The following is a 127,341-nucleotide window of genomic DNA, read 5'->3' on the forward strand; positions in this document are numbered from 1 at the left end:
ATACCTTAGAGTCAGTGCTTCAGAGCTGCAAGAGGCCTACAAAGAGAACATTTCACTGTGAGAAGCATTGATGTAAAACAGTATAATGTCAACACAACTGCTTGTGCATTGATGTGTGGCAGCAAGCTGGGGGAATGGTGTTTTATTAGCCTACACAATTAATCAGGGAATCATGTTAGACGGTAAAGGCAGCTGGCACGTTTATGGCCAGGAGCCAGATTTGCATACAAGCAAAGCAGCAGAATGGCCTGGAGGTGTTTACTGCTGTTTAGCATAGTTAGCTTTTTCATTTTTATGTACTTCAATGTGAAGTGTGCTCAGCACCAACTGCTGGCTAGCAGCTCACAGCACAGTCTGAGCGCTTGAGCGTGAATATTAGCAAATGACCCCCAGAAGCCCCTGTGGCCTCAAAGTTTAACAGAAGAGTAATGCAGTTAATAAGGCTAGATGCATCCTGTGAAAATAAATGCTAGGCTGTGTAGTCTGCAAAGAGTGTGGGTGGATCTAGTCGACTGGATGGATAAATACTATGAAGATGGTGTAGAAAGAGAATGGTTGAGAGCAAAATAGAACAGAGAAACAAAAAGCAATGGTCTGTCAGACTGAGAGAGACAGAAATCAGAAATGAATGAGAATGTTGGGTTTAATACATGTTAAAGTAATAATTCACCCTGAAACAAAAATTGTATTATAATTTACTCATCCTCATGTTGTCCTAAACCTGCATTAACTTCTTTCTATTGCAGAACACAAGGTATTTTAAAGAATGCTGGTTGGTTACTAAACAGATAATAATAATAATAATAATAATAATAATAATAATAATAATAATAATAATAATAATAATAATATAATACAGCATCTACGGCATCTTCATAATATTTATCCATCAAGTTGACTAGATCCACCCACACTCTTTGCAGACATTATGTATCTCATAACCTTGTACTTCAGTTACATCTGGTCAAATGGACATTTTCATTATTTTGGGAACAGCAGCTACACTAATTTTCTCTATTTTCTCTATTACCTTCTCTGTTTCTGCCACGGGGTTGGCATCCCGTGGAATTACACAAGCTTCAGTCTGGATCCAGCCCTTACAAAGACCTGAGATGACCTTAGAAGAGATGATGCCAACCCCCCAGAGGACCTCAGACAACATACAAAACTGCCAAATTTTGCTATAATGGACATCAACTTGAGCTAGTCACCACTGATAAGTTATTACTAAATATAATGTAGAATCTTAAATTTTCTGTAAAGCTGCTTTGCAATGATTTGCATCGTGAAAAGCACTATACAAATAAATTTGAATTGAATTGAAATGTATTAATAATAGGCTAAAAATAAATATCTCCTTTGATGTTCCACAGAAGGAACCCAATAATACATAATTTCTATTTCTGCAAAATGAGACCTAATATGGCATAATGTTGATTTCTGCAAAAACAAAACTACAAAAAAAACAATAAATAAATAAAACAATAAAACAATAAACAAATTCATCCTATAAATCAATAAATAAATGCAGGTTACAGTGTAGCACTTATAATACAAATAAATAAAAATATACAAATAATCATTACACTTTATAAAAAAAAATTAATTAAAACATTATAAATACATTATATTTTATATAAGAAAATTTTGTTAAAATGTATGTAATATTTGCATTGTAAAGTTGTTGTTCTCTCTTTCTCCCTCTCTGTTTAAGGAAAAAGTAATTTAATCATTTTAGTTATCATTATGCCTCAAGTGCTGTTGATTGCAGAACCCAGAATATTCTTGAGCTAACTGCATGAGACTGCTGGTGTTTGTATAAAATAAATCTGTGGGATCTGTCACATGCTTAGCCTAATATAAAAGAGAACAAACCAAAACACACTTTCACTGAGGGAGTTCATTTTCCATCAACGCACATGATCCCAGCACAATGAGATAAACCTCAGAAGAGCTCATTTCAGAGCAATTTCTGTCAGGCTCTGATGTTTGAGCTTTAAAAGTTCAAATTTAAATATTATGCTAATATGCAACGGGATTATCGGTTGCAAACGGTGTTTTGACAAGCTTGTCATAGCATGATCTCTTGCCTGTCATGAAAACAGTAGACAGCAGAAATCCTGATACAGAGAGTGGAAGATTGGCTTCCTTGTATATTGAATATGAACGAGAGGTGGCGCTGTTTCACTGAAAACATACAATTAGAATCTCTAAGCATGTTGCGGAAGACAAATTGACAACACAGGGGAAGGTCTCTCAACAAGTTAGCAGAAGCTGGAACCAAAGATCGTTTCGTTGGAGAGAACAGTCCTGTAAATCACTGCTGCTACAGTGCGCTACACGACATTTCGGGGGTTTTCATGGACGTTTTATTTTAGCGCTTCATTTTAATCAAGCTGAAAATGAAAAGCGCTGTGTTGTGGAGGACATACAGAAGATTAAAGGTCAAAAGTGCTGATTATAAAAAATAAATCCCGCTCTATCAGTTGACCAATCAATCTAACATGTGAAGCACGTGATCTTCTGCACTCAACTTCCTCCTTATATCGTGAGCGTAATGTTTGTTTACACCAAACTAGAGCACGTTATGCATTAACTGCCTGCAGCGATGTTAATGTTTCTGGCAGCAGTCAAATGATTTCTCTCTCGTCCTGGATGCAGCAGGTAGGCCACGGCAGACCGAACGTTTTAGGAGAAAATGTATTTAGTCTGTACAAAAAAACGTATCGAATAGGCTAGTTTAGCATTTCAATAGCCTCTTTAGTAATGCAAATATTGGATTATAGCCTATAGGTTGCGGCTAGTGTGCACGCTCGGCCATTGCACTCAGTAGTGTGAGATATATATTATTTGATAGACTCATAATTTTATTGACTACCATTCAGTAGCTCACATTAACTTTTCAGTGCTGTAATTATTTACTGAAACTGTAAGTGTATATAAAAATTATAAATATTAAATGAAAGACTTAAAAACAAAACTTGGATATTTTGGCAATAACTGAAATTAAAATAGTATGAGCCGAAGTACTAAAATACAATTTAAATTCTGATATATATTCTTACACACACACATACTAAGGAATAATTGATGACGGGCTGTTGAATTATTAGAAAGATCAATCAGCCCCGTAGTATATTACGAAGTTAAACATTTTGAAGTACACAGTGTTATTTGTTTTCAATTTTTGTTACCTTCCTTCTCTTTCAGGGTATACAATGAAATCCTTTGCATGGATCTGTTGGACCCTTGGCCTGCTGCTTCTCTGTACTGCTGATGCAGACAGTGGTAGAAAACCTAATTTTGTCTTTATGATGGTGGACGATTTAGGAATTGGAGACCTTGGATGCTACGGAAACACAACACTGAGGTTTGTTCATATAATTGAGCTTATTGCTTTTATTCAGAGTTCTTCCAGGAAATCCGTACAAACTGTCCGTTTATGACTTTTGGATTGTTTTAGTTGTTACTCTGCATGTAAAATAATGTACACTTAAGCCAGCAGTGTCAGAAGATGCTGTGTAAGAACGATTCAAGATCATTAAATTTGACTTGCATTGGATTTTCCTTCTAATGGGTTCATATACAGTATGTTTCAAAGATGAATAAAGTTTGTATGGAAGCTTGTTTCTGCCACGGTATAAAAAATAAAAAGATAATTGCATCCATAAATTTGGAACCCAGGTGAATAGACATCTCTCTCACAGACATAATGAGAATGTGTTGTATTGTGGTTGTTCTGGCCCGCAGGACGCCTAACATTGACAGACTGGCCCTGGAAGGGGTGAAACTGACCCAACACATAGCTGCTGCGCCACTCTGCACTCCCAGCAGGGCAGCCTTCCTCACAGGCAGATACCCGATTCGGTCAGGTCAGTGCTGGAGTTACTGCACATGGAGTTCTGCTGAAATAAACAATATGTGCTGTTTTTAAAGCATTGCTGAGACTTAGTGTTAAAGTGTTAAAAACACTATTCTTTGTATGAGAGATTTGCTGATAATTAAAGGACAGGACAGGTATTATTATTATTATTATTATTATTATTATTATTATTATTATTACAACAGTAATGATAATAATGTAATTATAATACTATTAGTAGTACTAGTAGTACTTCAGTGGATTCATTTTTTTTTTTTCATTTATTCAGCACGTTCATAGAACAAAAAACAGTTTGTCTTTTTAACATTGGTTTAGGTTTCTCACTTCATGTGTACATTTGCTTTTATTTTTATTTTTATTATTATTATTATTATTTTTTGGATGCCATAGGTATGGCAGCACATGGGCGTATGGGAGTTTTTCTCTTTTCTGCATCATCAGGAGGCCTTCCACAAGAAGAAATCACCTTTGCCAAGGCTGTCAAAGGGCAAGGCTATTCTACTGCTGTAATTGGTATGTTACTTACATAACTCTGGTTATATGGTAACAGGGTCTTGTAAAGAATGTCACTGTGGGAAAGGCGTCAGGCGTGGCCGATGATAACACATGTGGTGGTCGACCGACAAGTCACAGGAATGACAAGGGTCATCTGTCATTGCACAATTCTTAACATCTCTTTTTTGTTCTGACTGAGTGAATTCTGTCGAGATCACTATTATCAGAGAATGGGAGTTAGCATTTAACCTTAAAATAATTTGATATCTCATTAGGAATGCAAACAGCTCCATATTGCAAATAGCTTGTAGTTCAAATAATCCAGTGTTGTTGTTTATGATTAATTGGGCTATAATCTCTTAATAGCTTGTATGTATCGAATGAAATAAATTCTATCATTTATTTATAAACTTTAGACTTACTCAGAGCAGTGTAGTATTATACAACCTATAAAGTCTCTTGATTGAGTGTAGTGATGTCCAGGCTGACTTGGCACTTATATCTTTGGAGGGATATGCATTTAAAGGGATACTCCACTCCAAAATGAAAATTTTGTCATTAATTGATTAATTAATTTGTAATGAATTTGTCTCCTCCGTGTCACCGTAGTGCCGTTTTGGAGAGTTCCACTGAACGCAAACAGTGTATGTTGTTCTGTGTCAGCCGCACCACACGGATACGTTGTTTTCGTTCAAATCAAAGCGTAAATAAACGTAGAAAAACTTATCTGTGTGGTGCGGCTGACACAGCTGTTTACGTCAGTAGGGATGGGCGATATCTTATCGTTTGCGATATACCGGTAAAAATTCTCCCCACGATAAGAATTAGTCTTCCCGCGATAATAATTATAAAATCTAGTTGTTCACATATTTCTGTGCGCGACTGTGTGGAGTGATGTGAAGGAAGGCGAACATGAAATTGAGCAGCTCCTTCTACAATCTGGAACAGGTTTGGATAACACTGTACAGTGCGACAAAAATCGGTCTGAGCCTTGAATAAATGTACTACAGTAGCACGTGTGCAATACAGTTTTACATGTGTATGAGTCGTTTACAAACCTGTTGTCCAACAAAGATATTATTCATTGACGTGCTTTTTCTCCATATTAACTTCATAACATAGTCGAGTGTTTGAAATAACTTATTTTTGAGATCAGATGTGCTTTCGTATCAGAATAAGGCAGAAATCATACTATTTTATAGCATAATATACAGTGATAAAGGCTATGTCGATTACCATTGCATTATAAATACAATTTACAAATACCCAAGATTGCTTGAAGAACACAGACCATGTATTTTGTGTAAAGATTTCTCTATCTGCGTTTTATTCCGCTACAGCGATCACTGGATACCTCTGTCCATATTAGTGATTTCCTGGAGCATTACTTCTACTATGCATATGTGGAGTTTCTGCACAAGGGCGCCCTCCGGCTTCCAGTATGAATTAAACAGTCGTGTGTACAGTCGTGGCCAAAAGTTTTGAGAATTACATAAATATTAGTTTTCAAAAAGTTTGCTGCTAAACTGCTTTTAGATCTTTGTTTCAGTTGTTTCTGTGATGTACTGAAATATAATTACAAGCACTTAATACGTTTCAAAGACTTTTATCGACAATTACATGACATTTATGCAAAGAGTCAGTATTTGCGTGTTGGCCCTTCTTTTTCAGGACCTCTGCAATTCGACTGGGCATGCTCTCAATCAACTTGTGGGCCAAATCCTGACTGATAGCAACCCATTCTTTCATAATAACTTCTTGGAGTTTGTCAGAATTAGTGGGTTTTTGTTTCCACACCACGCCTCTTGAGGATTGACCACAAGTTCTCAATGGGATTAAGATCTGGGGAGTTTCCAGGCCATGGACCCAAAATTTCAACATTCTGGTCCCCAACCACTTAGTTATCACTTTTGCTTTATCATGGTGCTCCATCGTGCTGGAAAATGCATTGTTCTTCACCAAACTGTTGTTAGATTGTTGGGAGAAGTTGCTGTTGGAGGGTGTTTTGGTACCATTCTTTATTCATGGCTGTGTTTTTGGGCAGAATTGTGAGTGAGCCCACTCCCTTGGATGAGAAGCAACCCTACACATGAATGGTGTCAGGATGCTTTACTGTTGGCATGACACAGGACTGATGGTAGCGCTCACCTTTTCCTTCTCCGGACAAGCCTTTTTCCAGATGCCCCAAACAATCGGAAAGGGGCTTCATCTGAGAATATGACTTTGCCACAGTCCTCAGCAGTCCATTCACTATACTTTCTGCAGAAGATCAATCTGTCCCTGATGTTTTTTTTGGAGAGAAGTGGCTTCTTTGCTGCCCTTCTTGACACCAGGCCATCTTCCAAAAGTCTTCGCCTCACTGTGCGTGCAGATGCGCTCACACACCTGCCTGCTGCCATTCCTGAGCAAGCTCTGCACCGGTGGCACTCCGATCCCGCAGCTGAATCCTCTTTAGGAGACGATCCTGGCACTTGCTGGACTTTCTTGGACACCCTCAAGCCTTCTTTACAAGAATTGAACCTCTTTCCTTGAAGTTCTTGATGAACCTATAAATTGTTGATTTAGGTGCAATCTTAGTAGCCACAATATCCTTGCCTGTGAAGCCATTTTTATGCAACGCAATGATGGCTGCACGCGTTTCTTTGCAGGTCACCATGGTTAACAATGGAAGAACAATAATTTCAAGCATCACCCTCCTTTTAACCTGTCACGTCTGCCATTCTAACCCAATCAGCCTGGCATAATGATCTCCAGCCTTGTGCTCGTCAACATTCTCACCTGAGTTAACAAGATGATTACTGAAATGATCTCAGCAGGTCCTTTAATGACAGCAATGAAATGCAGTGGAAAGGTTTTTTTGGGATTAAGTTAATTTTCATGCCAAAGAAGGACTATGCAATTCATCTGATCACTCTTCATAACATTCTGGAGTATATGCAAATTGCTATTATAAAAACTTAAACAGCAACTTTTCCAATTTCCAATATTTATGTAATTCTCAAAACTTTTGGCCACGACTGTACTGCTCACAACACCCTATTTTGGTTAAAAATAGGAAATATAATACTTTTCTCTAAAAAAAACAGGATTCCCTAAATTATCGTCATTGATATCGTTATCGCAATAAATATCAGAAATTATCATGATACATTTTAAAGCCCATTTCGCCCATCCCTAGTCAGAGAGCTCTCAGAATGTATAAAAAATATCTTAATTTATGTTCCGAAGATGAACGGAAGTCTTACGGGTTTGGAACGACATGCGGGTGAGTAATTGACAATAACAAATTTTCATTTTGGGGTGAAGTAACCTTTTAAATGGCATCTATGATGTCGATTGATTGCTTAAGCTCTCCTGGGGTTGCAAGCTCATACTATAATTTTGTATCACTGATTCTTGGGACATGGAACAAAAGATGTTAATAAATTTACTTGTCACAGGATTTGAAAATAGCAACATTTCCCCTTTTAAAATAATCCAAGATTAGTAATGGAGTGGTCTTATCTCTCTCTCTCTCTCTCTCACACACACACACACACACAAACCATTTTATTGTATTATTTTATTAATCAAAATGATTACTGAAAACCTCTGTTCTCAGACTATAATTTATACTTCCTATAGACAAAGCTCGTCAAGACTGATAGAAATCTAGAGATGCATATTGTAAATATTTATGAAACATGCTGTTCAAAACATTGGGTTCTTTAAGCTTATTTAATATCTTATTTAACTAAGACTGCATTTACTTGTTCAAAACTACAGTAAAATTGTGAAATATTATTGGAAATTAAATAACTGTTTCCTGTTCGAATATATTTTAAAATGTAATGTATTCCTGTGATGCAAAACAGAATTTTCAGCATCCATTACTTCAGTATTCAGCATCACACAAGAAATCAGAAAAAAATTCTAATATGCGGATTTGCTGCTCAAGTAACATTTCTTGTTATCAACAATATTGAAAACAGTTGTGCCGCTTTATATTTTTGTGGAACCTTGATTCTGCAATGAATAGAATGTTCAAAAGAACAGTATTTTATTTATTTATTTTGTAAAACTGTCACTTTTGATTAGTTCTTTTTAAAAATTTATTTGCTAATTTATATGCTTACAGTTTTGTCAATATTTATAATAAATATTAGATAAACAAGCAGATATGAATGCCATATGTTGACATAATGGCAAGTAAAGCACATTTTGTGGGAAAAGGGAATAAGCAGGAGGTTTCACCAAAACCTCTGAACATGTTTAACTCAATAATCCAAAATAATTCCATGATTGATTGTCTAATTGATTTATTTGTTTGTTTGTTTATTCACTTATGTAGTTTATGTTGTCTTGTGTCTCAAAAATCAGTGATATTGTGTGATATACCACTGGATGAAAAGTTAGCCGCTGTACAGATGAGGAAATAAAAAATTACTGGCTCACCTCAGGGACAAATGTGTATTCGGCTTAAGGGACTAAAAGATGCAAAAAATAAAGAACAAAATACAAGCAAACCTTTCCAAATCAATATACAATAAACATTACAAACTCACCATCCATTAAACAAAATAACTTTTCCATTTAGGGAATTCAAAATTCGATTAATTCAAAAGGGGGCTGAGGGACTGTTTTCAAAATCACAGTTAGATCCGAGAATGGGTTTAGTGGTTTTTAGACGATTTGCATCCTTCATAAAATGACACATCCATATCTCTTGCACACTTAATTCAGCAGTTGATTAGAGTTGCATATAATGAATGGGAACGTGCACTCCTCCACTCAGCTGTGACGTGTGGGTGTCCTCCTGCTGATTTATGCATGCCAACACTGTAGTGTTGTCTGATCTGACCAAAATGCAGCATTTTCAGAGAAAGTGAGTTTCAAAGCCAAAAAAAAAAAAAAAACAGGAAGAATAATTCAAGGTAATTTATGTGTCCTTTAAAATTATGGGGGCCGTAAGCCCTTCACTTCTCTGCCCTCAAACGCAGCACCTCAGCGAATTAGTGTTCATGTTTATCGACTTTTCTCAGTGAAACAGGACCTAATTAGCTTACAGTTTTTAGAAATGAGGAGCCCTGCATGCAAGCTGAAGAACCTATCAGCTGCCAGTTGAGGTAAGGGTGGGCACACAAATGTTCTGTTGCCATCCAAACCCAGGTTTTGCAAAAACCCCAGGAGAATAACAGCCCATGTCCAAACCATTAGGCCCAACAGACTATGGCACATTCTGAAGGAATCTGCGTGTCCCTTCCTCATTCTGAGAGGGAGTGCAGAGAAGCAGATTGTCTAAATAAGCAGAAACTCTAAAACTGACATTTCTCAAAGCCTCCTGTAATACCCAAGGGGCAAGTGAAAGCCCAAAAACTAATGTTTGATATTTGTGAGTCCTGTATCTCAGTCAAACCTAGGAAATTTGTCGTTTGCAGGTAAATGTCTGTGAAAAAATGTGAACCAATTGGTGAGACAAATAAAGCAAGACAGATATAGATTTACAGATGTGGCAGAATATATGGAAGTCCATGCATCGATCTGGAGCACTTTGGGAGCAAAATTTAAGAAGTGCATTCTCTTTTCAGTTACCAATTTGACGGAATTTTGTTTTTTACTTGGATTTTAAAGTGGTCAGTTTTGTGGACTGTTATGATAATGTCTCAGTCTATATTATCTACAAACAATTATTTCTAAGAAAAAAAATTATATTACTAATAATATTAATAATATCACATAAAAAAAAAATAAACTGCTATGTAATAGTTGGTCACCATTTGTCAACATAAGTTTACAATGAAAAATACTTCTAAAGTATTTATTAATCTTAGTCAAAGTTAATTTCACCATTTACTTTTGTATTATTAAAATGAAAGGTGGTATCTGTAACATGGTGGTAACATAATTTAATGGACTTGAACATGAACTAACAATGAACAGTTGTATTTTTATTGACTGTTAACAAAAATGAATAAATACAGTAACAAATGTCTTTCTCATTGTTAGTTATGAACGCATTAACTAATGTTAACAAATGGAACCTTATTGTAAAGTGTTACCAAAAGTACTTTATATCAATAAAATAACAATACGTAAAAAAAATTATTAATTTCTTCACTTGCAAGAGTTAAACCCTCATGCTTTTAGCAGAAAACTGCAGGGAGTCTTTAAAGATTCTGTGTTTATAAAACTTCTGTTTTGACTTGGAAAGTTAAAGGGGTCATATGATGTGATTTCAAGTTTTCCTTTCTCTTTGGAGTGTTACAAGCTCTTAGTGCAGTGTAGAGCAGCAGTTCTCGATTCCAGTCCTCGCACCCCCTGCTCTGCACATTTTGTATGTTTCTCTTATGGCTTCAGATGTTTGTTCTATTTGAATGTAAGTGCCCTCCGAAGTGGACATCACAGGATATTCCGCCATGATCCCAGTTCGAAGCGAAAGTATATGTTCCATTCAAAGTGCATTGAAGTGTGCATTCGCCCAATCACAAAGCACTGGATAGCTGGCCAATCAGAGCAGACCTCGCTTTTCAGACCGATGAGCTTTGTAAAAAAAAATGACGCGTTTCAGAAAGGCGGAGCATAGAAACAATAATGTACATTATGTGGAAGATAATGTGTTTTTTTAACCTTAATCCCCGTAAACACATTTCATTATACCAAATACACAAAATAATGTTCTTTTTGGCAACATCGTATGACCCTTTTAAGTGAACCAGGTGTGGGGTGCCATCCCAAATACCATATGTTTTTAACTGGTAGCACATGCACAGATGAAGTTCACAGTGAAACGCTGAAAACACTGGATCATAAACTACATCAGTGTAAATTAACACAGTGACCCGCTTCGTTCTAAGATGCAGAGTACAGACTTATTTATTTAGCAGCATTTTGTGATTTGATAAGCACACAGAGGTTCAGACTGCACTGAACATTTTCCATGGTGATATTGAACAAATGTTAGGAGGACAAACATTCAGTTCTAATTCCTTTTTAATTTATTTTTATATTTTTCCTTTATTGCATGAATCCTCAAATCTGGCTCGCGAGATCCACTTTCCTGCAGAGTTTAGCTCCAACCCTAATCAAACTCACCTACCTGTGATTTTCTAATGATCCTGAAGTCATTGATTATTTTGTTTAGGTGTGTTTGATTAGGGTTAGAGCTAAACTCTGCAGGAAAGTGGACCTCAAGGTCTATGATTTGGGGATCCCTGCTTTATTGTTATGGTTTGCCAGTCATCACATCAATTGCTGATTTTTATAAACTTTTTTTTTTTAGGGAAATGGCATTTGGGTCTCAACTGTGAAGACAGTGCTGACCACTGCCACCATCCTAACTCTCATGGCTTTGACTACTTCTATGGCACCATTATGACGCACCTTCGGGACTGCCAGCCTGGACATGGCTCTGTTCTATATTTCGTCCATGGTTACATCCCATACAAGGCCATTAGTATTGGTCTAGTTTCCCTGGCGTTACTTCATATTAAAGGGATGATAACTGTGACCAGGAGGGTAGTTTTTAGTTTTCTGGTCCTGGTAGGGGTAGTGGTGAGTGTCTTTGGTGTGTTGGTGTACACATTCCCCAATCTAAATTGTTTTGTCATGCGAGGGCCAGAGATTGTGGAGCAACCATATACATCAGAAAACCTCACACAAAGGATGACCAGTGAAGCCATAGAGTTTCTGGAAAGGTATGTGTCCACATTTTATCGTAATATTAAAGTGTGAAAAGCTTTTTTCAGGGACTCGCTTTGAGCTTAACAAATGCAATGACTGAATTAATACAGTATAAAGGGAAATTGTCAATCCATTTTGAAAGGTCTATATTGAAAATGAAGGTCTTGCTTAAGCCTCTGCATTATTCATTAAATAATCACTCAACTAAATGCTAGAATCACTACAAAACTAAAGTGGGAAAAGATTAAAACACTCAAAATCATACACTTGGAAGTGGTTATAGGGAAAAACTGGGCATCATACACTGACTGAGGATCACACATTAGCGGTATTTTACGCTGTTTTGAAAAACAAAATCTACTCTACAAACTCAAAAATGTCAAAATATCTGCTTGAAATTTATTTGAAATAACTGTGCACATTATATACTTTGATTTTCTGTGAAATCTGTCAACTGTGACTGACCAATATCTGCAGTGTGGTTGCTGACTCTTCCAAGCTGCAAATCACTGCAAATGTCATGTTGTGTATTCCAGCCTTAAGGCTTTCAAGCTTCAAAAAGGACACAAAAGCATAAAAGTGTAATTTATCATAATATAACATCATACAATATCTCAAGAATACATAAAATTTGAAATGAAATCAAAATAAAACACACCACTAATACAATAATATTACCTTTGCTTCCGTAGTCCTTTTTGAAGTTTTGAACCAAATTCATTGTGTGGAAAAGAATGACTAGTACAATTCTTTAAAATTTGTCATTTTACGTTCCATGGAAGAAAGAAAGTCATATGAGATTGAACACATAAGAGCGAACAAATAAAAAATATCAAAAAAAACAAAATCAAGGAAAACAATGACCCATTAGTTTTATTTCACTATTTACAGGGTATCTGCAGAATTAAAAAATAAATAAATTTAAGGCAATTTATGACCCATTTTTAGAGTTGCACAAGTAAAATGAACACCGTATGAGTGGTGTTGGACAATGTCTATGATAACATACAGTATTGAGCCATGAAATTGCATGATTTACAGTTCAGATACAGCTTTTCACAAAAACAAAAATCTTATACAACAGCATTTCATCCTTTAGACCATTTTTATGTAAAGGGATAAATCAAGCATATAAATTATGATGTCAATTTAAAATGTATAAATATTGTCTTAATTGTTTATATTTTTAGAAGGCACTTCTTTCAAATTTACAACTCTGTGTTTGCTGTGTAAAAACATGAGTTGATATTTGCTTAGATCTGACCATAAACAGCAAGAAAGGCTTGTTGGAAATGCAGATTCATTCACTGCAACGAGGTGGCGATTTAGGAGCGCAGAAATATTGCGGTTTCCCTGGTAACGGATGCACACAAAGCAGCTCCGTGCTCATAAACACATCTTTATCAGGAATTATAGATAAAATAAAAATAAAAATGCCAACGACATGTTTCTGAGGATAGTCTGTTCCCTTAAGATATATTCAAATAAAGACATCTGCGCCGTGTTTTGACTATTAAATGACATCATTGTCTTTTGAAGTGTAATCCAGCTGTATCGCGACTCTTGTCTTTCTGTCCCCAACTGTAAGACCTCTTGAAATTATAATTAAGACATTTATTATACCATTTAACGTATTTGATACTACTCACTTTAGGAGATTTTAAGGAACCGCAAGAGATCTGCATTTGAGATACCCCATCAAGCAGAGTGGTGATACATTTTGGTAGCCTGACTGAAAAAATCTAAATAGCCCCGGGATGTCAGGCTAGCGATTTTGCTTGCTCCTATCGTCTGCCTTATAGGAAGGATCAGGAGGCCTACACAGAGCACTGGAGGGGGCAGCACCTGTGGCGTGTTGGTAGGGATCCCAATTTGTTGGTCATCACCGACGTGACGTCGAAAGTGACCGACTGAAAGGGAACGTCTTGGTTACGTCCCTTCACCACAGTTGCTGTACCACTGCTGAGCTGCCGGGTCACCTCAGTGAAAGCATCAATGAATGCTGTGCACCTGCTGCCTCTTATACTCGCAAACTTTGTATTCTCCGAACTTTCTACCACGACTCTGCTATTTTTCGGCTGGTCATTTCTGTATACTTTGACAGATGTCTCGTCCAGTCAGTGGTGAGTTATCCCAAACCAATGGCGCTGCCTCAAACAATACCTACCTCTTCCGGTTTGTCTGATTTGTCGTTGTGTTTTCTGACTTGTTGTTTTGTTTTCGGATTTGTCAATGTGTTTTCTGATTTGTTATAATGTTTTCTGAGTTGTTATTTTGTTTTTTAGATTTGCATTTGCCTTTGTAATTTATTTTGTTTTCATAATTGTAATCTGTTTTGCCCTTCTTTGGCCACCGTATCAAACAGCGACATTACAAGCTTACAAGTTGAAAAAGTGAAAAAGCATAATAGGACCCCTTTAATGTAAAACAAAGCCTTGTGATAAACTCACATAAAAGCAAATCCCTTACAGCCATGCTGTAATCCTTGATCTGATGGCATAACACAACACTGAAATTATGTGCTTTGTTTTGGTCTAATGGCAATGTAAAGATTGAACATTGAAGGTTTTTTTTTTTTTTTTTTTTTTTTTAAACAGGAATTCAGAGAGGCCATTCTTGCTCTTCTTCTCATTCCTCCAAGTCCACACTGGACTATTTGCATCTCCTCTCTTCAGGGGAAGAAGTCAGCACGGCCTCTATGGTGATGCTGTCATGGAGGTAGACTGGAGTGTAGGTACTGAATGACTTTTGACTTGTCACGTTAATAATAAGTCGCTGGGGTGGGGTATATTTTTAGCAATAGCCAAAAAAACATTGTATGGGTCAAAATGATGGATTTTTCTTTTATGCCAAAAATCATTAGGATTTTAAGTAAAGATCATGTTCCATGAATATATTTTTTAAATATATCAAAACTTAATTTTTGATTAGTAATATGCATTGCTAAGAATTAATTTGGACAATTTCAAAGGCGATTTTCTCAGTATTCTCCAGATATTCAAATAGTTGTATCTCTGCTAAATATTGTCCGATATATACATTGTCAGAAACCATACATCAATGGAAAGCTTATTTATTCAGCTTTCAGATGATGTATAAATCTCAATTTCGAAAAATCAACACTTAAGACAATAATATGGTGATAATTAAAAGTGAGTACAATAAATGGCATTTTGGTTTTACAGGAAAGTATTGTTAATAAGCCATTATCTCTTACTGTACTACTTGTTTCTGCTGTATTTTGCCTTTAATTAAGGTATACTTATCGTATTTGCTAAATTTATCTTCTGAGGCAGATGAGCCCAGAAAGAATTCATCATAAACCAATGAGTGTGTCTCTTAAAAGGGCACAATGAATGGTTTCTAAAAATATCTATGAAAAAATCTAATACAGGGACATTGTTTATAGCACTGAAGGCATACTGTCATCACTCTTTTAAAGCGAAGGACAGTTCTCTTAGTCATACTTGAGTGTTCGGGAGAATAAGCAGAAGGAATTAATTGATTTTTCTGTCCGTTGCAAACCGCAAGCTGGTAACCAGATAATTGGATTGAACATTTTAAGTTTTGGAGGTAACAAGATATTTTAAAGAAATTTTTGTCTAGCCGCTATTTATTTGTCTTGCATTATTCAAGCATTAAACTAGCCTATATAGGTAGCTATACAGATACCTAGCCTAATTAACACAAGAGGAGCGCACTCAAAACACCAAGAGGTACAAATACAGCAGACTTACCTCTGTCCATCGACGGTATATCAGCATCACTTCACTGCTCCATCTCCTCCCTTCAGATAATTATATGTAAATGTGAACTCGTGAAACTAAATTTGCATTTCCTAAAGGAAACATAATAATAGTTCACCCAGAAATGAAAAATTCTGTCGTCATTTACTCATCTTCATTTCATTTCAAACCTGCATGACTTTCGGTCTTCTGTAGTACATAAAATTAGATATTATGAGAAATTTAATCAAAAAGGCTTAGTTACAAAATTGTAAAAAAGGAAACATACAGGTTTGGAATGTACATGAGGGTAAATTATGAACTGTCCCTTTAAATATTGAAAAAAATGCCAATTACAGTTAAAGAAGAGAACTAGATCTGTAGACAGTCACAACTAAAGGCAATGTAATCAATGTAATCAAGTGTATTCAGAGTACTCTTTATTTCTCTGTATTTCTGCTTGTTGGACCGTGATAAAATGCTTGTGGTGTTTTCAGTTGTAAGTTATGTAAAGTGTGTGTTTCGTGTAAATGAACTGCAATAGTTTCTACCGTAGTGAGAATTTTGGTAAAAATCAATAGAGTACTGCATTGCACTGGAAGATGTAACTTTTCCAGTAGTTATAGCCAAATGTAGCACCAGGTTGGTTTTAGTATTTTAATATTGATCTAATTGTCAATCTGACTTCTCACAGTCTTGTTGTCATTCTTAGGTCAGATCATGCAGACTTTGGAGCGCTTAAACTTGAAGGAAAACACACTGGTGTACATGACTTCAGATCAGGGGCCTCACCTGGAAGAGATTTCCATCCACGGAGAGATGCATGGGGGTTATAGCGGCATATACAAAGGTATTCTGTCTGAGGATTTGTCCTTAGAAAAGATCTGAGAGCTAGTTTACCAACCCTCATGGACAAAGGATCACATTTCAGCATTATTTTCAGTGTTAAATATGAGGTGATCAGTAATAATATGCAGTTTCGCATCCTTTGCTGTCTCTCGAGCAGCTGGCAAGTCAACTAACTGGGAAGGTGGGATTCGGATCCCGGGGATTCTTTGTTGGCCAGGTGTCTTACCTGCAGGGAAGGTCATTGATGAGCCCACTAGCAACATGGATATTTTCCCCACAGTGCTGAATTTAGCTGGTGTTTCCAAACCCAGCGACAGGTGAGAACCTGTCGCCTAGCAACAAGATCTGCCAGTCAAGATCTAGTTACTGAGACAACAGATGCAGATACAATAGATGCAACTAATCTAGAGGTAGATTGAAATATTGGGATATACAGAAGTCAGTAGATTAGAATTTGTTTTCAGGCACTTTGTAAGATAAACGTATCCCCGGTAGCTCATTAGTTTAGAATAATGATGTTTTGTATTATTGTACTGCTAAATAGACTCAATAACTAGACTAGTAATTGCAGTGCATCACAACTTGTTTCCATTACAGAGTCATTGATGGTCATGATCTCTTGCCTCTGTTGCAAGGGCAAGTGGAGCGTTCTGAACATGAATTTATGTTTCATTACTGCAACGCCCAGCTGAATGCTGTCAGATGGCACCCACCAAACAGTGAGTGCTAATTTTAATACACTCTTGTGATGGGTTGTAACGGACAGCTATTTGGTAACACTTTACAATAAACTTTCTTAGTTAAAGGAATAGTTCCCCCAAAATGAAAATTTTGTCATCATTTACTCACTCTCGTGTCATTCTAAGCCTGTATGAGTTTCTTTTTTTATGTTGAACATAAAATAAGCTATTTTGAAGTATGCTGGTAATCAAACAGTTGATGGTCCCCATTGACTTCCATAGCATTTTGTTCCATGCTCTGGAAGTCAAAAGGGGCCAACAACTGTTTGGTTCTTCAGAATATCTTCTTTCCCATGTGTTTAGCATAAGAAAGAAACTTATGGAGGTTTGGAACAACATAAGGGTTATGAGGTAAGTAAATGATGACAATGTTTTCATATTTGGGTGAACTATTCCTTAGTTAACATTTAACTAACATAGTTAATGTTAATTTCAACATGTACTTATCGAAACTTGTATCTGTTTATATTATTTAATGAGCCTGAGCTTGCATGAAATGAATAGGTGTTTTTGTTAACTAACAAAAATTAACAAAGATTCATAAATACTGTAACAAATGTATTGCTCAATGTTAGTTAATGCTAGTTAAGCCATTAACTAAGGTTAATTAAGGACAGCTATTGTAACATGTTAACAACTGTTTTGACAATTTGAGTTATTTAATTTCAGTAGTATATTAGTTGAGTAGTATATGAAGTCCACATTGCTCAGTGTTGCTCTTCAACATGTTAATTGAAGTCTAGATAATGTATGTATTGTGTACAAATAGATTACAACTAAAAAGATAAAGTTGCTTTATGGATAAAGCGCACATGATAACATTATGTAAACACAAACTTTTTATTTTGGATGCAAGTTAAACAACTTTACAGCACTAAGATACCCCCCCCCCCCACACACACACATATTTGAATGGGTAGATAAGATTAGATAAGATAAGATTTTTCACTGTAAATGATTGAGAAATGTATAGATAAAGGTGATGGCTGATTGTTTACATTTTGAAAGCTAGATTTCCTGTTTTTCCAGGTAACGCAATCTGGAAGGCCTTTTTCTTTACCCCTGACTTCTACCCAGAGAACAGCTCAGCCTGCTTCCAAACTCATATCTGCCTCTGCATCAAGCCATACGTCACATTCCATGACCCTCCGCTGCTTTATGACCTGTCGAAAGACCCGACAGAAAGCACCCCCCTGAGTCCAGACACTGAGCCCCAGTTCTACTCAGTTCTGGAGGTCATAAGGGCAGCAGTAAGCCGTCATGCAGAGAGTCTGAAGCCTGTCCCAGTACAGGTTTCTCCTCTGCAAATAGTATGGAAGCCTTGGCTCCAGCCCTGCTGCTCCTCTCTCAGTCAGCTGTGCACATGTGAACGAGATCATCAGATAGAAAAGCTACGAAATGAGCTTCAAAAAGAATAGTCAGGTACTCAGAATCCAATGGCTTTAATGCACAAGAAGGGCATGTAATACTTAAAAGGATAGTTCATAAAAAAAAGAAAAAAAAAAAAGAAAAATCATGTTGTCACAAACCTGTATGACTTAATTTCTCTCCAGGTACAAAAGAAGGTATTTTGGTTCACTAAAGAAGAAAACTGGTAACCAAACAGTTTTGACTTCATTGACTTCTGTTCTATATCTTCTTTTATGCTAAACAGAAAAAAGAAAGTCATACAGATTTGGATCGAAATCAGGGTGAGTAAAGATGGCAGTTAAAATTTTTGGGTGAACTGTCCCTACAACTGAAATACTAATGTTAAAGTGCGGTCCCATTTAATATTGTTCAGAGAAATTTGTGGACAAAATGCTGTAATTTCCACACAATTGGCAATTTTGCAGGGGCAAGAAAATGGGTTCAATCAGTTTGGCATGTTCGCCACAAAAATTGCTTGATTTAAAATCGACTTCTGCGTGATCTGTGCTTAATACATCGCTAATCTAATGACGGCAGACAATGGTCAGTTTTTGTCTGCAAATGTTACCAAAATTTGGCTGACTTAACTGAATTGTAATGCAATTTCATTGTAAAAAATATAAAGAACCATAATAGCCCATACAGGTTTAAAAGAATGAGAAGTAAAGGAAAGGAAAAACAAAACATTTTCTAGCCAAATCTGACTCAAGATAGCACATCTAAGGTCATTTGCAATAGTGTTGTAAGCACAGCCAGGTTCTCTGTTCTGAGTTCTGTATTCCTCCTAGTCTGCAGATACATCATCCTGAATGAACACTGTACGGTCAGGGATTTTGTGAAGCAGTAATTACTACCTTTATGCTCATAAGCTTTGATCTAGCCTGCAACCGGTAATGACTCAATACCCGTAATGCCTTTTACAGGCTTTGGTGCTCTAAGGTTTTTTTTTTTTTTTTTTTTTTGGTGGTATTTTTGGTATCCAATCTGTTTTGCTTATTTTTGTGACTAATCAGGCTGCACTGAATGGTTTACAATTTTTGCCAGCCATAAGAGGCTCTCCACGCTCTCAACATCATGTTCATTACACTAATCTCATCACATTAAAATGGTCTGTATCAGGAAATAAAAATATGTTTTGCCTAATTTTTTAAGAGCCAGATGTGATATTTATTGGTATAATGCTGTACTTTAAGGCTTGATGTATTTATCACTGTTTCTGGAATATTTAATATATTTGCTAATCAGATATTGATAGTCATTTGCATGAGGTAAATTTTCATATTTAAGAGTGTCAACTCTGTGAGCTTTTAATCCTTAACTGATGTTTACCATTTGATAGTTCCACACATAATTTCCTCAAGATTTCATGATTATCCACAGTCCTGAAAAAAAAAAAAGAAAATGAGTCCAGTTCTTAAAATTCTTAAAATTATTTCAAGTGGGTGTTACTTGACATATGATCAAGTATCTCTTGCTAGCATCTTTCTGAATGGAATTTGAAAACATTTTGACTGCTTTTACAGCATATCTTCTTAACTGCATTACTTTTATGTGAACAGATACTGACTTTTAAAGATAGCTAAAAGAGCAGATGGCGGTACCCAGGGGAGCATTGAAAGCGATTGAACCATGGGGCTGCTCAAACCGAAAACGATCTGGGCCTATGTCAAAATAGACAAGTTCAATCATTCTGATTTTCCGACCACTTTTGCAGAGGGGAGAGATCAGTCAGTTGCATTATGGGAGGTCGGCTTGGCTTAAATGATCAAAGGCACCAAAAGGGAACATGTGCTCTGCTTAAGGATAGGTTTCTAAAACCTATAGAAACTTTATTTATAATAACTTTTTTAGAAAACGTAAATGTAAAGCAGCTTCTTAAAAAAAAAAAAAAGGAAAGAAAGAAAGGACACCCTATAAAATTCCATGGTTTTCTGTATTAGGACAAAATAAAAAATCATCTGGGCCTTGGCAGGTCTTAAAATTTGGAAAATAAAACCTGAATAAAAACACATGACATCACACCATGTCATTATTTACTTAGCAAAAAAATAAAGCAAATATGGAAAAGCCATGGGTGACAAACTAAGGACACCCTATGATTTAGTTGCCTGTAGATCCACTTTTAGCAGCAATAACGTAATTTAACATAACTTAATAAATAATCCTTTTCTGTATGACTTCATCAGTCTCCCACATTATTCTGTTTTAGATTTGCTGTTGTGCTTAGAATCATTGTCCTTTTGCATGACCCAGTTATGGATGGATGGCCTCACATTTGACTCTAGAATACTTTGGTATACAGAGGAGTTCATGTTTGTCTTAATGACTGTGGCTACAAAACAAGCCCAAAATCATCACCCCCTCCACCAGCATGCTTGACTTTTGGTATGGTGCTTTCACCAAACATGACGCTATGCATTACGGCCAAACATCTCCACTTGGTCTCATCTGTTCAAAGGACATGTTTAGTAGTTTAGTTTTATTGATTTATGTAGCAAATTTAATAATGACAGAGCCGACCAAAGTGCTGTACAAAAGATTAAATAAATACATAAAACCAATAACAATATAAAACAAATAACAAATTTATTACAAAAGTAAAATCACACAATTGTATACAGCAGTTACTCCAGATCAAGTCTTAAATAATGATTTAAAAAGGCAGATCTTACATACAATGGCAAATTATTCCACAGCTATAGGTTACTGGCAACAATAAAGTATTTAATGATCTTAAAGGCCCGTTAGTCTTATGGTACGAGAGGAGATCAGACAGGTAAGATGGTGCTTGATAGGAACTTCATATTAAGCCAATGCTAACTAATCAAACTGGAGTGATACTTTCTCTCTTTCTGGTCTCTGTTAAAAGTCTGGCCGCAGCATTTTGGACCATCTGGAGACAAGATAAACAAGACGGAGTGATCCTTAAATACACTGAATTACAATAGTCCAATCGTGTTGAAATAAATGCATGAATAACAGTTTCCAGATCCTTAAAAGAAAGAAAAGGTTTTATTTTAGCAATCATCCTAAGCTGAAAAAAATGCTGACTTAACAACTGAATTTATCTGTTTATCAAATTTGGGAGCTGTGTCAAAAATAATGTCCACATTCCAAACACAAGTGCCTAATTTTAGTTATAGGATGCACTGGAAGATAAAGCTGTATATAATCTGCATAAATATGGTATGAGGTCTGATGGTGTCTGTCTTCAATGTAAAGTAAACTTTTGTTGTTGTTGTTGTTGTTTGTTTGTTTGTTTGATATAGTTTTAAGATTTGAAGTACACTTTTAGTGCACTTTTAATCAGTGTTGGGGAGTAACTTACATGTAACATAATTACAAAATCACACATACAGATTTAATATATTTCTTCTTTTTTGTTTTTCCCAAATTGCATTGACTGCTCTAAAACATGAGACCCCAATGTTTCAGGAGTTTAGGACACAGAATAGGAAGCATGCTTATGTTACAATTGTTTTATTTCCTATTTGGGTCTATGCATATGGTTTATAGTTTTTTTCAAGGCATTGTAGATGCCAGTGTTTCCCACCATAGCTTTGCAAAGATTTGATTTCAAAAAGAGTGTCATAGCTATTAAACTATATCTTATGATTTTAAATCAGTATTTAACCTCAGAATGATCTCAAGGTAAAAAGAATTGCTAAAGTCTGATTTTGTGTGGGCCGGGCTAAATTATATTGTAATTAAAAAAAAGTAACTGAAATTTATTACATTTTAAATAGGGTAACTTGTAATCTGTAACCTACAGTATTACATTTCCAAAGTAACCTTCCCAACACTGCTTTTATTACACTTAAATTGTTATCTGTAGTTCTGTTATCTGTAGTTTCTTTTGTGTTTTTCCATCTTAGAAACATTGCTAAGATTAGATCTATGGTTTCAAAAAAAGAGATAGAGATGCTTGTTCATGCATTTATCACTACACGGTTAGACTATTGCAATATTCTGTACATTTGGATAGATTACAAGTTGGACAGAATGCGGCTGCTAGGCTTTTGACTAGGACCAGCAGGAGGTCGCACATTACTCCCATGCTTAAGGCCCTGCATTGGCTTCCCATTGATTTTAGAGTGCATTTAAAAATTTTGGTTGTTTCTTATAGAGCCCTGCATGGCCAGGCATCCTCTTATATCCAGGATCTATAACATGCAAACTCACCTGGCCGGACTTTGAGGTCTTCTGGCTTAGACCTTTTAACTATTCCCAAAACATCTTAAGACAAGATGTGACCGTGCTTTCTGTGTCATGGCTCCAAGGCTTTGGAACTATCTACCCTTATCATTGGGAACTATGGGTTCTGTAGAATCTTTTTAAAAACACCTAAAGACATATCTTTTTGGACAAGCTTTTAACTAACAATATGGTCTGGAAGCAATTTTTTGTGCGATTTGGTGGTATTTGTACAGCTGGTATTTAACTTGTGACTCCTCGTCTGTGAAAGGTGCTATATAAATACATTTTACTTGTTTTTCACAAGGGTAAGAAGCAATTCTACAGTTTTTGACCTTTGATTCCTCATTGACGTGTTTCTGCTATACACTGCCAATGTGTATTACTCAGACAGTCAGATTCACATTTTATCTGAGTGGTGAAGCAGATATAGTCAGCTCTGTCCTCTGCATTGACATTAACTGCTGTTAATTTGAGTCAGGCTTTAACACGGCTCCTTTGTTTTTATGTGATTTTCCTGTAACCACTTTCAGCCTCTGGCAGTTTAGCCCAAAATTATCATTAACGCCACACTGTCTGACAAGGCCAGTGTCCACGTGGACCATAAAGAGGACCATTCACCGCGCCTGGCACCACACAACTTTTACCGCTCATTCTAGGTATGTTGTTGTCACACGGGACCACTGATATTCACACATTAGAGGGATATGAATGAGGAGAAACAGGTAAAACTATGCTTATAGCAAAGCGACAGATGTAATACCAGACTTGGTTGGACGTTCTGTGTATCGCAGATTAAAATGCATGAATTTGAAAACAGCCCATTTGAAATCTTGCAAGTCCATAGGCTATGTAAATATGTAGTAATGGAGAGATGATGAGAGGGCAGGGTGTCTGGACTCCAAGCTCATTTTAACAATAGAATCTTATGGCAGTTGGCACCTAAGTTGTTTTTGCCTCTCTGTCCAGCTGTCTGATTTACTCTGATCGTTTCCTCTGGCAGATGTGAATCCAACATAAACTTTGATCTCATTTCCCATCTAAGAACAGATTCTCTTTTGCATCCATAAAGCGCTGTCTGTTTCTGCACTGAGACCTGTTCCTTCCATAAATGAATTGAGATTGGAGATTCTCATATTTCCTCCTTTTTTGTTTTTCTTTTTCGCTCACTGCTGAATGAAATATGTATTTTGAAATGGCTTATTTTGACAGTCACAACATAGAGTTGCAATGTTTTTCTTTTTTCTTTGTAATTAACAATTAAGGCTGGTTCTGCTAGTTAATTTGATTGCAGATTTGTTTTACCTGCGGCTGAATGTTGTGGCAGTGCAATTACCCTATATGAATGCAAGGTTTCACCTGTGCTTAAAATACTGAAATGATTCATTTTTTTTTTTTTTTTTTTCAAAGTGCAGAGGTATGCCATGCCTTTGATTTTCCAAAAAACAAAAATATAGTTGATGGATTTGTGCAACAGATAAAGGCAGAGAAGTACTTATAGGCCCCAAGAAAATGGCTAATTGCAGTATAGAATATCATAGTATTTATTATAACTTATTCCGATGAATCCATGTCATTGTAATCTTTAAAAAAATATATTATTTTCCCTTCCCCTCACTCCTAAATATAGGTCTGTTCTTTCAGGAGGTTGTGTGCATCTGTGCAAGGGATTGGCAATATTCCCTTCCCTCCAGCAACCTGTCACTAACATCAGATTGCAACAGTTAACAAACAACCATCCAACCATCCAGTTCCCAAAATCAAACCCCACCCCATATTTTCTTCTCATTTGAGAAGCCATTGCACTATAGAACTGGGGTTCTCTGGCCCACGAGGTCCACTTTCCTGCAGAGTTTAGCTCCGTCCCTAATCAAACACACATGAACAGGCTACTCAAGGTCTTCACTACAAAGCTACAGACAGTTGAGTTTGGAGCTAAACTCTGCAGGAAAGTGGACCTCAAGGACCAAAATTGAGAACCCTTGTGCTAAGATATACATCGCAATCAATTTGTTAAGTCTTGACTTAAGAAAATCCTGTCTCTGTGTCCCAGCTCAACTCATTTCAATTGCTTTCAGAAGCCAAGCACTGTTTATTCATATCACATTTAAAATAAGCTTTTAAAAATTCATGGTGTACGGGCTCTCGGTGTCCTGGACACCAATATTTTAACAGTTGATAAAAAATGAATTACTGTCTGGTCATCTGAGATTTCAGTATGGATTAGGATCATGATTGATAGGGCGACGCACCACCAAAGTGTGAAAGGGAGGGATTTTTTTCTGTCACATTCAACCACAACTGACACCATTCTAGACTGTTTGTTCTGCCTCTGGATATATATTACAATCAGCGTCAAGACACGTTCTGTTGAGTACTGCCCAACAGAGAAATGTTTTGCTCAGCAAGAAAAAATAAATAAGAGCAAATATTGTATACGATCCAAATGATGTGCAGAACTTTGATTTCTCCAACCATGTTTCAATATAGAATGCTATGATTTTGACCTAATAGGTTGTTGGTACATGTTGATAAAAAGATGAGTGAGCATTTTACTGTTTAATGGATGTTTTATTTTCCTGAAAAATAACCAAATAGTATGTGTTGTTTCAACACTGAAAACTGATTGATGGCTGATGCTGACTTTTAGTTGAATCAATGTCTCTTTCCTATCTGGGTACTCTGTACAGACAGCAATTTTATATTCTATTCCATGTTTTATATTTGAGGTTTGTCCAGCATTTTTACTATTTCCTGTTTGATGTTATCAGAAGGTTGACTTGTCAAAAAAGTCAGCTATTTGAATAGTATTAATATTCTGTTTCTCGTGCATGCCATAAATGTCAACTATTATTAAAATAAATAAAAAAATAAATAAATCAGCTTAACAATGCAAATTAATACAGACTTGATTTATCAAAAGTAAATAATGCAAATCCCAGAGTCATGAGTTTCTCCTCAGAGGGTCTTTGTGAGGGGTCAGATTCACTCTATAACAACGTGAAGACAGATTCTAATTACATTATTAAAGCAGCCATCCAAAGACGCATTCTTCCGGAGCATAATTGCACAAATGAATTCACACACTTTCACTTGGACAAAGTGCATTGCAATGCTGCATTAACTTATATAACTTTATTATATAAAATAATTTGCATTTTACATTAATTTAAACAATCAATCCTTCAATTCATTTTCATTCATATATATATATTTTTTCATCCTTACTGTATATCCATTTAAACAGAAAAGAAAAAGATTGTTTTATGTTCTATACACATTGCTGCACTGCACAAAATCTATGCAGCATATTTGAAAACGTATGTTAAACATGACATCACATCAGAGAAGACTGTCTCTGTGATAACTTCTATAAGATTCGACCTGTTGTTAATAGATCGACCCAGCACATATGAATGTGTGCATCATACATTTAAAGACGGATGTAAATGTCCCATGCTGCCGTCGAGCGACGCGCTAAACAATCCATCTTTATCAAACTAATGTTGCTCAGTTTATAACATTCCTCTTCCTTCTAATGAAGACCAATTACAATTGATATATTTTCACATAAGCAATTCTTATTATCCTTTTATCTTTTGACAACTCTTAACGGCTCGAGAAAAAAAAAAAGGCTACTTGATTGCAAAAATGTACAATTTATTCCATATGATTGGATAACTCGCAGCTGGGTGTATGCGTCAGCTCTGTTTCTCTGTTTCTTTACGCTGCCACATCACAAATACCCACAAGCCTTTGCTAATCCTCAAACCTTCCCTAGGGAGACGTTATTCTCTCAGACAGAAAAATGATCATAACTCTCTCGTGGAATCAAGTGCTGGTAAAGAGGTTGTTCTGTGAGGTGAGGAGACTCATGGAGTTCAAACGGCCTCTCCTGTGGCTTTACTTCAAAGGCTTGTTCTCCACAGTTGTCCTCAAGGGCCTACAGAAACCTTGCATTGATATGTGCAGCAAATGTTAGCAAAAAGTGAGTTGTTGTTCTTGGGATTGACTGAGGTTTAAAGACCATTATAAACAGATTCCAACAAAAGGAGTTGTAGAAATATTTAAAGACTTGATTTAGTCATTCACAAGGAACACTGTGTATTGTAAGTGCCCCGATGTGCAATAGAAAATGACTGTTTATGACACTATCATTCAGTCTCCCAAAATACATGATGCATTTTACTGTGCTTTTATAGCTGGAGAATAAAAGTAGACAGCGAATCAAAGTATGATTATTACACTAAATAGCAAATACTGCACGCCACAGAGGAAAGTGGTGTCAATGTATTACATTTTAGACATTCAAGGTGTTGAAATAGCTACTGCATCCATTTACTGCATCTTTCTTTAAAAAGTCAACAGCATCCTGGTATCCCTCCTGTTCCAGTGCATTGAGTCTGGGTAATGAGGGAGGAAACAGAGCCTGGTTCAGCCGTGTGATGTTGTCTTTGGAGAACTGAGGGCGGACAACAGATAAAATTTCAAAATATGTCAGGTTATGACATATCAGCAGTTTGGAAGCAGATATATATATTTTAAATGTTTCAATTGTTTAGATATGATAAATAAACAAGGGTGGTTTGTTATGCTAAAAACTTACCATAATGCTTATGTTGGCCAGTCTGAGATGCAGATTACTTATGCTTTATGAGCTAAATGGTGACACTGTGATTGTGATATATCCATTTCTGAGGAAAATTATTATTATTTTTATTATTTTTTATACATTGCCATTAAAAATTTTGGGGTTGGTAAGGGTTTTAAATAAATATCAAAAAATATTATTACAATCAAAAAATCATTAATTCTATAAAAAAAAATAAAAAAGGTAATATTGAGAAATATTATTACAATTTAAAAATCATTATTTCTATTTTAATATATTGTAAAATGATATTTATTTCTGCCAAAGCTGAATTTTCAGCAACCATTACTTCAGTCTTCAGTGTTGCATTATACTTCAGAAATCATTCTAATATGCTGATTAAGAAACATTTCTTATTACTATCAATGTTGAAACAGTGGTGCTGCTTCATATCTTTAACTCCTTAACTGTCATTCACATTTTTGAACAAAGATGCATGATCCAAACATAAATTTTATAATTCATGAATTAAAACATTTTGTAACATGATATTGATGTACCATTTTTTACGGTAATGCAATGTCTGATTTTAAAATGGTTTTCAAAGGATGAATTTTGAGATTTTAAGTTTTCAATTGATATATAATTTCTGATGATTTCTAAAGTGTGATAGAGAAAATGGCAATGAAGAAGACATTTGACAAAGGCAAAACTCCTGTTATTATGATGTAGATTTTTGAGGCGCACTCTTATCATAAATTAATCTATTACTTTTCATATATAATTTTTAACAAAAAACTGTGGTAAAATATCTATTTAGGAGTCTTAGACCTTTCCAACGATATATAGTTTGTCATGATTAGGATTTAATTGTAAAATAGTGAAGTAAACTTACAGTTAAGAGGTTAATAAATAGAAATTTCAAAGAACAGCATTTATTTGAAATCAGAATCTTTTGTAACACCATGAATGTTTTTACCATAACTTTATTAGTTTAATGGATTTTTGCTGAATAAATGTATTTATTTAAAAAAATAATAAAAAAAAAAAATCTTACTGATCCCAAACTTTTGATTATTTGCTTATTTTTCAAAACATCACAAATTTCACACAAAAAAGGGATCATACAATGCGATTTCAAGTTTTCCTTTCTCTTTGGAGTGTTACAAGCTGTTTGCAGAGACTTAAGTCTCAAACCCAAAGAGATCTGTTTTTATAGTTAAGACTAGTCCACGCCCTCCTAAAACGCCTCAGTTAAACACACCCCCACATGTCTACATCATTCTGTGCAAAGATTAGCATAACACCGCCCAAATGTTTATGCAAAGAAAGAAGGCTTAACTTTGATTCTTGCTGTAGTATTGTTGCTGCCACCGCCATGTCATAGAGATGCTGTGTGTTTCATCGTGAAAGCGAATCTACTTTGTTTGGTCTTCCTAAAAAGGGCACAACTAGAAATCAGTGGTTAAGTTGTATTTACAGCACTATTCCAGAACAGTTCAAACCAAATATTCAGATGTGTGCAGCACATTTTATGGAGGACTGTTTCCTGATCCTGGGAGAGAAAACTACAATGCCGGCTGTTCTGACTCACAACCTGTAAGTACGTTCTCATATTTAAAGAATTTGTCACTGATGATTCAAAAGCACGGTTTTAGCAGTGTAGAGTAGTGCTTGTTGTTTGTTTTTTCTCCAATCACAAATGCAGACATGGTTTTATGTTTACACGGCTCGATAAGTGACACAACGTGTAAAAAGACAGTATAAGTCATTATAATCAGTAATTATGTCCCCATTTGATGCAACAAATGCCTTGTTTGTAATGGGTGTCGCGCCGGGACACGACATCACAATATGGTAAGGGGCGTAACATTTCCGTCACTTGCTTGGGGAATTCGGCCAATCACAACGCACTGGATAGCTGGCCAATCAGAGCACACCTCTCTTTTCAGAACAATAAACTTTGTAAAAATCGACGTGTTTCAGAAAGGCGGGGCATAGAGGAGAAACAATAATGTACAGTATGTTTAGAAAATAATGTTTTTTTTTAACCTTAAACCACATAAACACATTTCATTACACCAAATACACAAAATAATGTTCTTTTTTAGCAACGTCATTTGACCCCTTTAATCAAATTATTTGCACATGCTTATTAGAAAATTAATAACATACTATATATGAATATTTGCTATGAAAAGCCCACAAAATAAAGATAATTTAAGACATTTTATGTCATTTGAGTAAATATTAGATATTTCATACAGCACTGGATAGATATTGCAAACAGTAGCTTAAGTAGTCAATATATAGTTTTACTGGCCTTCAAACATCAGCAAACTGTTTTACAATGAAGTTGCCAGTCTGTCTGAGATCAACTTAAAATCCAGTCAATAAGCACACTATAATTTTGTAGATATAAGCAAAAAGGAAGGATAAGGGTGTACAGTAGAGACAGAAAAAGACGTGTACTTGTGTATGTGATAATAGAAAGGCTGCCTATGTACATATATATTTTTTTTCTCTCTATAGAGCCCCACAATGATCCTGTTAACGCTGATACAATCTGTAAGTCTGTCCACTTGAAAATAAACCATACTTTATGTTAGTATTTTTATTTTATATGTTCTTAACAATTTACTGTCTTGGAATTATAAGGGTCTGTCTGCATGCTGAGCAGTTTTGAGATATTGAGGTTCAAATATATTTTGCTTTCCATATACTTTTGTAGAGCCCTTATGGTTTTCTAAAAAAGGCCCCAAATGTACACAGCTAACAAAAGAAACATCACATAATGTAAATAAGTAGTCACAGAATAATTATATGTGAATAACTAAATTTTGACAAAAATGTTCGATAGAACCTTATAATTCCAAGGTGACGAATTGTTGCAGGTGAATGGGTTTTAAAGGGCATACTCTCTGCTAATATACAAATCGTCATGCATCCATCAGATAGTTAAATGTGTTTAACTCATTTTAAAGCGTTGTTTAATTTTTACTAAATGAACAGAGAACATTACAAAACATACATTTTTAACCTCTGTGAGCAGAATCTGAATTCTGTCGAGTCTAATAGTCTTCATCATGTTAAAAGAATAGTACAACTTGATATTTTCCCACAACTACACGCTTGAACTTCATCAAATTGCTTTGGCTGAAAATACCACAGCATTTGGCTGCTAATGTAGTTTTATCAGGCCTCTGTCAGTGGAGAGGACAAGCAGAACCAAAGAGCTGGTCTGCTCATTCATCTAAATAAATCCAAACAGTCCAAAACTAAACAGCAGCTCTCAGCAGAGCCACATAAAGTACTGGAGCCAAGTGAGTCTGTTGCAAGACACCATTACCTGCCCTTGGAACTCCACTGGCTTCACTCCAGCATAGACAGACACAAAGCAGCTGGCCAAGAGCACCTTTAAAAACAATACAGTCATAATACATCAGGAGAATGGACAGACAGAGGACTAGTAGGTTATAAGGGTACATGATTTATAAGTGTCTGCGACAAAGGAAAAAAAAAAAAAAAAAAACCTGGAAGCTTTGCCTTAAAGACGAACATATTTTTCTTACACCTATTTTCTGTACACAAGTGTGTTTACTGCCAAAAAGGTTTTATATAACCTACTGTCCAAAAATATGAGGTCAGTAAGTTATTTTATTTTTTATTATTATTATTATCATTTTTTAATGTCTCTTATGTTCACTGATTAAAAAAAAAATGAAATCAAATTAATGTCAATATAAATAGTATATTTTATATAATAATAACATTTAAAATATACTTTATTCCTGTTATGTTAAAGCTGAATTTTCAGCACCATTACTCCAGTCTTCAGTGTCACATTCTTCAGAACAAATACAAAAACACTATATTTGTGGATATTTTTCTCTCTTAGAATTCTTTGATTAATACAAAGCTAATATTTGAACATTTTTCAAAATGGATGCAAATAAAGGGTCAAAGCATCTAATATTTAAAATTTTATTGAACTGACCTCTTGGACCACATAATTTCGATTTGACATACAAAAGCTTTTTCAAATATGAATTAGCAGCAAAACTCTTTCGTTTATGTGTTTTTCTCTAATGGATAATAAAAGCAATAAAAGGCTATGCTTTAACATATCACCCAGACATTAAAAAAATTATTAAAAATAAATAAAAGAAAATGGCAATATAAGAGGTATATTCGAGTAATTGTATGTATGAATTCCATTTTAATGTATTTATTTATTTATTTTTTAATAAAAAGATCATTTACACATAAACAAAAAGAAAAAGATGGCCAAAAAGACACTTTGTATCATTATGGTAGATGGACTACTAAAGCACCAGTGCAATTTGTTCTTTATTTCACATGGGAATGAATTAATGAACTCGGCAGCAATTTTCCACAGCAGTAACTCGGTCCAGTGACGGCACTTATGATGTGTCTAATTGAATAGGCAAGTTCCCTTTGGGTTGTGGGCATTACTCTGCTAGTTGAGAGATAAATCATTGTCCATTGACCTCAGGCTTGAATACCTTAATGAGATCTTCCCTTGAGGAGAAGCTGGACACCGTGTTGTTCTTGTGCATCTTTGAGTGTGTTATTGAAACATGGAGGCATTCATTGGTTAACTGGTTGGCACTGGGCAGGAGAATCTCTCCGATACCATCCCTAGAGGAAAACCAAAGGACAGATGCTCATTTGTTGTGTTTGCATAATTAACAACCTCAGTGAAAACCATTTTTCCCTCAACATCATATCGTAATTACACAATCTGTTGGCCGAACCACTGAGGTAATGCAGGAAAAATAAGAAAAAGGAAAATCCACTCAACTTTCCATTCCAAGGATATTTCATCAAAATGGATGAAGTCTGCTATCCTCTCCAAGCGATGTGTCAAGATTATCAGAAGCCCTCAGAGGTTTGTGCACATCACAGATATTATTTCCTTCAGAAAGAGAAAAAAAAAAAGTCTACCATTTCATATCATTCCAGCAGTATCTGTGGTTTCACAAGTAGCACTGAGAAGGTGACACATTATAGCATCAGACTGGCACTACCTTCAGACCATTCAAACCTCATTCTACTGGAGCCAGTCTTTCCTGTAGATCTCCAAAGCTGTGCACGGCTTAATATAAAGAAAGAAAATCGATTTTGTGTATGTGTGAAACGAATGAGTTTTGGAAAGCATGCATGAAGTTACTTCACGGTCAAGGTGTTTCTTCAGCTCTGTCGGTGCCTCACATCAATTTACACCCTCATACACACAGAGTGCTTAATACTCACAGAGGCCAATTAAACAAGAACGCCACATTATCTGATTAACTCTCTTACAAAAATGACTGCAATACAGAAGGAAATTCTCAATGGAGTTTGCGCTTCACTGCATTGATTGGTTATAAAGAGATTTTGTTCCCACTTTGGCCCTGAAATATTTTTACGTATGTTGGCACTATCCTTTCATCTCAGTTTTCAGGATGCCAGTTTTTAATTGAATGACCTGATTAAAATGGTCTTGTTGTACCCTATTTATGACTGCACCTTTTAAATGGTAATTCCTTCTTTTCTCTCTAAATCAACACTGGAGGCTTGTTGTCACACAGGGAATTCCAATGTGAACATACCGGAAGCTTTCAGATGACAGAAAACCTAGATCAGTGCATCTTAAAAGAAACAGTTAACTAAAAAAAAAAAAAAATATATATATATATATATATATATATATATATATATATATGTTGGTATTTTCTCAGCCTTACATTTTTACAAAACTCTTGATATTTTCTTCTGTGAAAAAAAAAAAAAAAAAAAAAAAAAAAATATATATATATATATATATATATATATATTATTTATATATATATATATATATATATATATATATATATACAGGTCTTCTCAAAAAATTAGCATATGTGAAAAAAGTTCATTATTTTCCATAATGTAATGATAAAAATTAAACTTTCATATATTTTAGATTCATTGCACACCAACTGAAATATTTCCGGTCTTTTATTGTTTTAATACTGATGCTTTTGGCATACAGCTCATGCAAAAAAATTCCTATCTCAAAAAATTAGCATATTTCATACGACCAATAAAAGAAAAGTAATACAAAAAAAGTCAACCTTCAAATAATTATGTTCAGTTATGCACTCAATACTTGGTCGGAAATCCTTTTGCAGAAATGACTGCTTCAATGCGGCGTGGCATGGAGGCAATCAGCCTGTGGCACTGCTGAGGTGTTATGGAGGCCCAGGATGCTTCGATAGCGGCCTTAAGCTCATCCAGAGTGTGTGGGTCTTGCGTCTCTCAACTTTCTCTTCACAATATCCCACAGATTCTCTATGGGGTTCAGGTCAGGAGAGTTGGCAGGCCAATTGAGCACAGTAATACCATGGGCAGTAAACCATTTACCAGTGGTTTTGGCACTGTGAGCAGGTGCCAGGTCATGCTGAAAAAATGAAATCTTCATCTCCATAAAGCTTTTCAGCATGATGGAAGCATGAAGTGCTCCAAATCTCATGATAGCTAGCTGCATTGACCCTGCCCTTGATAAAACACAGTGGACCAACACCAGCAGCTGACATGGCACCCCAGACCATCACTGACTGTGGGTACTTGACACTGGACTCAGGCATTTTGGCATTTCCTTCTCCCCAGTCTTCCTCCAGACTCTGGCACCTTGATTTCCGAATGACATGCAAAATTGCTTTCATCCGAAAAAAAGTACTTTGGACCACTGAGCAACAGTCCAGTGCTGCTTCTCTGTAGCCCAGGTCAGGCGCTTCTGCCGCTGTTTCTGGTTCAAAAGCACACGCCTGTGCATGGTGGCTCTGGATGTTTCTACTCCAGACTCAGTCCACTGCTTCCGCAGGTCCCCCAAGGTCTGGAATCGGTCCTTCTCCACAATCTTCCTCAGGGTCCGGTCACCTCTTCTCGTTTTGCAGCGTTTTTTTTGCCACACTTTTTCCTTCCCACAGACTTCCCACAGAGGTGCCTTGATACAGCACTCTGGGAACACCCTATTCGAATGAACCAGGCTTTTCTGTGTCTTAACCTCTCGCTTGAGGGTGTCAGGTCGGCAGTCTTACCCATGATTGCGGTTTTGAGTAATGAACCAGGCTGGGGGGTTTTTAAAAAGCCTCAGGAATCTTTTGCTGGTGTGTTTAGAGTTAATTAGTTTGATTCAGATGATTAGGTTAATAGCTCTTTTAGAGAACCTTTTCATGATATGCTAATTTTTGAGATAGGAATTTTGGGTTTTCATGAGCTGCATGCCAAAATCATCAGTATTAAAACAATAAAAGACCTGAAATATTTCAGTTTGTGTGCAATGAATCTAAAATATATGAAAGTTTAATTTTTATCATTACATTATGGAAAATAATGAACTTTTCACAATATGCTAATTTTTTGAGAAGGACCTGTATATATATATATATATATATATATATATATATATATATATATATATATATATATATATATATATATACAATTACAAGTCATGCGAGACAGGAGGTCTGTTCCATTCTGCCGATTTCATGCAATTACAAGTCATGCGAGACAGGAGGTCTGTTCCATTCTGCCGAAAGAGCCCTGGGAAGTGGACTTTACAGGGTATTCTGCTATCTTACATTCTGAATTACAGAAAGTGGTGAGGGAAATTTACCCACCTGCCATTGCACATTGACTCAGTATTGCAATATGTTTGACTAAAAGGCTGTGAACCTATGTTGAGACTCCAAGGTTTTTATTTAATTATTTAATTAGTCACAGATGTGGTTTGTGTGCTGTTGTTTATAGGTATAAAGTGCATTACACACACAGTTCATTATAACGGTTACATTTTCATACTAAATATTGCAGCAGTTAATTATCACTCAGTTTAGTGCTTCAGATTTGATCTAATGAATTTATCATTCACATATATTTTATAAATAAATATGCATTACATATGTATATTAAATGAAAGTAAATTCATTTATATTTATTCACATAAGTATAACATTATCATATCTCAAACTCCTCTTATGCACAAGTGGTGTCTGTATTTTTGATGACGCTGCAGGTAGTTCCAAATGAACACATTTTGTCAAGTGCACTTTAACAGCTATCCTGTGTTCAGGGTGTAGGAAGCAGTGAACACTGTGTAGGAACCCTAATGGAAACAAGGTTTGGGGGGCTTTCAAGCTTCAAAAGGATTGCAAAAAAAGTAAAAGTATCATAAAATTCTGTCCTAAAATGACTTTGGTCTGTATGTGAAATACAGTAATTTGTAGTATTTTTTTACAGTAACATTGAATTAAACTTGTAGTTTATTTTACATGAATATTTTGTAATTTCACTAAAGTACAGTATTTACCTAGGTTGCCAATAAAATCCTGTAAATTAATTTAATTAAATTACAGTATTTACCTGGCAACTAAAGTTGCCAATAAAATCCCATAAATACCCCTAAATCCAAGATGATGTTGTAATAATTTAACAATGAAAATGCTGTAAAGAATAATTTTAACAGTAAACTGAAAAAAACTGATATAAACACATTATCATGATCTTAATACATTTACAAATGAATAAAAACCAAGTCAATGATGTTGCAAATAAGTATTTGTTAAAACTGGCAGAAAGATATTGCAAGGCTTTTACTAGTAAAATAAAATTTTCAGTCTTTCAACAGTTAAAATCTTATCATAAAAATAACATAGCATCACAAAATAACTACAAATACCTGTTTAAAAAAATAAGCCATATTCTGAGTAGAACATTAACTTTCTATAAAAATGAACAACAGAAAATTAATCAACAGGATTTGTATAATTTTTTGTAAGAAAAAAAAAGTTTTAAAGAAAAGGATTAAAATAAAATGCTGGAATCAACATTAAATCACAAATTCTGGTTTGAGCTTATGTTCTATTAAATTAAGAATATTCCTGCAAAAGACAATTTAATAAATACATACTGAAAGTCCATCGAATTTCTGAGATGAGCACACACATGAGGGTTGTCCCTTTTTTTTGAGACCTTTCCACTTGTTTTGCCTCTATGTATCCGTCTTGTATCCAGTGAGTGTTGTGATTCCAAGAAAACATCTGCACATAAAAACAAGCAGAAGCTTCAGGATAAAGTTACGTATTGAATGAAACTCAATAGCTCAATAAAATAAATGTAAAAATGCCAATTATACAATACAATCAGCATTTACCAGTACTTAAAGGGTTGCTCCACACCAAAATGAAAATCTTGTAATTAATCACTTACCCCCATCGTTCTAAACCCATAAAAGCTTCGCTCATTTTCGGAACACAATTTAAGATATTTTGGATGAAAACCGGGAGGCTTGTGACCATAGGCGGAGTTTCACTTTTATGCTTGGGGGGGCACCCACTGGCAGACGAGCCACGAACACTTTTTTTTTTAATATTTTCTATATTCATATATTATATATAATATATATTCGACAGTAAAATACATAATAAATAAATAAATAAATAAATAAAACATTTTTTCCCGAGGGTACGCACAGAGTTTTTTAAATTTATTTTTTATTTTATCCTATTTAAAAAAAAAAAAATTATTATCCATTCAGCAAATGCTTTAAAAACAGCTTTAAAAAAAACTTTATTGCATTTCAGATGCTTTTAAAGTACTTTTCACTATAAATTTTATGGGCAGCTTGAATTTTAAATATTGTCATGAATTATTTGGTATTCCCATTTGTAAAATAGCCAACAAATTAATTGTTTGCGGGCTAACCCGATCTCATGATGAAATATAGCACGGTTTTTCTGCTTCTATTTGGCATAATATGTATATGCAGAAATTTACTTTGGCATGCAAAAGACTGATAAATTCATAATTAATGGCATGGCTGGTTCAGTCGACAGAAATGCGGGACAGACGGGCCTATAATAACTGCTGAAATGTTTGCGGGGCAAATCTCAGGTCAGTCTGAGCGCTCATGGTATGCACAGTCATCTTTAAGTTTCTAAAGAGTAATCGACGCGATCGCACATTTCACAAGATCCACTTCAGCTTTCACTAGCCAAAGGTGAATAAGCCTTGTGTATGTGCTTTAACTAAATACTGAATCACGCGCCACACTCAAGGCCATCGCTTCAAATCGCCTGTCCAATTCAGCCAGAAATTACTCAGTCCACATTTTTATTAGCGAGTTTATAAAGAAAACAACGAATATTTGTTAACTTGCTAAAGCTGGAAAATAACGAAAAGAGAGTCCTCTCATGTCCTCTCAAGTTAAGAACCATCCGCGACTCGGGAGGATATGGGACTTAAATAATTCATTTAACCCAAAACCTACTTATTCTAACCACTAAAATAATAAAATAATACAAATGAAATGAGAAAATGTTAATTATTTAATTTTTATATTTTATATTCATAGTTCAGACAAAATCATTATTGGCTCTCGTCTGCAGCCCCCCCTAAACTCCGCCTATGCTTGTGACTGTCCCATTGACTGCGAAGTAAATACCACTGTCAAGGTCCAGAAAAGTATGAAAGATATCGTCAGAATAGTCCATCAGTGATTCAACCGTAACGTTATGAAGCGATGAGAATACTTTTTGTACACAAAGAAAACAAAAATAATGACTTTATTCAACAATTCATCTCCTCTGCATCAGCGGTGCTCCATTTTGGAGTTTGCATATGCTGTGCTGTGTAAGCTGGGTCACACGGATATGCTTTCTACATTTATTTACGCTTTGAAAAGTATTCTCGTAGCTTCGTAAAATTACGGTTGAACCATTGAGGGCAGATGCTTATCATACTTTTCTGGGCTTTGACATTGTTAATTGTTTGGCAGTCTATGGGACAATCACAAGACTCCCGGTTCTCATCCAAAATATCTTAAATTGTGTTCCGAAGACAAACAAAGCTTTTACGGGTTTGGAACAACATGGGGGTAAGTGATTAATGACTAAATTTTTCATTATGGGGGACCCTTTACACTAAATCTACACTAAACACTAAAGTAACCTTTTTCGCAAATGAAATTACTCAAGTAAAACATGTTACCTTTGAAAAAATTCAAGTGTGCAAAAGATGCCTGCACCCGGGACGCCAGACTGAAGTTATAATAAGACTGCAAATCCAGCCACAAAGTTAAGGTATGAATTCACAACCATCTGACCCTCAAATAGTCGAAAGCCACTGGGTGCACCTTAACTTACAATGCAGTATTTCAATATAAAATGTAATCTAAATTACAAGTTTATCAAATGATTAAAAAGAATTAATACATTACCTAATATAATCAGCTTCAGAGTCTTGAAGCATCAAACATTTCTCCACATCAGCTGCTATTCTTTGCACCTACAAGAAATAAAGACAATTATCTTGTGATTTCTTCAAATGCATTTACATAAATGAGACCAAAATGAACACCCCAAAAGGCATATATTTAAAAATAAAGAAACTCTTACATTTTATCAATAAATTTAAATATAATAATACATTGTAGAACTATACCACCAATCAAATTAAATAATTTGCAATGCAAAATCACAATTGTGTTACGATATTAATGTTTTACATATTTTTTTGAAAATACAATTATGTTGGAAAAATGAAATGATACTTTTAAACGTGGAACTAAACAGCCATTAGGTGGCAGCAAATAACTTAATGAGTGTGTCAACTAAGTCATTCATCTTACCAATCCGTTCAGAATGCTGAATCATTCAGTAAAAACACCGCTGAGTTTTGATTTGAGGATGAGCAAAATAGGTTTGCTTTGATGTTTGGAACTATTTTTGTTGGTGAAACAGAACAATAGTTAATATTGTGTCTAAAAAGTAAATAATCGTGATACTCAGCAAAACAGCTCACTTGTTATGCTACTTAACGATATCATATGTTATAAATAAACTCAACAGTTGAACATTTACCTCATGTAACTTCTGTGAGTTTATGTGTGCCATTAAGCTTGTTTTGATGTTGAATGTAACGTTAATATAATCAGAATCAGTCTCACGTTTCGATGCTTCCTTAGTTATTGTTTTTTTCCACTCAAATTTTTTAATAATCATACAAACTTGCCAATCAAGCCTTGTAAAAAATATATCACACACATCACAGTTAAAGTTGAACACAAATAAACAAATGAAATTTCACATATTTTGCTGTTACCCTGAATTTTAAATAATAATAAGTAGTTACTATGACAATGGTTTACATTGGACTTTACGTTAAAAGTTAGGTAAACACTACTTTAAATGCTCTCCATAGGATAATTTTACTGCCAAAATGAGAAAAATGCTGAATTTGGACTATCTATGCTATGATAGCAATTTCCAGCTTACTGCACATAAGTTGCCATGGCCACTTGTCTAAATGTCATGGTAGGAGGCGATTGTGGCATGGTATCGCTTATACATTAACTTAAATAAATATAAAATTATATATTTCTTAAGTAAAATTAAGTGAATTTACCAGGAATTATGAATAAAGCCTCTAATCTTCAAACGTTCTCGCTGCTCCAGTCGGCTGGATTTCAGATTTGAATGAAGTGCGCAACCCCATAATGCCACACTACAGTAAATTAGTGTAAAAAGCAGGAGCTACAGTGACAACACCTGCTTCTTGTAAATTAATTACAGTTGACATGGAAATATACTGTTAACAACTGTAAAACCTTATTTGACCCATAATGCATTGCGAATTACAGCTACTTCTTGTAAAATGTTTAAACAGTAATATTCTGTAAAATTTTGCTGTAGAAACTACAGCATTCTTTTACAGTGCTATATTATTATTTAGTTCAGTGAACAATTAATCAGTTCAGTGATTCAATGAGATAACATTTAAGAACCACATCAGTGTGATTTGTGAATTAATCATTTAGGCTGATTTTGCGTTTCAAATAAATAGATTCACTGAAAGAAACAGACTCTAGCAAACAGTTTGTTAATGAATTGGATATTGCTACTGCGAGTGTATTTTGTGCAAAATATAGCTTCATGTAAAAATTATATTATACCTTTTGATACTTTATGGTGCATTTACTTATTTATTGAAGCTCTAGTCCCCATTAATTGTAATTGCGTGAATTGACCAGTACATTATTTTGAAATTCTTCTTTGATGTTCTACAGAATAAACAGAATAAAAAATCTTACAATGTTAATTAAATTACTTTTTCTTTTCTTTTTTTTTTTAAGTTCATTTACTTCTTAGGTGAACTACTCTGAACCCCCTAGTGTTCAGTAAGCTTTTCTTGTCCAATTGTCATTTTATTTGTACTTTTCTGCCTTCTTTCTTATGGTTTATTTATATGATACATGTGAGATTAAATCAATTTCTATAAAAATAACAGGACAGAAAAAACACCCACTCTCTTAAGCAATAAAGACCTTTGACGTGATCTGCTTCCACTGTAAAAACAATATCAAACTTAAGAAATCACAGCAAATAAAAGAGCCTCCATGATGTCAATCTGAAGAAACTGGACATCCACAAAGAGCTTTAATTATTTTACAAATGCATTTTATTTAAAACTGCACTAGCAAAAGGGAAAATATGATAGAATGAAAACTGCAATAAAGAAAAAAAATCACAAGTGTGTGATAAGGAGTTTCAGTGCAGGATCATTTTGATCCAGCCTCTGTGCTATCTATTGCAATATTCTAACACCATTTTGAAATTTAATTTGATTTGAAATGAGGTGAATATAAGTTATTTGAAAGAAACAGCTGAGTAGGATATCTTACCTAGACAGCCTTACTGATTAAAAACAGAAAAAAAAGCCCCCTCTGGGGTTAATTTCAACAACCTACTGAATCGTTTTTCATTAGATCAAAAATGATGTCTGAGAGCTGTGTTTACCTCAGTTCAAGCATGAAGTCATATCCTGGCGTCACAGCTCAAACCTCTGACTCCTTACATTACTGACAAAGCTGTAGGTGAATTCCTTACAATGCTGTGTGAAAACACAAATCCAGAACAGGTCTTTATACACCTCTGAAAACATAGTAATGTATATTATATTGCATTTCTGTCAATAAATCTTTGTAAATATTACACAATGCACCTTTAAATATTTCAGACATCAGTTTAAAAGTCTAAATGTTTAAAATATCAAAACATTATTTATTCATTTGTAACTGCAGGTTAAAGCATTCCATGTCCCTCAGAGCTGCATTAAACAATGATTAAATACATTTAAATGCCACTTCAGATGCAGCTTCTGTGCTTCCTTTGCATTGCATTGCAAAGATGAATTTTGTCAATCCTGATTTCATTTGCTTGGTTACAGCCCAAATGCAAGAATTTGACTCAAAAGATGCATAATTGTAGAAAAAATGGCTTAAAAGTAAAAATGCCCATAAAACTTATTGGAACAAAGATGAATTTATTACTGCTGTGAACTGACCACACAGAATATGAAGAATCGTCTAATTATCGTTATTGATAAAATCCCAATATTGCAAACCCCTAATTTTTTATTTAATTTATATAATAATGTATTAATAATAATTGTTTAAATTAATAAAATTATTAATACTTTCGACTCTACATTCCAGCCTTTAAACCATTTAAGAAAATGGATGTTAAAAACTTTTTAATTTTGTAAAAACTTGTATCTGAACTGTATATTATGCTTTTTACAATCATTTTACAGTTTAATATGGTACTATATACATTGCCCTACCCCTCATATGGTATTCATTTTATTTGTGCAGGTCTTAAAAAAGGTCTTAAAAAGTCTTAATTTTGAAAAAATCCTGCAGAAACCCTGACTAACCAAATCTTCTCTGCCTAAACCCTGTCTTCTGCCATCATTGTTCAGGGTAGTACTGCAAAGATCAGTCTCCAGGATCTACCTCAACCATTTGCTTCCAGAATGTCATTTGGATTACCCTAATACCGTGAAGAACACTTAGTGTGATGTTTGACTTGGCACAGAAAAAAAATCCTATTGGCAACTGGTGCGGCCAACCCAGTGCCATACTTAAACTCATCATACTGCTACCTCCATTGTTTACAAGAAGCATACCCTAAATCAGATTGTTTTGCTTTGTTTCAGAATGTTTGTAATTCAAGTTAAAACTGAGTTGAAAAACATAAATACATTACCTTTAAATTTGAACTGTCCCTATCTTAAATGTATGTATAATTGTATGTGTGATGAATGGAACGTTGTTATTCATTTGTATTGGATGTTTGAAGCACTTAAGTTAGTGGAGTAACGTTTACTTTTTTTTTTTCTTTTTTTTTTAAGGGAATCGGTTTGCATGCTTTTAGCAAGTAAATCAGATTGCTGTTTAAGTAAACACAACTTAGAAATTCCAAGTTGCAAGAAATGTTACATGAGTTAGCGGAACTTAAATAAATTAGTTGTTTGAAATACGCACATAGTATAGCCTATTGTACTTAATCATTTCAGTTGTTGAAAATAGCAATTCTGAGTTACCAGAACTTGCGTGTAAGTTTACAACACTAAATAAACCTTTGTTAGTACAAATTACTATTCTTATTTCAATTTATTTGTTTTATTCTTTTTTCAAGGAAGTCGGTTTGCATTCTTTTTTAAAGTAAGGTTTACTAATTAGAATTTACAGTGAATAAACAGATGTTGAAGTGTATTATGTAGTGAAGCCCCTGAGATAAAGACATCTCATTAGTTATTAAGAAGCATAACCTTGGCTAAGATTGAGAGGGCCTTCATGGTTTAATTGTTCCTGCCCTGTCTGATCACCTCTTCATTGCTCAAAATCACTTCACAAACATGTAAGGTGCTAGAGGTTGTGTGTGTGGGTTCACTCATCCTAGGCCTTGTCCCAGGCAGTTGCCGCACATAATGTGGACTTGTGGTCTCATTTGACTCATGTGTTCTTGAAGTCCACAAGGCTGCAGGGTGTCCCATTTGTCATTTTAGATTTCAGAATGGTGCTGTTTTGAGGAAACTGCTTTGAAAATGTACCTTGCAAATCTATTGTTTCCCACTACAAATTTTAAATTTAATTCTGTTTACTCACCATGATGTTGCACAAAACCATATGATTTTCTTTCTTATGTAGAACACATAAGAAGATATTTTGAGAAATGTAGGTTCAAACAGTTATATTCATTCAGCATTCTTCAGAATATCTTATTTTGTGTTCCACAGAAGAAAGAAGGTCATACAGGTGTGGAACAACTTGAGGGTGAGTGCATGACAGAATTTAAATTTTTGGGTGAACTATCCCTTTAATTAGAACCATATATTTGAACTTGAACACTAAAAACCTTAATTTACATATAAAAATAAAGGATCATTTGGACAAATATCAGTGCAATAAATGAATCAGACATTCCAATAATCAAGCACTGTACTGACTGAATGATTAAGTCTAGTGTTACTTGCCTGTATGCTTACATTATCTTTGTCTGTATATTAATATTATAGTATTATTGATACATTGTTTGCCATTTTGTTTGACAGTTGGATTATGTGTGTATGAGTGAGTTTGTATTGATTTGTTGGTTGTATGTATAGTATAACTTTTAAGCGGATGTTTTTTTTTTTTTTTTTTTTTTTTTTTTAGGAATAGTGTGAATTTCATATGTATTTTGTAGTATGTAAGTATTGTTTATTGATTAATTCTTTATATTTTTAGTGTGACCATTTTACCATAGGTCCAGGGACTGCAGATGCAAAACAGCCTTCTGGATAATTCTGGCACATTGTACATTTATATATTATTGATGTGCATTGTCCCTGTCAAATAAACCTGAAATAAATAAAATAAATCAAGCAAACTATTTGAACTGATTCATTAGTATAAATCAGATTCGCCCATTCTGCGAGACCAGTAAAGATGAAGTGATTCACTAGAATACATAATGTGTGTTATTTTCATAGCTTAGAAAGCACAAAAGCTCTATTACGAAGATCTGAACTACTGTTGCTCCTGAAAAATGTAGTTAAGCTAAGTTATAGCAGTAATAGCATTGCAAATTTTTTATTAATTACTGTGTAGACTCGGAGGAAGATCTGGACATCGCAATAGTTTTAATTTTAATTTACGAGTTTCAACACACCACTGGGGAACTGTTTAGAGGTTACTGGTACAATTAAATTGGTTTGCTAAATATAGACACTACCATTAACTATTACCAGATCTGTATCATAAATCTGTCTGTAATGATGCCTTTCAAACTTAAATTACTTGTGGGCATTCCCCCATATGTAGTCAGATTGCTTTTGGTCTTTTATGTTGAGTCCCTGGAGTGTAATTCCTTCAGTACATTCTTAAGTCAGCACTTATTTCTCACAGACCCAAAACAATGCTCATTCTGCCATCGCTATGGCTGCTTATTGAGGTGTCAGCACAAATTTCTTGCTCCTTTACGTCTGAATACGGTTACATATGATATAGGGGTGGGCTATCTATCTATCTATCTATCTATCTATCTATCTATCTATCTATCTATCTATCTATCTATCTATCTATCTATCTATCTATCTATCTATCTATCTATCTATCTGTGGCCTATCACTGGCCTATCTATCGACAGACAGACAGAAAGACAGATAGATAGATAGATAGATAGAATAAACACGTGTATTATGTATAGATTCTATACATATAAATACATTATTATTATTATTATTTCTTCTTATTAAAGTTACAAAAGTGATTAAGTCAAGAGGAGTAAGAGATTTTCTCTCACTGTTATTTGATTAATATGAATGGCAGACAGGACGAATATTGGACAGCTTCCCCTTTAAGACCAAAGTCCAGATCCAATATACTGTTATGCATTTTCTTTTTCAGCTGTTTACTCTCTCTTAAGACCTGAATCACTGCATATTTACTTGCATAGACTGGGATTCTGACGCATATAAGTGTTTATGTAATCGTTCAAAGCCAGTAAAGTGGCAAAATGTAGTTCTCCACCTGGTTCTGTCTTCCCTTTACGCCCCATGGTGGCGTGTAAAGATCGCAGTCATGCAAATGATGAAAAAGTATTACTGTAAACAATGTATTTTGTGACACCATGAAATAAACGATAGAGCATAATATGAAACGATAGACTTTTTATTTTGTCTATCCGATATATACTGTCATGTCGCACTGCCCTAATATAGTATGCTCAATACAAATTATGGCTCAGGAGTGAATAATAAATCTTGCAAGTGTGTGTGCCCGTTAGCCTACTATATCTCCATGTGTGTTTTCCATGTTTAAAACACAGATGAGCATGAATGTGTGAGTAATAACGAAAAGGGACAGCAAATACTTCTTGATGAAGGCATATTTTCTTTTGTTGTAAATTAATCACATAATGCTGTCCGTAGTGTGCTACACTAGGAGACCACAGATGGTTGTTATTCACCGTTTTACATGATTAGAATGTCAGATAATATAAAGTTTTTTTCACAAATTAATTTTGAATACTATTTTTGTGCCATTACCAAGGGTGCAGAAACACCCTTGTTACCATGTGGAGTTCCTAGATCATCTCATAGCATTTAATGTTGAGGACTCAAGCCCAGAAGCATCAGAAGGATTGATGCTGCTTTTTAGATTAAGAAACACCAACTGAATCATTTACTCAGCTGATTCATTCAAAGAACTGATTCATTTAAGTATGAAACAAGTGAATGGCTTTGTCCAAAGGTCATTAAGTTCTTCTATTCTTTATACTTTTATTCACAAATCCTCTCTCATGGCCTCACAGGAAAGTAAAGTGTCCATTATACACACTTCAGAATCTCGCAGGGAGTACAATAGCAGGTTATATGGGTACATTTTGCCCACTGTTTTATGAATACTATGCATTTGGACATCATCACTCTTTTCACATAGTGTTTAGGCTAATGCATCCACTGTCTTTATGAGTGAGTCAATGAATCATTCATTCACCCAATTTGTTTCAAAAACAGTTTTATTCACAAACATCATTATTAGTGTGTGTTATTGTGTGAGTAACACAAGTTAATTCTGCTGTTTATTAGTTTAAAACTATTTTAATTAGCAAAGCAAATATAGAAAGAAATGGTAATATTGTAATATGTTTATTGAACTGTAACCTAAAAACAGTATCAGACTCACATTTGTGCATGTTGGTCTGCATATCTGCATAGCTGTCATTACTGTCAGCTGTTCACAGGGGTTCTTTAAATATGTTTCTTAAGCAATTCAAGAATATAATACTGACACACGTGACAATAGATTTCGCTTTGAGGTAATTTGAATGAATAGAGTCCCTAAAGTAACAGTTTCTCTCTGTGATCTTCCCATATCTTTCTCAAGAGGCACTATACATTTTTGGCAACATCAAGTTAATAAGGACAAATTCTAAATCATGAAAAGCTTCTCAGAGATATATGTCTGCAGAAAATAAGCTGTCTCTGCCTGTGCCTCAATAAAAATTATACTTTTTTAATACTCCGTGTCGTGCTAAATCACAGCTAATTAAACTTTCCTAGTTAATACCTATCATAGGGGGATTAATTCTCATCCAGCAGATGGATAAATTGGGCTTTAAGGTGCTTGTTTTCACACAGCCACTGACAAAGTCAGTGCAAGGTCACATACTGTAGATAGGGAAAATCTGGCCCTAAGATCAAATGGCCCCTTTAGATAGATCCGAAAGCCTACTCAAGGGACAGCGAGGATGAAAGGAAATATGGAGTGGGGATAGAGAGAGAGAGAGAGAGAGAGAGAGAGAGAGAGAGAGAGAGAGGACACAATAGAAGAGTGATGGGCCTCCGCAGAGAAAAAAAAAAAAAAGACAGAAGAGATGAGAGTATGTGACAGGAACACAATGATGAGAAGGTGATGCATAGAGTGTAATATTTCAAAAGTGTATGAACAGGGCTGATATACAGTGATCTGTTCACAGTGAGCAGCAGACAAGTCCCTTTTTAATTTCATGCATTTTGACACAAGCAGTGCTGCACTTAATAATATGTTTTGACATTCTTAAGCAGATTCAAAAGTTTTGTAGCACAATTGTGTTTTTACTTCTCACAAAACACACCTTTTGACAATAACAACCTTGGTATTTTATTAAATAAAATGGGTGTCTATACATTTAAATTTCACTTGTATGCATTTGGTACAAGCTTTTACCAAAAACGACTTACATTTTCATTCATTCACCTGAGAACTGTAACTTGAGAAATGTCTTTTAAATTACAGTGCATTTGTTAAATTTGGAATTAATTTCAATTGAGGTAGCAAGCAAGATGCAGAATTTTTTAATTCAAAGAGGAATCTAAGGAAGTATACTTCTCTAGAATAAATTTTTATTTGAATTTAAATTCAAAGAAATTCCTATAACTGCAATTTTTAATGAGAAATGTTGGCTTGAAAAGCCCTTTTTAAAAGTTTTGAAAAATGCATTGAATCAGACAATTTACATCAAAGTTTGAAGATTTGAAAACCAAGGAGACTGAAAATGCTAGAACATTTTATTTAGTTTACATATTTCATCATATTTCATAAATTAAAGTATAGCACATACTGTAGTTGCAGCTACGGTATGGTATTTTGCAGTACATTGTAAAAAAAAGTATGCAATAATAGCATATTCAGTGTGTATTATGTTTATTAAAAGCAAACATCTTTATAATAACTTTGAATTACAATTAAGTAAACTGAATTCAGTATTTTTTTTCTTCCTGCCATTCCAATTTAAATTTAAATTTCAAAATTTCACACAATCCTGGCTAAAAGACCCCTATCTCTACCATTTGAGCTACATGACCATATATCCTGTACATTAGAAATTGGAGAAAAAAAGTGTAAAATTTCTTACAGACAGTATCCCACCAAAAAACAGGAAATGTAATATATAATGGTATCGTCCTAGTGAGATTACAGGCGCAAGGTATTGTTCAATGTGTCATCTCAAGCATCTACTTGCACAGACTTCAGCCATAGAGGTACCGCAGGGCTCCAGCAATCTGTGAGATCGCTGTGTGTCCCAGAAGATAAAGTGAGGAAGGACCATTAAAGGGAGGAAAATTGGATATCTCCGAGAAGTGGGAAAGAAAGAAAGAGGAAGAGAGAGACTGTAATTGGGAGTCTCATAGCGGATGCTGTGGATTGTGTGGAGAAATCAGTATGAAATTTAAGCCTGGGTCAAGTCTAAACTCAATCTTTGTCTGGAAAGGGATAAACCAAAGAAAAAATGGTTCTGCTTTCTTTGACTCTGAACAACAGGGATAGAGGAGGGTCAGTTTTCAAAAACAAATTTATATACAAAGATTTGACATAAATTTATCTGAAAACATCAAACAGGAATATTTAAACCATGTTAACAAGAATATACAGGCAATGTAGCCAATTGAGATAAGTACTGGGCTCTTATCTATCGCACATTCACGTTTATATGCATAAATTCTCACTGCCACCTCATTTAAAATTTCTTTACACATATGTTTTTCTAAATAGATCCCTGTGTTGTACTTCCTCACTGTTTCAAGTTTTTCCATTTTAATGCAGCTGTACCTTTGGGATATATTTTGAATTGGCGAATATTAGAATAATCCTGTATTTAGTTTAGTCAACTGAAATTCAGTGATACTTTATATATGTTACTCAGAAATAATTATTTCAGAGGAACTACTTGCACCCAGGAGAAAATGAATTATTTGCACCCTAGTGGACACTTTTCAGACTGTGATGACACTTTTCCACAGTTATTAATGCAATATACATTTTTATGCAACACTTCTTTCTGTTCTTTGAATCTGATTGGCTGAGAGGAGTGCGCTATTTGAGTGATAACAGAATCCAATAAAATAATACTGTTTTTGTGTCATGGAATGTAGTTTTAAGAGATTTTTCAAGAGAGTATGTGCTTGTTTAGACTTCAAATATGCAATTTGTTAATAAAGATACTGCCTATTTAAAAATTTCCTTCGATGTTTTCGAAGATGTGAGCTCCAGGATGTCAGCGGCCATTCATCGCTCATGAACGCACTGAGAGCACCCTTACCTGGTCCTGTTTCTATGGTGGTTAAACATGAGATATAATTCATTTAGGGTAAATCTAACAGTCACTCTTTGGTTTCATTAACCTATTATTTGTCCCAGAGTGCATAGTTTTGTCTGAGTTTTGTCACATCAACTTTATTGCTGTATATAAGAGCGCCTTTGTACTTTGAATGAACTGCCTTGCAATTTTTTTGACCGTTGTTGTTATTTTTTAAATATTATTATTCAATAAATAATATTTTATATAAACAATAGCAGTATTTAATAATAGTATTTAGTATTGGGAAGCTGTGTGTGTGTGTTCATGATGGTAATTTTAGTTACATTGTTCTGCCATAAAATGGCAGCAAGTTTTTATGAGTGATTCAACAGTAAAGACTTTTATATTGAAAGAGACTGAAACAGGGTTCTAACAAGGAAGTTATTTTTATTTTCAACAACACCTTGTAAGAGCAGCCAGCAAATACATCAAAAATATCCATTAACCGATGAAAAGATACTACGACAAAGATATCTCTTTCCTCATCGGACATTCAAAATTTAGCGTGAATATGAGATTGAGCTGAAGAATGAATGCTGTATCAGATGCAGGTAATTACTATCGCTGAATCAATCTCTCTCTCATAATGCTCTACACAATACAGTGAGCTTTTAATACAATAAAACAATAAGCTTTCAGTGAAGCAACTCAATGTGCCTTCATTATTAGTTCTAAAGTCACATTTTCAAAATAGTAATGGAGACTTGGGCCCGACTGTTCAACTGTCGGGAAGCAGTTTTCACAAAAGAGAGATTTTTTAAAGATGACCGAAGATGATAGCCTTGATGTTATACAGCCATATTGCACTTCTGCTCATGTGATATTTCTCATATAACACTATACTTTGATTTAATTAGCTTGCCATAAAATTTCTGAAAACCAGTGTACGCTGCTGCATGAGTGTCTCTAATTCAGATAAGGGCGTGATGGGAAATTTTACTGTCAGAAGAGAGAAAGAAGACCCCAAATACACCCCCCATGCCCACATATGCGAGTAAATCACTTGCATATGCGACTAAATCTTCACTCTGGTGCCTAAATGATGTCTAATATTAGCCAATGGCTAATAAATTCTCAGATTTTACTCGCCAATGTGTTAGTTGGAGGCTAAGTATAAGTTAAGCACAGATATATTTTCACTCGCGAACACTCTCTGACTGAGGGCTTCAGAGTTTCACAATCCGTCAGGCAACGGATTTTTTTCGGTTCATCTCAATGGATGCACCGCGCACCTGTATTTAATGTACCGTAAACTCTAGTGTGAAAGCGCACAAATCGCCATCGCTTTCTCTCAAACACACGCAAAGAGAGAGAGAGAGAGAGAGAATTGACGCGCTACATTTAAACAATATTCTTTGTTGTATTCTCCTGTCAAAATACAGCTTTCCTATGGAATTCTTCAGCTTTTAAGAACAGCCGGGTTTTCCGGAAGTGGGTGGAGTTAATGCGCAAATGGCAATCTCATTGGCTGGCGCTCACCTATTATCATCCCTGTTTTGATTTCAAAAAATCAGTTAGAGCGAATGCACAAAACCTGATTAATATTCATGAATCCAGCAGCTCATTAATCCCTAATAATCCTTAGTGCGTTTTATAGTTCTTATTATTAGAATTCATATCATTATTATCTTATCAGTATTTTAGTTAGCCCTCCCCCCAATTTTTTTTCTTTTTATCATTATTATTTTTTTTACAGAAATACTGAATGACCAAAAAAAGCACCACCACCAGTCCAGTTAAAATGTTTAGTTAAAATTGAGCGGCAACCTTGCACTCTTTCTCGTGAAGCCAACAAGGAAGTGACTAAAACTGCAATTCATCAACTGGCTGCTTGAGGCTGGCTGCAAAAGGGAGTCAGTCCCATAGACTTCCCATGTTAAAATGCCCAACTTTACAGCAGAAAAAAACATGTTTACAGCCTGGTGCAAAAAATGATTTTGGTCTATATAGCTAATTTTGCCCTTCATGACAACTGAGGGGGGTGAGGGGGGTGAATTTTTTTAAAACTCATCCGTTTAAATTATATTAAGCCTTAAAGTTCTGCATAATTAAGGGCGTGGCCACTTGAGTGACAGGTGCTCTCTGCACCCATTTTCAATGGCCGCTGGTCCCAAATGGCGCACTCTCATGTGCACTTCATGTGACTTTCGGTCTCGTGGACTTAAATTGCGCATGCTCGCCAAGTCTACGAGTCCGAAGGCTGTCCCATTCAGCCTTTTAACGCTCTGAAGTGTGCTCAGCAGCGCCCCCTTTGTACCCTTGAAGCGGTCTTCTGCGAAGCCCGCATAGATGCAGGCTTCGCACACTTAAACTACCCAGGAATCCTTGCGAAATGCCAATCAGGCAACGGATGGGAGGAGATTTCGCTCAAGAGGAATTGATGACATGGCTGAGAAGAAAATATTTAAGTGTAGGTATCATTACGGTTTTTATGACCTAGGTGTACATTTTACCAGTTGTTACCTACAGTTTATACAAACTTTATGGTCATCGACCAGTGGTTAATATCTCAAACATAATAATAGCGCGTTGAATAATACGATCGCATTATGATTCATTAAATAAATAGAACCGAATGTCAGGGCTTTACTGAGTCATATGTAAACCTAGTATTTATATCTTAAACCTGTAAATTCATCTAAAACTCACACACATGTTTATTATGTGTTAAAATTGTAATCTTAGTTCAAATGGAACATAGGCAGCATATTCCCCGAACCTGCAGCTCCTGTCAAAAAACAACCAGACTGTTATTTCCGGCTTGACGATCGAGTCTGTCCCAAAAATACCTCTCAATGCACCCTCGTGGACTCGCGCCAAGGGCCCTATAGGTCTGCACTACATGACGTCACCAAAGTGTGGACTCTGAGTAAGTCCAACAGGTCCGGAGTGTGCCATTTGGGACAGGGCTTTTGAGCTTCAAAACCGTTCTTGAGGAGTCTATGGGTGACGTCACAGACACTACGTCCATGTTTTTATACAGTCTATGGTTAAAATGACTAATATGTATTCAAACATGGTTATCAAGTTTACTTCTAATTACTAAAGTTCTATTATTAAATAATACTTGATTATTATAAAGCTTGACTGACTGATGTTAATAGTGTACTTTCAGATATTTAAAAAAACTGTGCCATTTTACATATATATTTTGTGCAGTGGGACTTTTATGGGAGTCAGATGTTTGAATCTGAGATGGATTTTACACGGTGAACTGCAATTGTCCATAAACAGATACCTTAAACTTTAACAGCTGATGTAAATATGAGTCATGATATCGAGCTTCAATACTTTAAATACAGTAGTACATACAAAAATTAGGATCACATTTAAAGTGTCTTTTAAACAAAAGCTCCTGATTTGTTATCTGTAAAGGTACATTGCAAAAGCCAGAAATGAATGAGCCTGACAACTGTTTTATGTACCATGCATTGAGGGCTATAACATTGGACACAAATGATGACATTCATCTGCGGCACTGTTTGAATTACTCCTTCATTCAGTTTATCAGTGACGATTCAGCCAGGCTTTCGGAAAGTGAACATGAAGTTGGAACAGAACAGCTGGAAATCTCTTCCTAATGCACAGTAAAAGAAAAAAAAAAAAATTCTCCCATGTGTCCTTTCACTTTCACAATCGAGCAGCTATTTTTGAACTTGCATGTCTCACATGAGCAACATGATCACAAGGTCGGCCACAAGGCCACACAAAACAATTATGTGCTATTGTTCCAGTTTTTCTTTTATTATTTATTCAGGAAAGGTCCCCATTCTTCCAACTCTGTTTTCAGGTCAGGTCAAGCGCTGGGCAGCATTCTGAGCCATGGGGCTGAATGGTAAATGGACATTTATTGCTCGCAGCTGTGCATTATTTTATTCACCCTCTGACCTCGTCTTCTGTGCTGTGCCGTGCGATTGCTTAGACTAACTCTGGCTGTGTGATACATTCAGAAGCGATCATGCTTATGTCCTGTTCATTTGAAGGGTGCATGACTCCAGAATGTGTTTTTTCGGATCATACTTTTGTCATCTGTCTAACCTTATAAGAATTTTTGAAATTTTATTTATTTTCTTAATAATAATAGCTTAATTACTAATTTATTATAGTAATATTAGTTAATCAAATAGAGGGAGTTAGAAAAGAAGTTTAATGTATGTTATTAAATTAATAAAAAACATATGCTTCTTTAGTACAGTGTTTTCTTCTTTATTGGAATAACAGATCAAACAGATTTACAGAATAATAATAATAATAATAATAATACAAAAAAAAACAGCTGTAAAAGTTACAAAATAATAAAGTTACATAATAATGAACTAGGCTTTTATAAAACCACAGATAAAGGGTTTTTAAATTTTTTTTTACAGAGTCAGAGTGTGTTTGCAGTAGCAGTTAATTTGTTGCACTTGCCAAACAATATGTAGATTTATGAAGAGCAGTAGAGTTTGATTGTATGAAACATGGATGGTTTATAGCAGCAGCCTGCATTTTTTTCAATGACTGTTTTCTTGTATAGATAGCTCTGTTGCCTTTTGATTACAGGATAGTGCATTTATTTAATTTATTTATTTATTATACTATCTAAATTAATAGATATAAACATGCATAATTTTTCATGTACAAAACTTCATGGATGGACATGTGTCCAAGGAATAAGGTTGAATTGGGCCCAGTGGAGGATTGGGATTTTAAGGATACTTCTCTCAAACCCATGAGACCTTCGTTCATCTTCGGAAATAAATAAAGATATTTTGGATGAAATCCGACAGCTGTCAGACCCTCCCATAGACAGCAAGGGTCATGAAACTTTCAAAGTCCAGAAAGGTACCAAAAATATTGTCAAAACATTCCATGTGACTTCAGTGGTTCAGCCGTAATTTTATGAAGCTACAAGAATACTTTTGTGCACAAAAAATGAAATGGAAATAACGACTTTGTTCGACAATTTCTTCTCTTCAATGTCAATTCATTACATGCATTCACGAGGGCACTATGCGTCTTCCTCTGTTTGTAAACAAGGCGCGGGCACATTCGGGTAAATGTCAGCATGCATTGCATCATAGTGCCCTTGTTAACATGCATCCTGAATTGATGTTAAAGAGAAGAAACTGTGGAATAAAGACGTTATTTCAGTATTTTTTTTGCACACAAAAGTATTACAAAAAACAACAACTAAAACAACAAACAAAAAAAATGCAAATTTCAGTGCGATAAACATGGTAATCAGAACCAAAACATATGTTATTTTTTATTTTAGCAGGTACAAGCTTTAATGGCGCAGCTCTATTCTGGAAAAGGAGGCAGGGAGCAGCAGCTCATTTGCATCCGCTTCCACCAACAACCCCAATTAAAGAGAAGTTGGGACGTTTTGTAAAAATGCATTAAAATCAAGATTATATGATTTGTTAATTCTCTTTAACTTTTATTCAATTGACAAAAATACAAAGAAAACATTTCCAAAGTTTTCACTGACCAATGTAAATGTATTTTATAATATGAACAAATTTTGATTTGGATGGCTGCAACACACTCCAAAGAAGTTGGGACAGAGGCACGTTTAACACTGTGTCACATCAACTTTCCTTTTAATTACAATGTTTCATTGTTTGGGAATTGAGGATACTAAGTGTTAAAGTTTTGCAAGCAAAACTTTTGTCCAATTTCTCTTGAAACAAAGCTTCAGATGCTCAGCAGTCTGTGATTGTTGTCGTCTGATTCTCCTTTTCATGACTGGTCATACATTTTCAATAGGAGTCAGATCTGGACTGCAGGCAGGCCAGTCTAGCACATTCACTCTGAGTCAAGACACCACGCTGTTGTAGTACATGCAGAATGAGAGCTGGCATTGTCTTGATCTAACCATGGACATCATCTTGACAGCAATATAACTGTATTTCTTTGTACAACTCCAATATATTCCTCCATGTCAATGGTACCTTCCCACATATGCAAGTCACCCAAGCCTTTTGAACTAATACACTCATATACCATGACAAATGTTTGCTTGTGCATCTGTCACTGATGAAAGTCTGGATTGTCTCTTTGGTCTTTGGGACTGAGAACTCGAAATCCATTTTTCCCAGAAACAAGTTGAAATGTGGACTCATCTGAGTACAGCACACCTTTCCACCATCTTTTTGACTATCTGAGATGAGCTCTGGCCCAGAGAACCCAGCGGCATCACTGTGTAGAATTGATGTATAGCTTTCTCCTAGAGTAACAGAGTTTCAAGTTGCATTTCTTGATGCAGCAGCAGACTGTCAGTGTTAAGTGACAGGAGTTTTCTGAAGTAGTCCTTGGCCAGTGTGGCTATTTTTAATACTGCAGCATGATGGTTTATCATGCAATGCCATCTGAGGGCTCGGAGGTCAAGCACATTCAACTGAGGTTTCCTGCCTTGCCCTACATGTACTGGGATTTCTCTGGATTCCCTGAATCATTTCACAATATTACTTATGGTAGTTGGTGAAAGACCTAAACTCTTTGCATTGCAAAATGTAATTTTTGATTTGTGTGTGCAAAGACTGAGATGGTCCTTTTATACCCAAACATGAAAACCTTACCCATAAATGAACACCAAACATGATACCTTGACCCATTACCAGTTCACCTGCTTAATGTGAACTGTTTCAAAACAAAATGCATTTACGTTGGTCAGTGAAAACTTTGGAAATCTTTTCTTTGAATGAACAAATCACAGATTCTTGATTTTATTCCATTTTCAAAACGTCCCAACTTCTCTAGAATTGGGGTTGTAAAATAGGCATTTTCAAAATGACATAATAAAAGGTCTGTGGGGTATTTTGAGCTGAAATTTCACACATCCCGGGGGACATCTAAGACTTATATTACATATTGTAAAAAGGGGCATAATATGTCTCCTTTAAAACAACACTTCATCATAGCTGCTTCCTCCTCTTAAGTGCGTGCTTAATTTATGTCGTTTGGAACACACTGTTTCAGGCTACAGTCTTGAAAATATTCTGTTTTCGGACCACATGGCATGTCTCATTGTGGTGTTTACGTAAAATCCTGTCTATTAAGATGTCCTTTTTATTTATTAAATATAGATTTATCTTTTATTGGCTATAATATACCACAAGCTTATGGGTCAGATTTACTAAACAGCGACAATTTCCGCGGGTAATTTCACTGACCGTGCAAATTAAAGAACACAGACTCTCATTAAATCTCATTTACATATCGACCAACGCAATATTCCAAGTGCAGTGCAAATTAGCATAGTCGGAAATAAGTAAATAATTATAATGGTGAAAATACCAGTAATTTGACGTGCGTATTCAATAAGGTCAGGAGCAAAAATAACTGTGTCCATGTCTTTTCAGATAATTCTTCACTGCGCATCTTTAGTGAATACTGACAGTACTATTTCAGCGGCAAAAGATGGTTTGCGCTGGTGCAAGTTGTTAGTAAATCTGGCCCTATGTGTGCTGTTACAAGTAAAAACAAAACAAACAAACAAACAAAAAAAATTATTATAATTTTGAGTCTAACTCTATTAACTTTAATAATTATTATTTTTTTTTTTTTGTAGTTCTCTCTGTTTAGAATATCTGATGGCTTTTATGAAAAAATTGTGTCACACTGGTTGGGTGCACTTATAATTGAGGCCAAGGTGCCCAGTCAGAAACGCATTAGTCTTTACTTTTATTTATTTATTGTTTACTGTATACCAAATGGTGCATTTATCAATTTTGCATGCAGTAAATAAGGAACTATCTGTGAAAGACCATTGTTAAATAGTCAGAGATAGTTAGTCCTGACTAGCCACCAAATATTTACCCTAGTTTTAATTCATTTCATGAGACAGAACACACGCCACATCATTTGAACATCTCTGTTGATTTTCCACCCTTCCTGTTCTTCCATGCCTCCGTAAATGAGAGCTGAAAATAATGAATTATGCATAACCCAAACACTGAGCCCCATTGCATATTTCTGTTGTCTTGTCTGAAGTATTTGACCTGATCAAATATTAATCTTTGATTCCAAAAATAAACCGGAATGCATTTCAGAAATTCAGATGATCTGTTTTCAGCTGTGCTTGTCAGACAGAGCCCATCTGGTGAGAAGGGTGGGTAAAGCGTTGTCTCGCTCATCCCTGCAAATTAGTCCTGATAAATAAACATGCATTAAAGCAGCCAAGATTCCTAACAGTGGTGTATAAAGTACCCGAGATTAGATATTCTTACCAGAAAATGACTTTGGTAGAAGTTGAAGTCACCGTTTAGAATATTATTTGAGTAAAATTCTTAAAGTATGTGATAATTATTGTACTTAAGTAAGAAAATATATATTTCTTAATCTTAAACAAACTTAAGTATTGAAAGTAAAAGTACAAGTAAATGCAAAATGGAAAAGAAGCAAATAAGTATACATATAAAAAATGTTCATACACAGCTTGAGTAGCAAGATTGTTTTCAGTTTTAACTCTTTCTTCCATTTTGAATTTTTGGGTAAGAATAAGAAGCACTTCATCCGGTTCTTAGTGTCTTTCATTCCAGCATAAGAAATATCTTCTGGAATCTGCATCTGAAATAGGATTTAGATGTATTTACACAGTTTATGTATATCAGAGGGGACATGGATGCATTTAATCTGCAGTTACAGATGCATAAATAGGCCTAAGGTTTTGTTTTTAACATAAAATGTTGAATACTGAAATTTGAAATAATTGTATCTTGGTTCAGGAAAATTTAGGAAGACAAATATACATATTTCTTTAAAATGTAGCTTTGAAACACGAGGGAACCCATTGCACCAGTTTAAAAATTATGGGGAAGATCTTAAAGATCCAAAATGTTAATATTTCTCAGCGTTTGCAGCTCTCCACCTTTGGAGCTTAGTGTCATCAAACCTCGTTTCGGCTCTAATGAGCTACATTAGTCAAATCCATTTTCAGCCATATTTGGAACTGAACAAAACCTTCTTTGGTTTTGATGTGTTTAATTTGCTGGTGCTCTGCAGAGATCCATAGAGACATTGTTTGACGCAGGTTTCATCAAGCTTAAGCATATTTATATCTTTAAATGTCTGTCTGCTGCCAGCGAGTTTATTCTTTGCTCTTTCAGTGTGAATTATCCATTCATCCTTCTCACTCCTTTTGATGAGCCTCTGTTTACATCTAATGAGTCTTACCAGAGTTTTCTCTGTACATCTGTCAAATCCCACTGTTCAATTTCCAGAGAGCTTTAGTTTCCATATTGTTTACATACAGGATTATTTCCAGTGGGTTAGACACAAAGCAACTTGCACGTTTGATAAATGGAAGATTTGGATTTGGGATTAAACAAATGATTCATTATAGGGAAACATCAGTTTCAAGGACAGGTCAGAGGAAAATCACTCAGCCAACAGAGTTTGGGTTATTTGGTTTAACTCTACTGTTGGTAATTCTCTTTACACAGAACAAATCTTTTAATACATTAAGAATCGGGTGGTCATTTAATACATGCAAATAAAAAAGCAATATGAAAGTATTAACGAATTATCTCTTACATTTACTAAGTGGTTGCTGCACAAAAATGCATGCATCAAACAGCAAGAAGGTTCGGGGAAATGTGACAGCTTTTTTGATAATAATGATGATTATAATAACAGCTCAATATTGTGCTTTTTTTTAAAGTCAGGGTCATTTCAGTGTCAAGCCCAATACCTGAATTTTTAGCAATGTTAGCATTACTTCATATGCTACCAACACACACGCACACACAAATAATGACATAAAACAAAAAGATAAAATGAAAAACGAATGCATGAAAAATTCTAAAAAATGCAAGGTTGACATTTTTCTGTCTACATATTTAAACATATCACTGAATGCAGCTTTTCGACATGCCAACAATGACACTGACTTTGATTAAAAGCTGGCTACATCATGTATTGCCCAAGGCTCTTTCACACTGCAAGTTTGATACATTCATTGATCTTTGAACGGAGTGGAAAAATTCAACAGATCTGTTTAAAAGCACACCATGAATGCCATGAATGGTGTTATGTTTAAGCTATTTGTGTGTATTTTATGTAAAAGACTTCAATATTATTCACATTTTTTAATTAAATCCAAACATCAGTCCTAACACATAATAATACCACATATAAACCTGAAGTATTCCAACAATAAATTTATATGTAAAGATAACCTGGCCTGTAATTAATCATACCACAAACTTTAAAGGGGTCATATGATGCGATTTACATTTTTCCTTTCTCCTTGGAGTGTTACAAGCTCTTGGTGCATAAAGAAGATCTGTAAAGTTGCAAAGACTAAAGTCTCAAATCCAAAGAGATATTCTTTATAAAAGTTGAGACTTGTCCATGCCCTCCTAAAATGGCTCGTTCTAACACGTCCCCACATATCTACGTCGCTATGTGGGAAGATTTGCATAACGCCGCCCAGATGTTCACGCAAAGTAATAGGCATACCTTTTATTCTCGTGGTAGTATTGTTGTTGTTGTCGCCGCAATGCCGTATAGACGCTGTGTGTTTCACTGTGAAAGCGAAACTACTTTGTTTGGCCTTCCAAATGAGGATGGTATTCTCTTCGTCATGCCTGGAGCTGATCGGTACATCAACTTTGCACTGTTGATCGCCGAATCGGCTTTCACAGCAAACCAAACGCACCCCAGTAGAATCACACCGCAAGCAAATCGGACGCTCCTTCGTAGAATCCGCCGGCCACGCCGTTCTCAAGCCCACCTGCTCTGCTCACTCAAGCTGGTCTCTGCTCACTCTAGGTCTCCAGCTTCCGCTCACTCAAGGCTGCGGTGTGTGACGCTGTTTCGTTGAGAAAGCGAAACTACTTTGTTTGGCCTTCCAAAAGAGGACATGACTAGAAATCATGTTTATATCACCTTTATAATGGGTTTTAATGTTTATGTCTCGTCGCTCAGGCGGGACTAGGCATCACAATATGTTAAGGGGTGTAACATTTCCATCACACGCTTAAGGTTTTCAGCCAATCACAATGCACTGGATAGCTGGCCAATCAGAGCACACCTCACTTTTCAGACCGATGAGCTTTATAACGAAAATGACATGAAGGGATTTGCAGTGCATAATGTCACTGATATCTGCTTTTCCTGGAACAGTTAACGCCATGTGAGCTTTAAGTTGTATCATCCAAAAAATGAAAATCCTGTCATCATTTACTCACCCTTATGTTGTTCCAAACCAGTATGGGTTTCTTTTTTTCTGCTGAACATAAAAGAAGACATTTTTAAGAATGTTCATAACCAAACAGTTGCTAGACCACATTGAATCCTATGAGAAGAATCTCATAGAGGTTTGAAACAACTGTAGCTTGTCACTTTAAGTCTATACATGAACATTCCTCCTAAAATAGAAAAAGGAGAGAGAGAGAGAGAGAGAGAGAGAGGAAGAGAGAGAGCACAGTGAAGCATCCTAATGTTTCACTTAGAGAACAGGAAGAGTAACTGTGTCACTCAAATCAATGCCCTCTGAAGTATCCATAGATGTGGCTATCAGAATTCACACTCCAGATTAGGAGCCTCTTGAGATGGATTTTGTGAAATGATCCATTTAAAACAAAACTTTTCACTTGTGACCTTTATGCTTGGGAGACATTGTCCTCTAACTTTAAAACTTGGCTTTCAATCTTGAAGTTGTTACCCTATATGGCTGTTTATATACCCTGGTAAATATAAACTTGGGTTATCTTGTTTCATATTTCATAATTCACAGTTTATACTGTACTTGATCTGTGCCCTGGGTTAATATTAATATTAATAAAATATTAGTATTAATCTTAGTACAAACCTTTTAACAAACCTTTTAACATTTATATTTGCATATTTATGAGGCTAATTACATTTTTTTTGGACTAATGCAGCACACAAAGGGGCACACAACCCCTACTTGACCATCTGTGGAAATGTTGCCATGCTTCATACACAAGAAATAGTTGAAATTATAATCATGTGATTATTTACCAGTCATGTTATCATTATTGGTAATTGAAATACAGCTGAAATATAAATATTAGATAAAAAAACTGATAAATAATATAATATCATATAAATAATGCTAAAATTACAATCAATCAATCAATCAATCAATCAATTAGTCAATCAATCAATCACACCTTAAATTATTCCCATTTGTTAACATTAGTTAACGCATTAACAAGCATAAACTAGCAATAAGCAATGTATTAGTAAATGCTAAAATGAACATTAACTAAGATTCAAAATATTTTTAAAATATTATTATTATTATTTTTTTTTTAAATTGCTTAGACACTAAAAGTGATACTTGAGGCCCACTTAGTGGAACCATTTACTCATATACCTAATCTTTAGACCAAGTCTGCAAAACTATAAGCACATTGCATGCTTTAAACTAAGTTTAATATTGTAAAACAAAACTCAAAACACAGTTCTCTACATTACACACATCATTTGAAACTAACAGCTCTTTTGTTTAATTTGGGAAACACTGCTATTTTAATGCCAAACTCATTTACTAATGACCAACACAGCTGATCATGTGTGAAAACACTTTATTTGTAATACATTATTTGTTCACTTAGTAATCACAATTAGTTTTTTGTTTTTTAGAAAGAAATTATTTTTACACCCTCGCATTTCTGGTTTCATTTTATCTATATTGTACAAAGCGCTTTATAAATAAAGCTGACTTTCTAACTTGGCTTGTGTGTCTGTGTGTGTGTGTGTGTGTGTGTGTGAATATGCACAAACTGAATATGCATCTGTGTTGTAAAATACAAAATAATAAAAAAAGACAAAAGAAAAAAAACTTATTTAAAATAAATTATAAATAAAATTTTAATAAATAACATAATATAATAAATAATGCTAAAATTACACTCCTATTTACTCACCTAAAACTATATTTAACTTTAAGAGATAGTTTTGGTAAATTAAATACAGTAGATTTGCAGTAGAATATGACTTACTTTACTGGTTAATAAATCATCCAAGAGGATAAAAAAAAGTACATTCATGCTGATCATTTATCACATGCTCTGATAAGTCCCCTTTACTTTTTTCAAGCAATTGTACAGGTATCCTGTGTTGTTTTGGAATTCAGAAGTTAAGAATTCTGTCATTTTGGGGCGAATTATTAAAGGGTTCATTCACCCAAATATTAGCCTGTGTTTTATTCGCCCTCAAGGCATCCTAGGTGTATATGACTTTCTTCTTTCAGACAAATCCAGTCGGAGTTATATTAAAAATCGTCCTGACTATTCCAAGCGTTATCATTGCAGTCAGCGCGTGTTTCTGTTGAACAGGCCAAAATATGTCAAATAAAGTGCGAGCATCCATGATGAAACATGCCTCACATGGCTCCGGGGGGTGAATAAAGGCCTCCTGTAGCGAATCCATGCATTTTTTTTATAAAAATATCTATATTTCAAACGTAATAAACACTTCTCTCTTACTTCATCTATAGTATCTGTGGTACACAGAAGTCGTTCCGGTGGATGATGTACTGTAGGAGGTAGGTGTTGCATGATTTGTGACGGACATGGAGAGAGAACAAAACAAAATGCCAGTCATGAATTAGAAGTACAAACTGAGGATTTGTAAAGAAAAATGGCAGAGGATTTTGATATAAGCCAGTAGGAGACTGGTTTTCCTTTGCTTCCTTTGCTCCTATAAACCAACTCGTGAGACTAGCATATCTCAGAGGCACGTGCAGCACATACATCCTACGTCATCTGTGGGAACGGCTTCCATGTACAAAAGATTAGGGTGCCTCTTATTTTTGGACTTTTGAAATCTTTTGCTCTCACCCTCCCACTCAACTCTCCTTAATCAGAAATGGAGACAAACCAAATTTTGCTGAGATTGGACTATGTTTAGGGTGCGCGCAACAAAGTTGAAATTCTTCATGTAGTCTTAATGACAATAACAGCATGTAATTAATAATTATCCAAAACCATTAGTAAACTGTGAATTATGTTAAAAACAAGAACAGTGTTGTTAGTCTTACAATGTTAAATGACATTGGCACCTTGTGGACAGTGCACTGATATGTAGCGCCGTCATGTCCCAAGTGAGAGTCCCAGCTCGTGGACCTATGAACGGACACTTGTAATGAAGAAATTAAGAGTGTTCTGCGATTGTTGTGACATTGCCAAGTATGGTAATCCATACTCAGAATTTGTGCTCTGCATTTAACCCATCCAAGTGCACACACACAGCAGTGAGTAGGGAACACAACTCACACATAAACCGTGAACACACACCCAGAGCAGTGGGCAGCAATTTGCTCCAGCAATAACTGGAGTAGTTTGGGATTCAGTGTCTTGCTCAAGGGCACCTCAATGGTATTGAGGGTGGAAGATAGCACTGGTTGTTCACTACCCCCACCTACAAAACCTGCTGGTACTGAGACTCAAACCCATGACCTTCAGGTCACAAGTCTGACTCTCTTAACCATTAGGCCACAACTGCCCCTCATCTCTGACATCAGAAACATTCAAAAACTTAGCTAATATCACCAATCAGCCCTTGAAGTACCTGTTGATAAAAAGATACATTCTTTGAGCACTCCCCAAATGACAAATTATCTGGATGGAATTTTGCATACATCACTAACATCTAGTGGAGAAACAAATAAAGGGATGAGAGGTTAACATTTAAAAAAAAAATAAAAAAATAAGATAAAATACCTCCCAATAAGTAAGAAAAAAGTGTTTTTTACGTTTGATTCGCTACAGGAGGCCTTTATTCACCCTGGAGAGCCATGTGAGGCACGTTTTATTATGGATGCGCGCGCTTTATTTGATGTGTTTTGGACTGTTGAACAGATACATCCACCGACTGCAATGATAACGCTTGGAATAGCCAGGACAATTTTTTTTATGTAACTCCGAATGGATTCGTCTGAAAGAAGAAAGTCATATACACCTAGGATGCCTCAAGGGTAAGTAAAACACAAGCTAATTTTCATTTTTGGGTGAACTAACCCTCAGCCTTAACTAACTATTAGTCTTTAATAACCTAAGTCTCTGCAATGCAAGCATACATTATCAGAGCAAGCCACGAACCAATGAGTGTAAAAGCAGAAGTACAAATGAATTGTCAGTGACAAGAGAGACATTTAGATCTCTGTTCATAAAGAACCAAACATAATTTTTTTTTCCAAGTTGCCCTGGAAACAAGGACATCATCAGCTCTCATGCCTTTGCCAAAATACATTTCCCTTCTTTTATCAATGTAAAACATTTTTATGTAACCGCTCATGACACAGTGAGTGTGTCGGCAAGTGTATATGTGCCGCTTCAGCCTTCACACAAACAATATCACGCTCTCATTTGAACTCTAACCACACAATGATAGATTTGACAGCCATTGAATGCCACTCTCTTTTTAGTAGGGCTCAGGATATTTATCAAACTGATTCTGTCCATCTGTAGCTCAAAGACCAGTTCCCTCGATGCTTTTGTACACCAGCCTGATTGTTATCATAGGGCTCGTAAGATAAATCCAACTGAGGGCAGCTTTTATTGAATCTTGCTATAAAAAGACAGGTGCACCCGCACCCACACAAACACCGGGAGGCTTTATACCCCATATCATGTTGAAGGTCACATCTAAGGACTATGCTAATGAGGTGTCATCAACATATTTTCATTATGATCTTTGTACATGCTCGGCGTCGGTCATTATTCTCAGGACAAGGGTAAGGGAAGATCATCGCCCATCTAAGCATGAAAGGCTAATTGTCACCTACAGCAACAATCCCAGTCGGCATATACCAAGCTGTAAAAAGGGCTCTGCACTCTGAGCACTAAGTCAACAAAGTGGCAGTTATTGAGATTCATGCTACCTTGTCCCTGCAGGTGTGCCATTTTATGTAATTTTCAGTCTTCTTTATACTCTGTAAATGCCCCTGTGCACACCTGACTGATCTTTACCTCAGTCACCTTCCTGTCCACAACTTCTGCGTTTGACATTTGGCTTTTCAGAAGCATCCTGTCTGGAAGGCCTCCGTAGTGCACACCAAAAGGCTCTTTTAACACTGTCTGTGTGTGTGTGTGTGTGTGTGTAAAAGAAAGAGAGACAGACTCGTCAATAGAGACTTCTTGCCTCCTCATGGCTGTAAACATGGACTTGAGAGAGAAGTTACAAGCGATCGCCATGTGGGGGAGCAGTGGTTCTACACCATCTTTTCTTGTTGGCGCACAATTTTAAAAACAGATGCTCTGCGATTTGTCTAAATCAAAGAATCTTGAGCTGAGAATGACATGACTGGGTCCCTTCAGCTGGAGTAACTGTGAAAGTGTATAACATCTTTTTGACAGCCTTTGCAATTGAAATGAACATTAAACCAACCATCAACGTTCACTTATTTAAAGTTGTGTCACAGCAAATTAGTATCTGAGACTATTGAAGCTTGGTATATGAGTCAATGACATGATTTTTTTTAAATGTATTTATTTGTTTTGTTATATAATTCTATCCACTGATTTATTCACAAATACATAAAAAAACATAAAAATACATAAAAATTATGAAAAATTATGTCAAACTAGGTAATGTGTTTTTCCCCTTTCTTTATTTAATTAGACTTTTTTTTCTTTGACATTATGATAGCTCATGATGTTTTTAACTTGAAAATATGCATATAACGACTTGAGTACACTTCTATGATGAGAATCTTTTTGATTTTAATTTCCGTATTAAAATTCATTTTCAGTAAAGTTAAAAGACAACTGTCCTGATATTAAAAAAGTTTCATTTTAAAGAATAAAAAAATATATATTTTAATGAGACTTCTTCACTCTTTATTAATATTTAAAAATGTTTGCCCAGCAAATCAAAGTCATGTGGTGCGACCAAGTCGCATTTTTCATCCATCAAGTAGAAACCAAGAAGATTATCTCGAAGACGCCATGCTTGATAAATCTTTTAAAATTTCAGACAATTTGACAAGGCTAGTTCATGTTGTAAAATAATGTAACAATATTTATGAATTAAAATTTAATACTATTTGCAAGAATTACATTTTACCATGAAAAAAATATTCAAAAACTTCAACTTTTTAAATGATAAGTTTATGTTTTTAAGAATCTCCATTTGGAGGCTACCTGCGTGAACCTAACACGCAAACATAAATGTGTGTGTTTATAAAAATAAAAAAAAATACTGGAGCTGTCTCTCCTGATAAATATTGTATTCCACACTCCCATCTCTTATTTCATACTGTCAAAGAGGAAAACCGCACTGCATTTCTCTCTCATAACCAGCTGTGAACCAGCCTTGCGTGAACACACACACACCAATTCCAGTATGTTTATTTGCTGTGCGCTCTAGTGTGAAACAAGCTCTCACACCTGTCGAAACTTCAACCCCTCCCCCTTTCTCCTGCCTCTCTTGATGGCATGAACCATGCTGATGCAGTTGCTAAAACTCTCCCTCTTGCATATAGTCACTGAAGAAGATGTTTGGAACTCCTCAGGGCCGACTGTGGCAGATCATTTCTCGACAGTTTTGTTCTTTATGTTCTTCTAAAAAAAAAAAAAAAACCTCCGAGTTATAAACTATGTCGTTTCTGTGTCTTATACGAGTTCCTTTTGATAAATCCAGTTTAAAACAAATGCAAAAAAATAAATAAGTATTTATCTATCTATCTATCTATCTATCTATCTATCTATCTATCTATCTATCTATCTATCTATCTATCTATCTATCTATCTATCTATCTATCTATCTATCTATCTATCTATCTATCTATCTATCTATCTATCTATCAGTTGACCGGAATAAAGCACTTTTTTTTTAGGTTACTTTTTTTTTTTTTTTACATTGCACACATTTAAAATACAACAGCAGCAAGAGAAAAATGTGCATACTTCACACCTTGCTGAGTTCGCCAATCCGAGGCTTCTCGCAAAAACCCCAAAGGAGCGTTCTCTTACTCTAAGGCTCACGGTGGTTCTCCCCCTTCGTTTTCTGCCCCCTCTCTCTTCCTTCTGCTCCTTCCATCCATCGCTCTTCCACAGTGCATGAGGAACAGGCTAGGCAAGTAATGAGGCACATTAACGCTCACTCCAGATAAAAGCAGAACACTGGTGAAGTGTTTAAGATCCCTATCACACACGAGAGAAAAGGAGGGAGAATTCTAGAGGTCTGGACACAGACTGAGCCTCCATCAGCGAAGATCACAGATAGAATAAAAAGCTTTGATCACAGATTCAGGGTCAGTGAATGGTAATCTACAGTCGCTGTAAGAGTGACTAGCTTAGAGCTGGACGACGAGATCACTGAGAGATCAATGGGAACAAGTCCTTTAACATCAGGTATTGGGTAAACATGAAAACAGGTGCTTATCCAATGGCTGGAATATGTTAAGGTACATCTAAAATGAATGTATGTTAGAAATCTCCTCAAACTGAGATTTCTATCCCAGTTTCAAAAGGACATAAGCGTGTGCAGATTTTCAAACGGCTTTGAGATCATCCCCATCCAACGAAACACTGGAGATTTATAGAAAGAAATCCTTGAAGCACATCCCTAGGTTAGGAAAAACAACATCACATGTGATAGAAGTCAACCCACACAGAGGCATTCAGAAACATGGGTTTATATTTGCTGGCTGGGAGATTCACTTCAATGTGAAATGAAGGTTAAAGGCCTGTGCAATTGAACCATCTTGGGGCGAGTGACCTAGGTAAGAAAAAGTTTCTGCTGATACAGTTCATTTCCTTCTGCAAACCCCTGCAACATGACACAAAAAGTGACAAATGTGGCTCTGTACATGTTTTAAAATGAATTATTCAGGCGAGTTAAGTGCTCCTTGATGCCACTGTGGTCAGAAATGCGCTGTTTTTATTTCATATGCTTGAAGGTGAGAAAAATTCTGTTAAACTGCTGATTTCTCTAGATGACTATGACCACCCTCTCCTTGTTTTTAGTGTTGACCTTATGAAAGTGACGCCCACTACTAAGGGCGGGCACTTATGGTGTCCATCAAAATGACATTGTGAGTCGACTCGCTCAATGATGTACATCATGATATTGGAAAAGGATAGTTTATATGCAGTTTATCATCATGCAAAAAACAGGTAACACAAGATGTTGTATTAGGTTGCAATGTTGAAACACTAAATATAACAGCAGAAGATGAGAAAATATTGAAACTACAAGGGGAAATAGTAACACTTTTAGGGACTAGTTCTCACTAGTTGCTAGTTGCTTATTAGCATGCATATTACTAGTATATTGTCTGTTTATTAGTGCTTATAAAGCATAACGCCTTATTCTGCATGACCATGTTTTAGATCCCTTACTCTTGTCCCATCCCTAAACTTAACAACTACCTACTAACTACTATATTAACAAGAGGCAAACTGGGAGTTTATTGAGGCAAAACTTAATTGTGAGAATTGGTCCTTGAACAACTGTGTGCTCAGAGAAATCTACCCCCAAGAAGGCGAATAGCCTATGTCATAAATATTAAGATATAACAAAAAAATAAAACATGAAATGTGTTATGGATGCTTTCTGCAGATGGAAACAGAGTTTTTTAAACCTTTTAAAAATCGTAGGTGATTACATTTAAACTCCATTTGTAGCTACACAGTTAACTTTAGCTCAAACTGTAACCCAAACTGTTACCCTAAACCTAACCATTCTTCAAACTCATTAGCAGTAAATAAGGGAAATTTCAAGAAACAACACAGTTAAATCAATAGTGTTTAAGTATTGGATGTTTGTAGCTACATGTTAGGTGACCTTTACTGCTATAAAGTGGAACGTGTATTCTACTATTTGTTTCCTCTGAGTAAATGTAGAGATGTTATGTTTTTGGATGATCATTCAGAATTTGTAATTTTAGTTGCTCAAGTGGTCTAGCGCAGAGTCTGATCAATCTCTTGCATTTTTCGAGATTGCTTACTGGTTTCAGAAACAGAACAATTGAAACTCCATCCACTAGCATGTCTGGTTCCAATGTACACGTAAAAACAAAATTTTGGAAGCTTTGTATGTCACAGACATTTACTAAGTTTGACAGACATAATGTTGGATAACAAGGCTTACCAGCACAGTGATTTGTTTGCCTATTTGGGTTGTCAGTCATTTATTTTTTATAAGGTCAATTGAGTTCCCTTCTGAAATTAATAGCTATAAATTTTTATAACAAGAGATTTTTGATTGCTATATTTCTCCCCATAATATTGTCTCATTTTGATTGTTGCCTTTAATAGATGTATTAGTATATTCAAGTTCACTGTACTGCACCCACACACACATACACTTACAAACACTCAGATATCATTGCTGGGACTAAGGCAATAAATTAGATAACTCTCTTTTACATTATTGATGTTTAAAATCATTGTTCACTTTGTGTTTCTGTGCTTGTCGAATGTAAAATGTAGATCCACTTTTTTTTTGTTTCTGTCTACGTACATGCCTGAACAAGAGCAAGATGATCGAAGTGCTAATTAATGCTCAAGCAAATAACCCACCTTAATTACTCTTGATTGCACATGTCAGCAGCCCACCCTTAATTTAGTTTATTTTTCACTCCTAGTTTATCTTGTGATGAGTTTATCAAGGTCTGCTAAAGGGAAGTCATTTCACATGATGGTGATGTGGAAGAAGGCTGAACATTATGTTCTGCATCCACTTGCTCCTCTAGATACAGTACGTAACAACTAAAAATGGTTTTAGCAGGTGAAGTAGTTTGTTGTTTTTCCTCTCCACAGTCCATAAATATTCTGATTACACTTTGTTGATGCAATTCAAAAGGAGACTATTTAGTGCTGTTAGCTGACCCTCCTTGTTTTTGGCTCAAATAAAACCTCGACTTCTGAGAACATCTTGTTTTGACCTGCACCCTCATCTTTCTGGATGCAGGTCACAAAAGAACAACACAAGAAGAAAAAGAATAACAAAACTGAAACATCACAATAACTTAAGAAGCTTAGGGTCGTTGAGGCACTATGCCCCTAGGGAGCTACATACATCTCAACAAACACAAATTGTGCCAGTGAAGAGCATGAACAGGCAAAAAAGAAAGGAAAAACAAAGTAGACTGAGGTGAAGAGAAATAAAGTACTCAAGGAATATGTTACATTCCTTAAAAACTTGACACCCATAAAATAACACAACTGGCTCACAACTTATCTTCCAAAGTCAAAATTAAACCTAAACATGTATAATTGCATTTGTAACTCTCAATATCCATCAGTGAACTTTGACTTTCGTCTATGGAAAAATGTGAATAATGTGCTAAAGTATTGAATAATGAATAATATGCCAAAGGCTTATTGAGTTAGCAATATCATTTAGTTTTCTGTGTCTCTTCTGACAGCAAGTCCATGCATAGTGGAAACTAATTTTGTTCCTTGACACAAAATAACCAAATGATATGGATCCCTGTCGTGTCTCACCACTGCTTTTATTTATTCTGACATCTACACACTTTTCTGAAGTGGCTCTGCTTCCTGCTGCAAGAAGCCTCCAAATAAACTACAGGAAGAGCGGTGACATTTTTGAAATCCGACAGTAGTGTCTGAAACGTAGACAGGTTCACCATGGTTTAACAGGAACACAAACTTGTAAGCTTCCTGGCATCTGTTTTGAGGCTTGACAGGACACTCTAGTAGGCTATAAATAAAGACAAAATACAGATTGAGCAAAAATGACCGTCACTCCAAGAGCCCAGTGCTATGAGACCAGCAAAGCATGATGGGCTAAAACCAGCCAAACATGTTAATGAGAATAAGTATTTCTTTTTATCCTTATCCATAATTACTATTATGGAATGGTTTGCGGCTATCACATTCAAGCATATAGCATGTCAGTGGTTCTCAGTCTTTTTAACTTTAAGTCGCCTTTTTTCCAAGACAATATTTAAAGGCCCTCTTATCTAATTTGATTGGATATCTTTTTAATGTTGTACAGATTTCTTGGGAATGTACACAGAGAAAAACATAAAAAACAGAGTTTCTTATGCGCCTAGTGCATATAAAAGCACTGAATCATCTGAAATGCTGCACAGAGGCCTTAAGGCTAAAATGAATTTTTGTTTCAACTGCACTATTTTGAGAAGAGATTCCAGTGACCATCCAGCTTCACTTGGTGCCGTAGGCAAGAAAAGTTATGACCACAGGTGAAAAAAATAAAATAAATTAAAATTCATTCATTCATTCATTTTCTTTCTGCACTTTATTAGATTTTTTTTATAGAAAGTGATTGTGTTTTTTATGGTATGGTAAGAACAGCTCTGACTTGTTCTACAGGGGAAAAAAAGAGCAACATGAGAGTGGTTAGATGATGACATGATGAATTTTCAGCTACCAGGTGCCACCAAATTTTTTGTTAGTGTTTCAGAATAATGTTTAGGCTATATTTCTTAATCTTTAGTGTAAAAATCCTCAACAGATCATATGGAGCTGATTATACAAATAGGAAAAACAGGAGAATGTCTTTTGTAACTGTATAACAGTCCTGTAGCTCAAACATTACAGCATGGTGTTAACAACACCGAAGTCATAGTTTTTTTTTTTTTTTTTTTTTTTTTGGGAATTCAAAAACGTATGTGTTCCCTGAATGCAATTAGATACAATTATCTGCCAAATGCATAAATGTAAATAAAAGTACAAGATAATCTAAAGAAGTGGTTTTCAACTGCTGAAGATAGATGTAGGGTGGAAATCTGATGCAGTTGCAAGAAACAAGGAAGAAAAATGCGAAGGGTAATATGCAATGAACCACATAATTGTGGATAGTTAGGCTTATCAACTTTTAAAAGAGAGGAGAAAATGCTTCCCATCTCTTGACTGTGCATCTGGTTAAACTATAAGATATTTTAGTGCAAATTAATTTCTTACTTGGTAGAAGCAACAGCCAAATTAATTTTCAGTAACCAACAGAATGCATGACATGCCATCATCTTCAAAAACCATGCACAAAACTAGACAAAGGAACAAGACATAAGGACAAAGGAAATGCAATATGGGTTACAGGTTTGTTGTGTTAAATTGCAACTTGATGTCCAATGTAAAATCTGAGAATTTATCTATTTATCTACTATTTTAGAATGTATCTAAAATATATTATAACTTAAGATATATCACAAAACTGTATTGTGACTGAAAGTATGTGTGTGAAAAAAGCAGAGAGCAAGAGGGGAGAGAGACATTCATATTAACATGTTAATGATGCCTCAAACCATCTGTTTGATGATGGAGGAATTTTCTGCGCTCATTCGTTCTCTCTCTCTCTAGTGGCTAAGGGCTTTAGGGAGAACACCGCAATGCTTGTGTGTATAAGTCCATATGGAGCTAATGTTGCGTGAGAAACTGGCATCTTAAGTGGTTTTTAATCACAATACTGTCATCCAAATAGCTACAGGTTGCAAACGGACTTGTAGAAAGAAAGATGAGAAAAGAATAATTAATTAAAAATGAAAGGCCTGTGATCCTTTACTCACCCTCATGCCATCAAACCCATATGACTTTTTTTCTTACCGCAATAGGAGATGTTAGGCAGAATGTTCACATTGATTTTTTTCAGTACAGTCAAAGTAAATGTTGAATCAGGAAAGCACCATAGAAGCATAATAAAAGTAGCCAATACAGCTAATTCATATATTCCAAGTATTCATGGTCAAAAATACCAGAATTTAAGCTGTAGTTCATTAATAGTCTTGTAAACAAATCACATCAAAATGTGTATGGTCAGATCTGGTGCCACTGAAGCCAAATATTATTAATTTTTGTGTCTCATAACTTTATTGTCATGCAAATCACTAGAATTGGAATTTAGTGTCTGAGTCATGTAGAATTGCCATTGTAAATAAATAAATAAATAAATAAAAAAATAAAAAAATATAACAGCATGTAAAAATGCTGAATTGAAATCCTGTTAACTCACTATATATGGAAAAAAAAAAAAGATAAAACAAGAATAGCTCTAATCTTATATTTCACGTCATCTAACAGTAAAATGCTGTTAAATGTATAATTTTTAGAAGTAAAAAAGAACAGGCCATCTTATAATTTTCTGTGAAAAAAAAAAAATCTCCTGTGTAATGCTTCACATTTTATGGTATTTATTTAAGTAACACTTTAGTATAGGGACTGATTCTCACTATGAACTATTTTCTTAGTATTAATAACATACTGGCTGTTTATTAGTACTTAGAAAGCACATGTTAAGCATAACCGTATTCTACATCCCTAATCCTACCCAATACCTAAATTTAACAACTAGCTTACTAACTATCAATAAGAAGCTAATTAGGAGTTTATTGTGGCAAAAGTCGTAGTTAATGATTTGTTAATAGTGAGAATTTGGACCTTAAAGTGTGACCTTTATTTCTTAACCAGGGTTCCCTTTTGAGGGAACTTTCATGTTGCATCATGGTGTTGATGCTACAGGAACACAGGTTTCTGAAGCATGTGTAGAAACAAGACAAATTCTTTAGGCAGATGACAGTCCTATGACTGTTGATAGCTCTTGAGGGAGCTGAAAGCACTGTATCATTGTAATTAAATCACAGTAAAGAAGCTCCACTTCCACTTGGCACTGTCTCAAGGAATGGAGATCAAGCATCTGCACACTGTGGTTTAGGCCCTGTGTCTGTTGAGGCAGTATGGTGGCTATTATCGTGGGGATCATTGGTGAAACTGGAGAAGTTTGGTAAAGAATTTTTCTTTCTCAGACTTCTCCTGCCAGCTCCAGTGTTCCAGTTAGCAATGGATGCTTGAGCTTTTAATATACAGACTAATGCAGTTAGAGAGAGATTAAGCATGTGTAAATTACCTGAGTCTGTGCGTTTCCCAACAGTGTTCGACAGCAGCTCTACCAATAGCAAATATGCAAGTTTAATGGCTTCAAATACAGCTATGTTACCACTTCCATGCTGAGAAAAGTCATGCGTTTCAGTTGCAAAACAACTTTATTGATAAAGTCGCAGGGCAGCGCTGACAAGTTTCTGTGCACTTGTCTGATCCACATGTGCGCAAAACTGTCAGTCTGTACTGTATGTGTGTGCGTTTATGTGAAAAAACAAAACAAAAACAAAAAACGTGAAAAAAAAGTGATTTCTAGATATTAAAGGGGTCATATCATGTTGCTGAAAAGAACATCTTTTTTTGTTATTTGGTGTAATGAAATGTGTTTATGTGGTTTAAGGTTAAAAAAACGCATTATTTTCCACATACTGTACATTATTGTTTCTCCTCTATGCCCCACCTTTCCGAAATGCGTTGTTTTTTTTTTTTACAAAGCTCATCGTTCTACAAAGCGAGGTGTGCTCTGATTGGCCAGCTATCCAGTGCATTGTGATTGGCCGAATGCTTCAAGCGTGCGACGGAAATGTTACTTCCCTTGCCATACTGTGATGCATGTCCCCGTCAGAACACTGGCGTGACAAGACAAAAACCCATTACAAACAAGGCATTTGTTGCATCCAGTGGGGACATAATAATGGACTTTAATGAGTTATACTGTGTTTTTACACGTTGCGTTGCATCGCGCCGTGTAAACATAAAACCATGTCTGCATTTGTGATCGGAGAAACAAAAAACAACAAGCGTTACTCTACACCAGCGGTTATCAATTCCAGTCCTCAATTCCTTGAAGCTTCAGTGTGGAAAGGTCTGAAAGCCATCACCGACTACAAGACACCTTCCCCCAGCACTGAGGCAAATCAACAACTCGCTGAAGACCTGAATGAGTTTTATTGAAGATCTGAAACCCTCTACACTCATTCTGACCATCTCGCTACACAACCATTAATACCTCCTGGAACCCCAAAATACCAGGACAGCCAGGCACAAGAACAGTTTCTTCCCCCAGGCAATCTTTATTTGTTTCCACCTCCATCCTAGTATAATCCTGCATCTCATTCTATTCTATTCCATTCTATCATCTATAGCACAGCTGTACATGCAATTTATTTATTTGTCAATTTATATTTACATATGCGTATTTTTATTCTGATCTTATTTTTATTGTCTCTGTGTTGTTGTTGTTTGTGTAAAAAAAAAAAAAAAAAGTGACATGACATACTCAGAATTCCCATAAAAGTGACCCATACTCAGAATTCGTGCTCTGCATTTAACCCATCCAAAGTGCACACACACAGCAGTAAACACACAGACACTGTGAACACACACCCGGAGCAGTGGCCAGCCATTTATGCTGTGGTGCCCAGGGAGCAGTTGGGGGTTCGATACCTTGTTCAAGGGCACCTCAGTCATGGTATTGCCGGCCCGAGACTCAAACCCACAACCTTAGGGTTAGGAGTCAAACTCTCTAACCATTAGGCCACAACTTCCCCTGTGTACTGCAAGCTTGTGTCACTAAAACAAATTCCTTGTATGTGCAAGCATACTTGGCAATAAAGCTCTTTCTGATTCTAATTCTGATTCTGATTAGCCACTCAGTGATAACAATGGTGGAAACAAAGAGACATCTGTGGTTCCATATATATGGGATAAAGGAGAAAGAGAAGAGCATTCTCCCTGATGCCCTGATCTTACCCTCTGGCCTCTTCAGAACCGCTGTTGAGACGGTGATGGAGAGGCAAGGACATAGTCCGCAGCTTTCAGAAGATATAGTCCACTTGCCTCATAAGCTGCCTTCTTCCAAGCATTACAACCAATCACCAGAAATTAGTTCCTGGAGATAGGGCCAGAAGTATGCATGTCTGCCGGGATGCAATGTGCCAGGAAGAAGAGACAAGACCTCAGGGAGGCCTTTACAAAATAGAGGCTGAGGGAGCAGGGTAATTAAATAAAATAAATTAAAATAATCTGAGGTTGACTCAAAGTGCAAAGTGCGCCTTTCCATTGTATTAAGCTTAGAGGTGTTGGTGTAGACATAGTCACTATGTTGGCACACTTCCTGATGGTTCGCAAGGAATGGGCGAGTTGATATGTACTGTAAGTGGGTTTGATTGCATGCGTCCTACCTTATCATTTGTAGCCACCTCCAGTGCAGGAGGTGAACTCACTGTGATAATAGTAACAATTGCCAAGCTAGTAGATAGATGTACAGAGATGGAAGCATATTTGATCGCTTCCATTTATCAAAGGTAGGTATTATGTATGGAAGCTTTGGGGTTTTTCCCTAGCACCTGTGGTCACTGGCTCTCTAGCCATTTTACAGGTCACACAGGGTGCATCTCTGTGGGTGTTGGTGCTTAGTACTCAACTCTTGATGACGTGTAATGCAGGCGCCATTTTATAGGCACAAGCACTCCATGTGGATGTCATAGGTTCCCATAGTGTCACCACCATGGCATGGTGTCTTATTCCCACCTCACGGAAAGGGGTTATATACATAACCCTAAAAAAAAAAAATTATAATAAACTAAAACTGAAACCATAAAAAAAATTTTGTTACTTTAAATAAACTTATATTAAACATATATTATTTTAGCCAGTTGCCAAGTCAACATTTCTTATTTTCATTTAGGTTCTTATTAGCATCTTGATGTACTAAAATAACTCAAACTAAAACTAAAAACTAAAACTGAAATAATAATAATAATAATAGTAATAATAATAATAATAATAATAAAATAAAATAATAGAAAATATATACTCTAGTGAAAAATGTATATACTAAAATGTATCTGAAATACATTTATTTAATGCTAAGTACATTACAAATACAGTTACATATTTATTTGCTTACAGTTTTTCTCAATCGATTAGACACATTTCTCCAAACTCACGTCTCAGTTCTCAAGACAGTGATCTGTGAAACACTTTGTAATTGTCCTAAACAGATTGTACGTTTCATTCATTTCATACAATTTACAAATCATGTGCAAAATTTTCTCAAAACACTGTGAACGAAACTCTCAAATGTTTTCATAAGAGATAATGCAACCAACCAACAACAAAAAAAACAACTGTAGCTTCATTACTGGTTTTACACAAATCACAAATATTTATGTACCATTTGTACAAATAAAACTCTGTCATTTGTGATTCAATAAAATGAACATGGTATATTTTTAATTGGCCCTAAACTGATAACTTCTCGGTTAATCATACACTCAACACTGAAAATGCAGTTTTCATAATCATTTACACATTTATCACAATTGCTTTAGAGTAATAATAAAAGGGAAAGTATACAAAGAGCACAAAAGAATATACAATAAATAAATAAACATAAATAAACATACTTAAACAAACAAACAAACAAACAAACAAACAAACAAACATAAATAAATAAATAAATAAAAAAAAAAAAAAAAAAAAGGGTAGGGGTAAAGAAACAGGTGTAAATCTATACTGGAGCAGGTAGAGAAAGGGGTGTGATGAAAGAGTAGAATAGTGTAACAGGTAGAAAGAGATGAGCAGAGAGGAGGATGTGAGAAAAGAGGAGAGGAGAAGGAAAGGGTAAAGAAATCAGTAGAGAGGAGGGCATTAGTGTAGTAGAAAGAGGAAGAGGAGAAACTGTAAGAAGATGGACATAGAGGAAGTGGAAGGAGAGGTAGAATGTAAATCAGTGTTACCCAAATTGTCCATTTAAAAAATCATTTCCACTCCTTTAGAGAACCTCAAAGAAAAAAAAAAAAAAAAAGAAGAAAAAAACCCTTACTATGTTAGTACATTCATAAAGGGTTCTACAATGATTGTTGATTGATTCGATTTTTAGTCTTCTTGGGACAATTTCTGTTATTTACTGTGATTATCCAAACATTAATTTGAGAACATTCAGGTGGACAATCAAAATTATTTTGAATGGAACAGCAGCATTGTTGACATGGTGATCCAGAACAATGTCACCAGCCACAAAGGAAGAGGACTGTGGAGATGCTGAGACCTTATCAAGCATGGATTCAATTTATTATTTTTTATTTTTATTTATTTATTTTTGTGGCTGAACTAAAGCAGTTCTGCAAAGAAAAGTGGGCAGAGTGGGCCAAAACTCTACAACAACGCTGTACAAGACTGATCTTAAATTACCAGAACCGTTGCTTTGCAGATTTTGTTGCTGAAGGTGGCACAACCAGATTTTAATTATCTTTAATTAACAGTTGTATAGTATTTAATTTTATAATTTTCTTAGTTTAATTTGTCACATGGGTGATAGGTGTATTTTCATGTGTACTTGTGCATCTGTAGCTGAATATGTTTTATAATCAGTAGAGAACATACCTATTGTTTTGATGTTAATATTTACTTTTAATAAATGCATTATTAGAAAAAAAATACAGTGCTTCATTTTGCAGTAAAGTTGAAGTGTTTGGCTAAAATAAGCATGTGTTTAGATGGCTGTGTTAATTGTTTTGAAAGCAATTACATTACATCAGAGAAAAGTGTCAAATTGATTGAGAAAAACTGTAATTAAAATACCCTGCAACTGTACGTTTGGTATACTAAACAGATATACTTAAAGTCTACTGACTTGGAACAAATAATTTTGTACTTAATGCACTTTAATTGTGCAGAAGTAGTCCTGAAATCCAACTATAGATATACTCAAGTATATTTGATTGTGCTAAAGTGGAACTTTTGCAAGTAAGTACACTTTAAATATCTTGCTGATATTAAGTTAAGACTGATATTATTCAAAGATCATGCATTCCTCATCAATAGTGACATTAAAACACATTAAGGCTTAATATTACGGAATATGCATTGTGCACAAGTGGTGCTCCAAATAAAGTTTAAGTATAATCAGTAAGTCTTGAGCGATACGTGTCATGATACACAGGAGCGAGGAGTAAGGAGACGCAGGAGACACTGGAGATGCAGGAGATTTCTTCAACATGGAATTTTAAATCAAAGACATGGAATTCTACGGACTACAGGGGGAGATGACATATACAACAGCTGACAGTCTGAAACTCAAAACTGGGAAAACTATAAAAACAAACAACAAGACAAACACAAAACTAAACACACCAAAAAACAAAGCAAAAATACAGAAAACACCTGGAATCAACTTAATCAACATAATGGGGACAGGAACACATACAAAACATGGAACAGAGTCTGACAATATGTCAGTAAATATGTTAAAAGGTTTGAATTTTTTTTTTTTTTTTTTTTTTTTTACTAGGGTAGACATTAAACAAACATACAAACAAACAAACAAATAAAAATTAATAAAATGGCACACAACAACAACAACAGCAAAATTACTAAAATAAAAATGAAAGCAAAATAAAAAAATGGTGTTGTAAAATCAATATTTATTGCATTATTTTAGTGCCATGTTTTGCCATGATGGTGTTTTGAATTTGTGTATTTGTATGACACTGTGCCCCTTGTATATTAGTATTTACCTTTTTTTGAAAAGCTACTTGTGATGATATTTTTTTCCCCGATGTGGCTTTCTCTTTATCTGTTTACCACCTGTGTTATTATTGTGATTCTCAGTATAGGTTAAAGGGATACTCCATCCCAAAAGGAAAATTTTGTCGTTATTCACTTACCCCCATGTCGTTCCAAACCCGTAAAAGCTTCATTCGTCTTCGGAACACAATTTAGGACATTTTGGATGAAAACAGGGAGGCTTGAGACTGTCCCATAGACTGCCAAGTAAATAACAGTGTCAAGGTCCAGGAAAGTATGAAAAGCATTGTCAGAATAGTGGCATACGCTCTTCTGTGTCAGCCACGCCACAATGATATGTTTTTTTACCTGTATTTACGCTTTGGTTTGAAAGCAAACAACACGTCAGCACAGCACGGCTGATACAGAAGAGCATACTCCATCTGCGTACAGCTCAGAATTGCCAAAATGACGCTACGCTGATTTGGAGAGACACAGAGGAGAGGAATTGTTGAATAAAGTTGTTATTTTTGTTTTCTTCGTATACAAAAAGTATTCTTGTTGTTCATAACGTTACGGTTGGATCACTGATGGCAGATGCACTATTCCGACGATGCCTTCCTTCCTTCCTGGACCTATTTTGGGATAGAGTAACCCTTTAAAGGTATAAAATGGATTTTGCATATTGCAGCATTACAGTTTTAAACTGTAAAATGTACAGGTTGTTCTGTAAATGTGTTTTCCACATGCCAATTTTTCACAAGTAGATATGATTCTTCAGGGTCCTAATGAAACGTCTATAACATACTTTGGTTAAAATTTCTCAATGGTAATGTAAAACAACACCCTTTTTACCCTGTCAAAAACAGCTCTGCACACAGCTAGCCATTTTAGTGCATGTCCCTTTAAATGCTAATGAGCTCTGCTCACCCCACCCCTCTCATTCATTGGATGACAAACCATTCTCATGAGACTGTTTAGTTTAGCTGCAGAACTTGCTAACTAGCACTTTATTAGGAAAGGCGATTTGCAAAGATTCATAAAAGAACCTTATACTCACGTCTTCTGTAGGTAAGGCTGTATCACGAATGATTCGTGCGAACATAGATGTATTTAGGTAGATTGGGGGCACATTCCCTTCAAAAACAAACGTAATTTACTGCGTCTTCAGTGGCTCAGACGTCGGGGGGAGTAAATGACGACTGCTATGTTCATTATTACATCCAACAACAAAAAAACACCTCAAGACACAACTCACTCAGGGCGGGTATAAGGTAAAATTCTAGTGTCAATCAAAAATAATGGGAGCGGCTTGATTTGAGAAAGGGGATATGATTTATGGGGATTAAAAAACACACACACAAAGAAACAAAAAAAAAAATACACTGGGTAGATTTTTATTATTTTAGGGTGGGTGTGTTAGAACACTGTCAATACACATTTATGTTCAAACAACATGTAAAAGTAAATTTAGCATCGGATGACCCCTTTATTGTTTCATTTACTATTCCTTCAAGCCACATCCTCCTTTTTGTAAATTTAATTTCTTTTGGGAAATCTTTTTTTATTTTTATTTTTTATTTCTGCATCTAGAACATTCTGTATGACGTTCAGAGATTGGAGTCTTTTCATCCTGCATTCAAACTCTAATTCACAGCTCTTTGTGACTTCTAGCACAAGTGCTAATTGAACTAGCAGCAGAGTGTCTTTCACCTCCCGCTACACAACTGCTCTTGAGATAAAAGCCAGCAGATATGAGAGAATAGATATGCTTCTCTCTACCATGCAGAGTTCTGATGAGAATTTGTTGTTGTCACTTACACAGGAAGCAAAAGTCTCCTGTGAGATTATGGCCTACCTAAATTGGAGCAACAGTAAGATGTCATATTTATTTGAGATATCAAGGATACAACATAGGCTTAACACACACAGCGCTTTCAGATCCACTATAAGACCTGACAACTGAAATGAAGATCTCTCTTGGCTTGAGAAATACGTAAACACTAATGCATTTCTTGCAACCCTGTCTGAACAGAGTCTAGCAAACAGAAAGAGAACCTCTTTCTGATAAACAGAATGAAAAATAATTGAATTAGAATGCAATGAAAGCTGAAAGGAAATGGAACAGAAAGACATCAAGCTTGAATTAAATGGAATAGGCCTTGACAGAAGGTGCCCTTTTTACAATTCTGGTATATTTTTCTGTGTTTTATGATAGAGATTTTAGAGGGGAAAACAGGCCAGATGACTAAAGGGTGACGAAGGACACCAGTAAAAGTGCAATGTGACTGGAGAGCATAATTATATCACAGTAATATTTGTTTTAGCATATATGTGATGACCGTCTATTCTGCTATTTCAAAGTGACCAGATATTAAATGCATTCAGTGTTTAGTATTATTTATATTCTGTTGAATTAGCTTTTATTTTTTTATATTTGTAGTTTACTTTAAGTGTTAGTAATTTTGCTATGTGATTTTCTTTAGCTTTTCTTTATTTTTATTCAATTTTCTTTTATTTTAATTTTAAGTACTTAAACTGAAACTTATTTTATTTCAATTTGTTGCCAATGCAACATTTCTCATTTTTCATTTTAGTATTTTATTTTATTTCTGCTTTACAATGCCAACCTTTAGCGAGATGGTCCTCACTGCAGAACACAAGATCCAGGGGGTGTGGTTGGATCCAGATCCAACTCCTCCCACCTTACATATACTTAAACCTACCTGTCACCACCCGCGATCCCTAAACCCACCCATCTCCACCCCCTGTGGATCCACCCACGCCCCCTGGATCTTGTGTTCTGCAGTGAGGGGCTACTGTCTTTAGCATATATTCTTAATCTTGGACCTCATTATTGTTAGTCTTCCTTCAAATAAACACTCAATCAATAATGTCTTCTTTATGTCCTGGCTAATCTAGCATTTTTTTTTTATTCATACATTATTGCAACATTTTAGTTCTTAAAGTTATATTGTTAAAATAAATAAATTAATAAATAATTAAAGCTTGAAATGGTGTCATATTGTGAAGAGGATGATGAGATGATGTCTCCTTGTAAATGAACGATGTACAGAAAAACTTGCAAGGTCACTGCATGTTGACAATAAAAAAAAAAAAAAAAAAATTATTTTCATTCTTAAAAAAAAAAACAAATCCTGGAACATTAAAATATTAAAAACTGCATTCTTGACATGATGAGTTGTGATGTGTTGACATCAGGAGTACTAAAGATGTTCTGTCAAATATTGTAGAAGTATAATATTCACTATATGGACAGCATATTGGGACACCTGAACATTACACAAACACAGAATCTAATGGCATTGCCATTTATATATAGTTGGATATACCCCCACCCCCCTCCCTCCACTCTTCTAGGAAGGCTTTTCAAAAGAATTTGGAGAAGGCTCTGTGTGGGTCAGTCAAGTTCTTCCACACCAAACTATCCAACCTTGTCTTTATGGACCTTTGTGCACTGGGGCAAATTTAGCCTGGAATAGAAAAGGGTCTTCCCAAAACTGTTTTCACAAAGTTGGAAGCATAGCATTGTCCAAAATGTGTTGGTAGATTCCCTTTTTATTTGAAGTAAGGGGTGTAGGCCAAACACTGAAAAGCCCCATACCATTATCCATTCTCCACCAAACTTTACAGTACATAAAATGTCAACATTCTCCTGGTATTCGCCAAACTTGCCCATCAGACTATCAATCAGAGAAGCGTTATTTGTCACTCAAGAGAACAGGTTTCCATTGCTCCAGAGTCCAGTGGGAGAATGCTTTAAACCACTCCATTCGACAAATGGCATCCTACTTGGTGATGTGAAGCATGGAAACCCATTCCATGAGCCTTCCTCTGCATAGTTTCTGTGCTGATATTAATGCCAGTGGAATTTTGAAGTCTTCAGCTATGGAATCAGTAGAGCGTCTGCAACTTTTATGCACTATGCATCTCAGCACTCCGTGACCACGCTCTGTAACTTTATGTGGTCTTCTACTTCGTGGCTCAGTTGCTGCTGTTACTAAGCACTTCCACTTTCCAATAATACCACTTACAGCTGACTATAGAAAATCTAACAGGGATGAAATTTTGACTTGGAAAACTGACTTGGTGGCTTTGTATCACAGTACCATGCTTGAATTTTAATTAATGAATTCATTTAAAACCTTGTTTTAGCCCAATGGCTGATTAAGAAATTAGACAGGCCTTCATTGTTGTCAGGATGGATTTAGTTGAATCATGTTAATCAGGCTGGATCGCTAAACTTCATTTAAATATGTACTGTATTTAGCACTGCCCACTAGTGATCAGATGAATATTAATACCATGTACAAATGGGGGTATCTGTTGCTTTAAATTGAGAAAAAAAAGTTATATGGGAGATTGGTTTTGTTATATTTTCAAATGTTGTCTTAATGCAGTCCGTTTAGCATCTCTGCACTATGGGATTGTTCTGAAGTTGAAACACAAATGATAAAAAAAAGCAATGAGGCTTCACTGTTGGCTGTCACTCTCAAATCGACTATTTTTTAGAAACCAGCCCTCACACTGAGAGAGCCAAAAGAGTGAGCAAGAGGTAGAGAAAAAGAGAAGGAGAGATATACTGTAGGGATGGAGTAGAGTAAGAAATAGAGATGCAGCAGGGTCATAGCAACATGGTCCAAAAAAAAAAAAAAAAAAAAAAAAAAATTCCTGGCTTTACCCACCAGAATGCATCAGTCATTTGTGTGAGATTTTTTTTCTTTATAAGGTTGGTTTGGTAAAACCCATTTGTTAATTGTATGTTAAGAATATTATTATATAGACCTAGGGGTGGGGAATATACCAGTAGATTTTCGTCTAGCCTATCGCTGGTTTAAACATGAGTGAGTCATCTAAACGAAAGAAAACAAATTTCTCTATATAAGACGGTGCTCATAGAGTGCGGGATTATTGTTTTCATATAGTCTTGTGTGTGCAAGAGTTATTTTTTCCACTTAATAGGCCTTGAATGGTTAAACACACACATTTGCATGTGTCAAAATGCCCGTCTTTGCAAGTATCCTCATAAACACAGTAATTTAAATGTAACATCCGGTCAGCTCTTATATTCCTGCTGTATGTCATTCATGTTGATCAAACAACAAAAGAGAGAAAATCTCTTAACTGCACTTGACTAATCAACTTTAAAGGGGTGGTTCACTGTTTTTTCTAGGCTTGATTGTGTTTATGGGGTGCAGTCTAACATGTGTTAATGCTTAGTTTGTAAAAAAAATTTTTTTTACATAATTTACCTTTATTCCACACCGCTCTGTCCCTTCTCTGAGAAACGCACTAATCATTTCCTGCCTTTATGAAGCTTATCCCTCAAATTAGGCAATGTATAACGCTTCGCATAGCTATGTGAAAATATGTGTATAATTGGAATAGTTCATTGTTGGAGCTGAGCTGAATGAGAGAGAGAGAGAGAGAGAGAGAGAGAGAGAGAGAGAGAGAGAGAGAGAGAGAGAGAGGGAGAGAGAGGGAGAGCATGTCCAGAGGAGGGGGACGCAAGGAACAGTATTAAGAACCGCTGTTTAGAACATTGATTTTGAAACTTGTGAATCCATTAGAATCGTTAGAAGACAGAATCACGATTCATATATGAATAGATTTTTACACGCACCTCTAGTTTTCTCTTCCTCTTCTCTAAAGCAGCGTGGCCTCAACCACTTTGCTGCCTTTTCACGAGGACGTGGTTTATCTGGGTTTGTTACGTCATGAACCCGGGAAGTAACTTCTTGTAGTCCCTACCAGCCATTTTTTAAAAGATGATATCTCCCTTTGCAGGTTTGTAACTTTGCAGATATTGTTTATGCTCAAACAGCAACATTACACACTAACTAACGTTAAAAAAGTGAAATTGCACTGAACAGCAATCGTGTTGTACGTATCAGAAGTTCTGTGCTCTGGCGCGGTTAGGGCTTTGCTCACACTACATGCAGGACCGGATTAAGAACACATAGGGCCCTGGGGCTATAGCAAACCCCAGGGCCCCCCTTCATAGTACCCTATCTTGGTGCTACAATGTTTTCTACAACAGGAATAATTTTATTTTTATTTTTTTGTGTATACAATGTGTGTGCACACTAAATATTCCAGGCCACAACACATTAAAATAATAAATACATTAACACCAGATATATGAAATCAAAGCAGCCAGGTTTCCAGAAGCAGCAACAACTTTTGAGCATATACAGCATCCTTAAAGAGTTTAGTTTAAATAGTTTTATTATTAGAAGGTCTTCTTTCTGGCCCTAGAAGAGGAGAATTATCAGGACTGGTCTGGTGCTAAAATTCATCCCCTCTGGCCCACGCAGTCCCCCATAAATGTTTTGCTGGGCTTTGGAATAAATTCTTTATTAATAAATAAAACAAATTATATTTTTGAATACTTAAAATGCATTTAATAAAGTTAATATTATTATATTGCAGGCTCTTAATTATTGAATTCATATTTTTCTGCAATTAAAGTTTATTAGAACTATAAAATTGACTTATTGCCTTTTTTTGAACCAATATTTAATAGGCTATAAGTATCCTATAACAATTTTCATGACATTATTAATAAATATCATTAACCATATTTCTACAGTGTCAGTAAATGCATGTTAAAGGGATAGTTCACCTAAAAATGAAAATTTGATTTATCTGCTTACCCCCAGGGCATCCAAGATGTAGATGACTTTGTTTCTTCAGTAGAACAAAAATGAAGATTTATAACTCAAACCGTTGCAGTCTGTCAGTCATATAATGGAACTGAATGGGAATCACGGCTTTGAGAGTCAAAAAAAAAACATACACAAACAAAACCAAATTAAACCCTGCAGATTGTGACGATACATTAGCCGTGTTTCCACTGTCGGGCCAAAAGAAGGCGTGCTAGTGGGCCCAAAGTGTCAATATTTTGTGTGGCCACCATTATTTTCCAGCACTGCCTTAACCCTCAGTCCTCTTCCACTCCTCCATGATGACATCACGGAGCTGGTGGATGTTAGAGACCTTGCGCTCCTCCACCTGCCCCACAGATGCTCAATAGGGTTTAGGTCTGGAGACATGCTTGGCCAGTCCATCACTTTTACCCTCAGCTTCTTTAGCAAGGCAGTGGTCGTCTTGGAGGAGTTTGGGGTCGTTATCATATTGGAATACTGCCCTGTGGCCCAGTCTCCGAAGGGAGGGGATCATGCTCTGCTTCAGTATGTCACAGTACATGTTGGCATTCATGGTTCCCTCAATGAACTGTAGCTCCCCAGTGCCGGCAGCACTCATGCAGCTCCAGACCATGACACTCCCACCACCATGTTTGACTGTAGGCAAGACACTTGTCTTTGTACTCCTCACCTGGTTGCTGCCACACATGCTTGACACCATCTGAACCAAATAAGTTTATCTTCGTCTCATCAGACCACAGGACATGGTTCCAGTAATCCATGTCCTTAGTCTGCTTGTCTTCAGCAAACTGTTTGCGGGTTTTCTTGTGCATCATCTTTAGAACAGGCTTCCTTCTGGGGCAACAGCCATGCAGACCAATTTGATGCAGTGTATGGCGTATGGTCTGAGCACTGACAGGCTGCCCCCCCCCTCAGCCTCTGCAGAGATGCTGGCAGCACTCATACGTCTATTTCACAGACACAACCTATGGATATGACGCTGACCACGTGCACTCAACTTCTTTGGTCGACCATGGCGAGGCCTGTTCTGAGTGGAACCTGTCCTTTTAAACCGCTGTATGGTCTTGGCCACCATACTGCAGCTCAGTTTCAGGGTCTTGGCAATCTTCTTATAGCCTATGCCATCTTTATGTAAAACAACAATAATTTTTTTTTTTTTTTTCAGATCCTCAGAGAGTTCTTTGCCATGAGGAGCCATGTTGAAATTCCAGTGACCAGTATGAGAGAGTGAGAGCGATAATACCAAATTTAACACACCTGCTCCCCATTCACACCTGAGATCTTGTAACACTAACAAGTCACATGATACCGGGGAGAGAAAAAGGCTAACTGGGCCCAATTTGGACATTTTCACTAAGGGGTGTACTCACTTTTGTGACCAGTGGTTTAGACATTAATGGCTGTGTTGAGTTATTTTGATGGGAAAAGCAAATTCACACTATTATACAAGCTGTACACCCACTACTTTACATTGCAGCAAAGTGTAATTTCTTCAGTGTTGTCTCATGAAAAGATACAATAAAATATTTACAAAAATGTGAGGGGTGTTTTCACTTCTGTGAGATACTGTATGAGGGGAGTACTCACTTTTGTGAATAAAAATTACTCATATTGTGATAAAAGATTTTGGTCATATCGCCTACACCTAGACCTATTTCTATATATACACATGCATCACATTTACATTACATTTAATCATTAAGCAGATTAGATTATCCAAAGCGACTTACATATGAGGATTATTATTATTATTCTTTTACAATAATTAAAAAGAAAACAAGTAGATAGAATAGAAAAAGAATAGAAAATGCTGCTGGAGTTAGAGGGTCAAGTGTAGATGGAAGAGATTTGTCTAAAGACCCAGCTGCTTGGATTGAGTTGGGCAGGTCATTCCAGCAGCAGGGAACTGTTAAGGTACAAGCCTGTGATGGTGATTTTGTGCCACATAGTGACATAGTGAACATTAAACCAATAATAAATGCTTAAGAGCTTTGTCTTTAAATGCATTAAATTATGTTTTTATTTTTATTATTATTATTATTATTATTATTTTTTTTTTTTTTTAACTCAATACTCTTGTTCTTGCCTCAAGTTTATTGAGTTGGGAGCTTTTAACATGCAGTGTTTGTACGGGGAATAATTTTGGCAGAGATCTGGGCAGGATCTTGTAATTTCTCTTCCATTATGTAAGAAATTCAGAAAGTTGGGACATGTGGCTCTTGAGATAGAATTCAGCCTACAACAGCTGAAAAGAAAAGTACATTTCTTTATTTTCTCTCTCTGACAAGGGCCTTAAATTCCCTGCAGTGCAATTTTGAATTCAAGCCATCCAGCACTTCAGCAAAAGCTTAAAAGTTTAAAATATTCCTTTTCATGATAGACTTTTTACAGGTTCTGTAGCTCTCACAGTTGGCAAGCTATATATTTAAGAACATGCTCTTACACTTAAATGTATACAGTAATTGTTGTTGTCTGACACACATTGCAGCTACAGTACTCCCATCGACACTTTACTGTCAGTAACATTTCTATCATGTGGCAAACAATTGTTTTGAAATAGCACACATAAAATGTTCCAACTACCTGACAGATATCACTGAAATAAGTGCTGTGAGAAATCACACTTGTTTCTGTGACAGCTCTATACACTGCAAAGAGCAAAAGAAAAAAAAAAGACTGCGGTCTGAGCATGTAAGCCAATTAGAAAACTTAATTATGTTTATTATCTTTTGTTTATTATCTGTAGCAAATTAGCTCAAAAGGGAAATGTATGTAAATTATTACAATTCATTATGATTAATTGCAATTATTTATATCAGTTGCCAGTAGTTACAATACTACTGAATTAATATTACCATCAACTAAAATGTTTGTCCAGTGAACATTCAGTGTAATTTCGTATCAACTCTAAGAAATTATATGTGACCCTAGACCACAAAACCAGTCATAAGTAGCACAGGTATATTTGTAGCAATAGCCAACATACATTGTATGGGTCAAAATGATTAATTTGTCTTTTATGCCAAAAATCATTAAGATAGTAAAGATCATGTTTCATGAGTCATTTTATAAATTTCCTTCCATAAATATATATAAAAAATAATTTTTTGATTAGTAATAAGCATTGCTAAGGACTTAATTTGGACAACTTTAAAGCAAGTTTTCTCAATATCTTGATTTTTTTGCACCCGCAGATTCCAGATTTTTAAATAGTTGTATCTCAGCCAAATACTGTCCTATCCTAACAAACCATACATCAATGGAAAGCTTATTCATTCAGATTTCATATGATGTATAAATCTTAATAATAAAATGACTGGTTTTGTGGTCCATGGTCATATATTGTCATTATACTTCAGTTTATCCTCAGAACACAAGTAAAAATGTTTGTAATACTCTACAAACATTGTCAGTCCATTTAAAGACTAGGTAATCGACATTTTCACATTTCAAACAGTAGCCTAGATAAAGACACATAATTGCTTTATATGGTGAACAGATTTAATTTAGGCTTTTATTAATAAATATGACCCACACACACACAAAGAGCACACCAACTCCAAAAAAGTGTCAATGGGAGTGGAAAGTTCTGCAGTCTGCAACGCAATCTACCAAGAGCAACGCAATTAACATAAGGTTGCAAACAAACTGGAAGCCAATGGAGGTCTATATGTTCAAATGTTACAGTGTTAAACAAAGATACAATATTTAACAATCAGTTAATAATTTTAGAATTCTTTATTCACAACTGCCCATTCTACAGTAGCAGCAAGTGTTTATAGTAAGGTTTGACAAAAAGTAGTGATAGTTTTTACTTCACACTCATAACTGGTTATCACTCCACACAGCCCCCATGCAACTCTCCACTGGAAATGAACAGCAACACCACTGGATATTTATTTTAAATTTTAATAAAGCTTTGATTGAGCTTGTTTCTTTTCATCTCTCTTATTCTTTTATTTCAGTCTCTCTTCGTCTCTCTCACCTCTCTCTCTCTCACACAAAGCAGTCACAATTTGACCTGAAAAAGAGAAAGAAAAGAAAGAGTGGCATGGTGACGGTGGTCGATAAAATCACTTCTCTCTTGAGTCCTCAGTAAGTGAGTTGGCTTTCTCCCACTGCCCTGATGGCCAATCTCAGTGAAGCAGTACCCAGCAGTGTGTGTGAGTGTGTGTGTGTGTGATTCTGGATGCTGTCCATGTTGGGACCTTTATTATGACCAGCAATGGACTCAAACAAACAAGCGCACACACACACTCACAAATATCTCTGCACATCAGCACCCAGCCTGTCCACCGCTGCCAGCATTTACAAGGAGCGATTTTATGCTGTGCTATCAACCTTTAAACTTTTTCCATTTACACCCCACTCTCTCTTTTCAGAGACCTTGTTTTTAGTTTGGTTGGTCTCCTCTGCACATTACATATAGAGGCACTGCTAAGAGTACTTGTTTGTCAGTTCTGGTGATTGCTTCTGCCTTTTTTCCATTAGGCTACTGGTTCAACTCTCTGCAAACTGTGGTTCACAGTCTCTCTGAGCCATCTGGCCTAGTTTTGTACAAATTGGAGCTGCAGGACTTTAGTTACCACTGTCATGCTTTGGAGGGAGAGCGAGGACTTAAGTCTCAAAGCCATTCATCATAGAACCTAATGAAATCTGACTGTCCATTTTACATTCTTACAAAAAGCTTTAACACTTGATCAAGCTAAGAGCTTCAAGTACGGACTTTCAGAGCAGCCACACTGCAGTTTAATGTTAATTTAACCATATTAATATCTGTACCTCAGTCACCCATGGTGACAGAAATAATATGCTCTCTCATGAGAAGACCAGAAAAGTGAATTGGAAAACAAGGCATTTTACCTGTGTATTAAGGTCTATGGTCAATGCATCAGTGTAGTGGCACTGCCAAGCTCATGGTGACCAAGGTTTGAGCCTGAACTTGAACTAAAAAAAAAAGCAAAAACTATTTACTCATACATATTAATTAACTGCACAACGGATGTTAATATTTACAAAAAAAAAACAAAACAAAAAAAAAACTTACAAGACATTAGTCTACTTCATTGTGATAAGTAAAGGAAGTGTTCTTGCATTTTATCTTTTTGTGTTGACATTTTTAAATAGTTCTGTGGCTTTATGTACATGATGGCTAATCATAGTGCCTCAGTGCATAATCTCCACGTCTCCTGTTTTAGTTTGTTTTACTGTGGTTCTTAGACATCAAGAAACTCACAATTAACAGCCCGCCCAATTTTTGAGAAAACAAATTGAGCCATTTCATTCAAGCAGCAGTTAGGCATAACTAATGTGCTTCCACAACCTGTTGCCTGCATTAGTCTGTCAGTGAATGCTAGTGCAGTGTGGAGCCTTGAATGTTTGACATGCTTTTTTCTTTTTTTTATTATTATTTTTTTTATAATATTTGAATGGTTCATTTGATATATTACAACTAGATAATCATTTTAAAATGTTTTCAACATTCTTAAGATGTTGTCCTCAAAGGTGGTAGTTCACAAAAAAAATAAAAAATAAAAAAATAATCCCAATTAATCCGATTTAAACCCACAAGATTTTCATTCATCTTCAGAATGAGATATTTTTATTGAAACCTGAGAGATTTCTGTCCCTCTATTGAAAGTCCATGTAATATAAATTTTACACTTCAAAGTTCATCAAGAGATCTACAGTATATGAATTGAAAAGTTTAAATCAAGGCTTCTGAAGAGTCATGGCTGCCTTGCATGATGAACAGATTTAATTTAGGCTTTTATTTGCAAAATAAACATCAATCAATACAAATACATAGAGCACATTACAAATGGTTAACAGAACCACACTGATTTTCAAGTCAACCAATATATTTGACCTTACTGTTATCGTGGTAAAAAAAAAACAACAACTGTTCATCATATGATTTGTCCCTTTATAAAACTCAGTAGTTTCTATTAGAAATCTCTCAAGTTTCATTATCTGGGCGGATCAGACAAAGGGAGGAGCCATTTGGGAGGCAGAATGGACCAGGGCAGATCAGATGGAAGGAGGAGCCAGTGAGAAGACAGGGAGCAGGAGGAGCCAGGCCGGACCCAGGCCACAGCCATGATGGTGGCCCACAGTGGAGCCAACAGAGGGAGGAGCCATGGTGGAGGAAGGGCTGACAGTTCCAGGGGGCCGACCTACAACAGCAGAGCAGGTGGTGGTGGAGCCCGAGGTGGAGATGGAGAGCCGAAGAGCCAGGGTGACGCTGAGGATCTGGAGGGCCAAAGCAGTGCAGATGGCTTTGGCGATCGAGGCAGAAGAGGGAAACCAGAAGGTTGCAGTGGAGACAGAGGACTGAAGTGGACCCGGAGGGAAAGAAGAGCCTGTCAAAGCCAAAGGGATGAGGTGTAGCCAGAGGAGTGGAGTCCCGAGGCGGCGGATGGTCGACGACAGACCAAGGCGGAGTTGGAGGGACGAGGGAGCCCGGCAGAGCTGGTGGACTGATGTGCCACGGTGGAGAGTAGGGAGCTAGGAGCCATGGCGGAGCCACTGGGTCAAAGGGCAGAGGCATTCCTTCGTGCCCTCGCTCCCTACTGACACTTCCATGGTTCCATGTCTAACAGTCGGCCTCGCGCACCTGGACTGATGTCAACTGAGGCTCTGGCTCCAGGGCGATCCTCAGCTCTGTCGCCCTTCTTGGTGGTAACTCATCGGTCGCAACAGGCTTTGGTTCTCCATCAGTGGTGGGCTTATAGTGTAGTTCCGCGAATCAGTGTGGTGGTAGGTTGAGCTCTGGGTCGGCCAAAATAACACAAAAGAAAAACTGGCAAAAAAAAAAAAAAAAAACTATGGCTTCAATAATGTACATTATTGTTGCTCCTCTATGCCCTGCCTTTCAGAAACACGTCGATTTTTACAAAGCTCATTGTCCTGAAAAGCGAGGTGTGCTCTGATTGGCCAGCTGTCCAGTGCGTTGTGACTGTCTGAATACCTTAAGCTTGTGACGGAAATGTTACGCCCCTTAACATACTGTCATGCCCGGCATGACAAGACAAAAACAATAAAACCCATTATAAACAAGACATTTATTGCATCCAGTGGGGACATAATTACTGATTATAATGACTTATACTGTATATCACGCTACAAAAACATAAAACCATGTCTGGATAAATGACAAACAACAAGCGTTAGTTTACACTGCTCAAAACTTGCATTTGAATCATCAGTGGCAAATTCTTTAACTATAAAAAAACGTACTTACAGGCTGTGAGCCGGAAGCGCTAGACTGTCTTTGCAAAGTTGCAACTGCCTCACTTTATAGAAACAGACACCGGCATTGTAGGCCAGTGGTTCTCAACCACATTCCTGGAGGACCCCCAACACTGCACATTTTGCATGTCTCCTTAATTAAACACACCTGATTCAGGTCACCTGCTCATTAGTAGAGATTCACAGACTTAAAAAGGGTGTGTCAGACAAAGGAGACATACAAAATGTGCAGTGTTGCGGGTCCTCCAGGAATGTCATTGAGAACCACTGTTGTAGGCTACTCTCACAGGAAACAGTCCTCATCCTCCACAAAATGGGTTGCCCACATCTGAATATTTGCGTTGCACTGTTTTGGAACAGGGTTGTAAACACAACTTAACCACTGCTTTCTAGTTGTATCCCCTTTTTGGAAGGCCAAATAAAGTAGTTTTGCTTTCACAATGAAACACAGCGTCACACAGGGCAGGCTAGAGTGAGCGGCGGCCGGTGGCCTAGAGTGAGGAACGGACGGTGGCCTAGAGTAAGGAATGGCCGGAACCCTGAGTGAGCGGCGGCTGGTGGGCTTGAGAATGGCCGGCAACCAAATGTGAAGACCCCGGGCTTTGTCCATGGTGAAAGCCGATCCTGTGATTCACAGTGCAAAGTTGATGTATTTTTTTAGCGACCAGCATGGATCAGCTATAGTCATGATGAAGCGGATATTGTCCTCTTTTGGAAGGCCAAACAAAGTAGTTTTGCTTTCACAATGAAACACACAGCATCTCCACAACGGCGGCAGCAGCAGCAACAATACTACAGAGAGAATTACGCCCCCTTTCTTTGCGTGAACATTTGGGCGGTGTTATGCAACTCTTCCCACATCGTGACATAGACGTGTGAGGGAGTGTTAGAATGAGGCAGTTTAGGTTGGTGTGGTTGATTCTTAACTTTTATAAAGAATATCTTTTTGTATTTGAGACTTTATTCTTTGCAACTTTACAGATCTTCTTTATGCACCAAGAACTTGTAATACTCCAAAGAGAAAGGCAAAATTGAAATCGCATCATATGACCCCTTTAATGCAATTAGTATTTAATATATCCACATAAGGGTAAAGCCAGGACAGAACAGGCAGGAGCACTCGTACAGATGCAGTAGACGGGACAAACACAGACTGCACAGACTAGGGATTAAATACATGAGAGGACGAGGACAATTAACAAGACACACCTGAACCAAATGACACAATCAATCATGAGGGAAAACTAGGTCACAGAGCACATCAGGGAAGAAAACACGACAAAAACAGTCCAAAGCTGTGACAAGTATATACACTGGACTACATGCCACCTGTAGAGCACTGTGATCCTGATGTATTTATAACTGCATGCAGCAAACCAAATCACGTGTGTATGGATGCATAAAGTAATGAACAAAAGTCATTGAGCAAATGAGGTTGTGATGGTTGAGTTGGTGTTAAACTCACAATGCCTACTGAGAGTTGGCCTGTGAAGCAAGTGATCTGCACAGTCCAAGCTGTTATTTGTGATGCCTCAGAACACACACATAAACACACAAACAAAGAGAAACTGTAATGCAAAAGCAACACCTTAAGACATGATTGATGGGACTCTCTGAAGAGTGTCTATTTACTTAGCAGACAGCTAACAGCTAATGTTTGTGTGTGATGACTGCCACCACACACACATCTTTAGCTGTCAATATGAGCTTCTGTGGTTGAGTGTAGACTGAAGTCTCATGCGAACAAATAGTGTGTGTGTGTTTACGTGTGTGTGCGTGTGTTCATTTATCTGTATGAGAAGCCTCTGGGGACTAGTTGAGGGAAAGCAACACAAATCATTAGCATTCTCAGAGAGATATAAAGCTGAAAAATTCAGGATTAACTCCCCAAGTGCTGACATGCTCTACTTCTGTCAACATGTTATAAAGTCACAGCAGACATTACATAAATCACTGCTCCACTGGTACTTAGACCAATAAATGCATTTACATAAATTAGCTTATTCATAATTCACCTTCATGACGCACACTGTCATCATATTAATGGTTGGTAGGTTCACTTACATAGAACTTGAACAGCTTTCACTTTAATTCATTCCTGATCTCTCTTGCTGGTTTATTCATCCATCCGTCCGTCCATTCATCCATCAACCCTACCGCCCACCTTGATGGAAAAAATTACCATCAGCATAACAGCTTTTGTGAAATCTTGCTGGTGAATCTTCATGTGGCCACAATCTTGGCTGGCCGGCAGTAAGTGAAGCAGAAAATTATATTTCAGAGCAATTTAAAGTTCCTCCCATGCATAGTTAATAAAACACTGCTTCGATATTTGATGACAGAGAATGCATGAGCCCGGATATAAGTGATGTAATCCACCAGCAGGACTCCATCAAGAATTTAATTTCATTTGAAAGTCCCATAATGAAATGAGGCCTTGTGTTGTTGCATATGCAACGATTTGAAAATGAGAGATGTTATGCTTTAAATATGCAGTAGAATGAGCTGTTTTAAGGGAAGTCATGGCCTAATGGTTAGAGAGTCGGACTCGTAATCCAAAAATGTTGTGGGTTCGAGTCTTGTAGGGATTGTAGATGGGGGAAGTGAATGTCCAGCTTTCTCTCCCACCTTCAATACCACGACTGAGGTGCCCTTGAGCAAGGCACCGAACCCCCAACTGCTCCCCGGGTGCCACAGCAAAAAATGGCTGCCCACTGTGTGTGTTAACGGTGTGTGTGATAACTGCTGTGTGTGTGCACTTTACATGGGATAAATGCAGAGCACTAATTCCGAGTATGGGTCACCATACTTGGCCACGTCACGTCACTTGCACTTTTCACTAGAATCTCATTCTTGTTAAAGAAAATGCTTCTCATTTTTCCTAGTGGTTTGTGGTGGAATGATCAACATCCATTTGTTGCCATGCATTAGTTTAAGGAATGTTTCACTCAAAAACAAAATGAATATTTAGCTTCAAGCTTCAAACTTCAAAAAAATGGATGAAGACATTGTAAAAGTAAGCAGGCCATTCTAAAGAGGTGAACAGATTCAGTTTAGGCATTTATTCACATATAAACATTGATCAATTAGCATATATACTGTAGATCACATCAAATATATCAAACAGAAGATGTGTAAGAACAAACCTCGATGGCTCCTGCTGAAGCTCAAAAGCTAATTGGTTCTCATGCGTCAATCATACATGTTTAAGATGATGACACAATTATCATTTTTGGGTGATCTAACTCTAAAGTCAGGGAGTTAAACTCAAGAATCTGAGATATTTTTTGGATAGACTGAAATGTTCCATTTTGAGTGATTCAAACCCAGTGTCGCTATAGCTCTCATGAATGTGGAGGAGATATAAAGTGGAAGTCAAGATTTTTAGTAAAAGAAAAAAAAACCTAAAATATGGTCAGTTTGTCACAAATTGTTTTTTTTTTTTGTTTTTTTTAAGTGGATTAGTAAGTCGTATGGGCCACTTTTTCTTCATATGGTGCCATTCACTTTCATTACATGGAAATATTCACCACTTTAGTTTTCAGAGTGTAAATATGAGCATTGTTTAATAATCTGAATAAGATCACTGATGGTCTTCCAGGTGTTTATGTACAGTAGAACAAAAGCAACAGAAGCTGCATACTGACCCTAAATTAAACACATACCCACATACTGTACACACACTGGGATAGGTTAACTCATCAGCAAACTGCAGAAACAGAAGAGACATCATCCTTCACCACTGAGGCCAAGGAGAGTCATGCATGTCTGGGCTGATGCGAAAGAAGCCAAACAGCCAGAGTGCTTATTATGAGTTTGAAATTACTCTAATGAAGGGGAAAGTGGTTTCCAAATGGTGCTGTCCTCTCTGCAAAGGTTAAACTGATGATGAGCTTCTTCCACTGCATATTATTATTAATTCCACGTTACAGCATTGTGTTGATGTGTGAATGCATTCGGTTTTCAAATAGTGCTGCAGTTGCACTATAATACACTGTGTCTGTCAGGGTTTTCTTAACATGGGTATATTTATAAACTCATGTACGATATCACATATTCAGAATTCCTATTACTGTGTGTAGGATCCTAATTAGGGATCATGCATTACACATGAAGCAAAGGTACAGGTCTGCTGTGGCTACATACCTGCTAACAGGCTAAAATAATAATAATAAATGTAAAACATCTAAAGTTTTGAAAACATGTAAAACATTGTGAAAACCTTTAATAAAACACTTAAGCTCTTATTAATGTGAACATCAATGTGTGAAACATTATTCCACCTGAAGTCTTGACATTAGATCAAAATTTTTATGTTTTCCATCTATTCCATGTTTTTTTAAATATATTTTTATATAGATATGTGTGTGCACAAGTATTCTTCCCATGAATCATAATCACCCTCTAAATAATACACAGAATAACCTTTCAGCCTGTACTTTGATTGAGATTCTGTTATTTGATTTGTCAATCATTGTTCAATTATTTAACTAAATTGTCAAAATGCATTCTATTTAATATTTGATTAGTATTTTTCATTGTAATTATTTATTAAAAAGGTATTCATTTATTAAAAATTATATCAATGTTGTATATATTCTGCAGTCTTGCCCCAGATAACTGTCATTCTTGCAAGATGGTTGACAAGTAACCCAAAAATGTAGCCTTCGTATATTAGCATAAATCTAACACTAAAGTTTAGTGTGAAGTAATCATACAATTCATTAGCCAGTGCATACCATCACTGTTACATAACTCTTCCATTTCCTCTAGCCTATGATCTATTTTTACTGAATTTCACTCTGAATATGAAATCCCCATCAGAACCCTTTTTATGCTGATCATAGCATATCCAACCCTGATCATAACTTTAAAGACTTCAGGAGATTCTACGAGAATCAGATTAGCCTGAGAAAACAACTTTATATTGTCCATGGCCATACGAAGGCTAAATTTCCTTACTTCACATTGCATTTAAGCTTAACTGAGCAATTGAACTGCTCTTTTGAATCAGTGCTACAAGCTAATTAGACTGACATTTGCAGTGAGCTATACCTGATAAGTGTGAGGAAAGAGCTGTTTTACAAAACTGACTCTTCAAAAAAAACAAACAAAAAAACATTGTTACATTTTAATCACTACCTTTGATACTCACATACTTTCATGTCCCCCCAGGTAAGTATTGGGGAACTTTTAAAAGTATTGCATTGCACTGTTACTCCTATAAATGTACCAGATTATGTTGCATCATTACATTTTATTTGTTACTTTTTATTTCATTTTAGTTAAACTGCAGCAATTTTTCCTCTCCCTCTTCCAGAATGGCAGCTTGCCTTGCAGGTATTTTTTTTTTTCATTACATCATTTTTTTTTTTTTTTTCAGTTTAAATTGAATGCATTTGTACTACAAAATAGTGTTGATAGAGTGGCAAGGTGGGTAAAAATCTACTATAAAATGGATCATTATATGATGCATTCTGTGCTACAGACATGCTCAAGGTCAAGTGTTCTGATGCATGGTGGATTGTGGGATTGAAATCAAAGGGAAGCAAGCCATGGGAGCAGTAAAATATTGAGAAATGCACAGCATGCCCAGATATTCTAGTATGGCTTTTATGCATCTTTACAAAGAGACGTTTACACAATGAGATGGCCTTACTTTGCAGTTATTACACAAATACTTGGGGTCAGTAAATACTGAAAAAAATATTAAAAATCCAACAAACAACCATCAACTCAAAAATCAACTTCACTACTCTTAAGAAAACATTATAATACAGCAGCCATTACTCCAGTCATCAGTGTCACGATTCTTCAGAAATCATTCTAATGTGCTGATTTGCTGCTTGGGAAACATTATTATTATTATTATTATTATTATTATTATTATCCATTCTGAAAACAATTGTACAGCTTCATATTTTTGTGTAACATTTTGATCCTGAACATTTTTTTTCTTCAGAATTATTCAATGAATCTAGAACATTTAATCAATCATGTCATTTATATATATAAATGTATTTACTCTCATTTTTGATCAACTTAATGTGTTGTTGCTGAATAAAAATATTTACACAGTCACATGACAGGCAAGTTTTTCAGATGTTTTTATTAGTTCAATCATTCAAAAACAATTGTGCCATTGGGCACCAGAATGAGGAGGACAGCAGCTGCATTAGATCATAATGATCGGTCAGGGATGCAAACAACTATACGAATGTTCTAATTATTGGCAGTCACACTTCTCTGGCTGTCATATGAGTATATTCGTGCATGCATGTATCTTTATGCTGAGTGGTAATCAGACTGGCCTATCACTCAGCGCTGTAAATTCCCACACCTCTGACAGACGGATAGATACACATGCATACACACTCCTAATCTCCCTTCCCAGAAGGCCAGATCACAGAGCATAAATACACATGTACGTCCTAGCAGGAGATTGATGATGAATTGATGGTATGTTGTTGTCTTCTTGCATATTGCATAAGATTTTTTCACCAAGTCCCCGCCAACCCTCCCTTTTCCTCCCTCCTTGAGAGTCCCAGTTAGAAGCATATTAATCACCCTACTCTCCTCTTCTCCTTCAGTGCTGCCTCTCAAATGCTATTAGCGCTGCCTGTCCTTCCTCACTAGACTCTGTGCTGCTGTGATTGTGTAATCTATACATGTCATTAATGGCAGCAGGAAATCTTGCCAAGTATGTGATGAGGTAAATGGAAGAAGATGATGGTTGACAAAAAAGGGACATTTATATTGCATTCGTGGTATTATTATATTATTATAGCCTAGTTTGTGCTGATTACAGTGAGATTAGACTTCAGCCATTTAGATATTTATAAGAAACTGAAAAAAAGCACAAATGTCAGGGCCATAATTTGTATTCCACTGAAGAAACAAAAACACTAAAATCAAGAAAATAAAAATAAGCAGTCTTTAAATGTAGCTGTGTCTCAGACACGTCATGTGCATTCATTATTTTCAGAAAACCAGTTTCCTTTGTCTAAGATTCTGTCTGAGAATTGTAATCCCTCTCAAAAATGAACACTTGCCAAGCACCAAATGTGGTTAAAATTTGTTGAGTACAGTAAGTAAAATAACTTGTAACTTTTCTATGAATTGTAAAATTGTCTATCAAACTTTTTTTTTTTTTTTTTTGCCATCACCAACTCAACCTTGCCAAGACAGAACTGCTTGTGGTTTCAACAAACTCATCAAGATTTCACCATCCAGTTAGGCTCATCAACATAACTCCTTCAAAAACAGCCAGAAACCTTGGAGTTATGATTGATGATCAGCTGACTTTCTCAGACCACATTGCTAAAGCTGACCGGTCCTGCAGATTTGCTTTATTCAACATCAAGAATATCAGGCCCTTTCTTTCAGAACATGCAACACAACTCCTTGTTCAAGCTTTTGTTCTATCCAGGCTGGACTATTTCAACGCTCTCTTTGCAGGTCTTCCAGCCAGTTCTATCAAACCTTTACAATTAATCCAGAACGCGGCAGCAAGATTAATCTTTAATGAGCTGAAAAGAATGCACATCACACCTCTGTTTATCACATAAAATTCAAGGCATTGATGTTTGCCTACAAAACCACCACTGGCTCTGAACCCCTTTACCAAAATTCATTACTTCAGACTTATGTGCCCTCTGGAACTCTAACACTAGCTTTCTATATTCTTTTTCTATTCTATCTACTTATTTTCTTTGTGTGTGTGTGTGTGTGTGTGTATCCTCAATAATGACTAAAGGTAAATGTAAAGTAAAATAATGCAAATATGAAATTATTATTGTTATTATTATTATTATACTGATTTTCATTTAGTACAGCAAATAAAATGGCTTGTGACTTTTCTATGAATTGTAAATAATGCAAATATGAAATAATAATAATAATAATAATATATTATTATTATTATTATTATTATTATTATTATTATTAATAATATTATTATTATCAATAGTAATATTAATTATTAATATATTTTGTTGTGTGTTTCGTCATTTAGTATAGTTTTTTATTTTAAATTTAATTTTATTTATTTATTTTTATATTTTATATTATTTATATTTATATTTTTATATTTATTTTACAGTAGTACATCATCTTGAAATGAAAATGAGAATGTTGAGCAAGTACCTGACACAAAATGTTTACATATTTTATGCTTTTTCATTTAAGCTAAAATATATTTTATTTCAGGTAGGCTACTGGAGGTTTTCTTTTTGGTTTAACAACAACAAAAACAACAACAACAATGATAACTTTTTTCACCTTTTTTAATTTTTTAAAACTGTATTATATCATTTTACAATTTTAAAGCATTTATTTATAATAGTTTGCTTTCAACTATAAGTTCAAAATTTTCAGTTCAGCAATGACACAAAGTTAATTAATAGTCCATTTATGTCTAAAAGTCTGTGCAACATAATCACCATATAATCCCACATATTCATAGTAAATGATTTGCCCAATCTTCTGATTCCTTTGCACAGCTTTAAAGTCATTAATTTAGCCTAATGGTTAAAACACTGTGTACCGGCTGTGCTGACTGCACAATAATTAATGTGTTGAGTCTCTTCCCCATTCTCTGACATTTTCCTTTCTTGCGCTTAAACTCAGCCAATTAAATTATTTACTCAAGACAAGACAATTAATCTGACTGATGAAAGATGTGACACACTAATTCCTAATTACTAGAGTGTAAATACATGAAACTCACAGCGAACAAATATAGAAAAGCAGCATGTGGGGTGGGTTTAGGTGTCAATTGTGTACAATCAATGTGCAAACATAGTAATACAATGTTCATTTTAATGTGTATAACACTCACTTAGTGGACAGCATCCAGATCTTTACTAACTTTTGAGGCTTTTGCTGTCAGGTCTAATAAGCTCTTCCAAGCCTACTTTTTCTTCACAGACTCTTTTGTTTGACACAAGCATTTATAGCCCGACACAAGCAACTGACACAAGCATTTATAGCCCTAGGCTCTTTTTTTTTCCATCGCCACGCGCAATTAGAAGCGAGAATTTCTCCCCTCACCTCATGCAGTCCGATTTACACACATAATTACATTGTGTTAGCAGACCCTCGGGTATGGCAATCTTCCAGCTAAGCCACAGTCACTCCGGGCCACTGCTGTTGCTGGACCAAATCAAGACCTGTAATTTTTATTTGGGCATGAAACATTTACGGTAAATAAGAAAGAGGAAAATCTGGACTGGAGGGACAGATACAGGGACCTTGGGCGGTCTCCTCAGCAGTGGGATGAATATTTGATCAGGGTGGTGTCAGGCCAGAGCCTGGCATCCTTGGCACAGGCTTATAAATCATAGGCAATCAGCGCAGTGGGGATGGTTCTGATGAATACTGATCGGCAGAGGTCACACTTTACTGATTACGCTTTGTCAAATGTATAAATTGTAGAATGTTTGGTCTTGTGAATCTATATCCAGAGCCATGTATAAATAGTAATACTATACTAAGGACTATGTAGTCCTTCCTTTACAGTAGTGCACCTACTTTTCATTTCCTATTACACAGACATCACATAAAAAAGGGGAAAAACAGCAAATAATAATAATAATAATAACAGGTTGTTTATAATGTGTCTTTCTTATATTCAATGTGCTACAAACATAATACATAAAACAAGAAAATAATAATACATTGTCCATTAAGGCTAACAATAATTACTATAATACATATTTACATGTCAATTCCAATTTGTTTTCATTCTGCTTTTCAGTCTTTTCCTGATACCATGTAGGAATTAAAATTTTACACAGATGTCAAAAAAAAAAAAAAAAAAAAAAAAAAAGATGAATATACTGTACATGTGAGATGAAAATGTGAGCAATAATTTGAGCAAAAATATTATGTTTCAAAGTTTTATTCTTAATGTTTGTTTGTTAAAGTTTAAATATCATCAAATACAGTATCTGGACATTTAATAAATATACATATTAAGAAACAGATTTTTGCAGTTTTTTATTAGAACTCACCAACAGATTTATCAACAGAACTCCAATATTTTTTGTCCAAAGACCACAATCTGCTCTGAATATGGGGGGACAACATCTATCAAAATTGCATCAGATTATTACAGCATTTAAAGTCTGATTAAGCATGGAGGTGTATATAAATCAAGTTTATGAATTGTTGCTAATCTAATATCAACTCTTAAAGACATCAGAATGCAGGAAGTCTGCCATTTGAGATCATAAACAGTTGATCTTTTAGTAGAGAACTTTTTAATATAGTGCACATTTTGTTAGGAATCTAGCCACTGTATAATAAATTTCTCAATATTTGTGGTGAAATGTTTACCTGCCTAGTTCTTGCAAGGGTATGTTTAATGCAAACCATATATTAAAACCAAAGTGGCCATGAATAAAAAAAAAAAAAATTGACTGTTTTCAAAGCCTTTTATATCTAATGTTGTTTAATGCAAACCATATATTAAAACCAAAGTGGCCATGAATTAAGAAATCAAATTTTCCTTGACCTTTTAAGAGGTCATTGTACTATAAAACATACAGTAAATTCAGAACTCAAAACTTCTTTGATAGTCCAAAACAGCTTTTATTAAAACCAAGCTGGCAAAATTGCTCGTTTTATAGTGTGAAGATGCAAATTTACTTGAAAGACATAATTACATCATTATTATAAATGATGATATATTATAATTATACATCACATAGGACCACCTTATAATACCCACTGACACTTGCTGGCTGTTTTAATTAATGTCGCTGATTAGTTCAGCAGGGTGAGAGTAAAACAACAGGAGACCGTAAGTACTGATTGATGGAATGGACCATACATGTGTGCCAGGGTAGAAAAGATTAAATACAATGCATGCCAAAATACCATTTTACTTTTGTGTTTGTTAACAGGAATCTGACAAGTGCTGTGAATCAAAGTATTACTTTGTTATATTTTACTTTTTCACTGGTTGCAATTAGTTCCATTTTACTTCATGCAATCAATTTTCAGGTATGAAAACAAAGAAATAAATTGGATTTCCATGCGCTGACCAGAAGATGGAGGCTTATAGTCTTACCCAAAGAATGCTCAGTTAATTCAAATTGTTGAAAGGTAATGAGAAGCAGTCTGAGAAGCAGACATACATACACAAGCACTGTATATTCTATTTTGTCACTTGTATCTGTGAGTCTAGACAAACTTGTTTTCTGGTGTTTTCTGAATGACTGAGAATTGTGTGTTCACTGTCAATTACTGTAATGATATAAATTTATTTTGCTGTCGTAGGACCTCGCAATAATTGTATTTATTTATTTATTTAATTTTTCCATTGAGAGAAATCACAAGGAAATTGTTGACGCTTGTATGGTTGCAGCTTGCATCAAGTGAGAGGAATTACGAGCAGAGTGGAGATTCTGATCATTTTTTAATATAAAAAAATACAAAAACTGGGGAGTTGGCCCAATTTGACCAGTGTACAGGCTTTCCCCTATTGCAAAATCATCTAGATCTATGTATATTATAAGAGCTTAGTGGCTATATCGTGTGCATTCATTGACCCACACACAAATAAGTTTTTGTTGAAAAGAATGGCTGTGCTGTGCTGATTCATCAAGTCATTTGCACACACATATTTTTATTTATTTACTTACCTAGTTAATTAGTTATTTAATCTATCCAAAGCTATGTAAGCAACATTGGAAGCTCTATGTCTCTGTGTTAAGCAGGATAGCTCACGCTTTAGCGACTGGTTCAGCACGATTATCAGGTTAACTGACTTGTAACATTTGCAGTGGCTCACAACCTCCCCAGTGTCCGAACTTGCAGTGTACTAACTCCATAAGTGAGTGGCTCTCAGCCTGAATAAGGTCCAATGTGGACCAGACCTTTTGGCCTTTTTGGTAAAAGGTCAGGCTACAGGGGACTAGAGGCTACTAGACAAGTCATTGATCATATAATATTTATAGGAAACACATTTGTTTCTCCTTGGGATTGAGAGGCTTTTAATAGATTTAAGTTTCCTCATATTTTATTTATTTATTTATTTTCATTTAAAACACCTTTAAGAAACTAACATTTAATGACATCTTTAAAACACTTATTTTCTTTTTTTCCCTTTCAGTGCTGAAATCTAATTTAATCTGTCACCATGGTCTGTACTTTCCTACTGCACATTATGGTGACCCCAGTATCAATAAATAAATAAATAAATAAAGCTCAGATGTTCCCAATTTGGCCTGAGGTTGCTTTACTCTTTGGTATAAAGTCTACTATTACAATGCATAAATGTACTGTATGCAAACATAAATGCAATAGATACATGTACATGCAAATACTTAATATTACATACAAACATGCACTAGGGTCACAAATGACCTTTTCTATTAAATGTTTTTTTTTTTTTTTTTCATAAAGGCAAAATTTATAGTTGCATTATTAATTGAATCATGTGGTCTCTTATGTCAAATACATATATTTAACCAATTACTTATATCAGTCAGAATACTATAAACTGTTAACAATAACAACAAACTGTTTAAAATTGTATGCAAATTAAAAAAATTTAAAAAAGAAACTCATTACAGGATAGGGCTGCAATATTATGACAAAAAATAATAATAATAATAATAATTTGTTGCTCTTGGTATTGTTATAATGATTATTAAAGGGATATTTCACCAAAAAAAATAAAAAATAAAATAAAATAAAAAAAGATATTTTTGATGAAATCTGACAGCTTTCTGACCCTGCATAGACAGCAATGCAACTGACACATTCAAGACCCAGAAAGGTAGTAAGGACATTGTTAAAATAGCCCATGTGACATCAGTGGTTCAACTGATTCTTGTGTGCAAAAATCGATAAAAACATGCTGACTTTATTCAACAATTCTCCACATCTCCCCAGGCACCATTTTGGAGAGTAACATGATGCATGCGCACACATGTTCTACATCAGCAGCAGCATGCGCATGCATCGTGATACTCTCCATAATGGAGCCTATGGGTGATGCAGAGGAGAAGAATTGTTGAATAAAGTTGTTATTTTTATTTGGAACGACATGAGGGCGAGCAGTCAATGACAGAATTTTAATTTTTGGGTAAACTATCCCTTTTATGTTGATTAATACAATACTTGTTTTGTATTAATCAACATTAATCATTATTGGAACATATATGAGGAACTATCATTATATCACTAAAGCTGCAAAAGTAATCTCTTATGTACATTGTTATAGCACTTTCTTGTTCATGATGTAAGACTCAGTGCTGAAAAAAAGAGAAAAGAAACCTGATGTGTGCAGTGTGTGCGGAATCAAATCTAAATGTAATGCCGCAAATTAACACTCCTCATTTATTTTCATTCATTTCACTTTAATGTGCTTTACTGTATTTACTCTTACCATAACCTTATCTCTAAACCTACCTCTCACACAAACATTTTCTGCATATTCAAAATAGATAATTCTGTATGATTTATAAGCTGTTTGGTCCTCACTGGATCAATCAATCAATCAATCAATAGTCCCCACAAGGTCAACAGATGACTGGCAGCCTATTAATATCCATGTGGGGACATTTGGTCCCCATAATGTAGGGTATACCAAACACACACACACACACACACACACACACACACACACACACACACACACACACACACACACACACACACACACACACACACACACACACACACACTTGATTGATTGACCGAATCATTACCTGGTCAGGCTTCATGTAAAGGAAAATGTTCAGTCAGGTCATTACTACTGTATATAAAATAAACCCTGACAGTGCTCAAGATCCCAGTCTGAAGCAGAAGGTTCAGTATCACCTTGGAAGGGTTTATTTTACAACATAAATAAAACGCCTTCCCTTATTCCACTTTTAACTTCAATAGAAATGTTTTTAGATAAACTTTGATGTTAAACCCTGTAAAGCTTAACATACAGTATAAAATAGTCCGAAATGAAAGAGTTTATTGAACTTTAAGACAAAATATAAAAGTAAATCATGCACAAAAAAAGTTTGCAAATGCATTTTTTTTTTTTTTGCATAACATTTGATACATCAAGATTTTGTGGCCCATATACTGTGCTATGATATAGTGAGAATATTGATCTCGCTTAGTCAGAAGCATATAACTATTTATATGGCCAAGAAGTAAGATGAAATTCTGATAGCTTGTAAAATGTAAATCAATGATATCTTTATAACAGTGTAGCAGACTACTTACCAACAGTACATGATATAAATATCAGATGTCACTCTGTATCTCAAAATAATGTCTGTGTAGTTTAATATTAAAAATGCTTAGTTTTATGTTCAAAGCTCAGTATTTGAAAACATATATTGCATTGAAATATAATGATGATTGAGAGATGAACAAATAAATGTTCCACAAAAGCGTGATGAATCATATTTGATACATCTGAAAATGGATTTTTGGGAAGAAAAAAAAATCAAATAGCTTTAATTTAGTAAATGGTCATCTTGTAAAATTAATAAAAAATATTAAAAGTATTATGATGTTTAAAGGGTATGTGGTATAAAGTTGAAGTCTGAATATTTTATGGTCATTCGTGTTTTATGTTGCTAGCATGTTCAAACATAGGCGTTGTTAGACGGATCAGTTAGAAAGGTGTATAGCAACATGCATCAGAACAATCCAACATGCTGAGTGTGGTAGATGTAACTCAAAAGCTGGATTTAGAGTCTACATGCATGTCGTACCCAAGTTTATTAGATCCATGTCGTACAGTGTGACCAGCAATGATCTTGTAGGATTGCTAAAATCATGCAGAAGGCTTAAGAGATAGCTGGGCAGAACAAGAGCCGACGACAGACATCATGGGGGAGAGATGGAGGGTTGTTCAAAGGGATGACAATGTCCTCAGCTAAATGTACACAGTGGGTGAAAATATCATTAAACTCACTCTCTCTCTCTTTCTCTCTCCATCCATCCTTCTCTCCACAGCCTCCAGGCCAATTTTTTCTATGATGCTGTGCAGGACGGGTGTGCAAAGGTACTGGGTTGATCTCCTAAATGAAAAATCGATGGAACAGACAGCGTATTGAAGAGGAAAGACAGAATTTATCAGTGGCATATTAAGCAAGAGAGTGGTAATGTTGCGGAGATGCTTTTAAAGCAAATGCCTGTGCAGTAATGAATACAAATCTCTACCTCAAATACACACCCAGCCTCATTGAAAAACACTGATTATGTGTTGAGAATACCAACGCATCTTTTTCTTATGTCCACATGTTCATAAGAGGAAGAGTGGGCTGAAATCTACATGCAAAATAGAACCACATGCATCACTTATCTTCTCGCTCTCTGTATTTACCTCGTTTTCCCTCCCTACCAAGGCTAAAGAGTTTTAATTTGCAGATTGCATTAATATGGTAATGTATTAATCATATTTAATTAGAATCCTGTTTACAAAAGATGGGAGATCACTGTCTGCTTTCTGAGACCTGAACATGAGAAAGTAAACATATTACAGGCCACTTTCAAGCAAATAGTCTACTAAAATAGTGGGTTTAAAGTAGTTAAAATGTAAGGGAAATCAAGACTTGCCACACATTGACCTTACATGACAACATGCCCCAGAGTTGGGCATATTTATAGAGCAAGTTAAATGGAACCTGCCACAGCTCGTTTAAGGGTTTTCTACTATTTAATTTGTAAAACAAATCTTGTTTTTTTAAATAATTAATACAATAAATTATTCCATGGTGTGTCTGAATACTAGATTGTGATTGGCTGGCATGTATGCAGTACAACCGTTAAATACTCAGGTAGTTCCAAGTCAGTTAAATCAACGTTCCATATTAATGCGCTACTTTAATTGATGCACACAAACCCACACACATCACTCGCACACACACACGGAGATCGCGCTGTGCACACACATATACTTGTTGTCAACACTTCCCCGCAATTTTTATTAATAAAGTAGCCTAGATACTAGATCGCAAAAATGCAGGTAAAGCACACACAACTGTCATCTCTCTCTCTCTCTCTCTCTCTCTCTCTCTCTCTCGATAATTAATTGAAATACATGCTATAATTCGTTTAATTAAATGTTATCTTACCACACTATTTCATCTCTGTGTCTGATTTGAAGCGGGCAGAATGCTAGCACTAACATGATGTAACTTACGAAAATAATAATCATTTTTACCCATTCGGTCAAATATTGCACGGCAAAGAGCAATATAGTCTTCACTTGTACTTGGCAAATGACCATGGAATAAGCGGGATAATCAACGGCTTTACAAACATATACATACACACACACACACACACACACACACACACACACACACACACACACACACACACATATATATAGAGCCTATAGCAGTTGTTTCAAACTTAATTCCTGGAGGGCCAGAGCCCTGGTGATTTTTGTTCCAACTCTGCTCCAACACACATACCATGTAGCTTTCAAATTAGCCTGAAAGACTTGATAAATTGGATCAGGTGTGTTTAATTAGGGTTCAATCTAAACTATGCAGGGCTCCGGCCCTCCAGGAATTGAGTTTGACACCCCTGGCCTATAGTATATATGGGCTATATATTAGCCAACTCTTTGACCTTGTCGTTGGTGTGAAAAGTTGGACATAACTGCCCCTTGATTGATTAGAATAAATTCCAAGGAGAAAGACAACACCTTTTAAACATTTTCTAAAACTAAATTCACCCTGTTTTTGAAGCAAAAACTTTATTTTTTTCCCCCAACAGTTAAGAGCAGAAAAGAAATATCTTGAACTAATTGCATTATGCATTGACTCATGGAGACTACAGTTCCAATTATGACTTTCCCAAAGAAATCTGTGTGGTTTAATGATCAAAAAACCTTTTCTGCACATGCAAATTAATGTGTATTGGAGGGACTTTAAAGGAGCTGCATATCCCTAGTTGCAAGGCACCCTGTTGCTTTTTGCATCCTTTTCAGGGCACTTCAGTTCTCTGATTTAGCTGTTTATTAATGACAGACATGTTTATTTCTGTGGTTGTTGCCCCATGTGTAAACTGAACAGAATTGTGGGTATGTGTCCAGACTCATTAAAGTGGGTCTTTTGAGTGCAAAACGATGGAAATTAAAGATAGAAGCGATAGGAGATCTTTATGAGTAAAAGTCAGCAAATAAAACCTAGAATAAAGGAAAGGAAATCCCATATTAGGTTAAAAATTCAACTGAATTAAAATATATATATATTTATTTTTATTATTTATAGTATGTACTCAAAGAGTTGATGATTCACGGTATGTCACAAGCTTTTTTCCCATCAAATTTCATCAACAAAATGTCACTCTTCACACAGTCCATTTAATTAAAAAATATTACCCACATCCAATCCCATGAGACTCATCTCTGTATTCGACCACCCTCAGAGAGCTGATGGAGAACATATCCAAAGTCAATGCAAACATGATCAATCAAACCCAGAGAACAAAGGCTAAAATGCATTGATCCATGGCACCGCATGTCGCATGACATCTCCAACTGGCATAAATTAATTGAGCTTCATGAGTAAATGGAGCTCTAGTCAATTAATGTTATAGCTTCACTGATGACTTGCGCCGCTATAAAATGATGGGTGGAGGCCATTAGGTGGCTGGTGATGCTATTGTGTTTCTGCTTTGATGCACATGTGTCTGAGAAGAAGCATAGCGATTACGGCAGCTTAAGCTGTGCTTGTTAAAACCTAATCTGCAGTGGCTAGCAGTACAGTGAAACTATTGATACTGGGAATTCAGTGTGATCATAGAATAAGCTCCTTGTTACAATATGAGATATTCATACAAGAATGCAGTCATGAGAAACGGGTCAAATGCACGAACGAGCATAAAGTATGGATATGAATGAATAGTTGCATAAATAGTTCATGCAAAACTGTCAAAATTTAGTTACCTTCATGTTGTTTTAAAGTTCAAACCTGTATTACTTTATTTTGTCTTAGAAACACTTTTATCCATGCAAATATAATGACTGAAGCTCTTAGTCTTATGAATTCATAACATAGCTCTGTGTAAGAAAAAGACCAAATTCCAAGTTGCTATAATCAATATAAAATTTACATAAGAAGTAGGAAAAGAAAATGTAATTTACTGTTGCTCTAAAAATCTTAACATATGTCATAGTTTTCATGCAAGTAACAATGTCTGATTAATGCATTTTGAATTTTTTTGACAAATCTCTTGAATAATCACTTCAATTATTATTATTTTCTTATATTTAGCTGTTAAATTTGTGTGATAAAATTGCTTTTCTTCTAAAAGTTTGGGGTTGATTTTTTTTTTGTGGAAATCATGAACGATATTTGATACTTTATTAACAAAATTTTTTTTTTTTTTAATTAATTAGTTTTTTTTTGTGGAAATCATGAACGATATTTGATACTTTTTTCTCTGATTAATACATGTCCTTTTAGATAGGCTATATTATTATTATTTAAAAATATCAATCAGTCAATTCTTCAAAATTTCTCCTTTTGTGTGTAAAAACAAACATACAAAATTAAATAAATCAACAATTTAAAGGTAAACCACTATATATATATATATATATATATATATATATATATATATATATATATATATATATATATATATATATATATATATATATATATATATATATATATAGGTCATTTTATTGCCATTAATATAAGGTAGATCTCTTCTGTGCTTCTATAAGGGAGATATGTCTATGTTTCTGTCCAGTAAATGAGTGTATGTGAGACCTCGAGTGACTGACCACCATCTAAACCTTTATCTCATATGCAGGTTTGAAGCCTCATTCAGATGCCTGGGTAGAAGAGCATGCATGAGAGAGTGCGTGTGAGTTAGTGAGTGTGTGTGTGTGTGTGTCTGTGTGTGTGGGTGTGTGTGTGTGTGTGTGTGTGTTTGCATACCTGTGAGAGCATGAGGACTTAATTGGGCTGAGGCGAAAGCAACGGAGACCAATTACCCATACTCCTGTGCTGCTCCTGAGGCCTGTCAAACCTTTTGTCTATCGTGTTTTACGGTTTGCAGAGGCCAGAGCTGCTCTTTTGTGCATTGTCACAATCTGCAGCCGAATGACTTTGCATTTAAATGAAGCCATCACTGAGCTCTACGCAAAAGTAATCTGGCTTGAGGTATCAGAGGGTGAAGGCTGTGTTATTAATCAGTTCAGTTTCACATGGAAGAGTAAAATATTTTCTTGCGGGAATAACTAGCAGCAAAGATACAAGCAAATCTGTTATAGTGCATGGGAATGTGTAGGGCATTTGTTAATATGTACTGTATGTGGGTGTAAGTTGCATCCATCAGGGAAATGCTGAATTGTTGCACTTCTTATACTGATGTCTGATTAAAGACCATAGCTTTTAAGTGGCAGTTTTATAGACTGACAGGCATACTAAAATTACTTGAATCCACATTTCAAATGTATGGTTGTAATTGGAAAAAAATAAAACATCAAACCAAAGGTAATGCACATTTTTTTTTTTTTTTTTTATAAGTAAAAGCATAATTGCACAATTTTGGTTGTCAGAAAATGGATTCTTATATCTACAGAGATACCTTCAGACCAATTAGTTAAAAGTTTATTTTATTATTTTTATTTTTTATTTTTTTAATCTATGCACTGGCATCTTTAAGAATTGACCACCAGCCTCACAAACAGACAACAATTTATAAGACATCGTGACAAAACTGCTAGAATAAAAACATCACAACCAATACAAACACAACAACAAAACGTGGGCATTAACAGTGCACCATTTTTCAGTGTTAAAATTCATAGTACACAATTATCTATATGTTTCAAATAATTGTTTACAATCAAGACTGCATGTAAAACAAAAGATCATGAAACATTTTTTCTTTCTTTCTCTTAGTTATATAAAGGTCACATTAAAATTTTGATTTTATTTTACCATGGCTTCATTATTAAGTTTTGCTGCTATTCAATGCCTTTTATTTATAGATCTTTTTTTTTAACCCAGTCATAAAAAATAAACAAATAAAACAAAAATCAATCTTAAAATATAAAATATATCTTTTAAACTATGAAAATCTAAGCAAACATTAACATAAATATATATATGATGTGAGTTTTCTTAAAATTCTGAATGTCCAAATGTAACAACATTGTCAGTAAGGAGACATTGTTTTTTTTTTTTTCACTATAAAATATATATCAGCTGTTAGAGAGTTTTCCGAGTGTTGAATGTGTTCCGATACACTGAGAGCTGAAACTGCATGCATCATATAACTTGACCTTGAATGAATACTCAGTGGGATGTCCATTATGTTTGGCTGTGTTATAGTGAAGTCTGACACCATAATGACTGCAACACAGAATGTGGCCCGTCATAGGCCCTGAGCTTACTGTAACCTCAGTTGTGTCTCTGTTCCATATTAAAGTCAATACTGGGGAAACCAGATACTTTATGGTAAGTGAACTCTCTTTCTTTCTCTCAAGGTTGATGGGCTTTTACAAACATTTAATGTGAAATGTATGCAGTTGTGTGGTATGTGCATGGGTGTTAAGTTAAGAAGGAAGACAAAAAAAAAAAAAAAAAATCTGAATTTCCTATTTCAAATGTTGTTTGCACTATACCGTATATGATAACATGATGTAATTGCACAAATCACATATGGAGTGTTCAAATCATGTCAGAAACATATTATTTATGAGTTGAACACAAATGAACACCACCATAAAGTCGTAATTATGAGTGGAAAACTCGAGTGGTACTTTTGGTATTTACGATTGATATATATGTAGCGTATCAGGCCTGAACCAGACAAATTAAAGATTCGATCGTGAGCATGGTTGAAACTAGAGGAGCCGAATTCCACAGAAAGGCAGGATGTTGTAAATCAACTCCTAGCACCACAGTCTGAAGCAAGATAACTAACCAACTCTTTCACAGAACAGCTTTCAACATTAACACCATTAGAACAATTATTAACAATTTCAATTCGGAGAAGAGATTGTCAAATTTGGGGCAAGTAATCCAGATTGATGGTCAAAGAGATGCACAGCATTACCATCACATGTAAACCCATGATAGTGATCATGATCACAAGCTCTTTGTATTGACTTCCCCCACCTAGAAGGAAACCAGACTGCAGGAAGCCCAACCATGGGCTTCCCAAGACATCACTTCAGCGACTACTGAACTTCCAGCCAATCAGCAACCTTGGGAAACCCCCTTTTCAGACAACAAAGGGAACCCCATTACACAGGCATCACAAGTAACGTACTTCGAGACTCTGATCTGTACTGGCGTTATCTAATATAATTTTAACCTAATTGGTGAACTCAATGCGAGGGTTAATTAAGTGATTGATGGTTGTTCATGTCTATGCAATTTCACGTATTGCTGTAAACTTGGGATTTCACATTTTCATTCTCTTAAACTCATTCTTTCCCTAACGTTCTATCCTCCTGCAACTTGTGTGAATGTGTGAGTGCGTGTGCTTATTTGTTAGATTAGTTTATATGTCTTAGATTTATCTAATAAAAGCCTTATTCATATTGAAAAGAGAAGTATCTTGTGTTTTGTGCTTACAAGTTAATGTCTTAAACTGCCGATCTTGTTACTGTGCTAATTAATAGTGTTTTCACTATACTTTGGATATTAATATCCAGCTCAGATTTGATGTTAAACGGCTCGTTCAGTGAATTGCTGCCCGTCTCAGTGATCAGCCGTGAAACAGTGATTCTGTTCAAATTCCCTTTAAAATCTTAAATGATTCCCTTTGAGCTAAATTTACCTGTTTCCCTATCATGTGAGTATATATGATTCAGTTCAATTCAAAAGAACTTTCATAAGTTTCATAATTTAAAAAAAATGAAATAAAAACATGAAAACATTTAAACACCTGATACACATTCATCAGTAGTTGTAGAGTTGTAGAATTTTCTATTTTAATAGAAAAGGTAAATCGCCATCTTGCTCAAAAATCCAAACACAGACTTTGTCTAATAAGTTTATTTACTGTACATAACACTTTGTTTTAGGGTGTCCTTGTTACACAGGTTACATGTAATTATTATTATAATAACAATTAAATATGCATTATTACCGTTATAGCCATCAGCTGGTGTGCCTACTGACAGCCACCAGATGGGACTCTTCTAGGTCATTGTTTGTTTGCTCTGGACTTCAGTCCCAATCACCCTTTGCACTGATGATTGTCTCATACCATCAGCTGTGTGCAATTTAGATACTTAGCTCATCTGCATATATGTCTTGGAGTCTTTGTCTTTGTTGCTGCAGTATTGTACCTGTTACCTGTGTTTGCGGATTCTGTGTTTTGTGGATTTACTTTTTGCCTTTGTTTTCTGCCTGTTCCTCTGTTTTTGGATCATTGTTTGGGACTACAATAAAGCTGCTATTAGATCTTCTCCCAGTTTTTGAAATGATATCATAACAGAATGCTGCAGCACTTACTGATCCAGCAGCATGAGAGACAAGACTCTGGAGAAACAAGTTGGTCTACAAGATTTGGTGATACTTCACCAACGGGGAGTGAAGGTGCGGGTCTTCGCCCAGAGGTTCTGGACAAAGGCGGAGAGTCTGGGTTGCCAGAATGCAGACATTAAGAACATTTTTAATCTCTATCGGAACAAACCCCTACTGCATTAGGAGATGAAGCTGGTTAAGTCATTGGACTTTTGGAACTTATCCAGGTATTTGCAGCTCTGCAAGGAGGGGAAGGGGAAATTCACCACCAGCATCCACCTGTAGGGACTGTCCCATCCCCACCTCCCACGTCTAGTCAAGTCCAGGACCCTTCTATGATTCCAACGCTCAAGCATGGGTCGAAAAGGAGGAGGGCAGCAAGGTCAACTCCAGTTGTCCCAGAGCCTTTTCAAAACATGGCCACCAGTCCAGAGCCTCTCTACAAAATGGCCACCAGCCCAGAGTCTCTTCAAAAGATGGCTGCCATGCCAGAGCCTCCAGCCATCATGGATGTCATGCCACAGTCTTCAGCTGTAGCGGATGCCACTCCTGTGTTTCTGGTCATCATGAACGTTGCTCTTGAAGACACTCGGGCATGTAAAAGACACTTGGGTATGATCTCTAGTTTGGCACATCCACCGCTGATTTCGGCCAGAGCACCTGGCATCTCAGGAATGATCCAAAGTCTGGTGGTCCTGGAGGACTCGACTCCGATGTTCCCAAACCCAGTGGTCCTGGAGGACCAGACTCTGGTGGTCCTTGGTCTGGTGATCCTGGAGGACTCGACTCCAGTGGTCCCAAGTCCAATGGTTCTGGAGGACCTGACTCCTGTGGTCCCATGTCCAATTGTCCTGGAGGACCCGATTCCAGTGGTCCCAAAAACCATCACTGAGCAATCCAATCTCTTTTTCTCGGCCAAGGAGGCCGCCACAGAGCCATCAACTCTTATTGTCATGGAGGAAATGTCTCTGCTGGCTCCCACCATGATACTTGCACTGCTGGATTCAACGAAGCTCCTTGTTTTGCCGGCTCCAACCAGGCTCCTTGCTTTGCCAGCCCCACCTAAGTTTCCTGCTCTGTTGGCCCAGGAAGCTGCTTCAGAACCTGCTTTAGTCCAGGAGACTTCAGAGTCCACTCAAGAACCCTCTCCAGTCCAGGAGCCTGCAGTGTCCACCCATTAACCCGCTCCAGTCATTGAATACGCTCCAGAGCCTGCTCCAGCCCTTGAGTCTGCTCCAAAGTCAGTTCTGATCTATGAGTTTGCACCTAAGTCTGTTCCAGTCTAGGAGTCCACTGCAGAGTCCACTCAAGTCTATGAGTGCATTCCAGAGTTCTCTCCTGTCTATGGGTCCACTCCAGAGCCCGTTCTAGTCCAGGAATCCTTTCCTGATCCCACTCAAGTTCCTCCCGAGGTGGTGGCTTCTGCTACAGAACCTCCAGAGGCAGCAGTGTCCACTTTAGCTCCACTCTGGATGGTGGCGCCTACTCCTGAACTCTCATTTTGCCCTGTTACAGTCAAGAAGGCCGTTGCTGAACTGTCTGCCTGTCCTGTTATGGCTATAAAGGCTGTTACCAACCTCTCTCTGCTCTTCATTGCAGTCATGCCTGGTATACCAGTGGGGTCATCAGCCTTGTCAGCTCTGCTGCACTGGTGTTCTAGTGATGGAGTAAGAAGAAGGGATACCCAAGAGACAAACTGAGGGCCTGGATCAGATACTGCATCTTCTGGTAGGCCATAGTTGTGGAAGTTGTGGTTGAAGAGAAGTTCTGCAGTTTTCATGGGCATAGTTAGATGCTTAAGGGGAATTAGACAACATGCTTTAGAGAACAAGAGAACCAATCTACTATGACCAGGATGCAACCATCGGAGGTAGGTAAGTTGATCACAGTGTGTGAAAAAGACGCATCTCAGAAAGGCGTGGCATATAGGAGAAACAATAAATGTACATTATATGGAAAATAATGTGTTCTTTGAACCATAAACCGCATAAACACACCAAATACACCAAATACACAAAATAATGTTCTTTTTAGCAACGTCATATGACCCCTTTAAATGTATTTTGTAGAATTACTATTCATTTTACAGGTAAAACTTTTTTAATGTGGAAAAAAATCACTGGCTGTGACTTTAAATATTTGTATTTGTGTGCTTTCTTCACTATGCAGTGATGTGACTGCACTTGTTTTCATGCAAGTTCATGTCCTATGACATGCCCAGTGAGATCCCAGCATCTCACACTCCTCCCCAGTGCTGTTTAACACGGCCCACACTCTGCCTCATTCCCCTCCATGTTGTTTAAGCGGGAAAAGAGTCTGTAATTAAAAATCATGAGAAGCCACAGTCGAGAGTCATAATCACCATTATTATCATTAGTGTAGAGATGAAAGTGCTCTTAAATTTGAAGTGCCGCAGACCTCCGTCTGTTCAATTAGTCAGAAGGAGTGTGTGTGCATGTAGGTGCATGTGTATATTCATGTGTGTTTGCAAATGTCTGGCATGTGAAAGATCTTGAAGAAACAGACATGACTTTAAAACCCAAACTTATCTTTCCAATCTCTGTGTTTATGGTGTGTATGTATGTGCAAACTACACAAGAACACACATTCCCTGGAACATCTTACCACATCTCTAATCTGTCGCAGTGAGAGATGGCTGTTAAATGCACCAGCAGTTTTTAATATGTGTAGGTCACGTGTCATTTGCCCTCTCTGTTCTCTCATATACTGAATTAAGGCCTAACTCCACACATCTTTATGATTTCACTCTCTTCTGGATGTGGTATGAGGCGTATCTGACATGCCTGTGATTTCCCATGTGCCCAATGACTGTTTGTTTCCTGTCACAGTACCATTCTGCTTATCAGCCCGTGTGAAATGGTGGCTTCTTGAAAAGCTGCATTAAAGCAAGAGGTTATGCATGTAAAATTATGATTATGACTATTTCATTTTCTCAAACTGGAAATGCCCTGTCAGTGAATAAAACAGCAAGATATAACACATTTAAATTGTAAGCCTTCTTACTTTTATGCCTTCCCATACAGTATGTCTTCGGTCTATGACTTATGTCGGGTGATGTCAGGTAAAATAGGCCAGGTAAGGTTTGGGATTCAATATCTCATTACAAGAACCTATTTTATACAGACTTTTAATGAATATTTTGATGGTTGCTGTAATTAAACTTGCTGTAATTTCGTTCTATATTAATATTAACATATATATATATATATATATAAATCTAAATATATATATATATATATATATCTATATATATATATATATATATATATATATATATATATATATATATATATATATATAATGTCTTTTATGATGAACCAGTATGGGTTATATCAGGGAGACATCAGCGCAGTCCGGCACAGAGAAAATAAAAAAGCCCAAGATGAACCCCTTGCATCACTTTCAGGTAGCCATGTTCATAATCCTGTGAAACCGCAAAGGGGGCGCTTTCATGCACCCTTCTGAACGCTAAAATGACAAAAGGGACACTACAGTCTCGTGGACTTAACGGACATGCACACGCGGTGGTCATTGTAAGTCCATAAGACCACAAGTGCACATGAAATGTTCCATTTTGGAGAGGGGCTGAATGTCTCTCTTTATGAATGGGTCTTTGATTCATTAGTTCACTCGATTCCTTCAAAACGCGGAATCATTCAGATGGAGTTGCCTTTTAATTTGAATTATTTAATTATTTATTTAATTTTTTATTCTATAACCGACAAATACAGTTTATTCTCTATCAACATAACCTCTGACAACCTCCCACACACACATTTTTAAGCATTTATTATATGTCATACGTGTCATACATTTTTTTTTTTTTTTTTTTGCAATACCATGTTATACATTTCATTAGAAATAGTGTTCTTTTTTCCACAATATTGGATTTGCTGTACATATTCACTGTTGCTCATTTTAAACACATTTTCGTTGACAGGGAAGGAGACTTGTGACATTTAAATACCCATTAGGCTTTGTTGCTTTTTTTTCTTTCTTTCTTTTAAAGGCATGACTGGACCCAAAAAGCTAAATCTGGAAAATGTGGTGAAACATTATCACCCACTAAATGATTTACCAAAAATTAACTCTACTTATTAGAAATGACAGATTGTTTTTATTCTGAGAAATTAAAAGTAATGCATTCTTTACCCTCCGGGTCTCATTAGGTAGTACAGGTTGAGTTTAAAAAAAAACTTTGGGTTAAAAGACCTCCTAAAAAAAAATTTCATCAATCATTTATTTCAAATATTTCATAATATCATATCATACCATTCATAATACTATATCAATATCATATATCATAAATACATTTGACATAAGTAGGCAAAGCAAATCCAATTTCTTGTTTAAAACCTTGTTGAATATGTTTGGCACAGGCATAGATTTGAATATTAAGAGTTTTTGCTGCCCAGCTCTTGCCAATTAACAACAACAACAACAACAACAACAAAAAGACCTTAACAATCTCAGATTCTATAATTATCAGTCCATTTGAATTCACTTGAAGGGTATCGGAGGTTCTTATGAACTCCAAGCACTTATTTTTCACAGAGACTAATAAAGAAAACAGATCCTAATCCAGATGTATGTAACAGTTGTATTGAGAAGATACAGATGTTGAAAACCTGAAATTGTGGAACACCTGTTTGGAAATGTACTAATTTGCAGAAATTTTATGAACTGTCTAACCTGCTGGACCTATTATTTGCACGCTCCACTTTTAATGTTCACAATGATATTTTCACAGTGTTTGTCTATGCTTATTGGCCCCAAATAAACAAACACATACTAAAACATGGATATCCCCTTCACAAAAGACTCACTAGAGTGGCGTTTGCAATGGTCTGTCCTGACTTTGGTTCTTCATATTGATTGTATCTGCTGAATTAGCATTTCGCCTCACTTTTTCTCCACAGAGATTGTGATTGTCAATACTTCTCACAGGTCTAGGAACAACCGCTGAAGTAGCGATACAAATCAGCTACTCAAATTAATGAGCACATTTGCATTATGTAAATAGTTCAGATGTTAATTGCCTTCTGTTTTATGGAAATTAAATGCAAGAGAGACTATCTTCTCTCCACACTATAGAATCCAAATGGAACATATTTCTGTACGTAAATCCTTTTCCCCCCATTATAAATAGTTTGTTTTATGTATGGTGTATAGTTAGAGCAAGGTCAGCTCAGGAGGTGAGTAATCTCTGTAAATTTACCAGTTGGTAATTTCATGAAACCAACCCAAATGATATATGCTTAATCTGTTTGCTGTAGACCACAGTCTTTAATTAATCTCTCTCCAAGAACATCCACACCTTCATACATGATTTGACTTGCTTTTCAAACATTATACTGAACCGGTCAAACTGACCTGGCTAAACATATTTTAATGAATTAATTTAATATTATTTATTTTGGATCTGTATAATAGAGGCCAGCCTCTGAGTCAAACTAGTGCAAACATATATTGGCAGGGTCAAGTTTAATATAGGAAATTTGAGAAGGTGACACAGTTGCAGCTGTAGAAGTAGCAGTTTATAAATAGCATCTGCAATTGGTGTCAAAACAATAATACACCATGCAGGATGCTTCTGACAGCAATTTATTTATTACAGTCAGGCTATTTATTGATTGATTTATAAATTTGAACATCAACCTACTAAACAATAGCAAAAAAAAAAAAAAAAAAAAAAAAAACATAAAAAAAAAACATTTAAGTAATTTAATATATCAACACTTCCCCCAAAAGCTTGAAAACAAGAAATGTTGTCATAATTACAGCAGAAATATATGAGGGGCCTTTAAATATTGTGAATATTGTGTTGAATAATGGGGAGGCCTTCAATTCAAAAAGGCTGAGAATCATTGCTATTGACTATTCTAGCAAAACTGCCTGACATACTATTAGAAAAAGAACACAAATATCACAGAATAATAATCAGATATAAAGTCACTTACCATAAAAATAACAAGTGTGAGGAATCTAATCCTGCTCTAAGCTAAAGCAAATATACTAGCAATATTTACATTGTTAGAGACATAACATAAAATAACTGAGTGACAACAGTACGACATCAGTTGGTGGTTTATGGTATAATACACCAGAGATGAACAATGTCATTTTCAGATTTGCTGCTGTGACTGGTTCATAATCTTTCTGTGAAATTTTCAACAGTAGTGCCTGTCTCCCATTATATTTATTTTGCAAAGATACTTTCTCTGAGTATATCCATAATCTTTAGAGTGGCCATATACTGTAGAGGCCTTGGAACAGACACAAGTTAATTGCTTTAATCTTGACATCATGTACTGCAGAGGTGAATAGAACAGAGGCTAGTCAAGTGCCACACAGTCCCTGTTGAGTGTTTCAGAATGATCAACACAAAAAGAGCATTTGCTATTTAATTTTGGGCTAGATGCCTAGAAATCTTCATTTTATCCATCCATATACTCGTGTATGTTGTTGGGTTGATACAGAACAGAACAGGAATTTTCTTTATTAACCAAAACCAGGCCAACAATATGAGTTGGTGAAAATACGCGGGGAAACCGTGAAAATATATTATATTAGTGAACATATCAAAAGAGGTGATATAACTGATCCAGCAGTGAAACATTTTAAAGAATGTAATCATTGTATGTTCTCTGTTTTTTATTTATTTTTTTGTTGGCATTGAACACATACAGCTCCCAGTAAAGCAGGTGACATTGAATTATTTGTTTTGCTTTACATAAAATGGGGCACAATTTGTCATAAAAGGAGGCTATTGGTCTGTTTGGCTTCTTCCATTGTCCTGTTGAAGTCTTGATGTGTTGGTAAAACAGGTAAACATTCTTTTATTTCACCATTTTACTAGTGCTGCGGGTTTTGATTTGTGTTCAACAATATGAGTTCTTTTGAATATATCATATTCATATTTTGTGAAGACCAGCAGGAACTGAAAAATGTTCTGCTTATTTATTCCACCAATCACTTCTGAGCCACCAAATCTCCACTTGTTCACCTTGTTCAAAGGGAAATATTTGCCATATTGAAACCAGCTTTTACCTTCCCCAGGTTTTTTCCCCTAATTTTTATTCAGCTTTATTAATTGCACATTTATATTTAATCACTGCTTTTTGTTGTCCCATCATTTGTTTCTCCATATGACTCTTTTTCCTACCAGCACAAAACTTTAAATTTGATTAACATGAGCTGCTACCTGAGACATTACTCCCATACATTGTGTGTTGTAATCTTTAGTTGACTAATGGATGAGGGTTTGTCAGTTTTGACCTTTACACACAAATACTCATTAGCACCATGGATTGATGTGTCAAGCAGAGAGGCTTATAAAAAGTTTGCTTGAAAGGTCAATTATTCATAATTCTCACAAATGTAGAATATGGGTAACAAACAGATCACTGTTAATGGCAAAGAGCAATAGCTCATTTCAGAGGAGTTCATCTAAAAATAGAACTGAGTATAACTGCACGCTCTTGCATGTCTCAGACTGACAGCACACTTTTCAACATGATGGAATGCTGTAGATTAAATCTATGCTGTTTGTTTATCCAAAGACTGATGGCCTTGTAATCCTTTAGAGCTATGTCAATATCACACAGCATACTGGTGTAATGTGTGTGTTTACCAATATTGATAAGCAGCCAATAAAAAGAAGCTTGAAGGATGTATAATAGCCAATGCTATGGAAATGATCTTCTGCATGTAATGACATAGAAGAGTAAAAAAAAAAAACATGTACTTATGATTTTCTGTAAGGGGTAGGATTAGATGTAGGTACAGCACACAAAATTGGAAACTCTTCAGGAGTTTCAAAGTCATAATCTGATTGGTTGAATTCTACAGGATTTCCGGGAGATGTGCGTATTGCATTCTTTAATGTTCTGCCTGGAAAGAAAGATGCTGTTATGCCAAATCCCCTCATGGAACAGGAAAGCTGTCATGTTTACAACTGTGACAATGAGCACTTATCAGGATCTGTTAAATGCTGGATTTTCAAAAGTATGTGAAATATGTAAAGTTCGCAGCATAGACTCTTTAAAATACATCCAAGAGTTTTACACACCATTCTGTTATTGTGGGGACATTTCCACACCCCTAAACATAAAGGACTGGCTACATGTGACTACTGTAAACCACACATACCAACATATATGTGTGAGCGTGTGTACCTACTTAACTATATTTTGGGGACAAGTTTGTACCCAAAATTGAGCTAAACCTGACAAAATCTCCAAAAACCTTACATTGGGGACATCCTTATTTGTAAAACTGGTATAAAAGTAAAATAAACAAAGTAAAAAGAAAATGTAAGCTACAGCAAAACAAGACTACACAATCAAGGAGCGAGTAAATCAGACATTTATAGTATGAGACTGATGAGGTGATGAGATACAGGTGAATGTGTCATTATGCCGTAGCCGTAACTGGTAGGACAGCGAGTGCATTGTCTATCTCAGAGACTGAAGGTGCTGTGTCTGGGAAACTGGGGCGAGTTGTGGCCGGCAGGCTTGAAAGAGTAGAGTCTAAGTGGCTCAGGAGTGTAGCGACCCCTAAAATGCCCTGGATACCAGCCTCTGACTCTTAGCAACAGGTTCTATTGACAGGACTGTGGAGATTTGTGGTACCATAACCACGACAGAATGTAGCTCTGGGATGGCAGATGTGACGTAATGGGACTCTGGAAGGTCAGCTGTGACATGACGAGGCTCTAAAAGATCAGCTGTGATGTGACGAGACTCTAGAAGATCAACTGTGACATGACAAGGCTCTGGTGTGGCAGCCCTGATGTGATCATGCTCTTGAGTGGTGGCCATGTTGTAAAGTGGCACCGGCTTGGCAGGTTTGACATGAGCAGGCTCCGGAACGATGGCCATAAGGAGACAAGACTCAAAGACAATAGTCATGATGGGAAGAGACCCTGGAATGGCGGCCATTTTGTGGAAAGTCTCAAGGTTGGCAGCCATTTTGTGAACAGTCTCTGGGTTGGCAGCCATTTTGTGAGGAATTCCTGGGCTAGCAGCCAACTTATGAAAAGTCTCTGGGTTGGCAGCGATTTTATAAACAGTCTTGGTGGCCATTTTGAAAAGAGACTTTGAGCTGGCGGCCATCTTGGGAAGATACTCTGAGCTGGTGTCCATGTTAACAGGACATGACTGTAATCTTGGTGAATTTGGTCAATGTTTAGGGTAAATGTATTCCTTGGCTGCCCCGACAGTGAAAGAAGAGCTACTCAGCAGTAGCTGTAGTCCATAAAGTAGTCCATAAAGTTCCTTAAACTACAATTTAATTTACCTTCTGGTAACCTTGATTTGAGGAGGTGATGAGATACAGGTGAATGTGATCAGTGAAGAGTCCGGGCAAAGGATTATAGGAAATGTAGTCTGTGAGAGTATGACATCAGTCTGGGATGGAGTGCCTTTGGTGACCATCAAGGGCACTAACAGGTGATCGTAACAGTAGAATGTCTATAAAATAAGTGGACTAAAATAAACGTATTCTGTGATAAATGAACAGAAAGACAAATACAAATTTTGTCACTGACCCAGAAGTATGATCAACTGGAGAAAAGTTACATTAAAAATAAATAAAAATAAAATCCATAGTTTTACATTCAAATCTGCCATTTCAGAATACCCTCCATAGAGTAAAAGCACAATGCACCCTTTTGAATGTGTGTTCTCATTCTGTTTATCCTTGCCTGGCTGGGCATTCAGTGTGACTGTGACACAACAGGCAGCTGGTACAATAGACCAGAACCAAGCCAGAGTTGAAAGTGGGGCTACTTTGTGCTACACCCAATTAGACCTGGAATCCATAGCCTCATTAGCTGCCCCATGCTGGAGGACACACCCAAATCCCAAACATGCTTTTGCTCCTAATGAGGCTCTCACACTTTACATTGTTCTTCCAATTACCTTGTGAAATGTGGATGGAGTGCATGGCAGGTGTGTCTATGCAGGTGCTTCTGTGTGATGACCCTCAATGATGCTGGTGTGTGGATTTCAGGCAGAGCAAAAAACAGGCTGAAATAGAATTGATGAACAAACATGTACACTCACCCACACACACACAATAATAGTAACATTGAAAGATTTAGCATTTTATGCACAACTGTTGCCTCAAGCAAAAGAAGACCATCAAATGTCTCTCTGATTTTTTGATTTTGTTTCGCAAGATATGGTTGAGTTTTGATGCTATGTGGTTAGGGTGCTCTACGTGATTTCTAAAGTGTTATGGGTGATTTGAAGATAGGCTATTACTGGTCCAGATGAAAAAAGAGTCTTTCTGTAAAGTAATGACCCCCTTTTCAATATTAAAATTGAATTTTTGATAAGTTAGAAAAGTATAGCACACCCCAATAAGTTTAATAAGCTGCACAATTGGAGGAACCATTCATGCACATGCATGCACGACGAGTTACGTAATTAGTATGACCGATAGCAATAGTGTTGCTTGATTTACTAGGCAGTGCTATTAATAATGACAATAAAATCCTAAAATTAAAATTATTAATTAATTATGTCCAAAAATCATTAGTGAAAATGCTACCCCCCCCCCCACCCCCCCCCCCCCCCATTTAAATAATAATAATGAATAAATAATTTTTCTCAGTATTTGGTCCCCTTGTGCAAAACCTGATGATTCATGTCATTCCAGCATGATTTTCTAAAGAGCATCTTATTTGCTTCAATAGAAGCAAAGAGACTGACTTTTTGTACAAATTAGATAACATGGGCAATGCCGCAAATATTCTCATTTGCTTAATGAATTAGAAATAGTGCAGAGTATTATTTTTTTCTTATTCATTTTACATCATTCTATTCTTTGTTTTATTTTTGATTTTAAATCTTAAAACTATTTCTTTATTTTGTTTAAAAATATGCTAATATTTATACAATGTGTAACATAAAAAGAGCAATATATATATATATATATATATATATATATATATATATATATATATATATATATATATATATATATATATATATATATATAAAAAAAAAAAAAAACCAGATAATTACATACAGTCAAACCAAAAATTATTCAGACACCAGATATAATTTTTGATATTTTAGTT

At 35.9% G+C, this 127,341-nt stretch overlaps 1 protein-coding gene and 1 pseudogene across 1 annotated transcript; one reads left to right on the forward strand and one right to left on the reverse strand.

Annotated features, from left to right (window-relative positions):
- Positions 1–2,506: 2,506 nt before the first annotated feature.
- Positions 2,507–19,904, forward strand: sts (steroid sulfatase (microsomal), isozyme S). The gene is made up of 10 exons (XM_042716429.1): positions 2,507–2,664; positions 3,211–3,370; positions 3,751–3,872; positions 4,274–4,396; positions 11,637–12,051; positions 14,635–14,771; positions 16,475–16,612; positions 16,769–16,928; positions 17,209–17,330; positions 18,381–19,904. Exons 2-10 carry the CDS (start codon positions 3,219–3,221, stop codon positions 18,767–18,769), a joined length of 1,758 nt encoding a protein of 585 aa, XP_042572363.1. The 5' UTR covers positions 2,507–2,664; positions 3,211–3,218; the 3' UTR covers positions 18,770–19,904.
- A 7,351-nt stretch (positions 19,905–27,255) lies between these two features.
- Positions 27,256–87,193, reverse strand: LOC122136041 (annotated as a pseudogene).
- Positions 87,194–127,341: the final 40,148 nt, after the last annotated feature.

The sequence above is a fragment of the Cyprinus carpio genome, chromosome B1, assembly GCF_018340385.1.
Source record: "Cyprinus carpio isolate SPL01 chromosome B1, ASM1834038v1, whole genome shotgun sequence".
In the NCBI taxonomy this organism is placed as follows: domain Eukaryota; kingdom Metazoa; phylum Chordata; class Actinopteri; order Cypriniformes; family Cyprinidae; genus Cyprinus; species Cyprinus carpio.

What these genes read in the sequence shown, in the direction of transcription:
- sts (XM_042716429.1), top strand. Translation starts at nt 3,219, where the DNA reads ATGAAATCCTTTGCATGGATCTGTTGGACCCTTGGCCTGCTGCTTCTC. An exon ending in CAGATACCCGATTCGGTCAG is followed by an intron (nt 3,873 to 4,273) that starts GTCAGTGCTGGA and finishes TGGATGCCATAG; the next exon opens with GTATGGCAGCACATGGGCGT. An exon ending in GGAGGTAGACTGGAGTGTAG is followed by an intron (nt 14,772 to 16,474) that starts GTACTGAATGAC and finishes TGTCATTCTTAG; the next exon opens with GTCAGATCATGCAGACTTTG.